The 139,661-nt window shown below is 50.9% G+C and overlaps 6 protein-coding genes and 1 long non-coding RNA gene across 13 annotated transcripts in view; 5 read left to right on the forward strand and 2 right to left on the reverse strand.

Moving 5' to 3' along the window:
- Positions 1-18,534: 18,534 nt before the first annotated feature.
- Positions 18,535-67,240, reverse strand: VAV1 (vav guanine nucleotide exchange factor 1). Of its 2 annotated transcripts, none has more exons than XM_047705385.1 (27): positions 66,950-67,240; positions 42,577-42,693; positions 42,025-42,083; positions 41,838-41,906; positions 41,481-41,589; positions 41,290-41,385; positions 40,259-40,327; positions 39,985-40,088; positions 39,310-39,409; positions 38,543-38,638; positions 38,278-38,346; positions 37,929-38,015; positions 37,753-37,838; positions 37,280-37,412; positions 36,838-36,947; positions 36,088-36,189; positions 35,757-35,854; positions 35,647-35,669; positions 35,451-35,496; positions 32,663-32,799; positions 32,262-32,327; positions 28,790-28,821; positions 24,573-24,689; positions 23,097-23,184; positions 21,818-21,932; positions 20,366-20,514; positions 18,535-18,844 (listed from the first exon to the last, which is right to left on the reverse strand). In XM_047705385.1, the coding sequence occupies exons 1-27, from the start codon at positions 67,151-67,153 to the stop codon at positions 18,791-18,793; spliced, it is 2,535 nt and encodes an 844-aa protein (XP_047561341.1). In that variant the 5' UTR covers positions 67,154-67,240; the 3' UTR covers positions 18,535-18,790. The 2 variants fall into 2 exon arrangements, with proteins under 2 accessions (XP_047561341.1, XP_047561332.1); XM_047705376.1 differs by having other exon boundaries at positions 20,366-20,517.
- A 2,183-nt stretch (positions 67,241-69,423) lies between these two features.
- Positions 69,424-83,090, forward strand: SH2D3A (SH2 domain containing 3A). 4 transcript variants are annotated; one of them, XM_047705426.1, is made up of 10 exons: positions 69,424-69,534; positions 72,724-72,860; positions 74,384-74,733; positions 75,090-75,166; positions 77,016-77,500; positions 77,640-77,755; positions 77,919-78,093; positions 78,182-78,293; positions 78,615-78,800; positions 81,823-83,090. In XM_047705426.1, the coding sequence occupies exons 2-10, from the start codon at positions 72,792-72,794 to the stop codon at positions 81,831-81,833; spliced, it is 1,581 nt and encodes a 526-aa protein (XP_047561382.1). In that variant the 5' UTR covers positions 69,424-69,534; positions 72,724-72,791; the 3' UTR covers positions 81,834-83,090. The 4 variants fall into 4 exon arrangements, with proteins under 4 accessions (XP_047561382.1, XP_047561370.1, XP_047561379.1 ...); XM_047705414.1 differs by lacking the exon at positions 81,823-83,090 and adding an exon at positions 79,697-80,601; XM_047705423.1 differs by lacking the exon at positions 81,823-83,090 and adding an exon at positions 79,739-80,601.
- Positions 80,595-89,882, reverse strand: TRIP10 (thyroid hormone receptor interactor 10). Of its 2 annotated transcripts, XM_047705396.1 has the most exons (15): positions 89,757-89,882; positions 88,458-88,573; positions 88,317-88,373; positions 87,393-87,540; positions 87,253-87,315; positions 86,939-87,043; positions 86,724-86,852; positions 85,748-85,894; positions 85,443-85,637; positions 84,266-84,433; positions 83,897-84,006; positions 81,697-81,829; positions 81,322-81,467; positions 81,122-81,243; positions 80,595-81,008 (listed from the first exon to the last, which is right to left on the reverse strand). In XM_047705396.1, exons 1-15 carry the CDS (start codon positions 89,778-89,780, stop codon positions 80,860-80,862), a joined length of 1,812 nt encoding a protein of 603 aa, XP_047561352.1. In that variant the 5' UTR covers positions 89,781-89,882; the 3' UTR covers positions 80,595-80,859. The 2 variants fall into 2 exon arrangements, with proteins under 2 accessions (XP_047561352.1, XP_047561361.1); XM_047705405.1 differs by lacking the exon at positions 84,266-84,433.
- A 2,044-nt stretch (positions 89,883-91,926) lies between these two features.
- On the forward strand, positions 91,927-98,021 carry GPR108 (G protein-coupled receptor 108). The gene is given in 20 exon segments (XM_053447805.1): positions 91,927-92,143; positions 92,727-92,846; positions 93,658-93,708; positions 93,875-93,957; positions 94,663-94,701; positions 94,703-94,761; positions 94,889-94,981; positions 95,058-95,173; positions 95,176-95,560; positions 95,563-95,671; positions 95,783-95,858; positions 96,361-96,434; positions 96,521-96,554; positions 96,556-96,639; positions 96,738-96,868; positions 96,954-96,997; positions 97,213-97,262; positions 97,420-97,539; positions 97,605-97,729; positions 97,913-98,021. Coding segments are annotated over 20 exon segments (1,986 nt in total). The 5' UTR covers positions 91,927-92,023; the 3' UTR covers positions 97,986-98,021.
- Positions 98,022-100,817: 2,796 nt separating this feature from the next.
- Positions 100,818-102,753, forward strand: LOC125086246 (uncharacterized). Its single transcript, XR_007123128.1, has 3 exons — positions 100,818-100,906; positions 101,028-101,618; positions 101,824-102,753. It is a non-coding gene; the product is annotated as an uncharacterized LOC125086246 (long non-coding RNA).
- Positions 102,754-103,731: 978 nt separating this feature from the next.
- Positions 103,732-135,631, forward strand: C3 (complement C3). 2 transcript variants are annotated; one of them, XM_047705456.1, is made up of 41 exons: positions 103,732-103,893; positions 104,293-104,485; positions 104,820-104,982; positions 105,076-105,146; positions 106,845-106,939; positions 107,026-107,108; positions 107,201-107,291; positions 107,444-107,546; positions 107,640-107,766; positions 108,239-108,354; positions 108,449-108,595; positions 109,008-109,217; positions 109,339-109,545; positions 109,894-110,052; positions 110,367-110,496; positions 110,771-110,842; positions 110,990-111,193; positions 112,245-112,353; positions 112,635-112,720; positions 117,722-117,864; positions 117,967-118,179; positions 120,834-120,900; positions 121,005-121,091; positions 121,715-121,918; positions 122,626-122,701; positions 122,979-123,138; positions 124,003-124,101; positions 127,148-127,304; positions 128,774-128,937; positions 129,786-129,944; positions 130,092-130,151; positions 130,272-130,368; positions 130,486-130,537; positions 131,989-132,076; positions 132,178-132,267; positions 134,080-134,185; positions 134,482-134,571; positions 134,724-134,804; positions 135,040-135,123; positions 135,220-135,355; positions 135,447-135,631. In XM_047705456.1, the coding sequence occupies exons 1-41, from the start codon at positions 103,802-103,804 to the stop codon at positions 135,586-135,588; spliced, it is 5,013 nt and encodes a 1,670-aa protein (XP_047561412.1). In that variant the 5' UTR covers positions 103,732-103,801; the 3' UTR covers positions 135,589-135,631. The 2 variants fall into 2 exon arrangements, with proteins under 2 accessions (XP_047561412.1, XP_047561419.1); XM_047705463.1 differs by having other exon boundaries at positions 130,272-130,362.
- A 1,964-nt stretch (positions 135,632-137,595) lies between these two features.
- The window catches only part of TNFSF14 (TNF superfamily member 14), a 6,751-nt gene continuing 4,685 nt past the window's right edge, over positions 137,596-139,661 (forward strand). The window contains exon 1 of the mRNA XM_047705477.1: positions 137,596-139,661. This exon is cut by the window's right edge and continues 565 nt beyond it. The gene's annotated coding sequence lies outside the window, so the exon portion shown is untranslated.

Genomic DNA, 139,661 nt, shown 5'->3' on the forward strand with positions numbered 1-139,661 from the left:
GTCTTAGCACTTGAAACATCCCATCTGCCTTCAGCTGTCCTACATCTGACCACTGTACAGCAACACTCCACCACATTCCCAGCCCTAACACACCTGCATACACAATCTCACACACACGAAGGTCTAGTAATGCCTTGGCTGGCATTCCCAGGAGCAGATGCTGAGAACAGGATTCTAGTGAAAGTCGTTTATCAGGAAGGTGACCTCAGAAAACACCAGCTGGGAGGGGTAGGCAGTGAGATGGGGATGGTAAAGGGTTCCAGGGGGCCATGCCATCTAGGAAGTTGCACTAGAGCTCAATCTCCCTGGGCAACTCTGAAAGGCAGCCCAGAGAAGTCTTCAGTTACCCCAGCAGAGGGGCGAGGTAGCTGGGGTATCTATCCCCCAGCTACTGCCCATCATGCATTGAGGTTCACATCAACCCACAGCACCTTGGGCCTGGCCTCCAAGCAGAGAGAATGGGCATAAACAGAGTGTAACCCTATTGATAACAAAATGCAGCAGCTGATAGATATCAGTCTAGTGTGCCCCAAGGGGTTGAGGGTCACAGGTGTGTGTAGGCACCAAAAGCATCTGCCACAAGCTAAAAATGAGACACAAAAGTTAGCCTCAACTTCTTGGGAAGAAAAGCTCCCAAGTGTTTCTACTATTCTCCCTTTTGCTCTGTACAAAGCAAAATACCCACCTTGCAGTTATGATCATTGAAGAAGATTCATCAGTGGTTGCCCCCTCCCGTGTGCATCGAGGGACCCTACATGGTGAGGTTGCAGTTAAGAGTCAGCACAAAAACATAGCAAATTCCACCAAGAAAGAGGATAAACAAAAGCTGTATTGTGTTAAGGAGAAGCACTGGAGGATACACAGACTTTAGAACCAGATCACAAGAGGTTCCTATCCCATCTCCTCCGCTTCCTAGTCATGTGTGGTCCTGGCAAGTTCTTAATCTCTCTGTGTCTCCACATTCCCATTTGTAAATTGGGTCCAATAATAACAGGTCTACTTCATGGGGCTAAGGTGAGCCTCTGAGGAGGGGACATATATGGTGTGCCTAGTACAAAGTCTGGCATGCAGGAAAAACTCTGAGGTTGGCTCTTATGGCCACAGGAGATGGAATCAGACCTAGGATCAGATCCTGATTTTGCAAGATATTCTCAAAGTGACCTTGGAAAGTGACTTGCCTCTCTGGGCTTCAGTTTCTTCATCTGGAGAATAAGGGTACCAACAGGCCATGTCCCAGAGCATCACTGTGGAGGGATTCCATAATGTGGGGTAATGTTGCCAACTGTGGCAACTTCTGGGATTTTCACTTTCTTCCATAATCCTTGTTTTGTGCATCCAAGGTGTGGACTCTAAGGGCAGACAAATAAATGCAGTGGTTTTAACTTCATCCACAAATTCCTTGGTACTCTTCCCTTCAGGAAGAGGGACCTAATCCTCCTCTACTTGAGGGTGTGCTAGACTTGGTGAACAGGAAAAGGAGGGTATGACACTGGGCCATCTGAGACATCTGAGGTTTGGAGGGTCACTGTGGCTTCCTGCTTGCCCTCTCCTTCTGGGATCATTCACCGGGGAGAACCCACAACCATGTTGTAAGGACACTCTGCAGCACTGCGGAGAAGCCCACATGAGGAGGAACTGAGGTCTGTGGTCGATGGCTTGACTGTGACTTCATGGGGTGTGTGTGGGGGGGGACTTGATCCAGAACCACCCAGCTGAGCCACCTCTAGATTCCTGACCTCAGAAACTGTAGGAAAATAAAACCTGGTTGTCTAAAACTGGAGTTTTTGACTACTCAGTTTTGGAGTGGTAGAGTAGGCAGCAAGAGACAACTGGTATACCTAGAAGCCATTTTCCCCATCACCAAAATGAAGACAACACCAGCTTTATAGGGATTGAGGTTTAATGTAATAAAAACCACAAAATCCTGCCTGACACAGATTGAATGCTTGATAATATTCATTGTCATTACGTTATTCTTTTGCCGTGCTAAGTTGTCATGGTTACTCACCGAAGGCCTGGTATCAGCAATGACTAAACTGGAAAAGCCAACAAGGATCATTTCATGCAGAACGGTCTAATGTGCATGAGTTTGGACTTGATCTTCAGGGCACCAGAGGGGATTTCAGCAACAGAGTGAGGGTCATGCTGGGTTTTACAATAGCTGTGCCCTGGCCCAAGTGAGAGCCATGGAGAAGGGTGGGGCTGCATCCTGATGGAGAGAAAAGCATAGTGGTTTGATCTAGGGCAAGGGATGTGGAGATAGAAAGGAGTTTAGGAAGCAGGGCAAGCAGAAATGGGGAAAAGTCTGGCGAGTGGGGAGTCTGAGACAGAAGGAATAGCCAACATTCAGAATGGGGGTGGCCATGGGAGGAGGACATGCGACTTTCCTGCCCCCATCACAACAAAATACCACAAACAGCCATTTAAAATAACACAAATCCATTACACTATAGATCCAGAAGTCAGAGTCCCAAGTGAGTCTTGGGGGACTGAAGTCAAGACGTCAACAGAGCTGTGTGCCTTCTGGAGGCTCCAGGGGAAATCCATTCCTTGTCCTTTCCAGCTTCTGGGGGCCCCTTCGTCTGTCTTCATAGCCAGCTGTGTAGCATCTTCCTGTCTCCCTCCCTCTCTCCTTCAACCTCCCTCTCTCACTCCTCTCTGACCCTCTTCCATCCCTTTTAAAAACAATACCCGTGATTACATTAGACTCACTCAAATAATCCGGAATTTCCTCATCTTAAAATCCTTAGCTTAATCAATCTGCAAAGCCCCGTTTACCATGAAAGGTCACATATTCACAGGTTCCAGCGATGTGGATGTGGACACCTTGGTAGGGAGGTATTGGGGGAGCCTCATAATCCTACCTAAACATGGGTCTGGGGTCCTGGTCAGGGGTAGAGGATCAGGAGATGCCTGTTACCCTTTATTAAACCCCAAACAGTTAGCCAAGGCTATAAAATCTCCACTTCAGAGATCCTGCCAGTCAGAGGGCAAGCCTAGAGGGAGAAGAGGAAGGATGGAATAGAGGAAATGGGTTTGCTAGCCACGTGGCTTGGTAAGCCTCCTATGTCTTTCTCAGCAAAGGGGAAAATAAGGGACACTCAAGTTTGAAGAAATCAGCCTGGAGGAGCCCAAGAGGTACTTGGCAGGGCTACTCTAGGACAGCCCCACCCAACTTGACCATGTTCCTCCTGCACTCTAAATCCTCCCATAGCTCCCCATTTTCCTCAGGATGAACTCCAGTCTCATTAATGTGGCACTCAAGACCCTGCCTAGTCTTACACTGGTCTCCCCTTCTGGCCTCACTTCTCCCCTTCCCCCCCCAAACCATAGTCATCCTACACCAACTGAGGGCCCCATAATGGATGCTGTTGATGCCCTACAGTCATCCTTTAGCAGGTGGAGCACCCATCCCCCAGCTGCTGTGAACATTGCCTGATAAGAGCTCACAGCTTCCCCTTCCCCAGAGCCTGCACAAACCCTCAGACCCAGCCCAGCTAGTAACCCACAGTCACAGAGCTGCAAGAGACCAGCCCCATGGTGAGATCAACTCATGGCGGTAGTAGGCTCAGTTCCCCATGGGTTCAGGCTGAGGCTAATTGCAGCTGAGACCACCTCCTCGTTTAGTTCTTTTTCTCTGTCCCATCTGGCTTCCTTCACCCTGCCTCTGCTAAACACAGGCCCAGCAAACCCGGTGCACAAGAATCCACAAGGCAGGGTCCAAGCTCCCAGACCCCGACCAAGGGCTAATTATATTAACAGTTTTTCTAAACAGGTGTGCCAGAAAGTGGAGGAGAGTCGGTAATATATCTTCCAGGCCAACAAGGGGCTTTTCTATTTACTTTTTATTTTTTATAAACATATAATATATTTTTATCCCCAGGGGTACAGGTCTGTGAATAGCCAGGTTTACACACTTCACAGCACTCACTATCAATTTACTTTTTTATCGTGTTTTGTTAGCCAACATACAGCACATCATTAGTTTTGACATAGTGTTTAACTACTCGTTAGTTGCATATAACACCCAGGGCTCATCACGTCATGTGCCCTCCTTATTGCCTATCACCAAGTTATTCCATTCCCCTACATACCTCCTTTTTCTCAAATCCTTGGATTGTTTCCCGGAGTCAAGAGTCTCTCATGGCTTGTCTCCCCCTCTTATTTCTTCCCACTCCGTTTTCCCTCCCTTCCCCTGCGGTCCTCTGCGCTATTAAGAAATCACTTTAAGATGGAAAAACAGGGGCACCTGGGTGGCTCAGTGGGTTAAAGCCTCTGCTTTCATCTCAGGTCATGATCTCAGGGTCCTGGGATCGAGCCCCACATCGGGATATCTGCTCAGCGGGGAGCCTGCTTCCCCTTCTCTCTCTCTCTCTCTGCCTGCCTCTCTGCCTACTTGTGATCTCTGCTTGTCAAAGAAATAAATAAAATCTTTTTAAAAAAGAAAAAAGGATGGAAAAACAAAGCAAGCCTCTCTGTAGCTCTTACAGAAAGTTGTGTTCAGGGTAACTTTCTGACGGGGAGATTGGGAAGTGACTATCCACGGGGTCCACAGCCATTCCCAACAGCGACTCTCCACCCAGTCCAGACATAATCCCCAGCTTTATGGAGTGAAGGGCATGGTGGTGAGGTCACAGGATAGTTGCCTAAAGTGGGGCCATCTGTGAGCCAGAGAATCTCTACTGGTTGTCAAAAGTGAGGGCTTCTGTGCATCCCTTAAGGGAAGATCAGAACAAGCCTTCCCACTTCCCGGTCAGAGCATACATTAGCCCCAACGCGGCCTGGAACACATAGTCCCCAGGAAGGTCAACGCACAGGCAGGAGCCAGACGGAGAACCGGAGACAGAGTCTTTGTTGTCAGTGCTCCCACAAGGTGATATCGGAAGGATAGGATTCCTGGTCTAAGCAGGGCACTGACCAACAGACCCAATGCTGGCTGGGAACCTCAGACAAGATCCAGGGACTATGTCTGGTGCCAGCCACTAAGCCTTCAGCAGCTGGATCATAGGATATCTTATGGGAAAGGCTAGATATGCAGTTGGCTGGGAATCATGACTACTTGCCAACTAGAATGGAAATAATTCCCTATCTTCTGAAGCTTAAGGTGTATGATGTGTTGATTTAATACGTTTATCTATTGCAATCTGAAGGTCACCAGAGCATAAGCTAATACCTCTATCATGTCACATAATTGCCAAATTTTGTTTCTGATGAGAACATTTAAGATCTAGTATCTTCGTAACTTCCAAGTATATAATACAGTACTGTTAACTATGACCACCCTACTGTGCACTAGATCCCCAGAACTCCCTCCTCTCCTAACTGCAAGTGTGCACCCTTTGGCCAATATCTCCCCATTTCCCCCACACCCCCACTCCTGGTAGTGGCCATCCTATTCTGTTTCTACACATTCCCCTTTTTTAGATTTCACATATAAATGACACCACGCAGCATTAGTCTTTCTCTGTCAGACTTCCATCACTTAATGCCCTCAAGGTTCACCCATATTGTTACAAATGGCAGGATTTTCTTCTTTCTTGTAGCTAAATAATATTCCAGTGTGTATGTATGTGTGTGTATGCACGTGTGTGTGTGTGTGTGTGTGTGTGTGTGTGTGTGTGAGACATGTTCTTTATCCATTCATCCATTGGTGGACACTTACATTGTTTCCACGTCCAGGCTGTTGTGAGCAACCCTGAAATGGACATGGAGGTGCAGATTATCTTTTTGATATCCAGGTTTGGTTTCGTATGGCTGTATACCCTGAAGCAGGATCACTGGACCCTAGAGTGTTTGTCCAAGAGAAATAGAAGCGTATATCCATAGAAGGACTCACACACAAATGTCCGCAGCTGCTGAATGCTGGGCAGAGTTCAGACATTCAGGGACATGCTATGTCTCCATGATGAAGGCAAGAACTACTAGTACCCTCATGCCTCATGGTGTGGATGAATCTCAAAGACTTTATGCTGAGGAAAAGAAGCCAGACATAAAGGACACACAAGAGTAAATCCTAGAAGAACTCTGTATTAGGATTCTCCAGAGAGAATTCTCCACCAGAGAAGCAACAGGAGAGGGATCCCAAGGAATTGGCTCTCCTGATGGTGGGAGCTGTCAAGTCCAAGATCTGTGGGTTAAGCCAGCAGGCTGGGGACCCAGGTAAAAGTTGATGCTGCCATCTTGAGTCCAAAGGTTGGAAACTCAAGAAACTCCAGATTTCTATGTTCCAGTCTGGAAGCAGAATTCCTTCTTCCTTCGGAAACCTCAGTTTTTGTTCATAAGGTCTGCAACTGATTAAATGATACTCATCCACATTATGGAGGGTCATCAGCTTCTCTTAAAGGTCACTGATGTCCATGTTAATCACATCTTTAAAATACCTTCACAGAAGCATCTGGACTTGGGTTTAGCTACACCAACTGATCACCAGCCTCCAGCCAAGAAGACATATAAAATTAACCATCACACAGTCCAACAACAGGAAATTCTGGAAAGTACTGAAGGGAAACAAGACAGCAGAAGAGTAGGGGACCTCTCTTCATCTGGTCCCCTAAATTTAGATAGATAACTATCAAATCATTCTGAGCGCCTATGAATTCATCCTGAGATGTAAGAAAAGAATTGCTAAAATTCTACAAATAAAAAAGTGACCACTTTTTGCAAGCTAGGAGGTGTGGAGACATGAATCTGAGGGTATATATCAGAAGATAATTGGTGGTGGGAGGGAGCCACCATAAACCGGCTACCAGAAAGTGATATAGCCCCAGAGTGCAAAACCGGAACCTTTAGAAATCTGCTCCAGTGAGAGACATCCCTACCTGAAAGGTGCTCCGGGGGTGAAACCAAGCAGAATCCTTGGTGGGACAGTGTGGTCCCAGGATTACTGGGGTCACAGAAAGAATGGAGATGCCTCAGCGGGCTGAGCTCCCAAGCATTGCAGTGCGAAACCAGTTAGGATCAGTAAGCCTGGGAGGGTGTTCTCAGCTCAGTTTGCCATAAACCACAGACCACAGCATGATGCGTGGTCGCTCTCTTGCAGGGCCCTGAAAAGTACAGGAGAGCAGTGGATCGAGTCCCACATCAGGCTCCCTGCTCAGCAGGGAGTCTGCTTCTCCCGCTGACCTTTCGCCTCTCATGTTCTCTCTCTCTCTCTCTCAGATAAATAAATAAATAAATAAATAAATCTTAAAAAAAAAAAAAACCAACAGCTTGAAACTACAAAAAAAAAGATAAAATTAAGACCACAGAAAAGAAAGTTCTAGAAAATTCTAGTTGGTGGGTGGGAGGGGGGCAAATCCATGGTTGCCTAGAGCCAGGAGTGGAGAGAGGGAGGGAAACAGGGGGCTCGAGGAAATTTGGGGAGATGATGGAAATGTTCTGTATCTTGGTTACAGCAGAGGCTTTAAAAACTCATCAGATTTTACACTGTGAAAGGAAGCACTTTATTCTACATAAATCACTGCTTGATAGAGTTAAGACTGATTGCAGTATAAAAGGTACACAGCATTCCATGAAATGATTTTGTTGTGTATCCATAGAAAGGAACCCAATTATTCTATGCTATATAAAGCGACAGAAGGACATGCGTCTTGAGTTTCTCCAGGAAAGTGAGGTCCCTTACGTTTGTTTTCATATAGAGCCGACCCCATTTCACAGCGATGAATACATTTGGCCTATACAGCTGGAAAACAACCTAAATCTTACTTCCTTTTAAAAATCAACCATAAAACCACCAAACAGGCAAGTTTCTCTTTCCTGACTGCGCTTTGAACTGATAAGAAACATTTCTTGGGAATCCCTCCTCCTCAACAACTAGAGCTTGGGTGCTCTGTTTGGAACCCTGGTGGCAACGCGGGATTTGCTTTTCCATCCCCCTTGGCATGGACACCTACCTGCTTGCTCACACGGACACCTGTGAGCCTGGTATCCCCCAAGGGGTAGAAGCAACAGCTGGAAGGGCTGTTACCCTCCCTGGATCTCATTCGGATGCTGCCCCGTTTGGGCCTCGCCCAAAAGAGGATGTGGAAGGGCAGAAGTTTTGAGAGGGTCATAATAAGCCATTATATTTCTTCCCCAAACGCAGGGCCCCAGAGCCCAGGCAAACAGGGGACAGAATTTGAAGGAAGTGAATCTCCAAGAATGTCAGAATTGATGGCGTAAGAAAACTGGTGAAAAGGGTTTTTTTTTTCTGTCCCTCGCCGGACGCCAGTGATTCTGTACAGTTGTGTCTGCGCAAAGGTGCCTGTTGGACACCCTGGGAGTGGGTCTGCATCTTCCCAGGTGGGGGCACCTTTTTCTAATTTCCAGAAAGACTTCTGGCAGGCCATTGGGAGCTACCAAAGGAAGCTCTTGGAGGGGATTCTAATTCTTATGATTTAAAAAAAAAATTCTTGATCTCACCAAGCTCATTCTTCAGACCTCAATAGAGTGATGTTGAAAGAGAGAGAGAGAGAAACCTGTCTCATGCCTGACTTCATTGCCTGAAACTCCACTATTAGTCATTCTTTTGGATAAAAGCATTTCTCTAGGTATTTACCCCCAAAATATAGATGTAGTGAAAGGAAGGGGACATGCACCCCAGTGTTCATAGCAGCAATGTCCACAATAGCCAAACTGTGGGAGGAGCTGGGGTGTCCTTCAACGGATGAATGCATAAAGAAGATGTGGTTCATATATACAAAGGAATATTACGCAGCCATCAGAAAGGATGAACACCTATAATTTGCATCGACATGGATGAAGCTGGAGGGGATTATGCTAAGTGAAACAAGTCAAGCGGAGAAAGACAATTATCATATGTTTTCATTCATATGTGGAACATAAGGAATAGCCCAGAGGACCACAGGGGAAGGGAGGGAAAACTGAATGGGAAGAAGTCAGAGAGGGAGACAAACCATGAGAGACTCTGGACTCTGGGGGCCAAATTGAAGGTTTCCAGAAGCGGGTGAGGGGTTGGGGCATGGGGTGACCAGGTGATAGGTGTTAAGGAGGGCATGTGATGTGATGAGCACTGGGTGTTCTACACAACTACTGAATTGTTAGACACTACGTCAAAACTGATGATGTTGGCTAGTTGAACATTAAAAAAAAAAAAAAAAAGCATTTCTCTTCCAGAAAATGCAGGGCTGACCAACTCAACGGGCTTCTGAGAGCCTTTGCTCCTGCCTGCTTCCTCTGCCCAAAATACATATTCCCTCCCATTTTCGATGATGCACTCTCTCCGTGAATTCTGGCCTCAGCACAGATGGGAGGAAGGCCTTTCCCTGGCCACCCAGTCAGGAACAACCCCCGCCCCCATCAAGACACAGGGGGCGCTACTCAGCATTATTTTTTCCCCACAGAGCTGACCTCCAAACTTAAACTGAGCCCACGTCTTGGCTCAGCATTTTTCTCCTCCCGCTTCCTGCTTGCGGAGGCCACTGTGGCCCGGGTGGGAAGGGGGAGATTCAGATCCCATAGGGCCCTATGGGCCATCCTACAGATCCAGCCTGACGCCTGGCCTGTCTGATGTCTACCGGGGCTTCTCCCCGAGTGGATCAAGAATGGGGACCACTGTGGGGGCAAGGGAGTGATAATGCAAGGATTTGGGATCAGACACGCCAGGTGTATTCATACCGTGGAAATTGGCACGTGCTCTGCCAGCATCCACTGATTAAAGCCCCTTACTCCGTGCCCCCTCCCCCACCCCCATCTCCTGCAGCCTGAAGCTCAAACCCTTCAGGCTGACTTCCAGCCTGGTCTTCGAAGGGACCTCTGCGTGTGAAGCCAAGTCAGCCACTAGAGGGCAGCACACACCCTCGGACGGCGCCTGAGGACACAGTGGGGCGTGGATCTTCGGTGACCTGGGACCCCAGCCTCCAACACCAGGGAAACTCGGCGTTCTGGGCCCCTGAGGAAAGGCCGACCTCGAGTAAATAGTCCCCATGTAATATGGGGCCCTCCATGAAAATCTGCTGCAGGAAGAAACCCTGGGAGATGAGAGATACGTTAATGTCCTTGACATGGGTGATGATGTCACAGGTAGATACAGTGTCCCTGAAGTCATTGTGACATATATGTTCAACATGTACAGCTCTTTAGGTATTGATCATACCTCAACAAATCAGTTTTAAAGATTTTATTTATTTATTTGACAGAGACAGATCAGGAGGAGGCAGAGAGACAGGCAGAGAGAGGGGGGGCAGGAAGCAGACTTCCCGCTGAGCTCGATCCCAGGACTCTGGGATCATGACCTGAGCTGAAGGCAGAGGCTTAACCCACTGAGCCACCCAGGCGCCCTCAACCAACCAGTTTTATTTATTTATTTTTTAAAGATTTTATTTATTTATTTGACAGAGAGAGATCACAAGTAGAGAGAGAGGCAGGCGGAGAGAGAGGAGGGAGCAGGCTCCCTGCTGAGCAGAGAGCCCGATGCGGGACTCGATCCCAGGACCCTGAGATCATGACCTGAGCCGAAGGCAGCGGCTTAACCCACTGAGCCACCCAGGCACCCAACCAACCAGTTTTAAAAAGAAGAAAGGAAATCTGCCCCGTGCCTGATTTCACTGAACTTCCACCATTAGAGAGCTATTCCTTTATATTAAACATTTCTCCTCCAGAAGATACAAGGTACTGACTCAACAGCTCAAGTGCAAGCGTCTAGAAGGGGTGACAGAAATGGAAAGGGCCTTTTGACAGCAGAAAAAGGCTCTGGCTAGAGCCCCTCTACCCTCAATATGTTTCACCACCTTCTAACAGTATAAACATGAACTTAATTCTCTCCAAGACCCCGGATCCCAACTCTGTTTCTCCCGCTTGCCCTGTCCCAGCCTCTGGAAGCTGGGAGTGCTTGTATCCAGGAAGACCCTGAGACTAAGACCTCCGTGGGACCCTCTAGATGGGTCCTTCCCTGTGGTTTCGGGTGAATGAATAAGGGTGTCACAGGGTTGTGTGATGATGCTGATTGGTTGCAAAGTCAAAAGCGCCAGGAGCCCTTTCTGGTGCCCAAACTTGGGCTCATAAAGTCAGGCTGGTGAACAAGCACACACATGCAGACACACACACATACAAACACCCAAAACACACAGACACACACATGCACACGCAAACATACATATACACATATGCACATACACACACATGGACATACATGCAGGCACACAGAGACACAAGCACACACACAGACGCACATACAAGCACTTGTGCACATACACACACACAAACACATACAGTGATACACAGACAGGCACACACACAGACACACAGAGACATATGCATGCACACGCAAACATACATATATGTATATGCACAGACACACACATGGACATGCGTGCACATACACAGAGACACTCAAATGCACACTCGTGCACATATATACACTCGCACAAACACATATAGAGATACACAGACAGACACACACAGTTACACACACAGACACATGAATGCACACACAAACGTATGCACAGACACACACAGGGAGTTACATGCATGCACACAGAGACATGTGCACACACAGACATACATACATGCACTTGTGCACATACACACACACAAACATACAGAGATACACAGGCATACACACAGATACACAGAGACACACGCATGCACACACAAACATACATATACGCATATGTACAGACACACACATGGACATACAAGCACACACACTGAGACACATACGCACACTTGTGCACATACACACACTACACAAACACATACAGAGATACACAGACAGGCACACACACAGAGATACACACACAGACATACGCATGCACACACAGACATATACACATATGCGCAGAAACGCACAAGTCCCCCCACACACACTCCTTTCTCTGCTCTCTCCTGCTCTCTTCCTGCAGCGGGGACCCAGGTCTGCAGAGGGGGTTGGCGCACTACTGCTACCGTCCACCAGAGGGCAAGCTTGGCTTAAACTTGGGGCGATCTGCCGCGACCATGTCCCCAGTTTGGTCTTTGCGATCCAGAAAGGTTTCAGTCTCATCCAGGGGCTGCCTGTCTGCTGGTTTGAAGCCGGCCTCCACCAGCTTCCCCATGTGCGGATGTCTTCATCCGAGCTGATGAGTTCCCAGCCCAGCACTGGGTGTTCATGAGCGAGTGTATATGAGGGTGTGTGTGTGACTGTCCACTTCCCGGACTACCTGCTGTGCGGGGAGGTAGCCTTGTAGGGGTCCGGGGTGTGTCCCTGTGCCTGGCGGAGTCGCCGGTATGGGTCTCCGCGCCTGTGCAGACCAGCTTCGTTTGAGCACATGGGTGCCCACACGCGTGTGGTGGCCTGTGGAAAGACGGCGTTGGTATTTCTGTATCTGTGTGTGTTTCTGTTCTTTTCTCTGCCTGTTCTGGATGACTTTGCAGGAGGACTGTTTGGGTCCCGGGTCTGTTGGTCTTTGGCAATACCGGGAGTGTCTCTATGTCTGTGTGTCTCCAGCGCTGCCTGCCTGCCGTTGTACTTGGGCAAATACTTCGTGTGCCGGGTCCATTTGTGCGTCCACGTGCCAGGTTCTGCGGGGGTGTCTTGGGCCATTTGTGTGTATTTGGGGTCCATGCTTCTTCGTGACCATCTGTGTGCACGTCTGTCCTGTTGTGGGGCATTTCTTTGTGACGGCCGTCGCGTACTCATGATGTATGTGTTATGGGTTGAATCGCTTCCCCCCAAAATGCACATGTTGAAAGTCCCCAGTGCCTCGGAATGCGACCTTATTTGGAAATAGGGTCTTGGTGGACAAAATGAATTAAACTGAGGTCACACTGGAAGTAGGGTGGGCCCTTCATCCAGTCTGACGAAAGTCCTGACAAGAAAGAGACACGTGTACAGACACGCACACAGGGAGGACGGCCGTGAACGCTGGACTGTGGCACAGGCTGAGGAATCACCGGAAGCTCGGGGAGGTGCCTGGAACAGATCCTTCTCTGGCCTCTCCAGACTGAGCACAGCCTTGCCAGCCCCTTGATGTTGGGCTTCTGCTCCAGAACAGAGACAGTAAATGTCTGTTGTTGAAGCCACCAATCTGTGGTCCTTTGTTACCGCAGTACAAGCAAACTAATACAGGGTGTGTGTGTGTGTGTGTGTGCGCGCGCGCAGGTGCGTGTACGCATGTATACACACACGCACGTGTGCATGCATTTCCAGGCAGCCAACACAATGGATGGCCAGCATCAGAGAACAAGTTAGGGCTCTGGGGAGCTGCTACATGCCCCTTGGGCTCTCTGTGCCAGTGGAGAAGGTGAAAGCTGTGCCCTTGAACCCAACTCCCCAGCCATCAGCACGCCTCTCCAGAGCTCACCTGAGGCCCTCATCATCTCCACCACACCAGCAAGAAGTGGCCCCCTCCAGCAGGTGTCTTCAGGATGCCAGTCACAGCCTCTCCCTTCCGGCCCCTCTGAGGGACACAGAAGAAGGCAGGTCTTGTACTGGGCCTGACCTGGGCTCAGTCTGACAGCTACTCCAGGCCCCCATTCTCCCACCCTTTCTTTTTTTTTTTTAATCATTTTTTAAATTTATTTTCAGCATAACAGTATTCATTGTTTTTGCACCACACCCAGTGCTCCATGCAGTCCGTGCCCTCTCTAATACCCACCACCTGGTTCCCCCAACCTCCCACCCCCCCCACCTCTTCAAACCCTCAGATTGTTTTTCAGAGTCCACAGTCTCTCATTGTTCACCTCCCCTTCCAATTTCCCTCAACTGCCTTCTCCTAACTCCCCATGTCCTCCATGCTATTTGTTATGCTCCACAAATAAGTGAAACCATATGATGCTTGACTCTCTCTGCTTGACTTATTTCACTCAGCATAATCTCTTCCAGTCCCGTCCATGTTGATACAAAAGTTGGGGATTCATCCTTTCTGATGGAGGCATCATACTCCATAGTGTATATGGACCACATCTTCCTTATCCATTCGTCCGTTGAAGGGCATCTTGGTTCTTTCCACAGTTTGGCGACCATGGTCATTGCTGCTATAAATATTGGGGTACAGACGGCCCTTCTTTTCACTCCATCTGTATCTTTGGGGTAAATACCCAGTAGTGCAATTGCAGGGTCATAAGGAAGCTCTATTTTTAATTTCTTGAGGAATCTCCATACTGTTCTCCAAAGAGGCTGCACCAACTTGCATTCCCACCAACAGTGTAAGAGGGTTCCCCTTTCTCCACATCCTCTCCAACACATGTTGTTTCCAGTCTTGTTCATTTTGGCCATTCTAACTGGTGTAAGGTGGTATCTCAATGTGGTTTTAATTTGAATCTCCCTGATGGCTAGTGATGATGAACATTTTTTCATGTGTCTAATAGCCATTTGTATGTCTTCATTGGAGAAGTGTCTGTTCATATCTTCTGCCCATGTTTTGATATGATTATCTGTTTTGTGTGTGTTGAGTTTGAGGAGTTCTTTATAGATCCTGGATATCAATCTTTTGTCTGTACTGTCATTTGCAAATATCTTCTCCCATTCCGTGGGTTGCCTTTTTGTTTTCTTGACTGTTTCCTTTGCTGTGCAGAAGCTTTTGATTTTGATGAAGTCCCAAAAGTTTATTTTGGCTTTTGTTTCCTTTGCCTTTGGAGACATATCTTGAAAGAATTTGCTATGGCTGATATCGAAGAGATTACTGCCTATGTTCTCCTCTAGGATTCTGATGGATTCCTGTCTCACGTCAAAATTCCACCGGTATTCTTCAAAGAGCTGGAGCAAATAATCCAAAAATTTGTATAGAACCAGAAGAGACCCCGAATCGCTAAGGAAATGTTGAAAAACAAAAATAAAACTGGGGGCATCATGTTACCTGATTTCAAGCTTTACTACAAAGCTGTGATCACCAAGACAGCATGGTACTGGCATAAAAACAGACACATAGACGAGTGGAACAAAGTAGAGAGCCCAGATATGGACCCTCAACTCTATGGTCAGTTAATCTTCGACAAAACAGGAAAAAATATACAGTGGAAAAAAGACAGTCTCTTCAATAAATGGTGCTGGGAAAACTGGGTAGCTATATGTAGAAGAATGAAACTCGACCATTCTCTTACACCATACACAAAGATAAACTCAAAATGGATAAAAGATCTCCCACCCTTTCTAAGAAAAGGAAACTCCTTGCAGTTCCCAGAACCCAAAAAGTACACCCTCACTTCCACCTCCCCCTAAAAAAAAAAATGTCCCTGCATGTTTCTTAAATACTCTAGCTCATTGATCAGGTAGGTACCACCTGATGTTTCCTCCTCCAAGAAGCCCTCCCTGATCATCCCAACCCAATCCTGGTTAGGTATGTCTCTTTCCCCATAGCCCCTTGCTTCCCTCAACCTGAAGCTCATTGTTGCAGGTCATGATCACCTAGTTGATTGGTTCACACAGCACGAGGCCCGTGGACGAGTTTGCTCAGGCTGCCACACACCGGGCAACTTACACAACACTTACTGTCTCACAGAGGCCAGAAGTCCAAGACCAAATGTCGGTTGGGTTGGTTCTTCCTGAGGCTGCTCTCCTTGGTTCACAGATGATCTGTGAATATCCCCATACTTGTAAGGACACCAGTCACATCAGATTAGGGCCCCCCCATACCTTATTTTAATTTAATCACCACTATAAAGATTCGATCTCCAAATGCAGTCACATTCTGTGGTCCTGATTAGGACTCCAACCCATGAATTTGGAGGGGATGCAGGTCATCCCGTAACAGCTGATATTATCAAGTGCTTATCGCAAACACGAGTGAATGAATCAGCGTTGAATGATACCACGTTCTCTCCTGTTGACTCTGGCTTTGTTCCAAGTAGTCACAGCTCTCTCTGTTTGACGATTAAACATTCCTGCCCTGTTGATGTTACTCTTAGCCATTCATCCTGCTTTAGCCACCAAAATGCAAGAGGAAGTGGTGTGCCATTCTCTGGAAGAAACTTTGAGAGTCACAGAGCTGTCCTGTCATCTCTCCTTTGGTTCTGCCATGAACCTGGCATGTTTCAAACAGTGCTACTCCTGCAGTGTCTTCTCCTTCCAGAAACTTCTTCAGCACAGCTGAAGCTAATCCAGGAAGGAGTTTGTATGACCCTGAGATTGAAGAGAGGCATGTGGCAGCAGCGACACTTAGCCTAAGGTGACTGATGACAGCTTGCACCCTAAAGACGCCCAAGTCTGGGGTGAGAGCCCAAGACATGGCTGGGGTCCAAGTTCAGCTGGGGGCTGGAAGACGGTGATGCTCAGGACCTTCAAGAACAAGTCCATGACCTCCGCCTCAGCAGCACCATTGAATTAGACAGCCGGGTAGCCTCCTTAGGCCTTCAGTAAATTCATGGCATGACTCAGGGGGGAGTCCTGGGGGAGGGCAGAGGCCCCTTGTAATCTCTGACCTCTGTGACTCCAACACTCCCCTGCAGCTTCAAAGATGGGAAATATGGGAGTCCAGGTTGTGCGCCTGGCCTGGTGTGTGCAGGTGCTGTCTGGGTACTGGCGTCCTTGGGTTGAGGACAGAACCACGAGGTTCTCGCCAGCCACTAGAGTGATGGTTAAGAGGGTGGCTTTGCACTTAGTTCCCAGACAACTCTGCACCCTCGGGTGGGGAATTTCTCATATTTCTCTAGTTCAGAGAGGTGATGTCACTTTCCCAGAATGTTACATCTAATCTTACAGGAGCAAAGCTGACCTTAGGATCTTCCCAGAGCTGTGGCCATGATGATCTTCTGCCCATGATGCTGGTTGTGAGATGGCGTTGGACAGTGTTACCATGGCACAGGCTTGACATGGGGCTGCCTCTGCTATTAGTGTGTGTGTGGGGGGGGTAGTATTGAGAATTACTAACTCTTTTCCCCCAAAGTAACATGGCCCTTCCCTAGACCTGGCTATCATCTTTCTGCCTCCAATGGGTTATTTCTACAACCTGCAGGAGAGTTACCTAAGGAACAGCTTTTTGGCTTTTGAACTTCAAAAAAAAAAAAAAAAAAAAAACACCTTTCTAGAGATTTTGCATATTGGCTTTTGAGCCTCAAAATCTAAGCCCCAAAGAATTCCCAATAAAAATATGCCCATACTGGGTGCCAGGGGCTGGAGGGAGGAGAGGATGGGGAGCTGTTGCTTAATGGGGACAGGGTGTCTGTTTTGCAAGATGAAAAATTCTGAAGACTTGTTGCACAACCCATATACGTCACACTACTTATTGGTCTAGTCATGTGAAACTGGTGAGGATGGTGCGTCTTATACTGTGTATACTGGGCCACATTTTTTAAAAAAATTAAATCTATTAAGTAAAAAGAAAAAAATCTAGTCATGTATGTAGAAGAGAATTGATCAGACTGAAGCAAATTTTCCTACAATGAGATAGGTAATGGTTCTCCAAAGGTGGAGGCAAAGAGAGGGGTCCAGAGAAACATCCCTGTGTCCTATCCTCACACCCCATGACTTCAGGGTGATATGAGAAAAAGGTTTCCTGGAGTCCTAGGGACCCTAGGATATAGCAAGCTCTGCAGAGGCTCCCCACACCCTGCATAGGGCAACATCCATTGGGTAGGGATGAGTGCAAAGGGGTACACGTGCAGTTCCTCTGTACTTAGGGATAATGCAGCAGAACCTGTCAGCACCCCCAGGCACCCACTGACAGTATCCAACAGGTCAACTGTTTCAGAAATGCCTGTGGTTCTCCAGCCACTAGATACAAGCAATTCTCGAGTAATGACTGATGGACGTTGGTGAACACATACCGCAGCTCCCTTGGACTTCAACTGCAAGGAATGTTCTAGGTGGATTTCCAGGGGTTCCCAACAAGAATGAGCCCCTGTTGCCTGCAGTTGCCACCTGCTCATCAGTGCTCCCTTTACTGGCTCCTTCCTCTCCCCTTCTCCCTTCCCCCTCCCCTTCTGGCTACTTCTTGGGATCACCTTCCAGATTAACTTTGCACATCCAAATCCTTGTCTCAGGCTCTGCTTCTAGAGAAACCCAACCTAAGACAGTGACCATATAATTTATCACCCACCAGAACACTTTGGAGAATGAAAAGGATCATGATTAGTAACTATACCAGGGTATAACAGCCAGGACTGTTTCAGGTAAACCAAGAGGTAGAGTTGTTCCATTCAGCATTTCAGGACAAACAGCCAGATGTCTTGCATGTGCCAAGAAGGATGTGGAAGACACAGAGGAACCAGAGGTGAAGTAGAAACCATGAAGTCTCTGCAGGTGGCAGAGTGATAGTGTGATAGTGTGGTACCACCAAGTACCAGCTATCTCCCCAATACCCCAATGCCAAAGTCCTTGGGATTTAAACCTGATCTTGGGGGAAACTAAGGTGAAGTCTCTACCTCTTAGTAGAATTGGAGGGTAGCTAAGTTCTAGCACAGAAAAAACATAGGAAAGTTACATTTTTGTGATCTGGAATCTGTGAGTGTAAAATTCTTTCCTGTCTTGTGGGGGTCCCATTTCCTTCTTGGGGTCTTATCTTAAATGGCAAAGCAAGATGATAAAGCTGGAAGGTGAAGATTGGGAAGAGGGCTTTCATCTGTGCCCCCATGTCCTCTCCCACCCTTTCCCGTCCAGGTCTTCCTGAATGACAGCAGTCATTCCTTTCATCATTTTATTAAAAGCTGTTGCCTTGAGCTCCACCTTCTTGAGGGGCCCCAAGAGAAAACCAGTGTGTTATAAATTAACCATGGCATGGCATCATCCCAGGAGCCCTGCCAGCTGGACACTGACCCTCCACAGTCCATCCTGGATTCTCGGGCCGCTGGGACCTGTCACAGCCCCCCTGGCCCTGCTGCCTGCTCATCCTGGGCTCAGAGCCTGGACTTTCTCATCTCTCCGCCAGTGTGCCAAAGCTCAGCAGTATTCAGAATAATCCTCCTCCACGTAGTTGGAGGGGAACCAGCCAACCTGGAAAGAGAAGAGGAAGTGGTCAGGGTAGCCTCTGCACATTCCCCACTGTTCCTCAACAGGAAGGTTCCCTCACACCTCAGGGCCTTTGCACCTGCCATCTTTGCACCTGCCACAACTTCTACCCCAGAAAGGACATCTCCCAGAGGTACACATGGCTAATACAACCCCCCCATACCTTCCAGAATTCTCTATCACATGTCACCTTATTAGTGAGACCTTCCTGACCACCCTGTTTAAAATTGCAAACCCCACCCACCCCAACACTCCTTATCCCTGCTTTATTTTTCTCTGTAGCACTTGTCAGTATCTTACTGATTATATGTTACTTATTTATGGGCTTGTTGTCTGTCCCCGCCCCAACTACAACATGAGCTCCTCAAGGGCAAGGATTGATGTCTGTTTTATCCATTAGATTCCCAAGAGTCTAGAAAAGTTCCTGGCACATGGGAGATGCTTAATAAATACTTCTTAAGAGGATGGATGGATGGATGGATGGATGGATGGATGGACGAGTTCATTATAGCTGAGAATTCAACTGTTGAGAAACAGTTGAGAAACCCAACTGTCTTCCACAGCACACTGAACTTACCCTCACAATTCTTAACAAAACTCTTCATCTAAGCAATTATCTGGACTGTTTTTTCACATATGTTTCTCCCAATAGAATGTAAGCTCCTGACCAGTGTCCTTACCTTCATTCAGCAAATATTTTTGAGAAACCATTACAAGTGAGGCAGTATTCTAGAGACTAGGAACTCATTCATTGATAAAATAAAGACTCTCTGTCTTCATAAGACAAAAATAAGAACCAAGTAGAAAATTTTTTGAGGAACCATGTGGTCCCTCCTAACAGTCCAAATGCAGGCAGGCAAAAAAGCACAAAAGGCAAAGTGGTCATTTCCAGTTATATGTCTCTTCATGCATTCAATATTTATTGAGGACCTATTAATGTGCCAATCACTGTTGACACTGCCGTGAACAAGACAGACAAAAATCCCTCCCTTTGCGTCCCCCCAACACGCTAATCACTCTCTCACCCCAGGGCCTTTGCACATGCTGGTGTCTCTGCCTAGAATACTTTCTTCCACCCTCTCTATGACCTTCTTGCCTGGTTAACTACTCACCCCTCAGTGATCACCTTAGGTTCTCAGAAGTCCTCCTATCGTGCTCCTACCCTTCCCCATGATTCCCCATCTCAATCCCGACCACTTAGTATTGTACCTGCTTGGTTACATGTTTATCATCTGCATTAGACTCTGAGTTTCACAAGGACAGTGACTGTACCACACTCATTTTTGTATCCTCTGCACCCAGGAGAATGCCCAGCACATAGTAGGTGCTCAGTAAATAAATGCAAGTTATGGAAATGAATGAAATCTCTATCTCCTTTCCTCCCCTCTGAGCAGGGAAGACCTATGGGGCCACTCCCCACCTGCTCTATTCCACAATTCCAGGCTATAGGACAAATAGGTCACTCCACACCCTTTCCCCAGGCTGCCAAGCTTTGCTCCAACTTACCCGGCCATAGACCTCCCCTCGCCACCAGCCTTGTTGTCCCTTCTTGTTAAGGATCTTGATGATGTCACCCTCCTTGAGGGATAGCTCTGATCGGTCCCGAGCACAGAAGTCATAGCGTGCTTTGGCTGTACCAAAATACTTGGTGCTCCCTGCTATGTAGGGGAGAGCAGAGGTGGGTAAAGGGCCTGGAGCAGACACCTGCCCACCACCTAGGGACAGCTGGAGGAAGGCAATGCTCTCGGGAGAGTAACACAGGACAAAGGGTCCCTCAATACTTCTTCATGAAGAGTATTGGGTGCCCTGTGATCTGAGGGGACACAACTGTACTTCTGCATCATCCTTCTAGCCCAACCAGTATCCAGGTTTAGAAAATAATGCCATTTGTGAATTTTTATAAATGGTTTCTATATATTTATAGTGAAAGGAATAAAGGGAAGATATGGAGAAATTCATTCGAGGTGGTTAATGTTAATTATCCTGGAGAGGACCAAAGGTCAAAAAAGAAAGGGAATAAAAGAAAGATATATAAGTGGGAAAAGACACAGATAACTTTTCATAGTAAAATATTAAGCAACATTGTAGAATGGAAAAATAATTTGTAGTATTTCTCCAAGTATGCTAAGATCCATAAATACACCAGGGCAAATAAGTAATGTGTGGACAGACACAAACATTTACCCCATTGGGTGATGAGGATTCTCTGATGAGGACTGGAGTCCTGATGTTATGCTGGTGTTGCTTTTTCAAAAATGTAATGTTTTAATAATAATTAATTTTTAAATCTCTCTTTAAAAAATTTTTGGATATGAGAATCCAGAAACTATACCACCCATGTGACTTTTCTGAAAAACATACTTCAGGATGCTCCCTAGCAAAATGACATTTGAATCAGAAAAAGGAATTTAAAAAATTAAAGGAAAATATGGAAAACAAGAAATATAGATGGAGTCTGAATAATTCTTGATACTATATTTGAGAAGTTAAATGCAGTTGTTAAGAAATAATTCCTAAAACATGTCATATTTATTTTAATTCATAGAAAACTGTATCCAATATTCCAGATAATGTCCATGAAACTATGGGGGAGAGATGCAATGGAAAAGAGAAGAGTGCACTAAAGGTCTTGCCTTTTTGTGAGAGAATGTTATAGATACTAATTAATCCTTGAGATTGATATAAAAATACAGGCTTAAAAGGTGCAGGTGAGGACCCTTCTGGTACCTAGTATCCTCATCTTCCCAAATACAAAAGTAACCTCTGTCTCACCTCCCACCCAAGCAAATGAACATGGAAACCACTCAAGAGCAAAGGGACAGACTAGTATGAGAAGAAGCTCCCACTGTTTACCAGACATGACCTCTGTATGCCCACTGGAATGTCCATGGCATCCCCAAACTTGCCCTCTACAGTAGGAAGTTGCTGGGGCACAGGCCCCCAGCCCGAGACATCTACCTGGTGGTCTGCTGATGGCTCTCTTCTCAGGCTCCTTGAAGGGGAACTGCAGTGTGGTGTCCAGTGACTTGAAGCAGTCCTTTAGGGAATTCTGCTGATAAAACTCCACCAGCTCCTGGAAGGACAGCGGGACTGATGCTATTCCTCTGGCACCCCTGGTAAGTGACTCCTTGACTGTTCCCCATGACAGGAAGCTCATTCCCTTCCTGGGCAACCAGGACCATTCTAAGGGGAGGAGATCACACTACCTAAAGCCAGTTCTCTTAATAAACAGATCACTTCATAATAAATTTACCAAATAATCAACTTGCTTGATAACCAGCTCACCAAAATCAGCCCCTACTATAGGTGCCAAGAGACTTATTTTTACAATTAATTATTCTAATATTAACAAATTCTGTTTCCCGAGTACCTACTGTGTGCTGGCCAGTGTACAATCACACATCATCAAAATCTCCTAATAATCATGAAAGATGAATACATTCATGATTCTCCCATTTTATAAATGGAGAAACCAAGTCCCAGAGAAGATAAATTACTTGTCCAGGGTCTTACATCTGGAAAAGGACAGATCCGGAATACAGTGCCTTGGGAGGGGGGGGGCAGTAGAGCATAGCAGCTAAGACAAAACAAAATGTCTCATGGTTTAGAGTTTTGACTCCAAAAATGCCAGTATCATGAAAGACAGAGGGAGAGAGAGAAAGAAGGATTTTAAAAGACTGGCAAAGTACTACAAATGAAAGGAGACTAAGAAGATAAAAACTAAATGCAATGTGTGATTCTTGATTATATTCTGAATGACAAAGAGCTATAAAAGGGATACTTGGGACAATCAGGAGTTTGGAAAATAGACTGTATATTACATAAGAATTTTGCCTCAATGCTCAGCTTTCTGAGTAATAATGATACTGTAGTGAGGTACAAGAATGTATTGGCTCTCCAGATATTCATGCTAGAGTGTTTTTGGGTGAAGAGTGTAGATGCTTGCAACTTATTCTTATATAGGGCTAAATAAATGTGCAGGGGGGAGGGATTGACAGGGAGCAAAAGAAGCAGAATAAGAACTATTAGTTAAGTGAAGGATTCACAGATGTTCATTTCACCATTCTAATAACTTTTTGGAAATTTTTCAGACATAAAAAAATGAGGGGAAGATTTTTCGGAATCAAGTTTGGAGGACAAAAAAGATTGTGCAATAAATGGGGTCCCGAGCTTCAGGGAGGGCTAGATTCTCCTCCTAGATTCTAGGAGGCTGAGGTTGGGGTAGATTGGCCCTTACCGTAAGTCCCCGGAAAGCCTTCTTCTCCGTAATCCTGTACAGTCCTTCTGCTGTCATGATTTTAATATGCTTGACCTCAACGTTATACCTGGAAGCAGTGAGAGAGAGGAACAGGGGGTCACAGGGCCCTGAGGCTGGGGACCCAAGCTCATCCCACGCTCAGGTTCAGTGCCCCCCAGGCTACACAGCCCCAACCACGGAAGAAACAATCTTGACAACTTCAAAGAGGGAACAACCACTGAAACCCAAAGACTGAAGAAAATGCCTCCTGCTTCCCCAGCAGGATCCCTTCCCTGGGAGGAGTCTTCATTTCTTCCCCTGTCTATACGAATCTCCTTCCCTGACTCACAGAGTTGTTGAGAAGTCACAAAGATCTTGCAAAGAAAGCCATGGTCTAGAATAGAGAGGATGAGATCTGTGCTTCCCCCAAGTCGGAGGACCTAGAATCTGCAGGATGGAAAAAGAGACTCATTTCCACCAACATGGCGGGCCACAGACTAGTGAAGACATGGAAGCGATATTCACTTCTGTCAACACAGAAAACTAGATAACCGCCCCCCACCCAAAAAAAAAATCTGACCACAGAAAACTAGAAATGATGAGGGGAAAAAAAGCGCTGAGCTCTCAAAAAAGTAAAGGGAAATCCCCAGAGGCCAAAAATGAGGTTGAAATTAAAACTGAGCTTGCTGAGTGAACTGCTACCCTATGGGGTTTGCTGATCTTGCTAACTAAGTAGCTTATGCCTTGATGATCCCATAGAAACATGGGATGAGGTACTGGGCGAGGTCCAGGGCGGGTGGAGGTTAGCACTGAGACCCACCCACACCCCATAAGCCTGGACCAGCGAATACTACATCTTCTAGAAAACCCACCCAACGCATAGGGGGACCATAAGAAAGCTTGTCTGTCTCAGACCCCAAATGGAAATGTCGCCCTTGAAATTCAGAACCTCACGCCAGCCCTCGTGTAGGTTTGGAGTTTGAACTTAAACTACCTGCACAGTCTGGGAAACTAAGGAATTAGCCTAAAATGTTTAACCTGGAAAAAAAAAACTAACCTGTTGGTGATCAACAGAAAAAAATTCAAAATCTCTGGAGACCCAAGCAGCACAAGATTCCCACCGGGAAATCCCCACTGGACATCACAAGACAAAATAACAAAACCAACCAGGGAACGAGTCACCATGAGTGAGATGCTGCACACCACAGACAGGCATGGACAAAGGGGTCAGCTAGCACTGGTCCACCTGGCAATTCTTCCTCTTGCTCAAATGTGCTAAACGCCTTTTGGAGCCTGTCTGGGAGGCACAGCTCTTTCTCATGGGCTGTCAGTCAAGGAAAAGGAGTAAGATGGATGCAACCACCCAGGACACTGCGGGGCTCAGTAACGGATGGTTGTCATAACTGTACATTCCCTTCTTCCCAGGCTCCTGCAGCACCCGGGTCATAGGGGGTCAGGGAAGGAGGAATTAGTTACTTAATGCTGATGGCAAATTCTGCTGTGTCCTTCACCCTCTGCCGCACCAAGAACGTCCCATCCGAGCGGTTGGTGAGAATACTTTCTGCCCCTGCGCGCTCCATAGGGCCGGCGTACCTGTGGACATATACCAAAGAGAGAGGTCCACACTGCCCCCATGCCTGTGATTTTTTTTTAATTTTATTTTTTATAAACATATATTTTTATCCCCAGGGGTACAGGTCTGTGAATCACCAGGTTTACACACTTCACAGCACTCACCATAGCACATACCCTCCCCAATGTCGATAACCCCACCCCCCTCTCCCAACCCCCCTCCCCCCATCAACCCTCAGTTTGTTTTGTGAGATTAAGAGTCACTTATGGTTTGTCTCCCTCCCAGTCCCATCTTGTTTAAGTGGGTGACAGTCCCAGAGCAGGTTGCTCCAAAATGGGCCAATTTAGCATGAAGACCGTTTTGAGTTAAAAAGCAGTAAAAACCCTGGATGCCTAGGTGGCCCCCATCAGTAAAGTGTCTGCCTTCGGCTCAGGTCATGATTCCGGGGTCCTGGAATTGAGTCCCATATTGGGCTCCTTGCTCAGCGGGAAGCCTGCTTCTCCCTCTGCCTGCTGCTCCCCCTGCTGGTGCTCTCTCTCTCTTTCTCTCTTTGTATCTCTAACAAATAAAAAAATATAATCTAAAAAATTTTAAAAGCAATCAAAACCCAGCAGATTCAGGAAAAACTCTACCTCCCCAACAAATAACTAAAAAGAATTCAGACAAAGGACCCACTCTGGGAGGAGAGCAGCTGTCACCCCAGATACCTACATGAGGCTACAAAGAAGGTGTGGCAGACAGAGAGGAACTTAGCGAGGCCCGTTCGATCAAATCCTCTGTGTCCCACGGCTCCCCAGTGGCCCAGCAAACATTTGTGTACCAGACATTTAATCTTCTTCATCTTCCTGTGAAGTCCATTCCCTCCCTTTGACGTCCCACACCCTTGCCCCCTTCTCCTTAGTTCAGAATGACATGTATGTCTCCTTTTGCCTGACTGTCTTTGGGTTTCAATGTCTGTGTGGATCCCCTGTACCTACAAAATTAAATTTTATTTTTCTCCCATTCATCTGTCTCATGTCAATTTGATTCTTAAATTTGATTTTTCTCCTTATTGGTCTGTCTTGTATCAATTGGATTCTTAGTCCTGCTAGAAGGACCTTGAAGGGGACAGGAATTCTCGTGCCCTGATATGCCCTTTTATAATAAACTGTTTATCTAAGTAAATGGATTTCCTGAGTTCTAGGAGTTTGTGCCAGCCAGGGAGGGGGTTGTGGGAGCCTACACTTTGCAGCAGGTCAGTGAGAAGTCCTGGAAGGCTGGACTTGAGATTGGCACCTGATGTGCAGACAGTCTGGTCTGAACCAACCCCTAACCTGTGGGGTCTGATGCCATCTCCAGGTGGGTAGTGTCAGAAGTGGACTGAACTGTAGGACACCCAAGCTGAGAGGGAAGAATTATCAAATTGTTTGGGTGGAGGGGAAAACCCACACATTTGATTGAGAGTGTGAGTGTAGAAAAGCAGGGGGTTTTACCTTTAATCTGGAATTTGGCAATGCTTGGATGGACATTTTCTGAGTGCCCACTGTTCACCCCTCTCTGTGGCCACCAGGACAGAAACTGGGTGAGGAGAGTGAGACACGAGCCCCAGGTACAAACAGTGAAGAGGGAGCCAACACTATCCCTCTGATAAAAATCCAAAGGGGCCATCAAGGGAGTGAGGTGCCCACACGTGTTGCCCCTGACTCTGAGCCCACGACGTAGGACTCTGAGCCCACGACGTGGGACTCTGAGCCCACGACGCTCAGGGAGGGAACCAGACAGAGAAGGCCACATGGGGTGTGGTTCCATGTGTGTCACACGCCCAGAACAGGCTCCTCCATGGACGGGAGGAGGTCAGAGGGGTCAGAGGTGGGTGCAAGGGGCTGGGGGGCTAGAGTGACCACTAACGGGGGTGGGCTTTCCTTTGGGGGGATGGAATGTTCTGGACTTATAGTGGTGATGGCCAAACAACCCTGGGAATGTACCAAATGCCACTGGATATAAATACATTTATGTTGTAGACATAGATACATAACATAAATAATATATGCTAATTACAGAGAATATACAATTATGGATGATGTGAATATGAATATTGAATGTATTAAATTATAAATGTAAATAGTTAACCTATATGCACCGATTATAGATCATAAGTAATTATAGACGATATGTAAAGGTGCACATGAATGCACTTAGCTGCAAATGTAAATATACAACATAAATTGTATCTATTAATTTGAGGTAAAATAAAACTATGTATGATACATACATGGACATATGTAACAGAAATGTAAATATGAATATAAATGCCACTTTAAATGGTTAATTGTATGTTATGTGGATTTCAACTCAGTTTTAAAAATTAATGCAAAGTCGGGGTGCCTGGGTGGCTCAGTGGGTTAAGCCTCCAGCTGGGCGGGGAGTCTGCTTCTCCCTCTCCCTCTGCCTCTCCCCTTACTTATGCTCTGCCTCTGTCTCTGTGTCTCTTTCAAATGAGTAAATTTAAAAATTTTTTTTTTAATAATGCAAAAACCCCATGGGGAACAAAATGTTAAGGCTTTAAATAAAGACAAGACCTCACTCTGGACTTGCGGGTTCACTGTGTCACCTCTTTCTACCCCCAGCCCTGTCAGATCCCATCTTTATTTATAATTTTGATATTTTGCTTATCATGGATTTTTTTTTGCCTTGCTTTTTTTTTTTTTTAAGTAAGCTCTCTACCCAATGAGAGGTTTAAACTCCCCACCCCGAGTTGCACGCTTCGCGACCGAGCCAGCCAGGCGCCCCCGTTTGCCTTGCTTTTGATTATATGAAATGCCACGTTGAAATATTATGGAGCTCAATCCCTGTTTTTGACACCCCCTCAAATCTTGCACCGGAAATGAGTGACCCAGCTCCAGGCGTGATGACCTCATCCCAGCAGGAGAGGACAGAGATAGGGTCTGAATCCTGATTCTGCCCCTTGGTTGCTCTGTGACCTCAGGAACTGATTTTGCCACTCAGAGCCCTAATTTCCTTTTCTGAAAAGAGGAAGCTAAAACTGCCCCCACCCCAAAGCAGCATTTTTCCTCCCAGAGCGGCATTTCTGACCACTGGCAGTAATGCAGCCAGTGCACCTGGTACACAGTCAGAGCTCAGGAAATGTGAGCGTTATTATGCCCCTTGTGTTAATATGACTCTTGAGGGGCAGCAAGTTCTGGCTCTGGAATGGGGGAAGATGGGTTCCATCCTGTCTCATCACTTCCTCACTGTGTGACACTGAACAAATCACTTCCCCTCTCTAAGCCCTGGTTTCCTCCTTCTTTGCCAAAAGGCAGGAAGAAAAGCAAATGGTTATTATGAGAATTTGAAGTGCTCGTAAAAGTGCTGACACAGTGCTCATAGAAACAGTCCCATGTGACATCATCTAGGATGCCAGCAACTGTAAAGGGCACTGTTCTTTCACGGGCCATTATGAAATAAAAACTCCTACCCATAATATTGGGCAGAAGACTGATCTTCCATTGACTGTAAGAGCCATTCCAATGTCAGAGTGTTTCAAACGTGAAAAAAAAATGTGCATTTAGAATGGATGAAATGTAGTCATAATGAGATGACCACAATAGTAACAGATCTAATCTAATCTTAGATAATAAAGGGCTTACTGTGTGCCAGGCACAGGACTAAGAACTGTACAGGTAATAGCTCATTAAAGCCTTATAGAAACCCTATAAAGTAGATGTTGGTATCAATCTATTTTCCAGAAAGGAGAGCTAAAACCCAGAGAGGTTGAATTACTAGCCCAAGGTCACACAGCTGGGAAATGTGGGGCTCAGCATTTGCACCCAGTTCAGTGGGCTACAGAAGCAACACTGTAAACCTCTAACCCTCACTGTTCTACCTGCAAGAGATATTCAAAAGCAGGAGGGAGGAGCTGCTATTCCCATCCCCACCATCATTTTCCTTCCAGTGAGACCCTAATCTCCCAGAGTCAGGGACCCTCTTTTGCTAGCTCGCTCTTCAGCAGCCCTGGGCACCTGGGCGGTCAATACCCAGAGTTCAAAAAATGAGTAACCAAGGGGTTGGAGCATGGTTCTCATGCTCAACCTGGGACCCCAGTGGGCCTCAAGTTGAAAATAAGAAACGTAGTTCTACTCACCAGAGATGGACAGACAGGTCCTGAGGGGGACCCTGGGGACACAGACAGAGACTGGGATTTAGGATCGAGAGCCCAGGTTCGCAAGGCACTCCATTATTCACTATCATCTACTATCATTCATTCCACCATCACTTACTGAGTGCCGGGCACTGTGCGGTTCACTGAGAGACTGAGCAGCCAATTGTTTTAGCATGACCCTCATGCCAAGAATGGATTTTATGTTTTTAAATGGTTGACAAAAATTAAAGGAAGAATAATATTGCTTAGCCTGTGGGGATGGGATGAAATTCACATGCCAAAGTCCCAAAACACAAATGTTTACTAGAACCCAGTCATGCCCTCTTGTGCTTTTGCACTTCTCTGGCAGCGGTAAGAGGTCACAAGGAGAGCCTCTGATCTGCAGAGATGAAAACCTGCATTATCTGTCTATTTACGAAAAGCCCAACTCCTGGTCTGAATAAATACAAAGGTGCTTGCTTCCACCACGTTCAGAGGGTTACTGTAAAACAAAACAAAACCACAAAACAAACAACAAAAACAGAAGACAGTGTTGGCAAGGTTATAGGGAAACTGGAAATTTTATGGCGTTACTGGCAGAAATGTAAAATGATACAGCTGCTAGAGAAAACAGATGGCAGTTCCTGACAACTAAAAATAGGATTACGATATGACCCAGCGATTCCTCTTCTGGGTATCTACCCAAGGGAATTAAAAACAGGGATCAAAGAGAGATAGATTTACCCATCCATGTTCCTAACAACATTATCCATGATAGCCAAAAGGTATGTGCCCACAAAGAGATGAACAGGTAATGGACTATTATTCAGCCTTAAAGAAGGACATTCCAGGGCACCTGGGTGGCTCAGTGGGTTAAAGCCTCTGCCTTCAGCTCAGGGCATGATTCCAGTGTCCTGGGATGAGTCCCGCATCAGGCTCTCTGCTCAGCAGGGAGCCTGCTTCCCTTCCTCTCTCTCTGCCTGCATCTCTGACTACTTGTGATCTCTGTCTGTCAAATAAATAAATAAAATCTTTAAAAAAAAAAAGGACATTCCAACACCTGCTATAACATGGATGAACCTTGAAAACATTATGCTCAGTGCAAAAGCCATTCTCAAAAGGACCAACACCATTCATCTGAGGTCCCAAGAGGAGTCAAGGCCATAGAGACAGAAAGCAGATGGCTCCCACCATCTACCAGGGGCTGAGGGAAGGGGTGGGGCATTAATGTTTCATGGGGACAGAGTCTCAGCTTTGCACGATGAAAAGAATTCTGGAAATGGACAGTGGTGATGGTTGTATAACTGTGTGTCTTCCTAGTGCACCACTCAAAATGGCTAAAATGGTAAATTTTGTTATGTGTGTTTTACCATAATTGAAAAATAGTAACAATAAAAAAGAATGAGGAAAAATCTATCCAGTTCCAAAACATCACCCCAAAAGAAAACCCATACATATCACCCATTAAATGGTCAGTCCCTATTCCTCCCCAGCCTCTAATATCTGGGAATCTCCCATTTGCTTTCTGGCCCTGTGGGTGTACCTATTCTAGATATTTCAAGTAAATGAAGTGGTTGCAAGATGCATTAAGTACTACTGAAGTGTGGATTTTAAATGTCTAATTTTATGTTTTTTCAAATTTCACCTCAATTATTTGAAGGGAAAAAAAAGAATAAAATGGTCTACATATAGTAATATGAAAAGATCCCGAGATATATTAAGGGGCAAGGGGCAAAGGGGAGGGCAGCAAAATAATGAGTATCAAATCTTCTGAATATATCATGGGGAACATGAGAATCAGTATTTGTATCTACTTGGATGTGCACTAAGAAACACCAGAGAGGCACACAGGAAACAAATAACAGTAGTTATCTCATAAGGTAGGTGGTGCCAGGAGGGTGGAATCCTTGAGTAGAAAGGAGAATTGTCATTTTTTTCTCTTTTCTCAGAGACTTCATTGTAATGGGAGAGGAGGAGGCTAAGCTGGGTGTAGCTTTAGGAAGGCAGTATATCTGAAGGCAGAAACTGGAGAGATGCCCAGATCTTGGCTCCTGAATGTCATGTCCCACTGAAAGGGCCAGGGCTCCTTGGGAAAACGGTGGATTCCAAGACTGGGGTGTGGAAAGTACAAGGTAGGTCTGGTATTATGCCAGAAAATGAGGAAGAGCTCCGATAATAATGGGGACATAACAAAAGAACAGATGAGCCAGCCTGAAAGGGCTCCCACTGGCCAAAGCTGGGACAATTTTGAAGTAAGAATCCACGGGCATTTCCTGAGATAAATGCATACGTACATACCTGACCAACGGGCAGATAGGACACACACCCAGCTACACAGGTACATAGAAGCTTGATACATAAATTGATACATAAGTGATTAAGAGACACACAGATACATAGATGATCATTAGATACATAGATGACAATTGATAGGTAAGTTGATTGATTGATTAGGACACAGCTAGTCTTTATAGTAGAACATCTGCGAATAAACTTGGACAGAACCATGGAATTGGAAATGTATAATGTAGCTCCATTACAGAGAAACCAGGAAGCCCCAGGCCAAAAAAGAAAAAAAAAATCTCTAAAATACAATTTTGGGGGAATTTGTCAAAATTTAAATATGGACTATAGATTAAATCATAGTATAATGTCAACATCAAGTGTCAAAATCAGGGTTGTTTGTTAAAATCATGCTATGGATATGTGAGAAAAGGTTCTTGTTCTTAGGATGTATTTAAGGGTGAAGGGAAAATATGTCTGTAAACTTCCTTTTAAATGCCTCAAGAAAAAAAAATAATATGAATTTTTAAAATAAAATGTGCAAAGAGTGAATGAAAGAGCAAATGAGACAAAATGTTGACAGCTGGTGAATCTGGGAAAAGGCTATTTGGAGTTCTTTGCATTATTCTAGCAACCTTTCTGGAAGCCTGAATGATACAAAATTAAAGCAACAAAACAGGGGAGTTTCCCCTCTGCGGGTTCCTACTGGGGCTGTGAAGCAGGCAGAGGGCAACTACAATAAGGGAAGGAGGGCTGGGGAGAGTGGGAAAGATCTGAGGTCATCAGAGAATGAGGTGGTCAGGTAAGCAGAGGACAGGGGAAGAACAGAGGTGGGGCAAACTGTGGGCAGGTGGCCAGGAGGTGTGAGTGGCCACCGCACCTGATAGGACAACATTCGCTGCCTCTGAAGGACACAGGGACTGGCCAGTCTTCTGGCTCCTGTTCCTTCTCCTTTATGAGGGAGAGAACCTTCATACAAGAAGAATCAAGCGGGAAAGGACGGGTCATCATTCTCTGTGTGGCCCCCACTCTGGACTCAGTAGGCAAGTTGGGCAGAACACAGACTTGGGAATGACCTACCATGATGGGCAGGTCCTCCCTATCTCAGGGGTGTCACCCCAAGGCTTCCCACCCTCATGGGACCTTCTCTGGACCCCCTTGCCCTCACTATGTCCAGATTTGAGGCACTCACATGCACATAGGGCTTGACTCTGTTACAGGGAAACCAGCCAACTTCGTTGGTAGCCGTATTCCTGCCCTAAAAAGCCAGGAGGGAAAGACACAGAGAGGTTATAGGCATTCATGCGTGTATGTGTGTGTGCTGATCTTCTACCTAGTGGCCACTCTGTCTGTCCATCTATCTCTCTGTGACCTGCAGGACCATGACCTACAGAGTGCCAGCCACTATCAACTTCTTGGGAAGACAGCCAGCTCAGAAGGGCCAGGCCAGCCCTAGAAATCCCCATGTTTACCACCCTTCCCAGAGGCTGCCTCCAGACCAGCTTCCCCTGCCAGAGTCACTTCTAGGAACTGCCTATGCCCATGATGCCACACTCCGGTCCTTCTCCAATATTCCCACAGTCCAGCCTGTACCTCCCACCAGTTCTGTTCAGCCTCAGCCTTGGTAAGCTCCACGATGTCTCCAGGGCTGAGCCGTAGAAAAGGTCCAAAGGCTCCAGGGGGTGGAGGAAGCCCATAGTACTCCTGACACACCTCCATCTTCGGCAGGCCTGGAGGGGAGGGAAGGTGGTGGCTCAGTGTGATTGGTGGTCATAGTTGTTCAAAACTGGGTCTCACAGCCCACCGGAATGGCAAAAAGTAGGGACTGACAGCACCAAATGGTGGTGAAGATATGGAACACCTGGAACTCTCCTACATTGCTGGTGAGAGTCCACCTGGGAAAACTGTCTGTCCTTATCTCCCAAAGCTAAATAGGTGTCTATCTTGTGACCCGACAATTCCACTCAGGTGTATGTGACCAAGAGAAGTGAACACTCATGTCCACCAAAATCCTAGATGAGCTTTCTTCACAAAACCAAAAACTGGCAACAACGCAATGTCCTCAATAAAATGGATATGCCAAGTACAATATAATTTTACAACGGAATACTGCGCAGCAATGAACAAGGTGTGAGTCTCACCAAAATGATGCTGATCAAAGAAGCCAGAAGCAGGAAGAGGACATACCACATGATTTCATTTTTGTGAAGTTCAAAGAAAGGCAAAACTCATCTATGGTGATGAGAGTCAGATGGGAATGGACCAGCAGCACTGTTTAGGAAAACCTTCTGTGTGGTGGAGATGTTCAAAAGTCTGTGCTGTCCAGTAGGGCAGTCATTAGCCAGAGGTGGCTATGGAGCGCAGGCACTGTGGCCAGTGTGGCTGAGTACAGGGGTTTGGGGTTATTTAAACTAGTTTCAGTTTGTATTGAACCGTGTATTTCTATACACGGTTCCATACCTTGATCTGCGGGGCAGTTACAGGGGTAGAAATTCACGGAGCCATTTAGTTAAGATGTGTTCACATTATAAATCTTACAGGATGTATTTTCTATCTTAATAAAAAGTATGTGTGTATATATGTAATATATAATATATATTATATATAATGTTACATATAATATATGCATATACATTATGTATAAATATGCATATTAACCTATATCTATGATATGCCTAAATATATATTTATATATAATAAATACACAGATGCTTATATGTATTTCCCTCATTGAGGACATTTGGGTCACTTCTAGTTTTTAACAAATAAAGTTAGGGCCCCTGGGTGGCTCAGTCAGTTACATGTCTGCCTTCAACTCAGATCATGATCTCAGGGTCCTAAGATCCATCGGGCTGCCTGCTCAGCAGGAAGCCTGTTTCCCCCTGTGCCCTATGTCTCTCTCTCTCTCAAATAAATAAGTAAAATCTTAAAACAAACAAACAAAAAACAAGTGAAGGGACGCCTGGGTGGCTCAGTCAGTGAAGCATCTGCCTTTGGCTTAAGTCATGATCCCAGGGGCCTGGGATGGAGTTCCACATCAGGCTCCTTGCTCAGCGGGGAGCCTGCTTCTCTGTCAGCCTGCTCTCCCCCTGCTTGTACTTGGTTTCTCTCTCTCTCTCTCTCTCCCACTCTCTCTCTCTCTTTCTCACAAATAAATACATAGATCTTTTTAAAAAACAAATAAGGCTGGTATTTATTTTTGAATAAAACTGATTATGCAATATAGATACACACAATGATATATACATCCCTCCTGTTGAGATCATTTGTTTGTAATTTTTTACTATTTCAGATAAACCTGGTATATCTATATCTACCTATTGATCTAGATTATAGATATCTATAGACCTTTATATGGTGATATCTATATATGAATATAGGTAGATAGGGATAGGTAGTTATGAAATCTGGGTCTTTACATTGACTCTGTATGACTATGGGCAAAGGGTTTACTTCCACCAGCCACACCAAACTGTTCTCATGTGTGTGTTTAATGAAGGCTGGACACATGCACACCCTGCCTCTTAGCCTTTGCACATGCTGTTCCCTCTGCCTGGAACACCCCTGCCCTCCTCCTCACCTGCCTAACTCCTCCTCATCCATTGAATGTCCACCTAAATGCCTTCTCCTACGAGAAGCCTTCCCTGAAGCCTCAGATTTGTCAGGTCCCTCAGTTTCATGCTTCAGAAAACCCTCGACTTCCCCCATCACAATGTCATGTCTTCACGAAAGTCTGAGAGCTTCCGGTGCATGGGGGACAGGAAGCACAGGTGTTCCAGCCATCCTTTGCCCCAGATGATGCATACAGTAGATACTAAACACAAGTCAGCCATCCCTGCTGTGATTCCACAAAATTCATTAACTTAGGAATGAGTCCAGCCTCTCCGCACCTCCCCCCCACCCCCCACCCCCTGCAGCTGGGCTAAAAAGAACCCATGTCCTTCACTTCCCCATCTTCCAGGTGGAGGGCATTTTGCTGAAACCACATATCATAGTAAGATTCTGTGGCATGGAGTCAAGAGGAAAGGAGAGAACAGTCGGAGGAGTGCCTAGTGACTAAGGCTAGAGAAGGAGCCTGGGAGAGAACATGCAAAAGGAGACAGTGCATAAGAGAAGTGGGTAGTAAGAGAGAGAGCATCTTAGTAAGGACTGTTACTACCCTATGCATTCTCTTCCTAGTGCTTGAGCAAAGCAAGTACAGAATTTGAGTTGGTTATTTTTAAATTCCTTTCAGGTTTCTAGGAGTGGAACAAATGGGATCCCAGCTTTATAAGCAGGACCTTATGTTGTCAATAATATAATTGTGAGATCTGAGGCAAGGACTGGATTTCCTCCTGCTCCACACTGCACATCCCGCCCCCCGCCCCCACCCCAGACTCACCTAGCTCATTCCTTTTCTTGTCCTGAGCCCGGCGATGTGGCTTATCCTGGAGGGAGAGACCAAGAAAGCAAGTGTGGCTACTGGGCCCAGCCTGGGGCCTCCTCAGCGCCTATGTGAGCACCCAGCAAAGGGTCCTGCCCACCCCTCCTTAATCCCCATGATTTGCCATGCAGAGAAAGGAGCATGGGGGTCTTACCTTCTTCATAGTTCCTGAAAGATCTATGGGATGGAAAAAGAAATAGTGAGGATGGGAAATAGCCCACACAGAGCCAAGCCTACCTCCCACCCTCTCTCGCCCAGTGGTACCTTGCCCATGTCGGCCACACGGAGGGACCCTTCCCAGACATTCCTTATGTGCAGGTGCCCGGCACCGATGACACCGGTACCCCTGATAGAAGGTGCCTCTGGGACACCAAAGCAGGAGAAAGGAAAGTCAGTGATGTTGAACAGACACAGGCCATCGTTTTGCCAAGGGTCCCCTTGGGTTCTCTTTAAGGCAGGAGAGAGATGAGGGAGCTGAAACTCAAAGGAAGAGCCTCCCACCTCCCAACTCGGGGGACAGATGGCTGGAGGCGCCCCTCTAAGGAGGAAGAGCTGCCCAAGCCCAGGCCCCAGGGCCAGCCTCGCAGATGCCCACCTCAGCAGCATCTGGCAAGCCTTGCACGACGTGGTCTCCTCAAAGGAGAACATCTGGAAGTCATGCCCGTTGGCCGCAGCGTTCTCAGGGTAGATGTTGGAGCTGGAGAGGGGAGAGAATTCCATGTGATGGAACAGTATTCAGCCGCACAAGGGAATGAAGTAGGGATGCGTGCTGCCGCTTGGATGCATCAGAGCTGCCATATTGGATATGCTGCTTCAATCCCATCGTGCCTCTCCCTCCGAGCACTGATGGGCATTTGGGTTGTCGCCACCTTTTAGCCATTGTGAGTAGTGCTGCTACGAACAGGGGTAGAGACCGAGCCAAACTGGTGGTTGCCAGGGGCTGGGAACAGGGAGGGGGATGGGGAGTGACTGCTTCGTGGCTGCAGGGTTACCTTCTGAGAGGATGGAAATGCTCTGGAGCTAGACAGAGATGATGATTGCACAACGCTGTGATGTACTACATGCCACCCAAACACGCACTTCTAAATAGCTCAATTTTTGTTACATGAATTTCACCTCAAGAAAAGAAAGAAAAAGGAGGAGGAGGAAGAAGAGGGGTCCAGCCTGGCGGCAGGAGCTCACACAGACCCGTGGCATTCTGAAATGCTGGCAGCATCAAAAGCCTATCCCTCCCATCTCCCAGATGAGGAAACTGAGGTTCAGAGGGGCCCTGCAGAATGGAGCACAGAATTGCCTCTCAGCCCCTGCCCATATGCAGACAGGCCGGAGGAGGCGGGGGTCTCACATGGCCATCTCGAACTGCTCCATCCACTTCTTCTTTAGTTCTCGTGTCTTGAAGAACAGCTCATAGCCCTGGGCCCCTTGGTCCTCGATCAGGAGGAACATGTGAGTCCACTGCAAGGAAGCAGGGTTCAGAATGAGGGCATCCACTCTGCAGAGAGTGGACCACACACCCTCTCTTCCCCTACCCCCTGTGGGGAGAACAGGGTCAGGCCAGAACAGCCTCTGCCTCCAGGAGAACCCAGCGTGGGTTCCCTTGTAATGGTCTACCGAGGAGAACCAAATACACATCCATAACTCTAAAATCACACGCACGCACAGGCATATACACACTCAGGTCACATACGGACACACACACGCGGGCATTCTAAAGGTCAAGGGGAGAGCCTTGAGCTGCACGGGGGCTTCCCAGCACTGGGGAGCCCAGTTCTGGCCTCAGAGCCCACCTTCTTGTTTTCGCGATCTCCAGATGAATCATCTCGAACCTGGAAGCTATGTAGGTTCACAAAGTCCTTGAGGTCGTAGGAGTCCCCTCGGCGCTTACAGATGAGCAGAGCTTTGTCCAGCAGGAAGGCGTACCTGCGAGCAGTTGGGTCAGGTACCCCTGTCCGGCTCCCGACAGCAGTCCCCACAGGCTCCCTGCCTGATCTCCTCCACCTTCCTGGCCCCCGCGTGCTGTCCATCTAGGATTCCTGCCCTTCGCCTCCCCTGTGGCCAAATTGGCAGTGCCCTCCTGCCTGTCCATCCTGATCTCACCCCCACGATGGGTACTGATCCCAGCACCTGTCAGTCTTGGCTCCACCCACACATCCATGCTGGTCCTCCCGGCCTGTCCACCCAGGCTCCACCCCCCGGTATAACTAGAAATCTGGCCCCACCCCTGCTCAGATTCTACCCTCTATCTATTGGCTCCACCCACCTGTCCATCTTGGAGCGCCGCTCCACGGAGGTGATCTTGAGCTCGCCATCGATCTTGGGCCGGCCATAGTGCGCCAGAGACTGGTCCTATGCGGCAGGAAGGGGGTCTGGCAAGGGGCCACCAAATGCTCTCCCCATATGGCCACACGCCTGGCTCTCCCTGCCCCACCCCCTCACCAGGTTCTCGATGGACAGCTGGAAGTTGGTGATCTGCCGCAACGTCTCGTTGTCCCGCTTGACCTCATTTACACACTGGGCCAGGTCCTGGGGGTGGGACAGGTAGGAGGCTACCCCCACGCAATCCCCTACCTGGCTGGGGAGAGGGGTCAGCTCCCACCAGGGGCTGGCAGGAGGTATAGAGACGGTGTCCTCAGCATCTGTCCTGTCCCCAACGGGGGTTCTGGGAATCACTCACTGGTCGCAGAGGTCTGTCACTCTTGGTGAGAGGAGGGGCTGCCCTTGGGTGGGACCATGTGCCTGGGCTGCACTACCTTGAATGCACGTGTGCGCGTGTGTGACCACTTACCCTCATGGCATCCAAGGCCAGCCGCAGGCTCTCCTTCTCCACCGCATCCTGCGTGTGTTTGACCAGCTCCTGCGTGGCCCACAGAGACAGGCATCACCTGGGCCTGCCCTCTCCTCTCAGGGCCCTCCAGGCAGGCCTGGCCTGCGAGCTTCCTCCTTCCTCCCAGAGGGTCCTAGAGCCTGGCCCCTGGAAGCCCCGCTGGACCCCACTCCTAGGACACAGAGAGGTACGGAAGCCACGCCCTTGCCCCGCCCCTCTCGCGCACCTGGAGAAGGAGGTGGTACTTGAGGACCCGCTGCATGGGCACCATCAGCAGGTCCCGCAAGGTGAACCTCCCGTTGTTTGCTCGCTGAGAACATTCCTGGGGGGCCAGAGAAAGAGATGAGCAAGATGAGGGGGAGACAGGTATGGATTTTTCTAGAACATGAAGCATCATGTCTCCCCCAAGGAAATAAAAGGAAGAATTTCCTGGAAGGCTGGCAAATCCTGCCTGGGGCAGAAGCCCCAGATTCCATGAACTGAGTGGGGCTGGCAAGGGGGAGACACAGGTGGGCAGGGCCTCCACGAGGCCGGACATACAGCACACACAGGGGACTGCTCATCATCTCTGCCCTGTCCGGGCTTCCACGAGACACACTGGGCCAGGGTGGTTTCAGCCCAGGGTGGGGGCTTGGTGTGAAGCTGAAGCTCAGCCTGAACTTGGGGCACAGCCAAGGCTGGGGCTCAGCCCACGCTGGGCTGGGGATCAGTTTGGACTCAGAGTTCAGTTCAGGGTCAGGACCTCAGCATGGTGTCAGCGCTGAGTCCAGAGCTGGGGTTCAGCTGCGGTCAGGGCTCAGTGCTCCCACCTGCCTCCTCCTGCTCCATCCCTCCCACTCGGCTGGTCAGTACCTCCCTCCCCAAACCCTCAGAGGGCAGGTCCCTGGCTGGGTTGCTGCAAAAAGTGGCACCACCCACTCCGTCTCCTCCTGGGCGCCCCTGGGGCCATGGGAAGGAGTAAGAGAGTCCCCCAGATGTGGCCCAGGCCCCCACCTCCAGCTTCATCTGTACATCCTCCCGGGCAGCAGCCACACGGTCCAGGTGCTTGCTGGCCGACTCCACCTGGCTGCAGTAGCGGCCGTAGACGAGGAACCTGAGGGAAGGACAGGGGGCCGGTATGGGTAGCCAGCACCACGGTCAGGCAGATCTGGGTGGCAGTCCAGGCCCCACCTCTTCCCAGACTGGTGATGCTGAGCCTCGGTCTCCCCATCTGTAAAACGGAATAACAGTGGCACCTCCCACAAGGAGCTATGGTAGCACTGAACAAGATGACGCAGAAGAAGCTCTTGGCACTTGGTATATTGGCTCTCCAACGTTCATTTAACCAACACTTACAGAGCACCTACTCTGTGCCAGGCCCTGTGCAAAGCACTTTAGGCCGCAATTTTTTAAACCTCACCACACCCTAGGAGGTATGTTCCTATACCACACTGATTTTAATAGATGAGGCAGCAGAAGCACAGAGAGGTTAAGTGATTTTCCAATACCACACAGCCCCAAAGAGGCAGAGCAGGGGACTGGACCAGAGATGGGCAATTCCCTTGCCCATGAGCAAAGAAGGAAGAGCCCTGCCTGTCCAGTAGTCTCTGAGGGCAACTTCTCTCAAATGCCCAGCCTGAGCAGGACAGGGTGACTTCCAGGGGTGCGGGCTGGCCAGCTGGGTCTCACCTCTCCTTGTATTTGATGAAGACCTGGTAGAGAGTGGGCGCACCTGGGGCGGCCAGAGCTTCCTTCATCTCCTTTAAGAAGTGAGTGTGCACGCGAAGCAGGTCCTACTCGGAGAAAGGGGTGAAGGCCGGGGCTCAGGAAGCCAAGCAGGAGACGGGTCACCCCCCTGCCATACATCACTCAACTCCCACCCTCCGCACTCCAGAGACTGGCGGGGCCAGAAGGTGGTCCCCACTGGATGGAGGCCAGGAGGACTTGGGACTGGTCAGCTCACCTCAATGTTAATGAAGATGATCTCAATGTCTTGGGGTTTGAGGAACCGCTGCAGGGGTTTCATGAAGTGCTGTGGGAGGAGAGAGAAGGGTGAGGGAGACCGAGACCTCTTCCTCCAACCCAGTCCCAGAGAGACGGGGACAAGGCGGCAGAGTCAGAAAGAGAGACTGGGAGAGAAAGACTGTTGGAGAATGTCCACACAAACACCTGTCCCAGCACTTCCTCATAACAGTCAGGAAGTGGGAACACCCCAAATGTCCATCGGTGGATGAGTGGGTCCACTCACGCCCGAGAAAATCGGCCCTGAACAGGAGAGAGGTGCCGACTCGCACTGCCACGGGGATGGACCCTGAGCTCACGACGCTCAGGGAGGGAAGCCGACAGAGAAGCCCACACGGCGTGTGACTCCATGTGAGTGACACGTCCAGACCAGGCTCATCCATGGAGATGGGAAGCAGATTAATAGCTGTCAGGGGCTGAGGAAGGATGGGGGTTCAGGGGGTGATGGCTAAAGGGTATGGGTTTTCTTTGAGGGGATGATGAAACGGTTCTAAAACGAAACAGGGTGACAGTTGCACAATCTTGTGAATAAACCAAAAGCCACTGGATTGTACCCAATAAATGGGTGAGCTGTATGGTATATTAAGGTTCTCTCAATAAAACTGTTCAAAAAGCAATGGCTGAAAGGAAGGGATTAGAGGTTCAGAGAGACGTAATCAAGACAGGAGGACAGGACAAGGATATAGGAACAGTATAGACAGGGATAAATGGACACACATAGAGAAAGAAAGACAAACACAGGAAGAAAGACCCCGAAGGAAAGAGCGACAGATCAACGCAGGAGACAGGATGAAAGAGAAAAGCAGAGATGAAGAAGCAGAAAGCAATGGGGGCAGAGAAGAGCTCCAGGCCCTCTTGAGGCACAGGTGGCCTCTCATGCATGGGCCCAGAGGCCACCGCACCGACGGATGCACACCTGCCCGCCCAGCTCCCACGCATGCACCTGCCAGGGACTGGGTCCGAGCACCTCACCTGTTGGATAGAGCCTAGTGTGTCTGTGTACTTCTCCTCCGTCTGCTGGATCTCCCGCAAGCAGCAGCACCGCTTATCATACTCTGTCATCTTGGGCTGAGAATGAGGAGGACAGGTCAGTGTTAGGGGACCCGGGGCTGCCATGGTCCCAGCCATGCACCCGCCCAGACGCGGCACTCAGCCCCACTCACCGGCATGGGCATGGGCTCCGTGCGCATGAGGTCTTCATAGATCTCATCGCCCTCCGCCTCCTCGTTCTCCACACAGTCGTACAGGTCCTCATCCTCCTCCACCGTGTCGCTGAGGGGTGTGGAGTCAGCCAGGGCCCCCGGAGCTCCCAGGCCAGGGACCCCTCAGGTCCCACCCAAATCAAACTCGTGTCCCCTCAGATCCACAGGGCAGAGCCATGTCCTCTCAGACCTCACCTCCCAGGGCAGGGCCATGTCCCCTCAGACCCCTTAGGGCAGGACCATGTCCCTTCAAACCCCCTAGGGCAGCCCGTGTCCCCCTCATACCCCCAGGGCAGGGTGGTGGTCCCAGACACTCACTCGATCTGGTCAGACAGGCCACTGTAGATGTCTTCATCACCCACACTGTCCTCCTCAGTGGGGAAGGGCCTGGGGGAGCCACAATGGTATGAGCCAGAGGCCTGGGGGCCGGGTGGGAGGGGCACTTCCAGGAGGGAAGGACTAGGGCCAGATCAACCCAAGGATGCCGGCTCAAATGGTTACTCACATGATCCCCTTATTCTGGGCAATTGGGGTCCAGGACAGAGCAGACAGGGTATAGATGACCTGTGACAAGGGCCACGGTTGCTCAGTAAGCCCCTTACCCACCCACATGCCAGAACATAGCCTCAGACTCCAACATCTGAGGCTAGATATTATGTTTAGATCCATACCCCTAAGAGCCTAATTCAGGATTTTCTCCACCTTCACTTCTCCATGTAGTAGGTCAAGGTTCCCTTAACTAAGCACCCACCACTTGATTGCCTTCTTCTATGCAATCCTTATAACCACTCAGAAAGCATAGGATGATATCATTCTTGTGTTAGAAAGAAGGGACCAGAGAGGCATGGTCACAAATCTGAGGTCACACAACAAGTAGCAAAGCAGGGACTGGAACCCAGCTGCACAGGTCCCATGCTCTTTGTACCTGGTGTGTTGCCTCATCTGACTTACCTGTTCTTCTCCCCGACAGCACTTAGCTTTCCCGATGGAAATGGACTAAAATCCAATCTCTCAGCTCTACATGCCCAGCCCCATGAGCAGTTCAGCCCCAGCTTACCTTCCCAAAATCCTGCACATCGAAGAGGTCAAAAGCCTCAAAGAGTTCACTCCGCTTGAGGCCAAACTTCTCACAGCAGGTAGACAAGAATGTTCGGATGTTCTTAAGGCACAGGAACTGTGAAGAGACAGAAATGGGGGTGTGGGAAACATAACAGGACAGGAGAGAAGCTGAACCCTGGGCAGTCTGACTTGGGGACTGGCACAGAAGGGGAAAAAGTAAGCCACATCTCTTCTGATAAAGATCAAGCTGTACCTGGAGCTGACTCTACCCTTGAATCCTTGTTTATTGAGATGAAATTCATATAACATAAAGTTACCATTAACTGAAAACAAAATGTAGTATATACATATAATGGAATATTACTCAGCCAGAAAAAGGAATGAACTTTTGATTTATGCTACAGCATGAATGAACCTTGAAAACGCTCTGCTCAGTGAAATAAGCCAGAAACAGAAGGACAATTATTGTAGGATTCCATGAGGTCCCTAGAGCAGGCAAATTCACAGAGACAGAAAGTAGATGGTGGGAGTCAGGGGTTGGAGGCGGGGGTGGGGAGTCAGTGTTTCATGGGGACACAGTTTCTGTTGGGGAAGAGGAACAGTTTGGGATGTAGTAGTAATGGGTAGACAACATTGTGAGCAGACTTAATGCCACTAAACTGTACACTTACAAATGGTTAAAATAATAAATGTTCTATTTATTTATATAGTATTCAAATATAAAAATTTGTATTTATAATTATTAAATATATATGTCTTATGTATGTATATGTAATAATAAATATTGTGCATCTTTTACAGCAATAAAAAAATCTAACCATGAACCACTTTAAAGTGTACACTTTATGAGGCACCTGGGTGGCTCAGTGGGTTAAGCCTCTGCCTTCGGCTCAGGTCATCTTCTCAGGGTCCTGGGATCAAGCCCCGTGTCAGGCTCTCTGTTCAGCAGGGAGCCTACTTCCCCCGCTCCCTCTGCCTGCCTCTCTGCCTGCTTGTGATCTCTCTCTGTCAAATAAATAAATAAAACCTTTAAAAATAAAGTGTACACTTCAGTGACATTTGACACACTCACAATGTCATGCAATGAGCACCTCATCTAATTCCAAGACTTTTTTCTCAGCCCAAAATTAAATCCTATCCCCGTTAGGCAGTCACCTGCCATCCCCTATCTCTTCATTCTCCCTGGTAACCACTGTCTGTTTTCTGTCTCTGTGACTTTACCTAGGTCTATAACTGATCGAGTAAGTAAGTAAGGCATATCTATAAAATGGAATATTATTGGTCCATAGAAAGGAGTGAAGTATTGATACATGCTACAGAGTAGATAACCCTCAAAAACGTGGTGCTCAGTGACAGAAGCCAGGCACAAAAGGTCACACAGTCTATGGTTCCATGTAGAGGAAAGATGTCTGAACTTTTCAATTTCGTGAACCGAGGCATTCCTTTCCTGTTTAAATCAGTTTGGGTTGGGCTGGAGTGACTTAAAACCAGAAGATACTGACTGATGCAGCGGTCAGACACCAAGGATGCCACTCTGGTTTGGGGTATTTGGTCCTGCTATAAAGAAACCCTCACATTTGCCTGGTATCAGATCACCCAAACGTCCCAGTGGGCTCAGCGCTAAGTTCCCTAGAACCCACAAAACCCTAACCAACCTTTCTTGACCACGGTTTTATTTCATGGCCTTGCACAAGCACCTGCCATGGGCCCAATTCCCAGCACTCTATATATTTAACGTATATATGTATAAAATACAGTGTATATTTAAGGCATACCATGTGATTATTTGATATGAATATTCATAATGCAATGATTACTACAGTCCAGCTCATTAACATAGCATCTCCTTACACAGTCACCATTTTTGTATGTGATGAGCATAGCTGAAATCTACTCTCTTAGCATATTTCCAGTGTGCAATTCAGTATTTTTTTTGAGAGAGAGAGAGAGATAGAGTGTGTGCATGTGCACATGGGAGAAGGAGTGGGGTGAGGCGGGTAGAGGGAGAGGGAGAGAGAGAATCTTAAGCAGACTCCACACTCAGTGCTGAGCCTGATGCGGGGCTGGATTTCAAGACCCTGAGATCATGACCTGAGCTAAAATCAAGAGTCAGATGCTCAACCGGCTGAGCCACTCAGGCGCCCCTCAGTACAGCATTATTTAGGACAACTACATCACGCCTGTACTTTAGAGCCCTAGACAGATTCATACTACCTAACTACAATTTTGTACCCTTGGATCAACATCTCCCCATTTTCCTCATCCCTTCAGCACCTGTTAAGCTTCTACTCTCTGCTTCTATGAGTTTGACTTTCTCTTTCTCCCTTCTTCCCCCCAAATCCCTTCCTCCCCCATTCATATTCTCTCCCCACCACCCCCATGCATGCACGTGTGTGTGTGTGTGTGTGTGTGTGTGTGTGTGTGTGTGTGTGTGTAATGGAATCCTGCAAGTACTATTATATCCTCATTTTACAGATAAGGAAACTGAGGCAAGGACAGCCAGCCAGGATGCAAACCCAGGCAGCATGACCGCAAGCACTATGCTGTAGGAACATATGTGAATCGTATCAATATACAGATTTCATTGTACCCATGGATCTCACACTTCCATTATCAGACTGTGTCTTCTTCTCAGTTATTGCCGCATCCATAGTATACCTACCCCACTATCTATGCAATTTGAACTTTAAATAAACTTTAACGTAGGGACGCCTGGGTGGCTCAGTAGGTTAAGCATCTGTCTCCAGCTTCCCAGGATCCTGGATCGAGCCCCATTGGGCTCCCTGCTTAGCAGGGAGTCTGCTTCTCCCTCTCCCTCTGTCATTCCCCCTGCTTGTGCTCTCTTGCTTTTTTTTTTCTCTCTCTCTCTCTCTGTCAAATAAATAAATTAAATATTTTAAAAAAATAAAATAAGATAGGGGTGCCTGTGTGGCTCAGTCGTTAAAATCGTCTGCCTTCGGCTCAGGTCATGATCCCAGAGTCCTGGGATTAAGCCCGGCATCAGGCTCCCTGCCAGCAGGGAGCCTGCTTCTCCCTCTCCCACTCCCCCTTCTTGTGTTCCCTCTCTCACTGTGTGTCTCTCTCTGTCAAATAAATAAATATCTTTAAAAAATAAATAAAAATAAAATAAAATAAATAGACTTTAACTTAAATAAGTGTATTTAAGAAGAGAACTTTACATCCTTCTATCAAAAGAAAACTGGGATCATTTGCTATAAAAAGAACACAATGTAAAGTAAATATGATATAAACAGTGTTAGTAAATTTCAGATGGATTCTATTGCCTGCCGGAGTTTTGTTCTCTCTCTGTTGAAAAGAAACTAGTAAGAGTTAGAGGTTCATAAAAAACAGAGTGGCAATTCAACAATCCATTTGTGATAAAGAAAGAAAGAGCCACCTGGGTGGCTCAGTTGGTTAAGCGTCTGCCTTTGGCTCAGGTCATTATCCCAGGGTCATGGGATCCAGCCCCCTGTTGGGCTCCTTGCTCAGTAGAGAGCCGGCTTCTCCCTCTCCCTCTGCCACTCCTCCACCTCCAGCTTGTGCACACTCTTATCTCTCACTCTCTCTATCTCAAGTAAATAAAATCTTTAAAAAAGAGAGAGAGAAAGGAAAAAAAAAAGAGTCTGGGCAAAGTAAGAGTGGAAAGGAATTTCTGTAACCTGATAAAGAGAGAATCTGCCAAAAAATTCTTAAACCTTTGTTTTTTTTTATTTTTTTTTTATTTTTTTTAAATTTTTTTATTTTTTTCAGCATAACAGTATTCATTATTTTTGCGCCACACCCAGTGCTCCATGCAATCCGTGCCCTCTACAATACCCACCACCTGGTGCCCCCAACCTCCCACCCCCCACCCCTTCAAAATTCTCAGATCGTTAAACCTTTGTTTTAAATAAAAAAGCAGAACATTATATTTAATGGGGAAGTGTTGAAAAGATCCCCTGGCATTTGAAATCAGAACTAAGGTAAGGTGTCCCCACTACCATTTCTAGACAACACTGTGTTGAAGATCTTAGCCTGCACCACAAGGTAAAACAAGGAAAGGAAGGAAGGGAGGAAGGAAAGAAGGGAGGGAGGGAAGGGGGGGAGAAGGGAAGGTAAGGGAAAGAAGGAGGAAGAAATTGGGCATCTGCAGAAGATACCATTGTCAACACAGAGAGCCCAAAAGAATATACAGATAAATAACCAGAATCAACTTCACAATGTGAGTGAATTCACAATCAATATATGAAGTTTACTGTGTGTTGGTGCATTAGCAACAATCAATCAGAAAATGTTATTTTCTTAAAAAGATAACATTTATGAAATCCTAGAATAAGCAAAACTAACCTATGGTGATAGAAATCAGATCAGTGGTTGCTTCTGGGGTGGGGAGGGTGGTGGAGATTGACTCAGAAAGGCCACAAGTGATGGAAATGTTCTGTGTCTTGATAAGAGTGTGGGTTGCACAAGTGTGTACAGCTGCTAGAACTGATTGAGCAGTAAACTGAAGAACTAAGCATTTCACTGAATGAAAATTTGGACTTCAATTTTATTTTATTTTATTTTTTTTAAGATTTTATTTATTTATCTGACAGAGAGAGATCACAAGCAGGCAGAGAGGCAGGTAGAGAGAGAGGAGGAAGCAGGCTCCCTGCTGAGCAGAGAGCCCGATGCGGGGCTCGATCCCAGGACCCTGAGATCATGACCTGAGCCGAAGGCAGCGGCTCAACCCACTGAGCCACCCAGGTGCCCCTGGACTTCAATTTTAAAAGGATACCACTTACCATAGCCTTAAAAAAAAAGGAGGAAAACAAACATACAAAAAAGCTAGTGATTGTACCAAATCTAACAAAAAGAAGTGAAAATCTTTTATGAAAAATTATAAAATTTTATTGAAAAATATGAAAGAAGATCCAAAAAAAAAGTGAAATATGTCCTAATTCTTTCCTAGAAAGACTTAGTATTTTAAAATTTTCAGCCCTCTCCCAAACTGAGCTATGGGTCTAATACAATTTCAATTAAAATCTCCAAATGGTTTTTTATTGAACTTGGCACATGAATCCTAAAGTTTATATGGGAGAGCACAGAACCGCAAATAGCCAAGACAATTCTGTAGAGGGAAAGTTAACTGGGAATACTCTCATCAAGACTTATCATAAATCTACTGTAATTAAAACAATGTAATTATAGCAGTTAGCCTCCAAGATGGCCCCCAGTGGCTCACAGATCCCAATACTTGTGCCCTATTTGTAATTACTTCTCTAACTGAACCAAGTTTAGCCTTGTGTGACTGACTGATAGAGTACAGTAGAAATAACAAGATGTGACTTTTCAAGGCTAGGTAATAAAAGCTATTGCAGCTTCCACTTTGGGCCTCTTGGATCACTGGCCAGCCACCATATTGTGAGACCACTCAGTCAGCCCTACCGAGAGGTCCAAGCGGAGAGGAACTGGGGTTCCATGTGGCTGAATCAACAAGGAAGCAGATGCTCCAGCCACAGTTGAGCCTTCAGATGATGGCAGCCCTGGCTAACATCTGACTACAACCTCACAAGAAACCCCACCTCGGCCATTTCCTCATTCCTGATCCAAATAACTCATAAGCATAGTAAGTGCTCAATAAAGGAATATTTGGGGGATAATTTGTTACTTAGCAATAGATAAAAAATATAGGGATAAAGACAAATAAACCATAACAGAGGACCCAAAAATAAATCACACATGTACAAAAATGTTTTTTATGACTGAGCAGGTATTACAGATGTATGGTAAAAGAGGTACTATTTTATAATTGTGGGTGGTTCTGTGCTCGCTTCGGCAGCACATATACTATAATTGTGGGTGGTTCGAATGGTTATCCATAAGGGCCAAAAAAAAAACAAACAAACAAGAAATCAAATTCCTGCCTCATATCCTACTCAAAACAAATTCCAGATGGTATTAAAGACTTAAGTGCTAAAGGCGAGACTTTGAGAAGACAATTGAGGAGACTGTCTGGATGACCTCAGAATTGTGAGTGATTCTGGAACAACAAATGATAAACAAGAAGTGATCAAACTAAAATAAAGTTCTATTCATCAAAAAGTATCAGGAAGAGAGTGACAAGACAAGACACAGAGTGAAAATGGATATTTGCTGCACATTTGTATTCAAATTTATAAAGAATTCCTAAAGATTCGATAAGAAAAAGACAATAATTCAATCAGAAAATTGGCAAGATGTGAACATGAGTTTCCCCGAAGAGTCACAAATGGCCCCAAGCCCATGAGGAGAGGATCAACCTTGGTAGTCATCAAAGTGATGCTAATTAATGGGGCGCCTGGGTGGCTCAGTGGGTTAAGCCACTGCCTTCGGCTCAGGTCATGATCCCAGGTCCTGGGTTCGAGCCCCACATCGGGCTTTCTGCTCAGCAGGGAGCCTGCTTCCTCCTCTCTCTCTGCCTGCCTCTCTGCCTACTTGTGATTTCTCTCTGTCAAATAAATAAATAAAATCTTAAAAAAAAAAAGTGATGCTAATTAAAACCACAAGATACTATTTCCCACCCACCAGAGATGCAAAATATTTAAAGTCAGGCAAATACCAAGTAGAAGCAGAGTCTGTTTCCCCATCTTTTGTGTCTGGGCTGGTCTGTGACCTGCCTTGACCAATAGAATACAGTGACAGTAACACTGTGTGAATCAAGTTTAGGCATCCAGAGGCTTTGCAACCTCTACTCTTGCTTTCTTGGAACACTGCTGCCAAAATACAGAGCTCAGGCTAACCTCTGGAGGCTGAGAGACCTTGTGGAGCAGAGACAAACAGGCTGGTCGAGGGTGGAGGCAGGTGAGAAAACACCGGGTCAGCTCCTTTTGGTGTGTGTGGTATCTCCATCAGTCCTGTCTGGAGGCTCTACCCTACCCTTCCCCACCCTTTCTTTTCTTTCATAGTAGACTTTATGTTTTTAGAGCAGCTTTAGGTCCATGGAAAAATTGAATGCAAGGTAGAGAGATTTCCATATATATCCCTACCTCCAAGTATGCAGAGTCTCCCTCACCGTCAGCCTCCCCCACCAGAGAGGGTAGGTTTGTTATGATCAATGAACCTACATTGACCTGTCATCGCCCAAAGTCCATAGTCGACATCAGGGTCCACTCCTGATGTACATTCTGTGGGTTTGGACAAATATATAATGACACATATCTACCATTATAGTAACATACAGAGTAGTTTCACTCCCTTCAAGACCCTCTGTGCTCCACCTGGTCATCTGTCCCTCTCCCCCAACTCCTGGCAACCACTGTCTCCATAATTCCCCTTGTCTGATGTCCCACAGTTTCCTTATCCATGACCTGCTGAAGGACTTGGTTGTTTCTAAGTTCGGGCGATGATGTATGAAGCTGCCATAAACATCTTGTGCAGGTTTTTGTGTGGACATGAGTTCTCAGCTCCTTCGGGTCAATACATTTTCTTTTCAATTAAACATTATAGCTACATTTCCAAGTCCTGTGCACTGTCTCTGATCTCATTCTCTTCTTTCCCTCCTCACTGATTGCCCCCCTCTGCAAGTAGACATGGACCGTTCCAGCCCATGTCCTCATTCACTTTCCATGCATGCACACATCCATGAACAGCAAGTAGCATGCTTCTGTACTGTCTGGGGCTCCTTCCTTTCTGTCCCGTGGCTCACACTTCCTTTCTTGCTACAGCGCCATTTCCCAAAGCTGTCTCTAAAGAGCGGCTCAGTGAACCAGCCCTGCCTGTGAGAGCCAGCCCCTGCCCTCCAGAACCCCCAGCCCTACTGAGGAGGCACCATTTGTTGAGAGCATAGCCTCTTCCAAACCTGAGATGAAAAGCTTGGCACGCACAGGTTTGTTCAATCCTCCCAACAACGTTGCTACTGAAACCTAGGAGGCATGCTCTAACAACACTGCCTTCCAGTTGTTCAAACTCAAAACACGAGTCACCTTGGCTCCTCTGTTTCTCTCTCATCCACTTCCAACCCCTCAACAAATCCTATTTGTTCCACCTTCCAAATACAGCCAGAATCCTGCTCCTTCTATACACCTGCCAGGCCTGAGCCACCATTATCGCTCACCTGCATTACTGCAGTGGCCTCCTCACTGGACTGCTTGCGTCTGCCCCTGGACCCATGTCATTTATTTTCAACATGGCATCCAAAGAAATATGGTCAAAACCTTCCCAGGGACCCCGTCCTACCCAGATGCAAACCACAAGGCCCCGCATGACCTGACCCATCCCCTCCCTACCTTCCCCTCCTCCCATTCTTCTCGCTCTCTCTGCTCCAGCCACACAGACCTTACAGTTCCTCCAACATGCCAGGCGTGGCCATGCCCCAGGGCCTTTGCACAGGCTGTTCCCATCTTCAGAATGTCCATCCCCCATTCACCCGGTGCAAGAGACAACCTCCCTTGTATCTTACAGGCCTTTGATGAAATGTCACTTCTCAGTGAGACCTTCCCAGCCACTCTATTTAAAACTGCACTAGACACACACACACACACCCCACACCTAGCACTCTCCATCCTCCCCTCTATTTTGTGTTTTTTCCATAAAGCTTATTGTCTGGGGCACTGTATACTTCTCTCAGTTATTTTGTTACTGTCTGTCTGTCCTCCCTTTACACATGAGCACATCAGCTCCCCAAGAAGAGGATTCTCAGGGCTGTTTGCTCACTGCTGTGGCCTAGCACAACATATGGCATCCCGTAGATGCTCAGTAAAAGTCGGTGAAGAGATGAATCCACATTGTACTGGTGAGACAACAGAGCCTCAGGGAGGATATGTCACTTGCCCAAGGCCACACAGGAAGGAATGAAAAGCCAGATACAAGTTCCCTGAGCCTAGAGGCCATGCCCTTAACCACGGTACCACCCTACCTCTTTGAACCACACCAGACTGCCTCCTGGTGCCACGTAGGAGGTTCAGCACGTGACAGGAACCACATGTAACACTCTTCTGCCCAGCAGCCTTTGCAGCCTTGGAGGCTGACTCCAGGCAGGGCTTGCAAGTCACCAGGGGCAACAGAGCAGTTGGTCTCATCTGGCCTGAGGGAGGAAGTTCCCTCCTGACCTCAGGGAGATCAGCTGAGCCTTGAGACTTCTTCCCCCCAGTCATGTGACATCTCAAGGGGGGACAGGGTGGGGGTATGACTCATCAGCCCTCCAGGCTAGAGTAGGGCCAGTTGAAGAAAGGGGCTTCCTCAGGCAGCAAGAATGACTGAGGTTAGACCACCAGAAGGACCTTCTGGTAGCCCAGAGCGTGGGAGAGGTGGCAAAGGACAGGAGGTCTTTTAATCAAAGGTAGGAGGGGTGTGTGAGAACATTTCCTCTGTGTTGGCGAGGCAAGCCCCTCATCACACCCTCCCCTTCCACCAGAATATCAAAGAGTTGGGCTGGCATCTTGCCCATAGGCAAATCAGCACCCAGACACTTCCCCTCCGCCTGCTGGTCCCGTCAGCACAAACTCTGCCCGAGACAAAGAAAGAGCCAGAAAGGTTGGTTAGTTTGCCACCCTCCTCTCGGGAACCAGTATGCAGGGACAGAGGCTCCATTTGGTGAGGGGGGGGGGTGGCAGGGTGTAGCAGAGAGGACCCACAGCTGAACACAACTGCTGCAATCAGCTCCCCTACCCCCACCCCGGCCCAGGGAGCCACCGGAAACAGGAAATGCCTGTTAGCAGGGCTTGCTAAGGAAGACAGAAGAAAGGGCGGGGGGGGGGGCCTCTGTGTTCAGTCCTGAAACCCCTTAATCTTGGGACTGCAAGACTTCATCTCGCAGACCAGAGAGGATAGACGTGCTGTGCTGCCTCTTCAAAGCCTGGAAGCAAAGGTACAGAGCATCAGCTCCTCATCCTGGCCTTCAAAACCTTCCCCATGCCCGCCTGTCTCTCTTCTGTCTCCTCCCCTCTCACCCCAACACACGCTCAACATCTCAGTGTCAGTCGAGGGGGTCAGACAGACACGGTTCCACTCCCAGCCGAGCCGCTGCCAGCGGAGGACCTCAGATGGGTTACTGAACCATCTGGAGCCTCTACTTGCTCATCTCTGCTCTGGGAATGAAAATACCAACCCAATCTCCACTCTAGCACCTGGCCCACCAGGCAGGGTCATACGTTCATTCAGCAAGCATGTACTGAGTGCCTACTGTGTGCCAAGCCCCAGGAAACTGGTAGTGGCCAAGACAGACAGAACCCTGTCTCCACAGAGCTTACAGCCTAGTGGGGAGATGGACATTGAGAAGACAGGGGCATTGGTAATTGATTGGTTACAACAGTGGGTGCATGAGCATGAAAAACAGCACAGGGAGCCCTGGGAGGGATCTGGTTAAATGAAAGAGGTGTCTAATAAAGCCAAGGACTAAGGGATGGCAAGCAAGAGGAGGAGTGCTCCAGGAAACCTTCCCGCACTGCTGGCTGGGATGTTGAATGGTGCAAACAAGTTGGAAGAATGGTTTGGCAGTTTCTTAAAAAGGTTAGACACGCACCTACCACACAACTTGTTCCACGTCCAGGCGTTTACACGGAGAAATGAAAGCAAGTGTTCACGCATAGCTGAGCGTTCACAACAGCCGTATCTGTGGCAGCCAAAACATGGAAACAACCCAAGTGTCCACCAAGGATGAGCAAACTGTGGGGCTCATACTCATACTCATACTCATACTCATACTCCATACACTGGAGTACTATTCAGGAATAAGGTGTGAAGGACTGATACACACAGGACTATGATAAATCACGGAAGAATGGTGCCAAGTGAAAGAAGTAGACCGAGGGGGTGCGTAGTGTATGATCAGAAGCATTCCAGGCGGAGGGAACAGCCAGGGCAAAGGTCCTGAGGCAGGACCTGCCTGGTGCATTGGAAAAAGAGGTTGAAGGCCAGTGTGGCTGCAGCAAAGTGAGAAAGGGGGAATGGGAGGGAGTGAACCAAGGGCAGTATCAGGTGCTGATTTACCAAAACTGGATATCAAAATATTGTAATGAGAGGCGCCTGGGTGACTCAGTAGGCTAAGCGTCTGACTCTTGATTTCAGGGTTCTGAGATCGAGTCCCACGTTGGGCTCCATGCTGGGTGTGGAGCTGCTTAAGATGATCTCTCCCCAACTCCTTCTGCCCCTCCCCCACCTCTCTTCCTCTCTAAGTAATTTAAAAAAAATAAAACTGTGTAATCAAAATGGGGCCAGTGGTTGTCACCAGAGCATTCTACCCTTTGGCCATATCTCTGAGTCCCTGAGAGGGAAGCACAAATGGTTAATGACATTCCCCCAGATCCCCCGGTCCCACACTCCAGAGCAGATCGCACTGAAGGGAACAAGCCCCACACATCTTTTGGGGTGCTAGACGCTGCACCCATGTGGGGATCATCCTGAGTCCCCACACAGGCACAAGACAGACACCCCAAGGGGGATTTCTGGAAACATGCTGTCCACTGAGAAGCTATGAAGTTGCTGTGGTGTTCCACCAGGACTACAGGTGACTTGGAAGAAGCCAGGGACAAAATTATTGCAGGCAGACCTCTGATGGGTTGTCTGGAGGAAGGCTGATGAGCTGTGTGCTGGTGGAGAGTCCTGAGAAAGGAGATCTGGATTTGATCTAAGATTAAACTGAACTCCAAAACCACCAGAGCCATTAGAACTAAAGAGGACCCTGCCTCGGGAAATGAAACCATTGCATCTCACCCGTTCTCGGGCAAACAGCAGTAACAGCAGCTCCCGTTGAGATAACACTGAGCTCAAATAGGCAGTTACGATGAGGACCACTGGTCCGCTTGCTCTCAGATCCATTCCCTGCCTGCCCCTTGCTCTGCTCCAGTGAAGAGAACTATATTTCCCAGACTCCTTTGCACCCTGGCTTCCAGGTAGGCTCAGCCAATGGGATGCCCAGGCAGGAGACAGGAGGAGGGAGGAAGAGAAACCAGGGTGTTTCTCCCTCTTCAGCAGCACATATGTCTCCTTCCTGGTCTCAGCAACCTGATGATAGCTCCTGCACCAGGTTCTGGCTCCCCTGAATGGTTCTGGCCTCTGAACCTTGGTCTCACCACCTCTTCCACTGTTTCTCCTGCCTTGTGGGTTACCTCAGTATTCCCCACCTGTCTTCTCAGCTCCCCCATCACCCATTAGCCATTCCCTGAATGAAATCCTCTCTGTCTGAAAGATCTTAAGATGATTTCTGCTTTCCTGGCTAAACCCTGACTAGGAAAACCAGAAATCTAAATCCAAGACTATCTCCATTCCCACCTAAAAGGTTCATATGTCCCCTCGAAGAGGCAATATTCGTATAGTGCTTGTGGTCACAGGTTTGGGGGTTCAAATCCCAGCATAGCTACTTATTCACTTGGGCAACTCAAACTTTTCATGTTTCCATTTCCTCATCTGTGAGACTAGGATAATAACAAAGAATGTGTTATGCTTTCCAAAGATTGCCACAAACACAGCACTCATCCAGCATGCTCTTCTGCAGGGGGACTTGTCACACCGCCATCAGGAGGTGAAGTCTGATTCCCCTGCCCTTGAATCCAGGCTGTCTTAGCGAATTACAGCAAAGCGACACAACGTGGTCTCAAAGTAGGTTAGAAGAGAACTTGCAGCTTCTGTCTTGATCTCTCCACACTCCTTCTCAAAACTCAGGTACCATGCTGTGAGGAAGCCCAAGCCACACAGATAGGCCATGGGCCACTGCTCCATTCCACAGCCCCAGCTGAGCTCAGCCGTGAGTCACCCCATCCCAGACTCCCAGAGTGCAGGGGAAGGACCCTCCAGCAGATTCCAGCCCTCCAACATTCAAGCCTTCTCATCTTGGGGCTGACAAACCATCATCTCCACACTCCATTTGAATTCTTGACTCACAGAATCTGTGAGAATTCTAAAACTGTTGCCTTTAAGTTTGGGGTGGTTTGATTCACAGAAGAGATAACCTGAACATCATGGCACCCACTCCATGGATTTGTTGTGAAAATCAAATGAGTTAAAAGTGTTACATACTTGGAACAACTGCACATCATAAATTCTCCATAAATGGGACCTGTTTCTATTGTTATTTATTATACTTTCTGACACTACTCCCATCCCTTCAATTAAACGGTTTGTTTCAAAGTACCAACACCTCGCTGTGGATACACTTTCTTCCTTTGGTCTCTGGCTTTCCGCCCAAGTCACTGGTTCTCTGACTCCTTGGCTTCTTTTTCCTCCTCCCCTCTCCCAACCTCTCCATGCTGCTGCACCCTGAAGCTCAGGCCCCTTTTCTTCTCTCTCTCTCTCTCCTCCCTCCCCAAATGATCTCATCCACCCCTATGAGTTTGCTTACCAATCACTACTAAGTACTGCTTACAGCATGTGACAACTTTACAACCATTCACTCATTTAATTCTTGTAACAGACCTATAAGGCAGGGACTATCCTGACCCCTATTTGAAAGGTGGGGAGACTAAGGCACAGCAAGGTACAGTAACTCACCCAAGATCCCACAGTCAAGACTAGAACCCAGACCCCCATGTAACTAGAGTCCTTGCCCCTCAAACATGGTTTCTCAGCCTGCAGAACTGATATTTCAGTGGCTGTCCTGGGATTACAGGACATTTAGGATATCAGCAGCATTCCTGGTCTTTACCCACTAGATGCCAGGAGCACACCACTCCCTCCAGTAGTGAAAACCAAAAATATCTCCAGGCATTGCCAAATGTGCCCTGGAGAAACAGAGTTGCTCCCCACACCCCCGGGTGAGAACCACTGCACTAACCACTATGCTATGCTATCTTCCAACTCCAAGGTAATTCAGCCCCATCAGAACACCCCCAAAACTTGACTCTCCCCAGCCTTCCCATCTTAGCAAATAATGCCCCCATTCACACAGGTTCCTAAGCTACAAACTTAGACATCATCTCACCTTCTTTTGTTCACTCCCACTACTCCCCCATCTGGTCTGTCAGGAAGTCTGACCAGCACAACCACTGAAATGTGAGCCCTCCCTCTGTTCCTGACTCCTAGTCCAGCCACCATCTCATCCCTGTGAGGCACCTCCATCAACCCCTCTGCCCAGGTCCCCTCACTGCCATTTCAATTACCCTAACAGTCTGGTCCCCACAGAGCAGCTCGAGGGACCTCTTTAACCCACCAATTTGCTTAAACCATCCAAGGACTTCCCATCACATCTAATTATGACATACCCACAGCCACACTAGAGAAGTGCATTCCTCCCAACCTTAATCCCAGTACTCCCTCTTCACCATTCACCTTCATTTAGACCCTCCTCACCACAGGGCCTTTGCATGGCATTTGCCCTCCTTGCCCCCTTCTTCCCAGAGCCAGCTCCCCATCCTTCAGCTTTCAGCTTTCCTTGACCACCCTCCAGAAGCATGCCCCTTTCCTCTTCTCCATCTTGACCTTGGCTTATTTTGTCTGCAGCATTTATTGTAATATTTTATTGATTTGCTTTTTTACTGTCTATAGTGGGTTGAATGGTGACCCCCTCCAAAAGATATAACTACCTCAGATCCCTGGAACCTACCTGTGAATGTAGGTTTATTCGGGGGAATAAAACATTATTCGGGGGAAAATTAAAAAAGGACTTTGCAAGACATAATTAAGGATCTCGAGATCACGAGATCATCCTGGATTACTGGGGTGGGCCCTCCATTCATCAACAAGTGTCCTTACACAAGACACACAGAAGAGACCCACAGACAGACACGGAGGGCACAACCTGATGAAGACAGAGTGACACAGTCAGAATCCAAGGAAAGCCTGGAACCCCCAGAAGCTGGAAGAGGCAAGAAATGGATTCTCCCCAAGAGCTTTCAGAAAGAGCTCGACCTGGGCTGCCTGGGTGACTCAGTGGGTTAAGCCTCTGCCTTCTGCTCAGGTCATGATCTCAGGGTCCTGAGATCGAGCCCCGCATCAGGCTTTCTGCTCAGCAGGGAGCCTGCTTCCTCCTTTCTCTCTCTCTCTTCCTCCTCTCTCTCTCTGCTTGCCTCTCTGCCTACTTGTGATCTCTCTCTGTCAAATAAATAAAACCTTAAAAAAAAAAGAAAGAAAAAAAAGAAAGAGCTTGACCCTGCTCACACCTTGATTTCAGACCTCTAACCCCGGAACCGTGAGACAACGTATCTCTGTTATTTTAAGCCATCAGTGTGTGGTCCTTTGTTAGTGCAGTTACAGGAAACAAGTACACTGCCTTTCTCCCCCACAAGGCCATGAACTCAGGAGACCAGAGAATGTGTCTGCTCTGTTCTTTCCCATAACCCCAGCAAGCAGCACAGCTCCTGTTGTTCATAATAAAATAAGTGATTATTCTAACTCAACAAAGCTCTCGATCTCTTCCTCACTGTCCCCAGATAGTAATTGTTCATGCATGTCTCTTTAGACCCTCCCGAAGATCGGAAGCTGGCTCCCTCCAAAACGGAGTTTCTAGGGGATGGGATAGGAGATTCTGCCTCCTACAGGACATTTGACAATGTCTGCAGACATTCTCTTGTCACGGCTCCAAGGGAGAGGTTGCTACTGGCATTGAGTGGGTGGAGGTCAGCTATGTCGCCAAACATCCTACCATGCACAGAGCAGCCCCCAGGACCGAGAAAGATGGGGCTCCAATAGCCAGCCGAGGGCACCAGTGAGAGGCTGTGCAACGACTTCATACTTGGTGCCAGTATAAACATCGATTGCCTCCTGACATCTATTCCCACTTCTGCTAGCAGCCCCTCAGTGTCTCCTGGGGAGCCACCCGATCTCCTCCAAGTCTACCTCCTTTGGGTGGGGTCAACTCCTCCCCAGCTCCCGGAAAAATATGCGACCTCAACCTGGCCAATCAGAACGGCATATTCTACCCACCACAACAATTGGTTGAGGAATAGACACATGACTCCCCGCCCACCCATCCCCACTCCCTCTATCCCCACCCCCTGCCACATGTACACACAAAGAAATTATGTCCAGTGAAGCCCAGACTTGGGCTTGAGCAGCCATTTTTCACTGTACACAAAAATGTGGGCACCTAAATTTGGAGCACCTGGGCACCCTTGCCGGCCACCAGGAGAGGAAAGGATGACTGAGAATGGAGGAAAACACTGAAAAGACAGCTGAGTTAAGGGTGGAGGTGAGGTGATCCCGAGATAGATCCCCTGGATCCAGCTCGACCTGAATACATTTTCTCCTAAGCTTTTCAGTTATGTGAGCTAATAAATGCTATTTTTTACTAAGCCAGTTTCAGTTGGGTTTTCTGTCACAAGGGCTAAAACTCTTGGTTAAAATTTCTGCAGACGGAGCTCAGAATTTCCTCAAACTTCAAACTTCTCCAACTGAACATCCCTTATTTCTTCCCCAAGGGACCCCCCTTCCCCAAGGGACTCCCAAGTTCCTCCTGAAACCCGGGTCTCCAATCACCATCTGTGCTAGAAGTTCAGCTGTGCCCATTCAACACACCCTTGGGTTCTTTCCACTTCCAGTGCCCTTAATGTTAACAAGGCAGACAAACAGAACTTCTTTTGGCTCCTCAAATATGCCCCAACCTCCCACACTCAATTGGCATGTCATCTCCTCCAAGAGGCCTACCCTGATTGCTTCTGGGGTTTCCCCTGCCTCTCTGCTCCCACAGTGCCCTGGGCTCCACCCACCCATCAGCAGACTGTTCCACTCTCAGGTTAACTGCCTAATTCCTCGCCTATTTCCATGAGCTGCATGAGGATCTGTGTGTCGTTCATCATGGAATTCTCCATCATCCTGTACATGGTTTAATACAAGGAAATATCCATGACATGGATGGTGTCATCATCATTATTATTATTACCACCACATCATCATTTTCCCCATTTTATACGTGAGAAAACCAAAGGCAAGGGAGGTCTGAACACTTGCCCAAAGGCACATAATTAGGAACCAGTAGAAGCAGGGACTGATCTCAAACAATCCATACTTAACGACAGCTAACCAACCACCACTAACCAATAATAAGCAAGCACTCAACGAATACCCACTAAATCAGGGATCAACTGGTAAACTCTTTCATGTAATGAAAGCAGCCACAGACAATATGTCAACAAATGAGTGTGACCATGTATTGATTAAATTGTGTGTATGAAACAAGGCATAAGTTATGATTTGCTCTCCCAGTATTAAAGGAAGGATGAGTGAATGAAGTGAATAGTTGATAATATTATCGAGCACCTACTACGTGCCAGGTGCTGTTCTGGCACCAGCGACACAGCTGTGAACCAAAAAGACAAAAGCCTTGCCCTGACATTCCACTGGGGGAGGCAAATAATAAGCAAAAAGTAAAAACTATGTAGGTCAGAGGGCTATAAGTGCCATGGAGAAAAATAAAATAAGTGCCATGGAGAAAAATAAAAATAAGAAAAAGAAGAGAGAGCATAGAGGAAGAGAGCACAGAGAAGCCAGGAAGCTCTCTGATAAGAAACCTGAAGGAGATAAGAGACCAATCACAGTATATATCTGGGGAAAGACAGATCCACGGAGAAAGAACAGATGTGCAAAGGCCCTGAGGCTGAATCGGACCAGGTGGGTTGTGGGAACAGTGAGGAGGCTCATGTGTCTGGAGCAGAATAAGTAAAAGGAAGGGGGAGGGGAGGGCCAGGAGGTGGGCAGAGGCCAAGACTCTCATGGGCCAGGGTGAGGACTTTGTCTTTTGCCCCAAAGGCAATGGGGAGTCATGGGAGGGCTGGGAGCAGGAAAGGAACAGGATTTCCTAGCACCCTCTGTGGAAAGTGCTGAAGGGTGACATTTCCCAGTACTAGGCCCAAAAGAAGGTTAGTGAACAGAACAAAATGGAAGAAAAGAAGGCACAATACCAAATGTTCGCCCTTCCAGACTTCTGTCCCCATCAGCCACAGTGGTCATGTTGAGATGAGGTCTTCCAACCAATCTGACCCAACCCAACCTACTTGGCTGAGATTTGCTCCTGCCCAGGCTCCCCAGTCCCTAGCTGAATCCCTCCACCATGGCTTTAGTTCAAGCCCTCCTCATTCCTTATCCCACTACAGCTTCCTCCAAGTCACCTCTCTAGACCTGCCTCTCTAAAGCCAGCTAGGCATCATTCCACAGTTCTACAGCATTCTCTTCTACGTCCACCCAAACATTTTTTGTGCCCCCTGGCTCCCAGCTAAACCATTCTCAGCCTCTCTTGCAGTTGGATGGGACCATGCGATGGAGTTCTGGTGAATGGATCAAGAATGGAGATGACAGCACCACTTCTGGGCCTGGCCCATGAAAGCCTCCCATAGTTTCCCTCCTCACAGTCTTCTTCCCCACCCTCTGGGATAGGGAGGACTCCGGGGGCTTTAAGGAGAGTAGGGCTATGGGATGGAAGAAGCCCAGGTCCTGTAGGGACTTTGTAAACAAGAGCCACTCCCTTAACTCCCAGTTGACCCAAACTAGATTGTGATGTGAGCAAGAAGGAAACCATTACTGCTACTGAAGTGTATACATTGTTACGGCAGCTAACATTACACATCCTGACTTATACCACATCGGACAGCCAACTCATACTAACTGAAATCAAAGTAACAAAAAGAGGACTTCCCATTATTTTAGCATTGGCTAAATCTAGCACATCAATCACACCAGTAAGGAATTTAACTTAACCTATCACATTTAACCCTCACATAAACCTGAGATAAAGGTGCTGTCCACATCCCCATTTTATAGATAAGACAACCAGGGCTCAGAGAGCAATGTTTTTCTTCTTCAAGATCACAAAGGTAGTAAGTACCTGACTTGAAATTCAAGCCAGCCTAATATATAAAGAGTTCCTAAAAACTAATAAGAAAGAAAGGACAGCAGTCCCAGAAGGGAAAAAAGAATAAAGGGGCAAATGATACGAACAAATATTTCTTCACCAAGAGAAAATAGAAATAGCTCTTAAACAAAGGAAAAGAGGTTCAAGCTCATTCAGAATAAGAGAAATGTAAAGTGAGCCATAATGAGCTCCATTTATCACCCATCAAGTTGGCATGACTCCAAAGTCTTAACAACGGAACAGTCTGTGGCAAGGTGATGGCCAATAAGCAGTCTCATGCTCTGTTAGTGGTAATGTAATTGGAATAAGCCACATGGGAACAGGTCCAGATGGAGAACAACTTGGCAATATCTGCCAAAAATACAAAGGCCCAGCCACTTTGAGCCAGCAAATCCTTCTGAGAACTTATCCTGTGGGGATACTTGCTCATGTGTATGGCAGCAACAATAACATTCCTGTGTGGCCAGGGACTTTTCTAAGTCCTTGATAGTGATTCATTATCCCTCCCAGTGATGCTTAAAGATAGGGATTTATTATCCCCATTTTAGAGATGAGGATACTGAGGCACACAGAGGTTAGGTAACAAACCCAAGCTCTCACAGATGGGGAGTCAAAAAATGATTCATGGACAAGGTTAATGGTTGCAGTAAATGTGTCATAACAAAAGTCCGGCACAATCCAAGTGTCCACTGATACAGAGGATGATAGAATAAATGATCGCCCCATTAAACAATGGGATAGAGACAGTTTGGGGTAACTGCAGACAGCAAAAATCCCAGCACCAGGCTACCCAGGGTTCCAATCCCCAACTCTGCTGCTTTTGAGTTTGGCACCTTGAATCAAGTTACTTGACACCTCTGTGCCTCAATCCCTTCTGTGAAAAATGAGGATAACGTACCTTTTGCCACCTCTGGTGTTACGAGGATTAAACAAGTTAATGTATAGAAAATGTTTACAGGGTGCCTGGGTAGTGCAGTCAGTTAAGCAAATGACTCTTGGTTTCGGCTCAGGTTGTGATCTCAGGGTCTTAAGATCGACCCCCACATCAGGCTCAGAACTCAGGGCAGAGTCAGCTTGGGACTCTCCTTCTCCCTTGGCCCCTCCCCCTGCTCATGCTCTCTCTTTCTCTCTATAAAATAAATAAATATATCTTAAAGAAAAGAAAATATTTACAACAGGAATATGCAAACTTCTTCTACAAAGGTCTGGAAAGTTAATATCTCCAGCTCTGCAGGCCAGACAGTCTCCAAGGCAACTCCGCAGTTCCACAGTTGTAGCTGGAAAGCAGCCGTAGACAATACATACAGGAATCAATGGACATGGTTGTGTGCCAATAAAACTTTATTTATAAAAACATGCTGTGGTCCAGGGGCGCCTGGGTGGTTCAGTCTGTTAAGCGTCTGCCTTCAGCTTAGGTCAGGATCCCAGGGTGTTTGCTCAGGGGAGCCTGTTTCTCCCTCTCCCTTCACCCCCCGCTAGTGCTCTCTCTCTCTCTCTCTCTCTCACACGCTATCTCTTTCTCTCTCTAAAATAAATAAATAAATAAATAAATAATTTTTTTTTTTTAATGCTGCACTCCAGATTCAACTGTGGGATTGTTGTTTGCTGGCACCTGGTTTGGACTAATGCCTGGCACATAGTTAACACAATATAAGTCATTTTGTTAAATAAATAGACTATCCAGCAAACCATGCAGTCAGGTGATTGTTGTTGTTATTGTTTTAAATAAGGACAATCTCTATATATTGAATTGGAAAGAGTCCCAAGATGATTATTAAGTGAAGAAAGCAAGACAAAGCAGTCAGTGGTATGTGCCATCTTCCATTTAAGGGAGGAGAGTGGGAAATAAGAACGTAAACTCCTATTTGCTTATGTTTGCATGAAGAAACTCTGGGAGGATACACAGTCAACTTGAAAGAAAGAAAGAGAGAGAGAGAGAAAGGAAAGAAAGTAGTTTGCTTATGGGAGAAGGAAGAAGCTGGGTGTATCTGAGGGACAGGACTAGAAGTTAAATTTGTCCTTGTACATCTTTTTATGTGTTGCTATTTTTTATAAAGATTTATTTATTTGAGAGACAGAATGAGCAGGGTTAGGGGCAGAGGGAGAGGCAGAGGGGGCAGCAGACTTCCCGCTGAGCAGGGAGCCCAATGTGGGGCTCAATCCCAGGACCCCGCGATCACGACCTGAGCTAAAGGCAGATACTTAACTGTGAGCCACCCAGGCACTCTGCTTCTTGTGTGTTTTAATATTTGAACCATATGAATGTATTATTCAACAAAGTAAATATTTTAAAGATTCTTGGCGCTCTCTGTCCCCGATCACAGGGTTTCTCAACCTCAACACTACTGACGTTTGGGGCAGAGAATGCTCTGCTGTGGGTGGCACTGTGGGACACTGAGTAGGATCCCTGACATCCATCCACTAGATTTCAGTACCACCTCCCAGATGTGATGAAACCAAACAAGGGTCCAGATATTGCCAAATGCCCCTGGGGGTCAAAACCAGCCCAGCTGAGAAATACTCCCCCAACCCAAACTCCCTCTTGCTGTGTTACCTTTTGCTACCCCACGTCCTTCCAAAGAAAACTTTTTAGTTTAGTGAGGGTTTATCAGGCATCAGACACCGTGATAAGCAGTATTGAAATAACACAACAGTCCTCGAAATAAAGGTCCCATTTTTAGCCATGTTTCACAGATGGGGAAACCAAGGCTCAGAGAGGGTAAGCCAAGAAGTGGGGGCATCAGGATTTGAACCCAGGTCTGGACCCTCAGAGTCACTGCCCCCCAACTGGCCCCCTTTCTAACTCTCCCGCCCTCTCCCCTGCCTCTGCTAGTGGCCTGGGCATTCTCAAGCTGGGAACCTTGACATCATCCAGGCCCCAGTGCCTGCTCCGCCAGGTCTAATCAGCTCCCACGCCCTGGTGGGTCTTTCCCACAATGACTGTCACATTCCTCCCTTCCTCTCCACTCCCTTGGCCTTAAAGTTTCATCTCTGCAGCCCAGAATGTGGACTCCCAGAGAGAGGAAGTGAGCTAGGATGTCTGGCAGTCAAGGTGCCACCTGTAATAGAATCCTCCCTCGGCCCCAGATCTCAGCTTTGAGCTCTCACCCAGCTTGGAGGCTCGCTCTGGTCTGACTTCAGCCAGGAGCCATTCCCAGCAGACTCGAGGGCCACCCACGAGCTCTCACCTCAGGGCCTTTGCACTGGCTGTACCCCTGCCCAGGAGTGCTGTGTCCCTGGATTCACAAGGCTCATCCCCTCGTTTTCCCCAGGGCTCTGTTCAAATGTCACCTTATCAGTGACCACCTATTCAAGAGTGCGACCCCCACACTCCGGAGCTCCCTTTTCTGCTTTGATTTCTCCAGAGCACCTACCCTCTCCCCACAGGTTAAACGTTTCCGTATTTGCTCACTGTCGGTCTGGCCCACTAGCAGGCGGGCTCCTCAGTGACAGCACTCTGGGCGTGTCTCCTGCCCACTGTCCCAGCACCAAGAAGGGGCCTGACAGACGTCACAATTGTCCTGGAGTGCAGGTGCCCTTCCCGCCCTCTTCCCTGGAAACAACTGAGAAAAAGCAGAGGAACTGAGAAGCATCCGGATTCTGGTCCCCACACCTTCGTCTATGCCACTCCGCCCTTCCACATCTCAAGGGTGGTCCACAGCCCCAGCTTAAATCAGAGGACACAGGGTCCTGCAAATCTAGAAAGGCTGTTCTGTTCTGGGGGAACCTTCCTCCACCTCAATGGGACCACCTTTCAGCTTCCCGCACTCATCCCCCCTGTGAATGGGGAAAAGGGCTGAGCTTTGCGGGGAGACAAGATGAGCAGAGGGAGGAAGGCACAGAGCTCCAGATGGGAGGACTGGGGAAACACCCCTGCGTGGCCTGGGGCCCGACACTGCTGGGCATAGGAAGCCAGAGCAATGGGAAACTCCTACTCACTCTTCAAAACCCAGCACAAGTGTCCCCTCTTGCATAAAGCCTGACATCGCCAGGCAATGTCTTGCCTTTGCTTTAGGCTTCCCAGCCCAGAGGTGTCTCCCTGTGTCCTAGCCGTGACCACGCAGGGCTGGGGGTCTGTGTCTCCCCAGTCTGGGAGCACCATGAAGGCCAGGCCCGGACGGGGCCTTGGCACTGCCTGGCACAAACAAGGATGTTGCCTCCCTGTAGTCCCTGCAGCTGTCTTCCCAGGTCTTCAGGCCAGGCTCCCACTCCCCACTCCCCCCGCCCTTCATTAGACAACCAGCTACAAGCAAGATGCAGGCAGGGGTTGAAATTCATCCTCAAGTTTATCCACTTCCCCATCAGTGGCTATTAAAGCCTCACTGGGAACCTTTACCCCTTCTGGGTCCAGGGTCTGACAGGTCCCGTGGCTACTTCCCTATCCATAGGAAGCCAGGAGGTAAGCAAATGTATGCAAATCCAGGAAGGCCTGTGGCCAGAGGGGCTGGGCCCCTGGAGTTCCCTCATCCTTCCAGGAAGCCCTGCCTGGGCAAAGGAGGGTGGGCCACCCACCTTCCCCATTCCATGGCTGTGTCCCCGGAGAATGCCCCCAGAGACCCCCAAGGGTGTGCTCCCTGAGCGGTTACTTCCCCTCTCCACATCCCGCACGTGGCATCTCAGGGACCAGAGAAAAGCCCCCCCCCCCCCCCCCCCCCCCCCCGAGGCCAATCCACAGCTCCCAGGCACCAAGTTTTCATTCCAGAGTGGAGCCCAAGGCCCAGACGGGAGTGTCCTCTCAGACTTCCAAGGCAGGTGAGGCACCAGGAGCGCCCAGCCCCAGCATACACAGCTTCCCCCCAGCACCCAGACACCACAGGGACCCAGAGAGGGGATCCAGTCACATTACCTCCTCCACCCCAACCGCATTCAAATAGGGATTTGAATATATTTCCTGAGTCTAGAAGGGCCCCTGCTTACTCGGTACAATCCACCCTCCCCGTACCTGGGCCTTTGCAGTAATCCCTACAGAGAAAGACTAGCTCTTTCTAGGCTCCAAAACCCCAGGACCCACTCTTGGGCTCAAGACCAAAGCTTTTCTCAATGTCTCTCTGGGATGGATAGAGCCAGGAAAACCAGAGCCCAGGGGCCCACAGCCCCCCACCCGCCCCACGCACCCCAGGCCCAGGCAGGAAGCGAAGGGGAAGAAGATGTGAGGGGAAGGAAGGGGCCCAGGGCCCGGGAGGAGGAGACACATGTGGGGGAAGAAGTTGGTGGAGGCCCCTCCCCCATAGGCAGAAGGGGGGGATGTCAAAGGAGGTAATAAACCTCAGGCACCCTTTTGGCCACCTGGGGGTTCCCAGGTATCCCTCAAGCTCCCCCCCACCCCCACAGTCCCATCTGGAGAGTTGAACCTCTGTGGAGTCAGCCTGGGGCTTGGAAGCTTTAACCCTGAGTTTGTCGGTTCTTAGCCTAGATGTGCAGCAACTCAGAGCCTATCAACCCATTCCTGTGACCCTTGGGTGAGACACCCCTGGGATCTCGGCACTCACCAACCCCTCCCTCCCACTGCCCATCCCCCTGTGCCAGCCCCAGGGTCCAGCACACATTCCCTTCTCCATCACAGGCCCAGAGTTTCAGTGCATTGACTCTCCTAGTGCCAGCCAGGGGTGTGGGGCCCCCCACCTCCAACCCTTGGTGCCCCAGTCAGTGGCAGGCTCACCTGGGACATCTGGGGGCGCAGGTTGACCTCACGCAGGTTGATGGCATGGGGCAGCAAGTTGTTGAGCAGCTGGCACAGGAGGACGCCATCCCGGAGGGCCTGTGCCAGCTCGCACACCTGGGCCCCATCCCAGGTCACCCGGTGGCTGGGCGGCAGCACCCGGCACTGGATCAACCAGTGAGTACACTGGCGCCACAGCTCCATGGCCGCTGCCTTCCCGGGTCAGCCCGCGCACCCTTGCGGCCTCCGTGGCCTGCCTGCCTGCCTCTGCTAGCTAGCTACCACTTCCTCTTCTCTGCCTGTAACTGTCGCTCTGAGAGGGGGTGGAGGGGGAGGAGCCTGGGGGGGTGTTAGGGGGGCGGGAGCACCTGCAGCCCAGCCCCTTCTCTGCAGGACTTGGCATCTCTTCTCCCCCCACCAGCTCAACACAGGCCTGGGCATCTGGGCAAGGCATGACGTCCCTCCTCTTCTTCCAACCCACTGCCCTGCAGCCAACAAGGCCCTCCATGACATGCCCCTGTCCCCTCCCTGCCCTCACCTCTTCCACTCACCACTTTCCCTCACATACTCTGCTCCAGCCACACAGGCACTGTTCCTCCAAGAGACCAGGCCACCCCAGAATCTTAAATCTTGCCACAGGGCCTTTGCACATGGTGCTCTGGGGTCTTAGGCAAGCAACTTCATGGCTAGCTCCCTCACCTCCAACAGTGACTCCCTCACCTCTGCTCAGTGTCACCTTCTCATGAAATCTTCCCAAATCTCTCCATTTCAAATCACAGACTTTCTTTCCCACTCTCCTGCACTGAAGCCCTGAACACCATCCAACAAACCTGACATTTTATCATAATTCTTTCTTTATTGTCTATTTAGAAATCTCTGTCTCATATGTTCCCAGCACCTGGCATAAATACATGGTCCGCAAGCATTTGTTGAATGAATAAATAAATGGTTGGAAGCTTTTTTTTGGCTCTACCTCTGACACCCCCAAATTCATTTACGTATGGCTCTGGCCCTGGCCACCACCATCTCTTTCCTTATAGACTTCGAGGGGGTCGCTCATTAATCCATTCGTTTGGCAAACATTTACAGCCTTCGTAGACCTCATCACTACCTGAAATCATTTTGTCTACAAGGTCCCCCGCCCCACCTCCACCCCACTAGGCTGCATAGACTCCCTCCCCCATCCGCCACACCAGGCACCCCTCTTGGATCTTCTTTTTAATTCTTTAATCACTAGGGGGCGCTAGTCTCCTTCAGTGGAGATAACCCCCACCGCCCAACCCTCTAACCGTACCAAAACTAGGTGGGAGGAGGTCAAGGAAAAGACACTCCCCCCAGCATTTCCTGAGCCTCGAGACTCTTCCACATTCGCGCGGGGGAAAGCCGAGACTGGAAATCACCAGCTCTGCGATGCCACAGGCACCGAAACTTTTCATCTCCAACCATCCCGGGCGCTCATTTCCTCGTCTGTAAAATGGGTGACTGTAACCTTCACCATTTGGAAGCACGGTACGGGTCAGAGATCGTGGGCCTGCACAGAGGAAGGAGAGGACGGCAGGATGACGCTCCAGGGCTCCAGGTACGAATCCCGTCTGCGCCACTCACAAGCCGGTCAACTTGGGCAAATGGCTTAGCTGCCCCCTGCCTCCGTTTCTGCATCTGGAAAATGGGCGTGATGGAAATATTACCTACTTCACTGAGAGGTCGATGTAAAAATCAAATGCGTTGAAGCAGGTCAAGGAAGCGGAACGGTCCTGGCACACAGAGCCCTCAATAAACGCGGCTAGACCGTCCTCCCTCTTGTTCCAGATCCACTCCCCCAATTTTTCCCTGCTTGCTCCAAGCATCGTGATGGAAGCCCCCCTCCCACCTCCTTCCTCCCACCAAGGAAACCACCTGAATGTCTCCCCCAGAGTTAGCTCATCTCCCTCCTGCTGTTACACGGGGAAGCCTATCGTGTTTTCCCGCATCCGTCTCCACAAAACCCGACACGCACTGGAGTTCCCTTCCCAGAAACCCAAGGGGACGGTCTGGAGGAAGCGCACCTCTACGTCACAGCAGCCGCCAACCCCGCGCTGCAGGAGAGCCCGTAAGGGGCTGTTCTGTCCCGCGAGGAACCCTGGGGGTGAGGAGAGAAACACTCCTCCCCACGTCCCAAGGGGTCGGGGTACTTAGGACCAGCCAGCGAGGAACCCAGGAGCCGAGCGCTAAGGGGCGGGACTAAGAGGGGCGAGGAGCGTGTGGGCGTTGCCACCCGGTGGGGGCGGAGCGACGTTCTAGGCCGCAGGGGCAGACGGATTTTCCCGAGGGGGCGTGGTTAATGGGCGTGGTTTTCGAAGGGGGCGTGGTTAGTGCCGAGAAGAGTTCTAAGAGGGTGGAGCGGGGACAGGAGGGCGGGTGTCCTGAGAGGCCACCTTCGGAGGCTGAGTCCTCCGGGGCGGGGCCAGGTGAACAGGCTCCGGAACCCGCGGGTGCGGCCGAAGAAGGTGGGGCCAGCTGGGGCGGGGAGGGAGGTCCGGGAGCCGTAGAGCCTCCGGCTTCGGCCTGGCCCCAGCCTGTTACCAGCTCCGCGGGTCCCGGCCCAGGTGAGTGAGGGACCCCAGTCACATCCAGGATCGGGGGTTATTGTGGGAGGGGAGTCCTCTCTTTTCCAGGTTGGGGCCACCGGCTCGCAGGGAGAATCTGAGTGTAGGTCCAAGAGCATCAGCGGACGTAGAAGGGTCGCCGAGTGCCTGACTGGGTCGCTGTGCGTCACGCGTGTCCGTTTACCTGGGCGTACCTGGGAGTGCATCTCAAAGCCTGTTTCCTGTGCAACACGAAAATCCTCCCTGTTCCCACTTTGCCTGAACAGTCTTTTTAAACCACAAACCAGATCGCACCCCTCCCTCATTTAAAACCCTTCCGTAACCCCCATGGCATCCCGCTAAAATGAGAATTTGGGGTGCACCAGAATGGTTTCTTCCCTGCCGACTTCGCCGCTGTCCACTCAGCTCCTTGCTCGGTGCATTCCAGCTACAACGGCTTCCTTGATGCTGTAAAGTGAAAAGAGTTAGCTCTGTCTCACCCCCAGGCCTTTGCACTTGCTGTCCACCCTCCCATCCCCCACCCCACCCCACCCCCCATCCCCTGTCTGGAACTGCTCTTTCTCTGAACCTTTGTGGGACTGTCTCCTTCCCTTTACTGAGGGCTCAGCTCCAATGTCACCTGGTGGGAGAGACCTTCCTGACTATATGTTACTTACAGTAGCTGCCTCCTCCAGTCTTCTTTATCACACACTCCCGTTTTATCATCTTCGGTGATTACTTATAGACATTATCTTCTTCATTCGTTGTGTGCTATTTATTGTTTGTCTTGCCCACCGGACAGCACAGGGCAGAGCCTTGATCTCATTCATCACTGTGTCTCCAGTGTCAAGAACAGGTCCTGGAACATAGTAAGTGCTCAAACAATCAGTGTTTGCTCAATGTCAAGTTTGAGTACCAGTGTCTAACTGTGTCCACGTGTCCATGTGTAGGTGGTTGACCCCCTCCACATGTGTGTACATAGGTGTGGTCTATAGAGCATGAATAACCCCCTTCTTTTCTCCATGTCTGCCCCTACCCCACTCTCTTCCTGATTCTGCTCCCTTCCTCTCTCCCCTGCCCAAATGTCCAGAAATTATTCCAAAGGGTGAATGTCAGGAGGAGGGTTTATTTGGCCTGTGTCTAACCTGCGCCCATTCTGCGGTCCCCCCTCATCCAAATTCCCCTCCTCCAACCAACCAGAGCCTTGTGAGTGACCCATGTGCATGCCCACTAAAGAGGGCACAAGACGGAGGAAGCTGGCGTTTGGGGACTCAAGAAGGAGGCTGGCCTGGCCCAACTGACAAACAGGAAGTACACAGGTGCCAGGAGACACACCTGGTGTTCAGGCATGCAGCACCTGGGGCGGGCCTGGGAACTTCTTGCTGGTTTCTGGCCCTCAAGGCCCTGCTGACTCAGGATGAGAGAATCCTGATGCTATTTCCCTGCACACCCAGCCAGGCCCAGAACACCTTAGGGGTGGAGGAAGTGAGAAACGGACTCTCTGCTTCCCTCCCATCCAGGGCAGGTTTTGTCCACCAGACACTGGAGACACACAGGGCCTGAGGCCCGGCCAATACCAAGGGAGTCCCAAAATGTCAGAGACCTGACTTTGACCATAATAATAACAAACTGCATGGCTCCAAAATTTAAGAATCTGCAAATGCCAAATTGCTGTTTGCTGGCATTTCTACAAAATGTGACTTTTTTTAATTTTTTTTAAAGATTTTATTTATTTATTTGACAGACAGAGATCACAAGTAGGCAGAGAGGCAGGCAAAGAGAGAGGAAGGGAAGCAGGCTTCCTGCTGAGCAGAGAGCCCGATGCGGGGCTCGATCCCAGGACCCCGGGATCATGATCTGAGCCGAAGGCAGAGGCTTAACCCACTGAGCCACCCAGGCGCCACCAAAATGTGACTTTTTAATGTCCTTAAAATTGTATTGCATCGGAGGGGCACCTGGCTGGCTCAGTCGGTGAAGCATGTGATTCTTGATCTCAGGGTTGTGAGTTTGAGCCCCATGCTGGGCACAGAGCTTACTTTAAAATATAATAATAAATGGGCGCCTGGGTGGCTCAGTGGGTTAAGCCGCTGCCTTCGGCTCAGGTCATGATCTCAGGGTCCTGGGATCGAGGCCCGCATCGGGCTCTCTGCTCAGCAGGGAGCCTGCTTCCCAATCTCTCTCTCTCTCTCTCTCTCTCTGCCTGCCTCTCTGCCTACTTGTGATCTCTGTCTGTCAAATAAATAAATAAATAAATAAATAAATAAATAAATAATAAAATATAATAATAAATAACAACATTTTTTTAAGAAATGGTGTTACATTGGAAAGCCACGTATGGGTTAGATTTTCTTACAACTTAGGAATTCTTGAGTGTGTACACATACTTATTAGAAGGTAGTGATTACTCAAATACATTCACTCTGGCCTGGAATGTTCTTCTGCCCAGCTGGCTCACTCCCTCAAAATACTCCAAGTTGTCACTGACTGAGACCTTCCCCGGCCACCCTATGGAAAATCTTATCTCCACCACTTGAATCTTCGTATTCCATCCCTGGCTTTATTTTCCCACTTACATCTTTCTGATCTATCTACCCCTTCATCTCCTTATTTATTTTCTTAATTACTGTCTCCCCCACTGGAACAGCAGGTCTCCAAGGGCAGGGATACCCCTGTTTTGTTCACTGCTGGGCCTCTGGTGCCCAGCAGCACCTGGCACATGCTGGGTGTCCCATAAATATTAGTTTTGAGTGAATTAGGTAATGAGTTTTCTCTGAAATGTAGCGTCATATCATCGGCATGAAAATTGCATTACATTTGAAGGGAGTGCCTAGGTCTTCTCCCTTTGCAAGAATCCTAGTGAATGCACAAGTGCTTCCATGAGATCACAGCCAATTCTAAATTGAAGTTAATCATAGCCCAACTTATATAATGTATGTATATGAATCTAGCATGTATATATATAAACAAAATCTAATGTATATATATTTTTGTTTATGAGTAACTTGTTTAACTTAGAATATGTTTATATGTTATATATTTAGAATATGTTTATATATGTTTAGAATATGTTTGTATGTTAGAATACAGAGAGAGAGAATTGCATTTTACGGTTGATAGGGCTACTGTCTCCAAAACTAATGGGAATATGGAAAGGCTGACCCCACCACCCAGGAAGCTTAGGAAGCAGGAATAATTCTTCCCATTTTACAGATGTGGAAGACTGAGGACTGTTGAAAGTACAGAGTTCAGCCCCTGCACCCTCTGCCCCCAAGAGCTCCATGCAGGTGCTACAGGATGGAGAGGACCTTGCCAGCCAGCCCTGGTACCACGGCCCCCTGTCCCGTCAGGTATCTCTGCTTCCTGCAAGGCCTCAGCACTTCTGATAGGGAACCTCTCCTGCCCTTGGACTACTGGGGACTTCTGGGGACTGCTAGAGTCCTGGAGGAGGGACTTACAGTCAAGGTCTATGGGAAGGGGTGGCTGAGGGTCTGGGGACCGTCTTGAAGCTTGCTTGGTATCGTGGCATGCTCCCCGACTGGACTCCTTGGCTTTGCTTATCTCTCCATCTGGGTCCCAGGCACCGGCATCCATCAGGGTCCCATCTCCCTCTTTTATCACCTTTGGTGACTACTCTTAGACATTATCTATCTTCTTCATTCATGTTCATTCATTGTGCTTCATTGTCACATGTCTTACCTGCCCCCCACCCCGGACAGCCCAGGGCAGAGCCTTGGCCTCATTCATCATCTAGACCAGTCTCCAGGCCTCATTCATCATCTAGACCTGTCTCCAGGGTCTAGAACAGGCCCTGGCGCACAGTCGGTGCTCAGTCAGTGTTGTGCACTCTTGACATCTCGCGCTCAACCCAAATCTTACTCATTTGTCACCCTCAGGAGTCCTGGACCCTGGCCATCCAATCAAATTGTGAGAGTCCATTATTGCTTAGTGGTTAAAAATCCCAGCCACACAACTTATATTTTGTATGCCCTTGGGCAAGGTATTTGACCTCGGTCTCCCCATCTGTAAAATGGGCATGATGGTATCTACTGCTTAACCTTGGTGAAGGATTAAATGAGTTCATGTTTTACACCCACAGCAGGGCCTGGCATGTAGGAAAGGCTACATGTGTGCACCACACGGATTTTTCAGTCTTCAGTTCCCATCACCAACTCCACTTTGCCTCCCTCTGGTGCTGTGGCCCCTGCCCGTTTCCACACCGGCCACTACAGCTGGCATAAGGCCGTCTGAACATTTTTATAACAGGATTTCCAGGCTGCAATCAGTTTGGAAGGATCCGGCGAATGGCACTTTTTGAAGCCACATTTGTGCACCAAGCCTTGTGCATTTACTCAGGTTGGATGTTGCATTAGTCAGTATTAGCTAGTAGCGGCAACAAACATTCCTGAGTTGTCCCTGGCTAAACACAGCCAATATTCTGGGGCTTGTCCATGTTACAGTACAAGCTGGTTGAGGAGTGGGGAATGTGGAGCTCCAGAAGTCAGTCAAGACCCAAGCTCTTTCTAGCCTGTGGCTCTACCTTCCACAAGGCCTTGGGGGACATCCCCTAACAGGCAGGGGACAGAGCCTATAGGATTGTGCAGGAGGGCTGTGTGAGCCAGGTCTGGACATTCCCAGCAGTGGTTCTGCCTCATCCTATTGGCCAGATCGCGTCAGATGACGACTAACTGCAAGGGAGCCTGGGAAATGTATTCCAGAGGTGTGCCCATGAGAAAAGGGGACATGGTTTGCTGCGAAACCACCTGGTCTCTGGGGTGGCTTTTCTTGGGTGTGGGTGTGGGGGTGAGGAATCACAAGAACTGCAGATCTGGGCTGATGGCTAAGCCCCCTGCCTCCTGTCCTCCACCCCCAGAAGGCTGAGGGCCTCCTGCAGCAAGACGGGGACTTCTTGGTTCGAGCCTCCGGGTCCCGGGGGGGCCGCCCAGTCATCTCCTGCCGCTGGCAGGGCTCAGCCCTGCACTTCGAGGTGCTCCACGTGGCCCTGCGTCCCCGGCCAGGCCGGCCCTCAGCCCTCTTCCAGCTGGAGGATGAACGGTTCCCAAGCCTGCCCTCCCTGGTTCGAAGCTATGTGACCGGGCAGCGTCCACTGTCCCGGGCCACGGGGGCTGTGGCCTCCAGACCTGTGATACGGCAAGGACCCATTCGACGCAGTTTTAGTGAGGACACCCTCCTAGAGAGCCCAGCTCGGTCAGAGCTGCCCAGGTAATCATAGGCTCTCTACCTCACCAATGACACGGATACCCCCCTGTGCACTAACTGATACTGACATTTGGGCCTGGATTGATGGGGGGGGGGGGGGTGGAGGGGCTGTGCTGTGCATCATAGGACATTGAGCAGCACCCCTGGTCTCTACTAGATGCCTATAGAGTCCTCTCCACCCCACCCCCAGTCGTGATAACCGAAAGATGTTTCCTGACACTGTCAGGTGTCCCCTGGGATAGAGCACCCTGATTGGGGTCTGCTGGTGCTGAGTGACTAGACAGAGGGTTTTCTGGGCATTGGTGGGGGCTGCCCTGCTCAGGGTGGGACTACACATCTCCCTCTTCTCTGTCCCCCAGGGCTAGGAAGTGGAGTGACAGTCAGCCCGCAGGTTTGGAGCACATGGGGCGGTCAAGAGAAGACCACTCTGAACCAGGTAAGGGTCTACCAGGACAGCACAGGGTCCCAAGATTGCTTTGCCACTCACTGCCTGACTGATACGGCACAGATGACTTAACCTCTTGGAAACTGGAGACAATAAGACTTTCAAAATTGTGGGGCACCTGGGTGGCTCAGTCACTAAGCATCTGCCTTCGGCTCAGGTCATGATCCCAGGGTCCCAGGATCAAGCTCTGCATTGAGCTACCTGCTCTGCAGGAAGCCTGCTTCTCCCTTTCCCACTCTTCCTGCTTGTGTTCCCACTCTTGCTGTGTCTCTGTCAAATAGATAAATAAAATCATTTAAAAAAAAGACTTTCGGGGCACCCGAAAAGCCTCTGCTTTTGGCTCAGGTCATTTGTCTCGGGGTCCTGGGATGGGGTCCCGCATCGGACTCTCTGCTCAGCAGGGAGCCTGCTTCCCTCTGTCTCTCTGTCAGATAAATAAATAAAATCTTAAAAAAAAAAAAGACTTTCAAAATTGTCATGTGATTAAGAAATCCACAGACACTTTTGTAGGGGCTTAAAAATGGGTGACTTTAAAAAAAAAAAGATTTTATTTATTTATTTGAGAGAGAGAACACATGATGGGGGAGAGTTGGAGAGGGAGAAGCAGGCTTCCCGCCGAGCAGAGAGCCCAACTCGGGGCTCAATCCCAGGACCCTGGGATCATGACCTGAGCTGAAGGCAGATGCTTAATGACTGAGCCACCCAGGCACCAGACTCCAACCAGTCTTGTTCCTGCCTCAGGGTCTTTGCACTTGCCATTCTGGTCATGGGAAAACCCATTCCCCTAATAGTTTCCTGACTGACTTCTTCTCATTTAACTTGATTTTCTCAAAGTAGCTGACCCTGGCCATCCTACCTAAAAGGGGATTTTCCTTATGCTCTCCCTGCCCCATCTGCCCTGCCTCCCCACCCCCCATTCATCATGAACCCTCACTGCCTGCTGTTGTACTAAGTGCTGAGATGTATCACTCAATAGAAAGACAAAGACCTCTGCCCGGTGGTTCCAACATCCTACTGGAGGAAGATGGACATTGACAACAAAAATGAGTCTGCTTTAGGGTAAAAGTTAAAAGTAAAACAGAATTGGGGAGATTAGGAATAGAGGGATGGGAGTATTACAATTTTAAGTAGTTGTCAGGACAGGCCACATAGAGAAAGATTTGAAAGAGGTGAAGGAGGAAATGATGTGACTATCTGGGGAGGTAAGAGTGACCCCGGTAGAAGCAACAGCCAGTGCAAAGGTCCTGGGGCCAAAACAAGAACTTGAACTGTTCATTCAACCGAAAGGATATGAGTGGAGCTGAACTATCTGAGACTCAGATCTGGGTTTTTTTTTTTTTTTTTTTTCTACTCTGAGGACTTTGTCCTTCACTCAGAATGAGCTAGAACCATGGGAAGGTTTTAAGTCCCTATAAGCGGGCCTATTTATATGGCTGGTAAATACACCATCTCCCAATAGTCTGGATGCAGCTTTAAGTTCTGATAACCTCAGAAGCAACCATGCCACAGACTTCATTTGAAAGTTTGATAAGTGTAGTTTCTTCGATGCTTTTGGAGTTTTGTGAATTTTGAATAATTTTTTTTCTATTTTAGTTTTGTACGTCAGAGGGGCAACAAACAAAGAATTCACATTTAAACTGTAGTGTTCACAATTCATACCTAAGTGTTAAAGAAAGTTCATTTTCAGACCACTGATAAGTGAGTAGCATTTATATAGATGTTGTAAGTCCAAGAGACACAGTTATTGACTTGGGGGCGGGATGGTAACCCATCCAGCCGCCCACCCCATCCAGCTATCTTTTCTGTGTACCCCCTTCATTCCGTCTTGTTTGACCCCTAGGAGCCTCCGCTGTGCCCATGTGTGCCCTCCCTCGGATGGGTAGTGACCCTGTGCTGCTGAAGACGCCGCCTCCTCTGGGGTCCGCTGTTGACAGCCTCAGAGCCTCCGATGGGCAGCTTCATGCCAAGGCACCAACCAAACCACCTCGAACACCCTCACTGATGCTGCGTGAGGCATCTGAACGTCCCCCAACATACTGTGAGCTGGTGCCCCGAGTGCCCTGTGCCCAAGGAACCCCCCTGGGCCACACAGGCCCAGAGACAGAGGCCCCATGGTGGGAAGCCAGTGAGGAAGAGGAGGAAGAGAACAGAAATTTTGCAAGACCCGAGGCCGAGGTCTCTTTCTGGCCCCCTAACAACCCCTTCTGCCTGCTGGGCCCCCAGAATCGGCCCCTGGAACCGACAGTTCTGAGTACTCTCCGTGACTTATTCCTGGAGCACCATCCTGGGAGCACGGCCCTGCACCTATTATTGGCGGATTGCCAGGTGGGTCGACTACTGGGCCACTCCTCCCCAGACGTGGGCTGAGGCCAGGCCAAGGCCCAACAGCACCTCACACCCATATACTCATTCTCGTCAGCTGACCTCCCCGCTAACCACCCCCCCCCCCCCCCCCCCCGCCCAGGCTACAGGCCTCCTAGGAGTGACCAAGGCTCAGCGGTGTGCCATGGGGGTCGCCTCTGGCCTGGAGCTGCTCACACTTCCCCATGGGCATCGCTTGAGGTTGGAACTTCTGGAAAGGTGAGCCAGCCGCCTGGAATCCCCAGGGCCTTCAAACCTCTCCCCATTCACGGACCCCCAGGGAGGAGGGGAGATAGGCAAAGCTTCCCCCCGCCCCCACGCCCCTCACCTCCGAGTTACAAACCTTCCACTGCCCCCAGACCCTCGCTCTCCACCTTCACAGACACGAGGCGCTGGCGCTGGCCGGGGCGCTGGCCGTGCTGGGCTGCGCGGGGCCGCTGGAGGAGCGCGCGGCCACCCTGAGGGGCCTGGTGGAGCTGGCCCTGGCGCTGCGGCCAGGGGCGGCCGGGAACCTGCCTGGACTGGCCGCGGTCATGGGCGCCCTGCTCATGCCCCAGGTGCGTGGGGAGCAGAAATGAGGAGGAAGCCCGAGGGCAGGCGATGGGGAAGAGGGAAGAGACAGCATGTTCAGGGCTCCTCCCTCAGGTGTCCCGGCTGGAACGCACGTGGCGCCAGCTCAGAAGGAGCCACACGGAGGCGGCGCTGGCCTTCGAGCAGGAGCTCAAGCCGCTGATGCGGGCACTGGATGAGGGCGCCGGTGAGTGGCAGCCCTTAGCGCCGCACACCAGCTCTAAGCGGAATCCTAATCCCGCTCTAGGCCCCGCGTGTCCAGTTTACCATAGGCTCCACCCTCTTCGCTCGAGGCCCCGCCCTTCGCGTCCCGCTAGGTCCCGGGGCCCGAACCCTAGGCCCCGCCCCCGCCCCAGTTCTCGCCCTGACCCGGGCCTGCTCCGTGCTAGGCTGGAACCAGTGTTTCTGGGCTTCTGCTGCTACGGTCCGCCTCGACCCAGTCTCCCACCCTGTTCACCCTGGCCGCGTCTTCGGCCCCAAGCCTAGCTCAGAGCCCTTCCCCGCACAGGCCCCTGCGAGCCGGGCGAGGTGGCGCTGCCGCACGTGGCACCGGCCGTGCGCCTGCTGGAGGGCGAGGAACTCCCGGGGCCGCTAGACGAGAGCTGCGAGCGGCTGCTGCGCACCCTGCACCGGGCGCGTCAGGTGGCCCGGGACGCGCCCAAGTTCCGTGAGGCAGCAGCCCGGCGCCTACGAGGTGAGTGCTCCCCTCTGCTCCCGGCTGCCAGAAGGCCCCACTTCCCGAGCACCCCGCAGGCTCTAACCGAGTACCCCAAAGCCCACCAGGCAAGGCACCAGAGCCTCCCGCCACGCCTCCCGGAGCCCCACCCAAGCCGGGACGGCCCGGCCCCCGGGGAGCTCTCACCCCGAGTCCGAGTCGCAGCCAACAGTGTTGACAGGAATAGTGCTCTCCACCCCGAAAGGGTTGGCCCCCCGCCCCAGAGCCACGTCCACAGAGTCCCACTCCCCGCCCCCACCCCCGTTCCAGCTCCCACCTGAAACGACCCTGCCCCCAGAGGATCTCGATCCCTCCAACAATGCCTAGCTCTCTCCAAAATGAGTCAGTCCTTCAACTGGTAGAACAGCGCCCTCCCCCCGCCCCCCGCCATTGCGTTCAGAGCCAAACCCTTCCTCCAGTCCTGGGGCAGCCCAGCCTCCCGAATCCCCAACCTGGCTTATTCCGCTTTCGCTGGCGACCTAAGCACGCCTCTCACTCCAACGTGGCTCTGTCTCCCCCCAAAATGTGTCGCACTGGGCAGCCCAGACTCCAAATCTTGCCTCCCAAGTGGCTCCGTCCCCAGGCACAGCCCCTAAGGGCCCCCCACCCACCCACCCGGCATCGCGCACTGGAACGGACTGCCCCCATGCACCCTGGCAGAGCCTGCTTCCACCGAGCCCCTTGGCCACCCCACCCCCAGTCCTGCGGAGACCCCGAGCGCCCCCTCCCCGTCAACCCCGCCCAGTTGTGCAGAGCTTCGGGGCAGAGTCCCTCCCGTCCCATCTGGGACAAAGTTCTAAGGCCTGAAGGCAGGTGTAGGGTGGGGCGAGGCCGGAGCCTGGCCCCGCCTCCAGTCCGCCTGGCCCCGCCCCCAGGATTCCGGCCAAACCCGCAGCTGAGGGAGGCCCTGACCACAAGCTTCGTGCAGAGGCTCCTCTGGGGAAGCCGAGGAGTCGGGGCGCCACAAGCCGCACGTCTAGAGAAGTTCCAGCGTGTCCTCAGTGTCCTTTCACAGCGCCTGGAGCCGGATGTTTGAAAGCACAGACCCCCTTCTTCATACTGGGACACCCAGGCAGGCTATGGAAACCCCCTGCAGACACCAAGGAAGTTGCCCCAAGCTGTTCACATAGCCAAGCGCAGTGGGAACCCAGATTCTGCCTTACACAAGGGGGAAGGGGGGATTTGCAAAAACCCACACCACTCCCCCAAAAGATACATGGATCCTAGGGTGAGGGACAGCCTCCTCCCCCACACTAGAAAACCCAGGTGTCTGGAGGCCCTATCCCATCTCCCACCCCCAAGCATATATCTTACAAATGGGGAACATATACCCTTAATGGTAAGAGAACTTGCAGATCTCCTACTCAGAAGCCAGATGCAAATGCTTAAGAGCTGTGTGACTTCTAGGCATTTGCATCTGGCCCAACCTCTCTGTGCCTGCCTTCAACATAAAAGTGAGGCTGTGTACTTTTCAGGGGTTGTCACAAGGGATTAAAGCTCAGTGTTCAAATATCATGGGTGGAGAATGCCTGGTACACAGTAGGTGCTCAACACTGCCTTTTCTCAGTAAAGCTGCGGTAAACACAAAAAGGATGTTTGGTGCTTTTCTCCCTACACTGAAGTCATAGACAAGCACCCAACTCTGGGGAAGTTTTGTCCAAGGTGTACCCAAGTTTACCTCCCCTTCCTCATTCCCTCTGTGGCCAGGAAGGAGGCTGGCATTTGCATATGCCAACCCAGGTTGTAAATTTACCAATAAGGCACAGACTCCGAAAGCTTTATAGAATTTTTTATATAAAACAAAATGGCCCTAGCCCAGCGGCAGGAAGAAAAGATTTGAAACACGAGTATGTACATCAATGATGGAAGGCACAGCGGGTCCCTCTGGGACGAGGAGTGGGATGGGAGGAGGGGGCAGCAGGTTACACAGGTCTCAGCTGAAGCCACAGGGGGCAGAAATAAAGTGCGTGGGTCCTGGGGCCCCCCGTGGCCCAGAAGCAGCAGCCAACAGCCCCCTTCTTCCCGCCTGTGGCAGGGTTCAGTTGAGCGTGACCCGGAGGTAGGAGGTGGGCACATAGCCCTCACCTCCCTGTTTCCGCCTGACCCGGGTCCAGCCGTCGCCTTTGTCCTCCTCCATGAGACTGAGGTCTTCACCCTCGGCCATGGAGATGGTGCCCTCGCTGGACCCTGTCGTGGGAGAGGCAGCGGGCTCAGATCTGCTTCCGGTGAAGGTAAACACAGGCCAGCCAAAAAGACCGCCTGCCCCCACGCAGACGACGGGACCCACACGCAGGCCTCACCTTCAAAGTGGTAGATGGCCACACAGTGCCCTATGGGGGATGCCGACTCCTCCTCAAAATCCTCGTCAAACTCCGTGTAGATGGGGGCATCCTGGCCCTCCTCGGACAGGGGCTCCTCAGAGCTGGGTGAGGAGAGCGAAGCAGGTCAGAACAGGCCTCCCAGGTCCTGGGGACGGACCCAGTCCGGCCTCCACGCTCACCTCTCCTTGGGATCCTGTGACCCACTGTTGTTGCTGCTGCTGCTGTCTGGGGGCGCGCTGGCTGGGGGGTCTGGAGGCCGGGTGTGGCGGCCCAGGCTGTCCCCCCGGTTGCTCAGGACCCGGCTCTCGGCTTCTGCCAGCCAAGCCTGAGAGGAGGGAGTCACACGGTCAATTCCAGGGCAGGCTGTGGGGTCAGCCCATTCTGGGACTGGAGGTTTCCTGAGATCACCCATGCACACCCAGGGCTGTGATGAGAAGCAGCTGGAGCCCCACCCCCACCCAACACCTCCCTGTCCCCGTCCCCCCTCCGCCCCCCCTAGGAAGTGACTCAGCTAGGCCCGCTGGCCCCCACCCCTCCCCAGGGTCTTCCCTGACCTCATACTTCTGCACTTCTAATTTCAGCCGTTCAATGTTGTTCAGGGTTTCCGTGATCCGGGGCTCCAAGCTGGCAGGGTCCCCCATCTGGGGCGTCTTCTCATACACATCCTTCATTTTCTTCAGGGCTTCTCTAGGATGACACAGACAGATCAGAAAGAACAGTCCCATATGACTTCACCAGCGGAAAAAAATAAGTGCTTGGCTTCAAGGAGCCAGGAGCAAGATAAGGCAGTGTTTACACTGCGAACGCTAGCGCTTCACTGCCAGGGTTCGAATCCCAGCCTGGGCATTTCCTCGCCTGTGAGTCTGGGTGAGGTTACTGACCTCTGTCTCGGGGCGCTAACCTGGAAAATGGGGATGATGAAGCATGGATTGCATATGAGTGGCTGCAAAATGAGAAGGGCGTCTCCGTTTATTCAGATACATACTGTACCCACTGCATACCAGGCCCCGTTCCAGCCATCAGAAGTACAGCCCCCCCAACAAGACCATCAGGATTCCGCCCTGGCTCCCAATCTCAGGAGAACCGGGGAATGTCCGTGAACTTATGTAAAAGATCTGAAATAGTGTACAGCACACAGTATCTATCAATGTTCGGTGTTCTTAGCATTAGTCCCTGTTTCCTCCAAGACTCGATACACAGGCAGAAGTAGTAACAAGCATAGACCTTGGAATGTCCAACGTGGGGTCCACTTCTTTCCAGTCCTAATACCACATCCAGGCCACAAGAGGGAACAAGCAGAGGTGGGACAGCTGGCGTCGAAGGACGGACTCCACAGCATGCTCCCTTCTCCCCTACATCCTAAAGACTCAGGAGGCGCCTGGGGGCTCAGCCGGTGAGGCTTCTCTCCTCTGCTCAAGTCCCGATCCCAGGGTCCTGCAATCGAGCCCCGCCATCGGGCTCCCCCCTCAGCGGAGAGTCTGCTTCTCCCTCTCCCTCTGCCCCTCCGTATCGTTTGTGACCTCTCTCTCTGACAAATAAAATCTTTAAAATAAACAAAGAAATAAAAATAAAGACTCAAGGACTGCAAGGTTCCGAATGGAACTTCACACCAACGAAAGCTTCATATGTTAAAAGTTTTGTACGAGAGGTTCCACGTCAACGGCAAAACAGAACTGGGCCGCCCATCCAAAAGTAGCAAATGTCATTCCTATGATTGAAGAGGGCTGGGAGGAGGATCTTGTTGCTTGGAAGAAGTGAGTACAGATTTTTTTTTTTTTTTTAACCTGGCAGGTTTTTTTTATTGTTAATATTTTAAGTGTTTGAGTTATTAAACAGGTAATCGTGTTGTTGTTGTTTTCTTTTAGCCAATTATCGTAGTGAATGAGAAGAACAGGTGTTTTTATATTGAACTATCTTTGCATTACTGGAATAACACCCAATGGATCATGACTCGTCTTTTTAAAAAAAACTATGTTTTTATTAAACGTAGTTTAATAAAAATAAAAAATAAAAAATAATAAATAATAATAAATAATAATTATTTATTTATTTTTATTTATTTTATTTATTATATATATTATATATTATATATAATATATTTATTAATTATTATTTAAAAATAAATATTAAAAAGTAATAAAAACAATAAATAAATAATAATAAATAATAAATAATAAATAAATAATTAATAACGGTAAAAGGCACTAATGCGAAAGTTCCCACTCAAACTGCATCTAAGTGGACGGTTCTGTGGCATTAAGTATATCCGCGCTGCGGTGCGACCATCCCCTTCACGTGAAACGTTATTTTTAAAATATATATATATATATTATATGTATATTAATATATATATTATATATATAAAATATATATATATAATATATTTATATATATAAAATATATATATATAATATATTTATATATATAAATATATATGTCCGATAAAATATATCGGATCTGTCTGGCTACAATTCTGCATTTAAGATCCTAACTGAAGGAAAATGAGTCCAGAATTTGAATTTCTTGAATTCTCACTGATACAGGAAGTCATTCCACCAGCCTCTGACTGAGCTAGCAGCTTTCACTCTTTTTCTGTTTGCTGCAAGAGGGGAAGTTAAGTGTTTCCTTTTAAGTGTGGGAGGAATCACCTATAAAACCACCAGGGCCTGGGGCTTGCTGGGGACAGCTTGGACTACCATTTCAGTAGAATTTGGTTATTCTTTTATTTTGTTCCCTGCCTGTCCCCAACCTTACCTCTGGTCAACCTCCTTCTGGAGCTCACGATTCCGTTCTTCCAGCTGCTGCTGAAGCCGTTTTCTCTGTTGTTCTGGGGGCAAGTGGCTGAAATCCTCCGTCACCACTGTCTGCAGGGTGGGAAGAAGACTGAGTTTGGGATCAGGGATTCTCAGCTTCCAGGCTCTAAGACAGTGCAAAGACATACCAAGTCCACCTTCCTCCCCACCCAAGGTTCTTGGGGGGCAAGGCCATGCACAGAGCAAAGCAGGTCCGGGTCTGGCAACCGGAGGAGGGGGCCCAGCCCGCAGCAGGAAGCGAGCCCAGGGTCCCGCCACCCAGCACTGGGCGGGCTGGGCTGCCCCCTCCTCCCCCGGAGGCCTCACTTACCCCACGGCTGCCTCGAAGGCTGCGGAAGGATGCTAGCCGCGGTTTGACTGACTTACTGATCTCACTCAGTATGGCCAAGGGGTCGAGGCCGGAGCGGGGGGATGGGGGTCCGTTAGGCAATGTGGAGGACAGGGGGCCCCCCAGGGGGGAGAGGGGAGGAGGTTGTGGCTACCGGCGGGGGCAGGGGAGATGGTGGGTCAGGAGGGGTGGGAAGATGTAGAGAAGGAGGATGGATGGACGGACGGACGTAATAAAGAAAAAAGAAAAACAAAATGGAGAAAAGAAAAGGAAAAAAAAAAATGGTAAGAAAACCACAACTCAGGATGCACAATCACACACAGAAAATGCATGCAGAGAGCAACACAAAAATCCGGGAGGTGGTGGGGAGGGCATTAGACTGTGAGCCAGAAGGCCAGACCCCTCCCTACCCCCTATGTCACCCATCCCTCGAATTCTGTATGCAGTACCTAGCATGGGGCTTGGGGGTAAGGAGGCCGCAGGGAGGCCCAGGGTTCTATCCACCCAGCTTTCTGGGCTCACAGTCTAGAAGGTACAGGGAGATGCATTCAGGGAATCAAGATCTCAGACAGGTATATGGCCATAGAGGTTGGAGGCAAGCTGAGAAAGGTAGAAGGCATGAAGTGTCAGAAGGGTTACAGGTGGGTTGAAGCTCGGGGAGCCTTGTGACTACAGAGAGGTATCAATTTTACGTCAAGAGAGATCAGAAGTATGTCATGGGATGTAAACTTAGGGGGTGTCTAAGGTATAAATCAGGCGGGTCCAGGTATACGTTTGACATTATAAGCCAAAAATCCTAAGAAAAAACAGCCTGAGGGTCAGGGGCCCAAGGACCCAGTGGCAGGATAAAGAGAGACTCCCAGGGAGTCCTGAAGACAAGTATCTTAAGCCCTCATCCAACCCTGAATCCCAGAAGCAGGTCTTCTCCCAGCATCCCAAGAAGCAGCAGACAGACGCCACAGGCCCCCTCCCTGCACCCCCTCAGCCTTGGGGGACTCCCAGGCCAATAGCCGGGCCGCCTCCCTTCCCTCCAGCCTGGGCCTGCAGCCAAGAGGAAAATTCCTGCCTGGGACTCAGCGTCCTGGCGGCTGGGGCTGACTCAGTGGGGGCCCCTCTGTCCCCGCTCACACTCCCCCCTCCCGAGGGCCCCGGCCCCCACCTTGTTCTTCTTGCCGAAGGGCCAGCGCTTGGCACGGCTGCGACCCGAGCCTCGGAGCTCAGGCCGTCCATCGGAGGGGGTGCCCAGGCTGCTGTCTGAGGGCACGCGGTTCATGGGCTGGCTGAAGTCTTCGAATTCCACGTCACCAGGGCGGGCAAAGCCTGACTTGTGCAGCTCGATTAGGACCTGGGAATCCTGCGAGGAGGGGCGGGGAGGGTGGCCAGAAAGCAGTCAGGGGCAAGACTAGGGCCCGGGTCCTGCTACCGCCCACCTGCCAGCCCACTCGCCCAGGACCCGACACGCACGTTCTTGGCATCCACGGCATCCGCAGCCACCTTCATGCCCTCCAGACACTTGGCGATGATGGGCACCACCTGCAGCTCGGCTTCCGACAGGAGCCCATACCCGGCCCCCAGGTGGGCGGCCCGCCGCTCGTCCATGTCCTGCAGCTTCTGCAGAGACAGAGACAGGGGCGCATGCATGGGGCCAGGGGCCATGATTCAGTCCGCAGACGTGATGAGGCTCCACACTGGCCCCAGCCCCGAGCCCAGTCGGGTGGGGAAAACACAAAATCAGGCGCGCCTGGGTGGGTGGCTCAGTGGGTTAAGCCTCTGCCTTCGACCCAGGTCATGATCTCATGATCTCATGATCTCATGATCTCAGGATCCTGGGATCAAGCCCCACATCAGGCTCTCTGCTCAGCAGGGAGCCTGCTTCCCCCTCTCTCTCCACCTGCCTCTCTGCCTACTTGTGATCTCTCTGTCAAATAAATAAATAAAATCTTTAAAAAACAACAACAACAAAAAAAAAACAAAATCGAACAGGGACTTCCAGCGCTGGGTGGCCAGAGGAGAGACATGCAACAGGAGATCTGAGAAGGGAGTGTGAGGAGCTCCCGCCTTGCCTTGGGAGTCAGGAAAGGCTTCTCAAAGGAGGAGACAATGAAGCCAGAACTTTGAACAGACAGCAGACCCAACCCAGATACTGCCTATCACAAGACGGAGTGGAGTGAAGACGCCAAAGCAGAAGACGGCAAATTCGAGGCCTTTCAGAGGGGCTGTTAGAGCTGGGGCTTAGCAGAATGCATAGGAGTTCCCAAAAATATGAAAACCACCTCTGGCGGAAAAAAAACAGTCTGAGTGGAGACATAGCACACTGTCATTTCTAGTTCCCTTTTGATTTAGAGATCGGGACCTTGCCGCTAAGGTTTTGACAAATGTGTAAGAGTCGGTTAACTTTCTGGATCTTTCAGGGAGGGGTCTGGGGGCTTGGAATACTCACATCAAATATCTGGGGCATCTGGGAAAAGTAGAAGTGGGACTGGTCTCGGTTGAAGCGCTGCAGCTGGGCTGCGTACTCATTTTTGCTTTCTTCTGCCATGTGACTTCGTAGGTGGGCTTGCTGCTTGGCCTGAGGAATAGGGAGGCAGGGGTCGCGGCCAGGTTCGGGCTCCCTCCCGGCCGGACCTCCAAGCCCATCCCAGAGCCCACAGGTACCTTCTCCACGTCAGCCTTGGTGGCATTGATATCCTGATCAAGTCGCTCAGCGGTCTGCGCTGCCTTTTCAGCCTCCCGGCAGTCCCGCTCGAACTTCCGCTTGCTCTGCCGGGGACACAACCAGAAGGACGGAGTAGGTGAGAAAGCAAGGTTTCAGAGACCGGGGCAGGGACGCGAGAACATCACTAGCAAATGGGGGAGGAGGAGTGTAACGGGCAAGCTGGAAACCCATGGGAGAGAGGGAGAAGGGCTCCGGGCCAGACAACACAGGCAGATCCAGGGGCCAGTTACCCTCTTCGTGGCCGCAAACTCACATTCTCCAGCTGTTTGAAGCCACTCTCCAGCTGCTGCTGAGCCCGGCGGCCCTCCTGAAAGTGCTGTGCAAACAGAAATGGTTAGGCTCTCCTGGGCTGAGGTAGCGGTTCTTGGAAGACCCAGAGAGGGAACCACTCACCATCTTTCTCTCCTGTTTCATCTCTTGTGAGTACTTGGCCAGCTCAAGACACACACGGACGCTGAGGTTCTCAGCCACCAGCTCCCGCTGGCCCGCAAAGTCATTCACCTCCTGGAGAATTTGCACGAAGGACTGCTGCTGGCTAAACCTGGGGTGAGATGAGTGGGGGCGGCGAGCCGGGGTCAGGCACCCACCCCCATCCCTCAGGAGCCAGATGCTCTAGGAACCATCTCCATCATGGGAAAGGGAAAGCCCCAATACATTCCTCCTGGAAGCAACCATAAATTCTGGTCCATATCCCTTATCCCAAGCCCTTAACTGGGATGCGTTTCGGAACTCAGAATTTTTCAGGTTTAGAAAGGGAATATAATGCTTATGCCATCTTTTATGCGTCACCCCAGTGGGATCAGGGGCAGCATCCTGTAACCAAACACTATAAATACTTTTTGCAGTGAGAGGTATTACTAGTCACACGAAGTGGGATAAAAACCAAGGACGTGACAACCATTAAGTGACGTCAGAAGCTGCTGCCTAACAGAGTACCAAAACAATCTTCTGACTTCTAGAGCTTTTTGGATTATCTCGAACTACGCACTATCTCAGTTAATGATCCCGTGAGCCCTACAAGGCCATCATCATCGTCGTCATCATCCTGTTTCACAGGTGAGGAAAACAGGCATAAAATGCAAGTCAATTACCCAGAGGCACTGGGTTAGTAACTGCTGGAACCTCACTCACTTAATAGGTGAGGCAAAAGCAAAGCTCAAGTCAATTGCCCAAAGTCGTGGGGTTGGAAAATAGTGGACTTAAGATTCCGGCACAGGTGATCGGGATCGGGTGAGACCTGAACAAGAGGGCCAGGAAGTCAGACCAACACCCCCGGGGCCCCCCAAATCTAGCCTGGCCATCCCTCTCCATCCTTACTTGGATTCTGGGTCATCTTTGGCGGGTCTCTTGGGCAGGTATTTCTTCACCAGGCTCCTAACGGAGAGAGGCAGAAAGCCTGAGCCCCCAGCGCTCCAACAGCTTCCCCCAGCCCCAGGCAGGTCCACCCTAGGGTCTCACCTCAGCTGCTTTGCGTAAGCCTGCTCCACCTCGGTCCGTTCTTTCACGAACTTCACATATCTGTCCAACAGGTCCAGCCCCCACTGCGTGTGCCGCTCGAGCACCTCAAACTGATCCTGGAAGCGGGTGGAGGATTTGAGATCACCACATTGGGACCCCACCGCCGGAGGACCAGGCGCCAGAGAAGCCTCAAGGCTCCGAGCTTGGAGAAGGTGTGGCTTCCCGGGCCCGCCCCCGCGCGGCGCGGGGGGGGGGGGGGGGGAGGCAGGAAACCGGCGGGAACCCCCTCCCCTTCCCGGGAAGGGCCAGGGAACAGGGGCGGGGCCCCAGCCGGACTACAGGGTCCCCGTCTCCAGACCTCCAAGAGGGGTGTGGAATGGGGCTGAGCCACTCCCCCGAGCCCCGGCTCCCCTAATCCCCCCTCCCAAGATTCCGGAAAATCCGGCCGGCCCGGCGTGAGTCAGGACCAGAGGGGCAGGGTTCACCGCAGTTTGGGGGGCCCCAGAACGTCCAGGAGACAGGCACCATGTTACCCCGGTCGCCGTGCTTCCCGGGGTCCCCCCAATATGTGATTCGGTTTCCCCCACTGACTCCACTGAAATTCCAAAAGAAATTTCAGAGTTGTGGGGGAAGGAAGCTAGTTACCCCGCTGCACCCAGAAACCCAGTGATGCCACCGCCCCCATAAAAAGGAGGGGTCAGAGGTCCCGACTAGGATAAGGGGAAATTCCTGGGGCTTCCAGAGCAGAGGTTAGAGGCTGCCTAGGGGCGGCCCCTCCCAGCGCCTGGTGCGGGATGGGGGGAGGGGGCCTTAGCCTCGCGGCCCCCTCCCCCCCAGAGCGTCCCAAGCCCCTAGGTGTTGATCGGAGGCGCCGAAAGGGCGGTCAGAACTTCTAGGTCCCACGTGGGGTTGAAAGTGGCCAGGGGGTCCCCTCCCCCGCCCAAGCCGGACAGGCGGGCGGCGGGCAGGGACCCAGGGGCCGTAAGATAAGCCGGCCGCCCAGCCAGGGTGCTCAAAATAGGTGACCTCGCCCGGGCGCCCCGGCCTGGTCCCAGGACTTCTGCCCTCCTCACTCTGAACCCCGCGCTCAGTTTCTCTAGTCCGCTCCTGCAAGGTCGCCCTTCATCCTGGACGTCCTGAAACGCCCTGGGAAACTCCGAGAAAAGGCGAAAAGCGGGGACTCCAGGGGTCTCTGAAGGGGAAAGCGCCGAGCCCCCACTAAAGTCTTGCAGAAGCAAAGGAGGAGGGGGTTTGGACTCCAGAAAGGGAGGAACTTGGAGCCGGGCCGATCGGACTCACCCACAGCTCGGTGCCCCAATCCATGCTGCTCCCGCCGAACCCGCCGCCGCCGCCGCGCCCGGTCCCCGCCGCCCGCCGCCGGGAGACTCAGCTTGGAGCGGCGCGCCCGGCCCCGCCCGCCCGGCCCCGCCCACTCCAAGCTCGGACCCGCCCCCGCAGGCCCTGCCACACCCCCATCTGCCAGGAGGCCCAGAACAGCGCCCTAAAGGCGGGACCCCCGAAGAGGCGGGACCCAACGGACGCCCCGCCCCCTCTTAAAGGCAAGTTGCCACCAGCCGCCACTGGACCCGTGCCTTAAAGGACCCCCACCCATTTTCCAAATCCCCCGGGGCCCCTCTTCCCCCTCCCTCTTCCCCAACCCTACCCCGCCAGGGACTGTTCTTACTTTTCTCTTTTCCTTCAACCATTCCTTAAAGGGACAAGACATTAAAACCCCAACCTGAGAGGTCCTTCCCCCACCCCATCGCTGGAAGAACCTGAGGTCACCCTGCTCTTGCGGGCCAGCCCGGCTCCAGACATCTCTGCTGGGCCTACTAATGGTCTGGTTCCCTCCGGCCACAGGGCGGATGGAAGGACTTCGATCCTGCCCAGAACGCGCCTCTGCCAAGGCCTGGTCCATTAGCACCCCCGCCGCATCCTGCCTTCCCCCACCTCCCGAAGTCTACGCCGGGAAACTGAGGACAGACCGTCCTTGGGGCACCGGGCCCAGGTCTTTCCTCAGCCCTCATCCAGTTCGCGCTTCCACCTGCCCATTTTCCAGTCGCATCCATTTAGATCCAATCAGGTTTCACTGTACAAACCCTGGTTCCGACTCCACCTCTCCCTCCAGACACTTGGGCCCTGGGGCTTGGAAGTCTGTCACCTCGCTCATAAAAGTCTGTTCACACCTCATTAATCTCTTTAAGGCACTGAGATGAAAGGGGAGAGAGCCCTGCAGCGCCCACTTCATCCTCTCTTCTCCTGCCTTTGGTCCTTAGTGTCTACGGAGGTGACAGACGCCCCCAGGCACAAGTGAGACTCTAAGCATCCAGGCTCCCAGCACCCATACCAGTACCCACACCGGGGAGCCCAGGAGGCTAGCCCCAGGAGCCCACAGTGGGACACCCACACTGGGACAGATGGCTCTCTTGGGACCTGGCCCCAACTGCTGGTGGCTTCTGGGCTAGAAAACCTCAAGTTGCTGTGCTCCAGGATTTGGGGGACCAGGCGTGTCAGGGGCTCAGCATGGGTTCTGATCTCAGTGGCTTAGCCTGGTATTAGAGTCTCAAACTCAAACTGGAATTGGGATTCGTTCCAGGTCGACACCGCATTTGGGATGGGATCTCAGACCGGGGTCAGTTTAGCGGAGGGGTCAGCAACCCACTAGGGGGTCTGGGACTCAAACTAGGGTCCAGAGGTCAGGCCTAGTCTGGGGTCACGGCGCAGTCCAGGTTGGGGGCTCAACCAGAGACTAAGGCCCAGGCTTGGTGTAGGTCGAGGGTCAGAAGGGAGTGGGGAAGTCTGGTTTTCAGTTCGACGTCCAGACTCAGCTGCAGGTAGGGACTCAGCCTGGGGTTGGTGTTCAGCCAATCAACAAGTCCGGCGTGGGATCTATGGATGGGCTACTCCCTTGCCTCACTCTAGGATAGAGGCTCCGCCTAACGCTGGAATTCAGCCCGAGGTCATAGGTCATCCTGGGGTCAGGGTTTAGCCTGGGGCTAGGTTTCGGCCTTTCGTGGATCAGGAAGATTAAAACCGGACAGGCCTCGGCAGACGTGCGTGTTTACCAAAAGCCTGGGCTCTGGCTGGGAGCCACATCCCCAGAGTGAGAAGAGGAAGTCCATCCTTGGGGATATTGGGAAATGTAGTTTATTGAATGCCCTGTAGCCCTCTCTGGTCTCACTGCATTCTGGGTAATGTAGTCCTGGGCCGATCTTCAGTTGGGCGTGGGTGAAGGATCTGTGGGAGAAGGAATTCCGCTTCAAGGGCGGGATATCAGATCCATTAGAATTGGTTAGATGGGCTGTTTGTCAAATTACATAAGCACAACCTTTCTAGTGATTGGTGAGGGCGGAGGCGGGATTAAGCGGTATCAGCAGCCTATTCGAAGCTGGTGATGTCCATTTGGTGTCGTACGGGGGGGTGGTGCAGATTTTCGAGGAAACGGTCGCTGACTGGCTGGGAGGGCCTAACATTTAGAGGGTCGGCCCCCATCGTGCGGCGATTGGCTCACCCTTTGGAGGGTGGGTGAGCCAGAGGCGGTGTCAGGGGAGGTGGCGGCTCCAGAGATGGCAGTGAGCGAGAGGAGGGGGCTCGCCCGCCGGAGCCCCGCGGAGTGGGGGCAGCCGCTACTCCTGCTCTTGCTCTTGGGCGGCTGCTCTGGGCGCATCCACCGGCTGGCGCTGACGGTGAGTCCCGCCGCGCGGCGGACTGGGGCGGGGGGCGCAGTTTTGCTCCTAAGAAGCCCCTGGTTTGGAGTGGTCTCGTCCTACCCCCCCCTCTGCTTACGCGAGATGAAGCGGCCCGCCGCCCCCCGCTTCCCGGCCCCGAGTTAGTCTCGTCCGAGGAGTCCCCCTCAGTCCTCGCGTGGAGTTGCCTGGCCGACCACGCTCGGGTTGTGCCCGGCCCACTAGGGGTGGGACTTCACCTCCTGGGACAACCCCTCGCCCCCGATAGTCTCCTAAATTCTTGGGATCGCTCTGGGGGCGCTGGGATTTTTAGAATGGGTTCCTCCGGGCACTCACTGGGTTCTTGGAATCTACGAACTGTCGGGGCTCCTAACCCCAAGATGAATAACCTTGCTCTCGTGGGGGGGTGGGGGGGTGCTCCCACCAGTACGGAGACCTCCAGGTGCCCCAGGCTTTCTCTTCCTGGGCTCGGAACAGTGGCTGGAGGAGCTGGGGCTACCCTATTCCTATCTCGCGCCACAGCCGTGGGGCTGGGTTGGTGGGAAGAAGTCTGAGCGGCCTGTGCCTCCTTGGTGTCCGGCAGGGGGAGAAGCGAGCAGACATCCCGCTGAACAGCTTCGGCTTCTACGCCAATGGCTCCCTGGAGGTGGACCTGAGCCTCTTGCGGCTGGGCCTCCAGGAGACAGAAGAGAAGGACCCGCTGGTGAGGGGCTTTGAGGAGTTTGCTGGAGGAGGGCGAGGGGCGCACGTTTCCCACCCCCACCTGCAGCCCCCAGTTCGTAGCTCCGCCTCTCATCCGTGGGCTCTTGGACAAGGGCAATGGTCTCTCGGAACCTCGGTTCCGCCATCTGTAACGTGGGAATAATAAAATCTCGGGCAGTATGTGCTGGGCCGTGAGCTGCGGTTGGTGGAGGGAGGGCACACCAAAGCCCAAGATAGCCCCAGCTCCTGCAGTCAGAATGAGTAGCTAGCATTTCTTAAATGCCGCTGAGTACCAGGTACCGGGCAGAGCAGTTTCCATGGGTCTGTTCTCTCGCAGCAGCCTCTCAGGGATGCTGTGAAAACGTTACGCCTAGAGGTATGTGGCTTGCTCAAAGTCACAGTGCCCGGATGTAAGCAAGTCCACGTGTGCTGGATTCCACAGCTGCAGGCAGGAAAGCCATCAACATTTTATCTGTTTGTTTGTTTATTACATCAACATTTTAATTATGTGAAAACAGGGTGGGCAGGGTCCAGCACACCAGCAAGAGATGCCCGAGACCTCCCCCCACCCCCAACCCGGACTCCCAGGGAAGTGACATTGAAGCTGAGCGGCACCAGTTAGCAATTAAAAGAAGAGTATGAGGGCCCAGGGTCAGGACAGGTTGTTGGAATTCCATGAGTGAATGTGGGACCTAGCACACCAGACGGGTTCGGTCAATCCGAGCTCACGTTTCTCTTGCTGTGAAAAGAGGTGGTTTGGCGAGGTCCCTGTGCATTCCTTCATTTCTTCTCCTTTTCTTTCCACCTGGCAGGTGGGGTTCAGTCTGACTCGGGTTCGATCTGGAAGCATTCGACCCTACTCAGTGAGTGGAGGAGGAGTGGGGGAGGAGGGAGGAGGACACTCCCCCCTTCTTTCGCAGGGAGGGGAGCAAGAAGTGACCCTCCCTTGCAAGGTAGATGGGGAGGGGGCAGGGTGGGGCCGGACTAATGGGAGGCCGTAACCAAGACACCCTCCTACCCACTCCCCAGACCCGGAACCCCCGTGACTGTCCTCTCCAGAAAAACAGCAGCAACCTCCTAGTTCTCTTCCTCATCAACACCAAGGATCTGCGGTAAGCTGATGGACCAGAGGCTCCGTCATTCGTCTTTTCCCGGGTCTGATACTCACATAAGCTACCAGGTGGAATGAGAAGCCTGCTGAAAAGAACCTCACGCACTTAGGAGGAAAACCACTTGCTTTTTAATTTTGCCTTCCAGCCTTGTGATTATGGGAACGAGGGAGCGAGGGAAGGGGGGAGCCCAGGGAGAAGACACAGAGTCGGGGCCTCAGGGCAGAGATCAGACACGGAGGAGTGTTGGGAGAATTGATAGCCACCGTTCCTACTTGTCGAATGCTTCCTAGGTGGCAGGGAGCGTCCTGCAAACTTTCACAGATGGTAACTCATTGACCCTTTACACGGATGTCATCCCCATTCTAAAGGAGGAAACTGAGGCCCAAGAACCAGAGTCTAGCAATACTGTGTGGCCTGTCTGTAGACACGTATTCATGCTAAGTAGCGCGCTTAAGTGGGAATGAGTAGTCAGTGTCACAGGAAGTGACAGTCGCTGGTGAGGCAGGGCCCAGAGGGGGTAGCCATCTTAATCGCTGGTGGCGGGGGGCTGGAACTGTGTGATCACTGACTCACCTGACACCGGCTGTTCTCAGAAATGAGATCCCGAGGGCCCCGGGGCCACTGAGTCCCTCTGCCCACGTTATAGTGGCATGACCCAAGGCCTTCAGCCTCCTGCCTCACCCTTGAGGCCCCACGTCCACCCAGGGTACAGGTGCGGAAGTATGGGGACAGAAGAAGCTGTTCCTCTCCTGGGGCTCCTACCCGAAGTGCCCTCCGAACCAGTCACCCCCAAAGTGGACAGCGGTGAGTCAGGCTGGCTGTGTGAGCAGCGACGGTGGATGGCCGGGGCTATGCGCCTGCCCCCGCCTCCCCGTTTTTCTGCTGTCCTTCTGTCCATGCCTCTCTGAACTCACTCATTTGCCCCCTATAGGGACCACCGCTGCGCTTGACAAGGCCAAGTCAAAACCCACAGTGTCTCAGGGGGACCAGCAGGTTCGAGGAAGCCAGGGCAGGAGGGAGGAAGGTCTGTTCCTTTTCCAGGGGTGGCATAGGGAGACCCAGGCCCTGGGGCCAACTGATGCTGGCCCTCTGTCCCTCAGGGCCTCAGTGGGAAGGACAAGAACTGGTCCTGGGTCTTGGGATCTCAACAATTCTACAACTTCAGCGTGAGTGTCTAGTGAGCACCCGAGGCCCCACCTCCCCCTGAGTGGGAAACCCCCAGGCTGAGCCCACCACCTCCCCCCCATCTTCCCCTCTCTGCCCCACCACCCAGTTCCACGTGGTCATCGGCTCTCGGGCCGATGGAGGGCCAGTACAACCTCAACTCCAACACTGCTACAACTCAAAGCCGGGCCGGGAGCAGCCCTCGACATCCCGGTGAGCAGAGGTGGGCCGGCCACACCACATCCTCCTGAGGCCATGCTGGGCATGAAAGCCCGTGTCCCCACCTGGGAGGCGGGAAGACTGAGGCCATGGAAAGGGGAGCTTGAGAGTGTGAGGGCGAGACGCACCCTCGCGGCTCTGCACATCCAGAGCCGGCCTGAAATCCCCGCGCGCCCACCCTGCCCACGGTCCCCCCAGGTCATGATCCGGGAGAAGAACCCCGAGGCTTCCTGTCAGCGGCGGAATCCCCCCTCTTCAAGCTGTACATGGTCCATGTCTGCCTTCTTCCTGGCCGCTGCATCTTCTGGGTGTCCATCCTCTGCAAGAACACGTAATGCCCTGGCCCCTGGGGTGGTCCCTCCACCTCCCCTCATCATAGCCCTCCCATCCCTGCCCCTGACCAATGCCTCCCACCCGCTTCTGTCCCTGACCCCCCTGCCAGGTACAACGTCTTCAAGATCCACTGGCTTATGGCAGCCCTGGCTTTCACCAAGAGCATCTCCCTTCTCTTCCGCAGTGTGAGAGCCTTGGGCTGGGAGTAGAAGGGGGTGGGCTGGGGTCTCTGGGTCCAGGAAGAAGCCCGTGGAGCCCTTTACCCCAATCTCTGCAGACCCTGGGCTTGGGAGTTCACGTATCCCAAATGTCCCCATGTCTAGCCATTTTTGTCACTGTGGCCACCCAATTGTCCACCTAGCTCAGCTGTCTGCCTGTCCTGTCCATCCGTGATCGTCTGTCCTTACGTCTAACTGCCTGCTGGCCTGGCTCCGACTCCCCCTCTGACAGACGGTCTCACTCTCCATTCAGCTGTGACTTCCCCTCCTTTGTCACAGCCACGACCGCCCGTTTCTGGGTCCACCCACCATCCTGATCACAACTGTCAGTTCTGTCACCTTTGTGGCCCCCCGTGCCCACAGTGACTCTCTGTGTTTCTAAACCACCGCCATCCTCCCAGTTGTACCACCGCCCACCCCCATGTCCATCTGTCTGGTCTGACTGTCCGTCCATCCATCCAGCCTCCAGATCAACTACTACTTCATCAACAGCCAGGGCCACCCCATTGAAGGCCTCGCTGTCATGCACTACATCACGCACCTGTGAGTGACCTTCTCCGTGGCAGGTGGGGGTGGGCTGGGGGGGTGTGGCACCACCCCCCTCACCACCACCACACACACCCTCCCAGGCTAAAGGGCGCCCTCCTCTTCATCACCATCGCCTTTGATCGGCTCTGGCTGGGCCTTCATCAAGTACGTCCTGTCAGACAAGGAGAAGAAGATCTTTGGGATCGTGATTCCACTGCAGGTGCCTCTGGGGCCCTGGGGCGGGCGGGCACACACGCTCTCTTGGGGCACACCCACCCACCCCACACTGCCCCCTGCCCACCTCTCCCCGCCCTGCAGGTCCTGGCCAACGTGGCCTACATCGTCATCGAGTCCCGCGAGGAGGGTGCCAGTGACTACATGCTCTGGAAGGAGATCCTCTTCCTGGTGGATCTCATCTGCTGTGGTGCCATCCTCTTCCCTGTGGTCTGGTGAGGCTCCTGCCCCAACCCCCGCCCCTGCAGACATGTTAGGAGGCAGTGCTGACAGCCATCGTGTCCCCTGCTCCCCTTCCAGGTCCATCCGGCATCTCCAGGACGCATCCGGCACAGATGGAAAGGGTGAGGCCCTGGTCCCCGGACCTGCTGTGCCCTCGGCCCCTGTCCCCGCTTCTAGGCCCCTCTTTCTGATCCCTGGATGTCCCTTCCCTCCCCACTGGCTGCCCCTGCTGCGTGTCCTCTGAAAGGCCCCTCTCAGACTTCCTGCCCGTGGATACTCCCCTAAATGGCCCTCCTCCATTCCTCTCCCTCCCCTCCCCGTCCGTGTACGCCAGCAGTGGCAGTGAACCTGGCCAAGCGGAAGCTGTTTCGCCATTACTACATCATGGTACGAGCCCTCTTCTCACTGAAGCAAGTATTTGGGGGTGTTTGTTCTTTGTTTTTTTGCGGGGGTGTATAACAACCAGCCGCTGGGGTGCCCACTCTAGCCCCTCTGCCTGCACTCCGAGCCCACATCCGGCCTCTGCCCGCCCTCTGTCCCACAGGTCATCTGCTACGTGTACTTCACACGGGTCATCGCCATCCTGCTGCAATGTGGCCATAGCCCCGTTCCAGTGCAGTGGGCTGTACCAGGTGAAGACCAAGACCACAGGTGGGGTGGGCAGGTGGGCCAGACAGTGGCTGGGGGTGGGGGGCTATGCCCAACACCGCCATGCCCCTTGTCCCCCAGCTCTTGGTGGAGGGGTCCACCCTGGCCTTCTTCGTGCTCACCGGCTACAAGTTCCAGCCGGCAGGCGACAACCCGTACCTGCAGCTGCCCCAGGAGGACGAGGAGGACACGCAGATGGAGCAGATGTGAGCCATGGGGCGGAGACAGGGGCACCTCTGGAGGCAGAGTGGGAGGGCTCTGGGGCTGCCAGTGGGTGGGGGGAGGTGGGGGAGGTGGCCAGCTGCTCTGGGCGGGGACTTGATGAGCCCTGGGTGAGTGGCGCCTAGTGCCCCTCAACTGCCAGCCCCCTCCCTGCTGTTTGCCTTTAGAATGAGGATTCTGGGTTCCGGGAAGGCCTATCCCAAAGTCAACAAGACAGCCAGCGGCCGGGAGCTTCTGTGATCATCCCCAGTGTCTGGAACTGTCCTCCTTCCCCCACCTCCCGCCTCCACCCTCCGCACACATTCCTCACCCTCCAGCTCTGCTCCCAAAGCACGTGTGGTGGGGGAGAAGGGTGGTGCGGTGGTACAGCCCCCTGCTCTCCAGGACTGGAGGCCCAGGAGCCCATTCAGAAGAGAGCTCCCTTGTCTCCTCTCCCCCCACCCCGGGGCAGCCCTGTCCCTGCCCCAGAGCCACCCACCGCTCAACAACTGTGCAATAATGACCGATCTGTTTTGCTACCCCGGTTCCTTGCCTTTCTGGGTGTTGAGGTCTAACAGGCTGTGCGGACAATTTAGAAACCTGTGTTCCTTGTGGAGGGAGGGTTGCAGCCTCCTGGTGCTGGGGACAGAGCAGTGGACATGACCCGCTCAAGGGGCTTACAGTCTGGGGTCGGGGGGCCGGTCAGGGAGAGGGCTGAGTCACTGGACAGTTTCATCACAGGGCCTTGACCTAGCCTGGGAAGTCAGGGACAGGTGACTGGAGCAGTAGGGGTAAGGGCAGCAGGCCCAGGCGAGGGGACAGCACCCGCAGAGGCTGGAGGGCGAGAAAACCTTGGTGGGCGGACCCACAAGAGCTCAGCAAGACTGGAACGGAATGACGGCTTTATGCCACACCCTCTTCCAAGGCCTCATCCTACCAAAAAGACTGTGAGAACACAGAGAGGCTAAGTCACTTGCACAGGGCCACACAGCAGATAAGTTGGGAGACTCGGGACTCAAAATAGCAACAGACGTTCGTAGCTGTGCTTTCCCACCAACGGCAACTGCCCCCTTGCCACCAGGCTCCCTGCAACTGCCCCTTGCACCCAGGCTCCCTGCGGCCAAACCTTTTGAACTTGCCCCCTTTGTTGTTGATCCTAGATAAGTGGTTTCACTTGTTTCCCAGCCTGTGAAAGGGGGGTCCCACGAGGTCACCAAATATGGCCCAGGATAATACTGGGAGTGACTCAGCACAGCCTAGCCTTTTGTGAACTGCAGCAGACTTTGAGGAATGACCTCTGATTGGGGATGGAGCTGAGCGCGCGCGCGCACACACACACACACACACACACACACACACACACACACACACACACACGGGCAGCTCCGGAGATGGGGCTCTCCCCATCCCGTTCCAGCACACCCTTCAGCTAGAGTGCCCAGAGCCCCTTTTGGAACTCTGGGAGGTACTTCTTTGGGGAGGGGGGCACAGGCAGGGGACAACGGCTAGAGAATTGGGCTGGGGTCAAGGCTTCCTGCAAACGGAAGCAAGCTTGACGGGCACAGGTGAATAAATAGCCCTGCCAGACAGGGAAGTGGGGAGGCATTGCAGACTGAGGAAGTTACGTGGAGGCAGAGGAGCCCAGAATAGCGTGCCAGTCCCACGGCAGGGCTGGCTGGAACTGGGAAGGGCGGGGGAGGGGTGAGAAGCCGGCAGAAGCCTCAGGACGCAGACGCGGTTGGACTTCCTGCTGGTGCCTTCAGGAGCTGAGGACAAGTTCAAAGCAGGGAAGGACATGGCCACGCGGGATCGAGGTTTTACTCCCTGCGCGCGGGCTGGGCAGGGTCGTGGCTCCCCAAAGATGTCCGCGTCCAGTCCGTGGAACCTGCCAATGTCCTAGTTTGTGACAAAGGCACTTTGCAGCTGTGATCAGTGAAAGACCTGAGATGGGAGGTGATCCTGGATGGCCAGTGTCAGCACAAGGATCCTTGCGAGAGGCCCACCCGAGAAGGAGAGGGACAAGAAAACTCACCCCGGGGTGTGTGCTGTGGGGCTGGAGGGAACGGAGGGGCCGCAAGCCTCGAGTGGAGTGGCCTCTAGAGCGGAAAAGGCTGGAGACGATTCCTCCCCTGGAGCCTCCCGAAGGAAATGAAGGAACACAGGCCTGCCTCTACCTTGACTGCAGACATCTGCCCCCACCCCCAGACCTGTAAGATAATAAAGGGGTTATTTTAAGCCACCAAATTTGTGGTCATTTGTTACAGCAGCGGTCAGAAGCTCATACAGTTTAGGAACATGAACTCTGGACCCCAGCTCTTGGCCAGCTGGGAGATACTGTGCAAGTGGTCAAAGCCCTCCGTTTCTTGGTCTGCAAAACAGGCAGAATAAACAAGGTTGGTGGGATAAGGCGCTGCGTCTGGGTCTCTCAGAGTCTTTCGCCTCGTTCCTGTGTATTCCTGTTTTCGACATCACGATGCAGTAAGATTGCTAATCTGGGTTTTTAGAAAAAGCCCCCAGTTGCTGTAGAGCACGTGGTCTGGAAGCAATGAGCCTGCAGCCGGGAGGCCGCGGACCACAGGGGTAAGAGAAGGGACAGACTGGGACAGGGAATACAGGGGACAGGGAGGAAGGGGGGACCTTGGCTTGGAGGCCTGGCGGGGCTGTCCCGGAAGTAAGGCATGAAGGGGGAGGAGCAGGTGTTGGAAAAATAAACACACAGTCCAGGTGCGCAGGACACCAGGCTGAGCATTCTGTCTGCTGATGCCACCAGCTTGTCACCCCAAGACTCAGAGAGAAGTTCCATGGTTGTGATGATCCAGTTTATAGATTAGGAACTGGGGCTGGGAGGTCAAAAACCTCTGCCCCTGTATCCTCCAAGGCGGGGCGGGGGGGCGGCTAGAGGGGGCCCTGGTGCCCAGGCCTCTGCCGACTGCGAGTGAGGTGGTGCGGGGGGTGGGGGCAGGGAGAAGGAGCCAAGGGGCAGAGGAGACTCAACCAGGCCAAGTTTACTTTCCAGTTAATGAGTAATAAGTAGTGAGAAGGGGAGGCTCAGGTTGCACGGTGGGGGGAGGGAAATTCTCAGAAAGCAGTGTAGCAAAGACCCCATTCTGGAAGTGGGGGGCCAGGAGGGAGCAGTGGTCCCTGCCATTCCTGGGTCCGACACTGCCTCTGAAGGGTCAGAGGTGAGGGGCGGGGGAAGGCAGGGAAGTAACCACACTCAAGCAGGCGTGGATGGGGGAGCACCTCCTCCCACCTAGAAATCATCCCCACTTCCTTCCCCTTCTTCTCTCCTTGCCCTTCCAGCTAGGGTGGCCTGACATTATACAGGACACCCAGCTCCGTCTGAACTGCGGATAAACAGCAAATGCTCTGTTGGTCCCAGAAACCGACCGCACCCAGCTCAGGCAGCCTGGTTCTCCCTCCCTCCATATCTGGAATGCTGGGCAGGGTGCACCAGCTAACCAGAAGTCCCATCCCCTAGTCTCCTCCTCTGTCTCCCCTGCTGCCTTATCTTGCCTGTCATCCTCCTGCACTTCTGGGCAGAAATACCCACCCCAGGAAGAAACCTCAGAGAATTCTTTCCTTCCTAACAGACCCTGTTCTGCATTTGCCTTCATCCCTCTGGTCACTTCCTAGAGATCGGGGACAGGACCCTTCCCAGACTTCCACCACCATGGGCATAAAGTGTATAAGCCCAGGGCTCTGAAGCATCTTAGCACCTCTCGTTGTCAAAACAGCAGGAGCTATCATCGATCTGTCCTTCGGGCAGGATTAACGGAGACTCGGAGAAAGAAGGAACCAGGCCTGGAAGGGAGGCAGAGGCCAGCAGCAACACCTGCCCAAGACGGTCAAAGAGCTCCAATGTTTAAGGCTGTGATTAATCGAGGAAATAGGGTAGGGTTGGGGTGGAGCAAGGGCATAGAGGGAGTGATGGGGGGCTGGGAGATCCTAGCAGATTCCCCTCCCTGTTTCAGAAGTCTGATTCTGGACAGTAAGCAGGCATTTGCCCTCTCCCTCCTTCTTCCAAAGAAAGGGTGTTGCAATCAAAACAGACAGGGGCCAAGTTTGTTCTGTTTCTGCGCGCCTCCCCCGACTCCAGGCATGCCAGCAGAGCCAGGAAAGGAGCGTGGTTTACAGGAAATCCTCACCGAGCTCCCCTTTAACCCCCTTCCTTTGGACTCTGGAAACCAGCCCTTCAGAGATGGGGATCCTCCACACCGGTTGCCATCTGCACCCCGGACTTCACAAACCCCTTCCCCCGACGCGCAGGCTCGCTGGGAATCCAACAGATGCACATCAAAATGACACCGAGGCAGAAAATGCAAAGCTTTGCCAACAGGTTGTCATGGCGAGGCAGTGGGGAAATCAGCAATTTCCTGCAGGGTCAGCAAGAATGTAAATCAATACATTCATGGAGGGAAATACAGAAATATCTGGCGAGATTATTCACGTACGTGAGTCCCCTTTGATCCAGGGTTACCTCCTTTCATGGCAAGAGCAACCCCGCGTAGTGAGCGCCATTGGTAACCTCACTTTACCTGGGGAAACTGAGGCTCAGGGTGGCTATTCGGCAGGTGGCCAAAGTTTACCACTAGTCAGTGTCAGAACTAGAAAGTGTTGCAGGCTCAACATTACTCACTGGAGAAAACACGGCTCGGCTCGTAACCATGGAACTTGGTCCGCGGGAAAGGCGGGTTCCTTTCGCACAATGCAATGTGCGGTGGTTGCCTCAAAGAACAGGAGACTCTCTTGGCACCGATATTAAACAATCTCTAAGGGACATTGTTTGTGAAAAAGCAAGGTGTGACCCAGGCAGGGAGACCCGGAAGTACAGCATGCAGAGAACACTGATCAGTTGTTTTCAAAACTCGCGAACGCTTACCAATGCGTAAGGTGTCTCTGGAAGGAACCAGAAGTTCAACCGTACTGTGATATTTGAGACCTGGAAGTTTGCCAACAGGAAAAGGAGGAAAGTGACCTTTGCCCTGTACACCTCCTTGCATCTCTTAGCCATTGAACCATTTGAATATATCAGGTGTTCATACCAAAAAACTAAATACAATTCATAATAATAGTAATAATGACAGATTAAGAGAATGTTGATGTAAGACAGAAAAAAAGCGCTAGCAATGGGGCTTTGCTCAATGATGACTTTTTTTAAAAGATTTTATTTATTTATTTGAAAGAGATCACAAATAGGCAGAGAGGCAGGCGGTGGGGGGTGGGGGGGAGCAGGCTCCCTGCCCAGCAGAGAACCCCATGCGGGGCTTGATCCCAGGACCCTGAGATCATGACCTGAGCCGAAGGCAGAGGTTTAACCCACTGAGCCACGCAGGTGCCCCAAGGATGACTTTTTAAATCATCATAGTCATTCAGGCCATGTCTGTCACCTGACAAGGGTAGGTGATGAGAGTTCCAGGCTCCCCTTGCCCTAAAAAGCATGCTCCCCTGCATAGCAAACTTCTACACATACTTCAAAGCCCAGCTGACATATCCTCTCCTCTCAGAAATCTTCCCTGACCTTCCAAGCAGCAGGGTTCTTCTCCACTGGGGAGAAGAGTGGGGCCCAGAGTGTCTGTGCTGGACTCTGTCCCCCAGTCTGATCCAAGCATGGAGGAAGGACTTTCACTACCAGCGTAGAGACGGACTGGTAGGAAGGGTTTGGTTAATAAATGCATGGCCAGAAGTGGACTGGGGATCGGGCCCCGATATCTGGGGTGGGGGACTCTCTGGCCCTCGGTATTCCTCTACTACTACGTACGTACAATGAGAGAAGTTTCACCAGCTGTCCTTGACCCTGAGGGAGGCCATGGCAAAGGGAAGGTGTGTTTGTGTTGTAGGAGGACGTGCCCCTGGGTTAGTTACCCCAGAACACACCGGCCCCAAGGATTGAAAAGCTTAGGAAACGGTATTGAGAAATCTGGGGCAGCCCCAGGGAGAGGGAGGCCACGGGAGCTGTGGGCTGGGCTACGGTGGGGGTGGGGGAAGGGAGAAGCCGGATAAAAGGCACCCTCTCACACCCTCTGGTCATTCCCTCCCAAGCCTCTCCCTCCATCCCTCAGTCCCTCTGTCTCTCCATGTCCCTGGGCACCATGGGGCCTGCCTTGGGCCCCAGTCTGCTGCTGCTGCTGCTGCTGACCAGCTTCCCCCTGGTGCTGGGGGATCCCCTGTGAGTAGTCACAACCCCTTCCCAAACGTGGTCACTTCTGAGGTTGGGAGTGGGTGTTTATGGGGTCAGGTCTCAGGAGAATTCGGGGTGCACTTGAGTGCCTGGGGAAAGTGGGGTCAGTGGGTTGGGCCGTTGATGAATTCGGGTTTCCTACGAGCTCGAGTTCAAGAGCTGGGTGTTTGTGGGATTCAGGGTTGTCATGGGGGGTGCGCGTTTCTCGAACCAGGAGTCTGTGGGTTTAGGGTGCATGTGCTGTGGTGTTCAGTGATTCTGTCGCAGTCGTGATTCAGAGGCCTCGAGATCTGACTGCGTAGACCTTGGGAGTTTCACGATGTGTGGGTGAGGATTGGGATGCCAGATCCCTAGAACAGCACCCCCTGCCTGCGCCCACTCCGGCAGGTTCTCCGTGATCACCCCCAACATCCTGCGGCTGGGGAGCGACGAGACTGTGGTGCTGGAGGCCCACGACTGGAAAGAGAACATTGGAGTCACGGTCACAGTCCACGACTTCCCGGCCAAGAAGCAAGTGCTGTCCAACGAGAGAACCCAGCTGAGCAGCGCCAATGACTACCTGAGCACGGTCACCATCAGGGTGGGTGCACAGGCTGATGTCCACCCCCTTCCCTTTTTGAGCCCTTCCCACTTTGGAGCCCACTCCTCTCTGAGACTCCTCCTTCAATTAGCCCCTCCTATCCTGAGCCCCCTGTCTGGGTCCCCCTTCTCTGACCCCTACCGCCTCTCTAGCCCGTGCTCCCTCTCCGAGTGGCCCTCCTCTCCCAGCCTGGGCACACCAGGGAGAACAGGAGGGCTGGGCAGGTGCTATTGGTGGGTGGGGCAGCTGTGGGTCCCACCAAAGGCCTGGGGGCTGGATGTGGGCCAGGGGCCCAGAAGGAGAGTCCTAATGACCATCTCTGGTCCACCCCTAGATCCCCAACGACAAGGATTTAATATCAGAGAAGGGAAAAAGTTTTGTGACTGTCCAGGCGGCCTTTGGGGCCACCGTGGTGGAAAAGGTGGTGCTGGTCAGCCCTCAGAGCGGGTATCTCTTCATCCAGACAGACAAGACCATCTACACCCCCGGCTCCACAGGTAACGGACGGGCAGCGGCTGGAGAGGGCGGGGCCGGGGCTGCGGGAGGCGCAGGGCCTCACCCACGGCCCCCTCTCTTCCATCCCCTCCCAGTCCACTATCGGATCTTCACCGTGGACAACAACCTGCTGCCTGTGGGTCGGAGTGTTATCATCGTCATCCAGGTACGAGCCAGCCAGAGTCCCACGGATGCCCCGAGAAAAGACTCAAGAAGAGACCAAGAGAGAGACTCCAGAAAAGGCACACCTGACCAGACCTAAAGACAGAGAAATGTGTAGAGCCACAAACACAGAAAGAACACTGGAGATGGGCCAGAGATCCAGGGATACCACGTGGATTCTGGCTTCAGATAAACCCCGGGTCACTGACAGGTCCCTTCCCCTTCCTGGGCCTCAGTCTTCTCATCAGAAGATTGGGGTGACACGGATAAAACCTATGTAGTTCATTCCGCCTCCTGCAGCCAGAGGGCGCCCGCGAGCACCCAACTCAGGTCCCGCCCTCTCTACCCAGAGCCCTCCAGGCGTTCCCACCTCCCTGGGTTAAAACCGTGAGGCCTCCTGCAGTCCCCAGGGCCCTGCGCGACCTGCCCTGTCCCCTTCCTACCCTCCCCTCCTCTCTCTTCCTCTTACTCCCTCGGCTCCAGCCAGATGGGCCTCCTTGCTGTACCTCCAACTGCCATGCAGGACCTGCCTCAGGTCCTTTGCACAGGCTGTTCCCCCGTACCCAGAAAACCCTCTTCCTCCAAATACCCACACTGCTTGCCCCCTCGCGTCCTTCAAGTCTTTGCTCAAATGTCACCAATGTCCCAGTTTTACAGAGAAGCCTCCTTGAACATCCTGTAAAGTTGCAACCTCCCTCCCCCTCACCCTACACACACTTTACTCTTCTCCCTTATTGTCATCTCCTCTTGGCATCCTAGCAATTGGATTTACTCATTTGCTAATTGCCCTCCCTCCCACAACCTCCACAGAACCTAAATTCCACACGGGAAGGGATTTTTTTTTTTTTTATCTGTTCATTCAGGACCTTATCTCCTGAACCCAGCACAGTGCTTGGCATACACTAACTTAATAAAAATGTACAGGGAGAAGGGAGGAAGGAGAGAAGGGAAAATGGAAGGACGAACTGAAGGAGGGAGGGAAGAGGCAGGTCTTTCTCAGAGAATCATCATGAGTATTTCTTGAAATCATGCAAAGGGAACAGGGACCAGGTTCTGACAACCATGAGCTGATTTGGGGAGTCAATGGAATTTGTGGGAACCAGTGAACACACACTTCTAAGGGCACAGCCTCGGCCCAGTCCCAGTCAAATGTCACCTCAAACCAACAGGAATCCATTCTCCACAATTATCCTGATCTCCAAGAGGAGCCAGAGAGCCAGATGTCCACAGGGTGTCTCCTGACATTTAATTATCGGCAACAAATGAAATAATGTGGACTTGGTCGAACCACATGGAATTGCTATCCATGTGGGTCAAAGAGTCAAACCTAGGCAATTCTTTGTGGCCCAGATTCCTGCAGAAAGGAGGTGATAAATGCTGGTTATTGTTAGTCTTCAGACAGACCCTGATGACAGTGAACTCCTGCTTTCTTTAACCACGTCCCAAGCCAGTAAAGTAGGGGCTCAATTTATCTCCTTTTTCTCCGTGGGCCCATTGAGCACAGAGAGGTTAAGTAACTTGCCCAAGGTCACACAGCTCACAAATGACAGCACGGGGATTTGAATCCAGGCCGACTGACTCAAGTCCATGTTCAAAAAGCAGGAGTCCTGACACACAGAGAGTGGCCAGACACAGAGAGGGAGAGGAGAACCTGAGGGCTAAGCCCGATCTCTGAAGAGACACACCCTCCCTGTCTCCACAGACCCCAGACGGTGTCCCCATCAAGCGGGACGTCTTATCTTCTGTAAACCAGGCTGGCATCTTGTCACAGTCTTGGAACATCCCGGAGCTGGTCAAGTATGTCAGGCAGTCCTGGAGGGGGGTCCCTTTCCCAAGGGAGGGCGTGGGGGCATGTGGGGCTCACCGCCCTGCCTTTCCCACAGCATGGGGCAGTGGAAGATCCAGGTCCACTACGAAGATGCCCCGCAGCAAGTCTTCTCTTCTGAGTTCGAGGTGAAGGAATACGGTAAGAGGAGGAGGGTGTCTGGGTGTGGGTCCCCACGGTGCCGGACCCCAGGCCCCAGCATTGGTGCCCTACTGGTATGTCTCTTCCCCCAGTGCTGCCCAGTTTTGAGGTTCACCTGGAGCCTGAAGAGAAATTCTACTATATCGATGACCCAAAGGGCGTGACGGTCACCATCACGGCCAGGTGAGGGTCTGGGAATGAGGCCAGGGGGAGGGATAGGTGAGGTGTGAACCAGGTGAGAACCAAGTGAGGGTGCAGGAGCGCTGCGGGAGGAGCGAGTGGGCATTGAGCATGCCTTTCGGGAGAGGAGCATCTGAGACTCTCTTGCCTCTCAGGTTCTTGTACGGGAAGAATGTGGATGGAGTAGCCTTCGTCATCTTTGGGGTCCAGGACGGTGACCACAGGATTTCTCTGGCCCAGTCCCTCAGACGCATTAAGGTGCTCTGCTCCTCCGCGCTCCCTCCACTCTGAACTTCCGCCCTCCCCCAGCCTCGCCCCTCCCCCTCTCTGAGTCTCCTCTCCTCTCCCCAGATCGACGATGGCACTGGGGAGGCCAAGCTGAGCCGAAATGTCCTCCTAAATGGGGTGGAACCCTCCCGACAAGATGCCTTGGTGGGGATGTCCTTGTACGTGTCGGTCACTGTTGTCTTGGACTCAGGTGAGACCTGGTCTGAGGGCAGAGGCCCAGCTGAGGGGGGAGGCCCCGTTGGAGGGCAGAGGCCCGGAATGAGGGTGGAATCCAGTCTGAGAAGGGAGAGGAGAGACCACGTTGAAGAGAAGAGATCCAGATGAAAGTGATATCCGGCTTGACAAGGGAGGCCCAGTCTCGGGGCAGAGGCCCAGAATGAAGGTGGGATCCAGTCTGAGAGAGGAGGCCCAGTCTGAGGAGGGGAACCCAGAATAAAGGTGGGATCCAGTCTGACAGAGGAGCCCATTCTGAGCAGGGAGGCCCAGTATGAATGTAGAATCCAATCTGAGAGAGGAGGCTCACTCTGAGGGGGGAGGTCCACTATGAAGGTGGGATTCAGTCTGAGAAGGAGGCCTAGTCTGAGGTGGGAGGCCCGGTATGAAGGTGGGGTCCAGTCTGGAGGGGTGGCCCAAGAGCCTGCCCTCATGGCTGGCCCCCTCAGGCAGCGACATGGTGGAGGCGGAGTACAGCGGGATCCCCATCGTGACCTCCCCCTACCAGATCCACTTCACCAAGACGCCCAAGTTCTTCAAACCAGCCATGCCCTTTGACCTCATGGTGAGACCCAGGGTGGACCTGCAACCCCCAACCCGGCTCCTGGCACTGGTCCCGCCTCTGGGTCCACTTCCACGCCCTCCACCTGCCCCCACAGGTGTTCGTGACAAACCCTGATGGCTCCCCAGCCCACAGCGTCCCCGTGGAGATCAAGGGTACCGAAGCCCGGACCTCGACGCGGAATGATGGTGTGGCCATGCTGACCATGAACACACCCAAGAACGTACAGCCCCTGGTCATCACCGTGAGTCCTCGCCCGCCTGGGGCCCCATTGCAGAGAGCCAGGCACAGAGGATCCCTGCCCTCTGCCCCCAGCCATCCTGCCACCGGCAGAGTGGGGCCCTTTTATTTACATAAGGGAATCATGCCCTTCCCTTAAGGATATTTGCACTCACACTGAGATGTTTTCATTCTCACAGAGGGGTTTTCCTCTGCACTAGGGGTCCTTCCGGCTGCTCAGCTATCTTAGAAGGATCACTGTGATCATATTCAACCCACCTAGATAATCTAAAACAATCTCCCATCCTCTAATCCTTTATTTAATTCCGTTGGCAAAGTTCCTCTTGCCGCAGAAGGTACCAGATTTGCAGGTCCCAGGACTTAGGACATGGACATCTTTGGGGGGGGCCAGCATTCATCCTTCTTTCCTTGCCCAGGTACGCACGAAGAAGGACGGTATCCCAGAGCCTCGACAGGCCACCAGGGAAATGAAAGTCCAGCCCTACAACGCCATGGGCAACTTCAAAAACTACCTGCATCTCTCTGTGCCTCGCTCGGAGCTCAAGGCTGGGGAGACTCTCACTGTCAATTTCCACCTGCGAGTGGACCCTAGCCAGGAGCAGTCCATCACCTACTACACCTACCTGGTCTGTGGCTTGCTAGGATCCCAGGCACCCCCCTCCCACCCGCTTCTCCAGAGCCCCCAATCCCAGGTCGCCCATCCCCCCTCCCACCTTGCTGATCTTTATACCAACCTGCTCCTCCCAGATCATGAACAAAGGGAAGATTTTGACTGTGGGCCGCCAGAAGCGGCAACCTGGCCAGGACCTGGTCGTCATGCCTCTGATTACCACTCCGCAGTTCATTCCTTCCTTCCGCCTGGTGGCTTATTACACAGTCCCCGGCAGCAACGGCAAGAGGGAGGTGGTGGCCGATTCTGTGTGGGTGGACGTCAAGGACTCCTGTGTGGGCACGGTAAGCTTCCCAAGCCTCCCCCTTCACCCATCTTGGGACACCCCACGTGCCAGTGCTTTCTTGGTCTCCACCTCTCTCCAGCCTTCCAGGCAGGCTCTCCACCAGGGTCAGAGCCTCTCTGCCTGTGACCTTTCCCAGCCCCTTCTCTCCCCCAACCCCTGCTCCCTAGGCACTGCTCTGTTTCATCCCCAGGGCTTCTCTTGCTCCCACACTCTCTCTCCTGGCCTTCACGCCTTGGCTCCCTCTGGATCCCCCTTCCTCCCCTTCCTCTCCTGCCAGCTGCTGCCTTTGGACTGACCGAGCCTGGCAGCGCTGACCCCTCTCTCCTGCCCCTCCTGCCCCCCACAGCTGGTGGTGAAAGGTGTCAGGAAGGGCGAAAGGCCGTATCAGCCTGGACAGCAGATGATGCTCAAGATCGAGGGGGACCCGGGGGCCCGAGTGGGGCTTGTGGCAGTGGACAAGGGTGTGTTCGTGTTGAACAAGAAGAACAAGCTGACTCAGAGCAAGGTGCGTCCCTCCCCCCGCCCCCGATGGTTGGGTGGAAGGCAGCAGAGGCAAAGGGGTGACATGGGGTTGAGGTGGCATTTGGGGAGAGGGGAGAGCACAGGAAGCGCGGTCAGGCGTGGGCTGGAAGGAGCGGATACAGGCGGGTGGAAGTCAAGGGTGCAGTGGGAGTGCGATTGGTCGGGTCCACGCTGGGGGAGGTCGTGGCCACAGCCGGTTCCCGGCTCTGAGAGGGGTCTGGGACGAGAAAAGGGAAGGGCGGGCGCGTGGGCCCCGGGGGATGGAGGCCCGCACAAGACCGCGTCCGGCCCCTGCAGATCTGGAACGTGGTGGAGAACGCGGACATCGGCTGCACGGCGGGCAGCGGGCAGGACTACGCCGGGGTCTTCACGGACGCGGGGCTGGCCCTCAAGACCAACAAAGAGCTGCAGACCGCCCAGAGGACGAGTGAGCACGAGGGAGGTGGCGGCGCCTCTGCCCTCAGGCTGAGCGCGCTGGAGGGCTGGGTTCTGGGGGGGGGGGGGGGGGCGCTGGGTTCCAGTCCTGCCTCCGCCACCACCTAGCCAGTCCCTGCTTTCCGAGCCTCGGTTTCCTCCTCTGTCGCATGGGAGCAACACCTCCCCTCTCCCGTGGCTACTGAGAGGGCCTGTCTGAGGGAGGAGCACCTGGAGGGCTCCCGATCGGTGCTGACCCATCCCGTTGGTGTCCACCTGCCCCTCAGCTCTCGAGTGCCCCAAGCCAGCCACCCGGCGCCGCCGCTCCGTCCAGCTCATGGAGAAGAGGCTAGACAAAGGTGGGAGCCCTGGCCGCCCCCTGAGCCTTGTGCAGGCCCGGGGGGTGGGGGCAAGGAGGGAGGAGGGCAGGGCCTGGCGTCTGTCCCGAGGGCCTCCTGCTCCGAGGCCGGGGCTGCGGGCATGACGCGGGCTCTGCGCCCCCACAGCCGGCCAGTACCCGAAGGACGTGCGCATGTGCTGCACGCAAGGCATGCGGGACAACATCATGAAGTACCCCTGCGAGCGGAGGGCGCAGTTCATCACCCACGAGGAGCAGGAGCGCTGCGTGAAGGCCTTCCTGGACTGCTGCCACTACATCACCCAGCTGCGGCTCAACTACAGCCACGACGACCCCCTGGGACTGGCCAGGAGTGAGTCTGGCTGGGGGCGGGGTAGGAGGAAGCAGGCTCCCTGCTGAGCAGAGAGCCCGATTTCGGGGCTTGATCCCAGGACCCCAGGATCAGGACCTGAGCCAAAGGCAGAGGCTTTAACCCACTGAGCCACCCAGGCGCCCCTCTAAATTCTTTTAGCTGGAAGGCTAGCACTCCCTCCACCAACACCGCTTAAAAAGAACCAAAGATTTCCAACACACGTGAACAAAGGACTCTCCCTTCAGTCTGTGTGAAGTATACTAACCTCGGCTCACTGCCTTCTACTCCAGTGAGCTACAGATGTCCTTTCTCAAAGAGGAAAATTAGACAAAAAAAATATCCCATCTACCAGCATCGGGCTTAGGCACACTTGGGTGTTTTCATTCCTTAGCATTGTGCACTTTTTTTTTTTTTCTTTTTAGCCAATTGGGGGTGAGACAGAGTTGTTCATGTGTCCATACCCCAAAGGCACTTTGATGGGTTTTTCCAGAACGTGGGTGGACTGAAGCATCAGTGGCTTCACATATTTTATTTCGCAGACCCAGAGCGAGTTACAATCTGCCCATGATGTTTTAAAGAAAGTCCAGACAGGGTTGGACCCTCTTCCAGCCCCACCCCATCTACTTGCTGATGGTGTCAGCCAGGCTTGAAAAGGTCACCCCCTCCACACCCCCTCACCATCAGGTCTAGGGAGTCTGTTGAGTCTGCTGTTTTCCTTCAGGACCATCACCATCAGATGTGGCAGGCACAGGGCCTGGGAGCTATGGGGCTTAGAGAGAGAAGCTCAAGCGTGTGCTTTCAAGCCTATGAAAATTGGGGGAGGGGTACATCATATAAACAGCCTGGATTATTTTTGCCTTCATACCGACACAGTTGTAAACTGTAATTTTTAATAGTGTTTTTATGGAGGGAAGAGTCACAAATTTAAACACGCCTGGGCTCCCTCCTCCAAAGCCATCGCACGGCCATGGGTGAGTTCTGCTGTTAGGGACAGTGGAACGATGGGTCCATTCTAAACCCCTTGCTCCCCTCCCCACCCCCTGCCTCCCAGGTGACATGGATGAGGAAATTATCCCGGAAGAGGAGATCATTTCCCGAAGCCAGTTCCCTGAGAGCTGGCTGTGGACCGTAGAGAGTCTCAATGAACCCGAGAAAAATGGGTAAGGCCGAGATACCCCCCCCCACTTCAACCCACCCCCCAGACCATTTCCTATAGCATCCCAGACTGGATCCGCTTAATTTTCATGCGCCCCAACCCCCCTCTTTTCTGGAGTCTCTGTGCAACCCCACAACCCAGCCTAGAAAAATTGAGAGTCAGGCTACTTACATTTATCTAGCCACAAGCCCCTCCAACTCTTCCCTGGGGACCCCTCCATCCCAGCTCTCCCCCACAACCCGGACACCTGTCTTCTAAGGCTCCCACGTCTCCCTCCCCATCCAGAATCTCCACGAAGACCATGAGTGTGTTTTTGAAAGATTCCATCACCACTTGGGAGATTCTGGCTGTGAGCTTGTCGAAGAACAAAGGTGAGAGAAGGTGGTGGTCCCATCCTCGGGCGACTGGGCATTTCCTCATCCCATCCAGAGAGATCTCCGTTTCTTGGTGGCTAGAGGGGGGTCAGCTCCTACTCTGTGGGTGACATAGCCCAGTACTTTTTTGTAGATCGACTTTATTTTGAGAGCGTTTTAGGTTCATGGGAAAATTGAGGGGAAGGTACAAAGATCCCCCACACACCATACCACCTCCCCGCATACCCAGCATCCCCAACTACCAGCATCCCACCCCTGCACGGTGTATTTTTTACACGGGCACATCAGCGTCACCCTAAGTTCATGGCTGAAGTTAGGGTTCTCTCTTGGGGTTGTACAATCTCTATAGGTTTTGGACAAAGGTATAAGGACGTATATCCACCATTGCAGTATCACACAGAGTAATTTGCAACCACAAACACCCTTGAGGGGTGATGTCGATAGGATGGTGGGTAGAGCAATTAAGAAAACATAGAAGAGGAAGCAGAATGAAATGCGTGATTGGAACATCGGTGGTCGGATTATGAAACCTGGCTGTCCCAGGGCTGCCGCACTGACAGTCTTGAGGAGGGCAAGGAGAGGGGTGCACTAACTTTAAGCGCCAATTTTAAGTGTGCCCCCAAAACTCGGGCACCCAGATAAGTAATATTTTCATGCAATCATTTTTTTAAATGTAAAAAAAAATTCATGCTGAACAAAATATCTACGTTTTAAATAGAAGCCAGGGCTGCACCAAACCATACTGGAGTTTGAGGCAAGAAGAGAGCAGGGGGAGGGGAAGAGGGAGAAGCAGACTCCCCACTGAGCAGGTAGCCTGATGAGGGACCCTGAGATCATGACCTTGAGCCAAAGGCAGATACTCAACCAACTCAGCCCCCTTAGGTGCTCCAAAAGCCACAGTTTAGATCCTTGTCCTAAAACCACGTTTCCTGAACCACTAGCCATCTGGCAAAGGTGCTTTATCTGGGTGTTTGTTAGAAATTCAGAATCATGGATCCCACTCCTGACCTGCTGACTCAGAACCTGCACTTTAATGCGGTCCCTTGGTTGGGGGGGTGAGTGTCTGTTTGCATGTAGAGCCACTGGTCTGGCTCCAAGCTGAATGGTTCTCTGTGGTGGGGCCCTACCCTGGGTATTGTAGGATGTTGAACAGGATTCATAGCTTCTACCCACTAGATTCCACTAGCACAAACTGCCCCTCCAGTTGTGACATGTCCCCAAAATGTCCCCCAGAAGTTGCCCAATGTCCCCTGGGCGGGATGTGGTGCAGAATGCTACAGGGCCCTGTGGTTTTTGGATTCCGCTCTCTGTGTCCTTGTGACACCTTCTCGATGTCACTGTCTCCCCAGGCACAATTTTAACTCTCCACACATTAGCTCTGTCAGTGCTCACAACCACCCTATGTGTGTGGTACTAGTATTTGCCTACAAATGAGGATACTGAAGCCAGGGAAGGAAGGCGACTTGCCAAAGACCACTGGGGGATGAATCTTCCAGAAACCCCATCTTAGAGCTTCAGAGTAAGGTAGCATTGTAACCAACGGAACCTGGAAATTCCAGACTCCCGAGCTCCTATGAATTCAAGAGTCAAGGTTACAAGCAGGGAGCTTCCCAAGCTTAAATGCCTGGGTTCAAATCCCAAGTCCTCCTGTAGAGAGCTGTGTGGCCTGAGTTGAGTTACTCAACCTCTCTGCACTCATCCATAAAATGGGCACAATAGAAATAGTATCTACTCACAGTGTTATTGGGATGACTCTATGAGTTAATACACAGGAAACCCTTATAATGGTGTCTGGCCTATTACAGAGGTCCCGATGTGTGTGGGTTATTATTGGAGCCAAACATATTTTAGAGGCCAAAGGGTAAATGCTTTTCGGACACGCAGAGACACTTCCTCAAATCCCACAAATCATGCACCAGAAGTCAGTCATCTTTATATTTTTAATGAATAGATTTAAAAAAAAAACAGTTTTAAGTGTACAGAAACAATTGAACAAAAAGCAGAGAGTTGACACACACCCCTTCACTTCTGCCAACTCCCATTTTTAACCCCTATTTGCATTAGAGTGATACATTTGCTACAATTGATGGGCCTGTACGGATACATTATTTTTGTTGTTGTTTAAGATTTATTTATTTATTTGAGAAAGAGAGAGAGAGATTAGAAGGAGGGGAGGAAGGAGAGAGAGAGTCCTGAAGCAGACTCCCCGCTGAACGGAGAGCCCGATGTGGGGCTCTGTCTCACGACCTTTAGATCATGACCGGAGCCGCAATCAAGAGTCGGACGCTTCACCGACTGAGCCCCGCAGGTGGTCCTGGGTACATTATTATTAACTGTAGCCAATAAATAGCTTAGGGCTCCCCTTCAGTGTTGTATCTTCTGGGGGTTTGGACCAACCTGTAACAATACGTAGCCGCTGTACCAGTATCACCGAGAGGAGTTGTCTCACTGCCTTAAAAGTAACACGGACAGTGTGTCAGAAGTCTTTCCTCTTTTGGTTCTCTTTCGGTCCTTCTTTTGGTCCTTCCATCTTGTTCAAAGGGGAGCGTTCAGTCTGGGCCAAGCATGCCTTCATCTCTCCTGCTCTCGTTCAACAACTTTGATCAGCAAGGAGAGGGGAGCCAGTGCGACTTTCTGCACGAGCTAACCAGTATCCAACCAGTATCCAACATCCTTTCCTAGGGAACCTCCTATTTATGGTGCAAAAGCTGCTTTTTTACACACCATAGTAAATTAAATTTGAGTTTAAAAATGTAGAAACAGGGGCGTCTGGCTGGCTCAGTCGGTGGAACGTGCCACTCTTGACCTTGGGGATGCGAGTTCGAGCCCCAGGCTGGGTGTAGAGATGACTGAAAAATAAACTTAAAAAAATGTAAAAACAAATAGTAGATAAAAAATGGCATATAGCTCCATGATTAGAGCAGACATCACAAAGGCAATGAATAGGGTTAGGGTTAGGAAATAAGGATTTCATTAGGGAAGGGTTAGGAAATAAGGATTTCATTCAAGCCTCCGATAATTTTTTTTCACCACTGAAGAATAAGGCAAAAAATCTTAATAGATGTCTTAGTGTAATATTATTTTTATTTGTTTTGCTTTTTTTTAGCATAACAGTATTTTCAATATGATGTTTTTGCAAATGTTGCTTGCATCCACCCTTTGCTTGAATTTATTTAATTTTTTTAAAGATTTTATTTATTCATTTGACAGAGAGAGAGAGCACAAGCAGAGGGAGAGACAGAAGCAGGCTCCCAGCAAAGCAGGGGAAGCCCGATATGGGACTTGATCCCAGGACTCTGGGATCACGACCTGAGAGGAAGGCAGTAACTTAACCAACTGAGCCACCCAGGCGTTCCCTTTTGCTTGAATTTAATGCAGTAACCGTGATAATGCAAATAACCATTGTTTCTGGCATCATTTTCACTTCCTGTATATTGGCGCTGTCGCATCGGAAATACAGTGCAAGCTATGTAATTTTAAATTTTCTGGTAGTCCCATAGAAAAGGAGTAGGCGAGGGACACCTGGCTGGCTCAGTTCGCAAAGCGTGCAGCTCTTGTTCTCAGGGTCATGAGTTCAAGCCCCACGCTGGGCATGGAGCCTACTTGAAAAAAATATCCATTTTAGGGGCACCTGGGTGGCTCAGTGGGTTAAAGCCTCTGCCTTTGGCTCGGGTCATGATCCCAGGGTCCTGGGATTGAGCCGGAATCGGGATCTCTGCTCAGCGGGGAGCCTGCTTCCTCCTTTCTCTCTCTGCCTGCCTCTCTGCCTACTTGTGATCTCTGTCTGTCAAGTAAATAAATAAATAAAATATTTTTAAAAATCCATTTTATTATATATTTTCTGTAACTAAATATATCCAAAATATTATTCTTTCACCTTTTTTTATTCTTTCAACATTTTGTAAACATCTATAAACCACTGTCACACTAATAATAATGTTACAAGGATACATCTGTTAATACTTAAGAATGACCTATTAACATCTCAAAATTATGAATGATATATTTTACCACTGTTTGTACTAAGGCTTCGAAATCCTGTACTTATTTTATACCTGCAGAGCATCTCAATGGCAGTGCTTTCTTTTCTTTTTTTTTTTTTAAGATTTTACTTTTTCTTTTAAGCCATCTCTTCATCCAACATGGGTCTTAAACTCACAGCCCCGAGATCAACAGTCACACGCTTCCCTCACTGAGCCGGCCAGGGGCCTTTCATTGGAAATATTTTGATCTTATTTTAGGATTTGTAAAATGTACAGCTGAAAAGGTAGATTGGCCATCCAAGTTGTCCCAGACATATGTTAAAAAATTTTTCAGGGGCACCTGGGTGGCTCAGTGGGTTAAGCCTCTGCCTTCGGCTCAGGTCATGATCTCAGGGTCCTGGGATCGAGCCCCGCATCGGGCACTCTGCTCAGCAGGGGAGTCTGCTTCTCCCTTGCCCTCTGCCTGCCTCTCTCTGCCTACTTTTGATCTCTCTCTCTGTCAAATTAAGTAAATAAAATCTTTTAAAAAAAAAAGTTTTCCAATCACTAAATCAAGCATCATTTTCTAAATTGAGATATTATTCACTTACCATAAAAGTCACCCTTTGAAAGTGTACAATGCAGGGGGTTGTGGTATATTCATGACGAGCATCAGTTGTTAAGTTTAAATCTGCGTGAAGTGAAATGACATAAAAGTAGGAGTCCGGTTCCCACTGGAGCTAGCCACGATCCAAGTGCCCAGTGACCACCTGGACCTTGGGCTACCACTTTGGAGAGCACAGATACAGACTTGAGTTCTTCCCACCTGCACACCTACCTGTGAATAAAGAAAATGGAAATCGCCCCATCCCAGCAATTTCCAGCTACCACCACCACCGGGAAATGGATTACTGTTGAAGCTGTTCAGTCTGTGGCCTTCTACAAACACAGGCTGAACTTGGCACAGCTCCAGCAGGCGGGAGTGAGCACTGTGAGGCTGTCTGCCTCCTTCCCTTGACACTCCTCTCCCGGGCAGGGATCTGCGTGGCTGACCCCTATGAGGTCTCGGTGATGCAAGACTTCTTCATTGACCTGCGGCTACCCTACTCTGTCGTGCGTAACGAGCAGGTGGAGGTCCGAGCCGTGCTCTACAATTACCAGGAAACGGTGAAACTCAAGGTGGGTCCCTGGAGTGGCAGAGGCATGATGGAGAGCTGGGGGTGGGTGTCTGTGGCACATGCCCTTGACTGATACTTTCCCCCACCCCCCCACCCCCTACAGGTCAGGGTGGAACTGCTCTACAATCCAGCCTTCTGCAGCTTGGCCACGGCCAAGAAGCGCTACCTGCAGACTGTAGAAATCCCACCCAAGTCCTCAGTCGCCGTGCCTTATGTCATTGTGCCTCTGAAGCTCGGCCTGCATGAGGTGGAGGTCAAGGCTGCCGTCTACAACCATTTAATCAGCGATGGTGTCAAGAAGACCTTGAAGGTCGTGGTGAGTCCTTGGGGCCCTGCTGCCCCTTGTCCTTCAGGAGAATCTCCTCTCTCCCCCTTGCTGTCAATCCAGGTTGGAGACCCAGACTCTGAGACACTAAGAGTGTCCAGTGTCCAGCTTAGGAAATTTAGGAGTCTTATAGGTTTGGATGCTGGGCCGGGATTAGGGGGAGTGAGTGAGGACTTTTAGGGCGCCCCGAAAAACTTAGTCATAAAAACCAGTGGTACATTTTTAAGTGAAAATGTATTTTAACATCAAATATGATTTTTTTTAAAAGATTTGATTTATTTACTTGACAGAGAGAGGCACACACACAGAGAGGGAACACAGACAGGGTGAAATGGGAGAGGGAGAAGCAGGCTTCCCACGAAGCAAGGAGTCCGGTGCAGGACTCAGTCCCAGGACCCTGATATCATGACCTGAGCAGAAGGCAGACGCTTAATGACAGCCACCGAGGCACCCCTTGAATATGATATTTTTAACACATTTCAGTATATAGGAGTTTTCTTTTGACCTTAAAAATTGGAGAAAACATTTTTCACAAAAATTTTTAAAAGATTTTATATATTTATTTGACGGCACAAGTAGGCAGAGGGAGAAGGAGAAGCCCCCCCCCACCCCCACCAAAGCAGGGGTTGATTCCAGGACTCTGGCATCATGACCTGAGCAAAAGGCAGATGTCTAACTGAGCCACCCAGGCGTCCCACACAAAACAAATTTTAGAAAGCAGTAACATACAATGTGAGAACATAAGAACTTCTAGTTTAACACATGGTTTTTATCCTTAATATATATGTTAACAGTTACATTTCTACTCTTTCCTACAGTGACAAACATTCGCCAATATAATAGGAGATCAAGTCATTAATAAAAATAAAAGTCTCCTATCATCTTTTATTAATATTTTCAAGCAAAATGTGAGATCATAAATAAGAGCGACAACATTTTAATACAATGTTGTAAGGAATCAAAATTCATGTCAAAAAATTCCTGATAAACAAAAGATCAAAGTTTTAAACAGAGAGGATCTAACAGTATCAAGTCAACCCACATTGAGCTTTCCCGAATCTAAAGGGAAAATATGGCCCCCATATATGTGTCTTTTTTTAATGGTTAAAATTGATTAATGGTTAATTTCCCCAAAAAATGTTAAAGTAGTTGAAAAAATATTGAAACACTGAAAAGCAAAGCTTTAAAACTGACAGTGTTATTTTATAGTGAAATGTCTTATTTATACCCAAACCAGAATTTATTATAATTTTTCTTTCCCAATTTTAATAGATCCAAACTCATATATTTTTTTAAGATTTTATTTTTAAGTGATCTCTATACCCAACGTGGGACTTGAACTTACAAGTCTGAGATCAAGAGTCACACATCCTACCCACCCAGCCAGCCAGGGGCACCCAAACTCATTTTTTTTTTCAACTACTTTAATGTTCTGGAATATAATTAACCATTAAAGTATACATAAAAATATAAATCTAGGAGCACTTTTTTTAAAAGTTCTCTCTCTCTCTCTCTCTTTTTTTTAGTAGTCTCTACACCCATTGTTGGGCTGAAAATCACAACCCCTAGATCAAGAGTCACTCGCTCTTCCAACTGAGCCAGCCAGGCGCCCCCTAGGGGCACATTTCTTATTATCCCTCTGGCCTGGGGTCCCAGTTCAGTGTGGCACCGATGGGATGAAAACCTAGGAGGGTGCTCAGGGCATGCATAGTCCAACGCCCGAGAGCTAGTGTGCCCACAACTTCCCAATTCTGCACGCTCGGGTGCTGGTAGCTGGAAGGCAGCTATGGCACGGAAATTGGCAGAGCTAAAAGAAGGATCTTCTCTTCCCGGGGAACTGCGCCTCAGATATTTACCAGCTTGCCACTGGAAGAGACTCGGTCTCCAAAGGAAAATTCGGGTATTAATATCAACCTAAAGGAGACTGTGTTCGGGAAAGGCATTAACAGCTGCAGTCCACCGTGGACTGTAGACACAGGAGAGCATCCATTGGGACTCTGACACTAAGACAGTCCCTATTTTAACTGAGCATGTATTGCATGCCAGACATTGTGCTGAGTACCTTATGCACATTCTTTAGTTCTAGAGACGTTTGCAAGGCACGGAGTTAAAAACACAGACTTTCCTGGGTCATTTAGCCTGACTAGCTTCCTCCGCCATCCCCTCCCCCCGAAAAATACCAGACTGCCCTGTTCAAAACCCAGCTCTCTTCTACCAGCTGTGTGACATTGGACCAGTGACTTCACCTTTCTGTGTTTCCCACCTCTGAGATGGGAGTTGTACTAACAGTACTCAACCCACAGGGTTTGTTGCAAAGGCAAAAGGTTAACCCCAGAGAGTAAAGAAAGCTCCTTAGCGCAGAGGAAGCTTTCAGAGGGGTTTGTTACTTTGTTAGCAAGGTTATTAATTCCCAGGACGACCATATGAAGTAGATGTTTGTATTGCTTCCTCTTTTGAAGGGAGGAAGCCAAGGCACAGAGAAGTTAAGGAACTGACTCCCGGTCACACAGCTAGGACAGGTGATTCCATTGTGCCTGTGCTACAGTAATCCCCAGAAGGACAGTGTCTTTGCTGACCAGTTGTGTCTGTCTGTTCTTTTATTCACCTGACCTCCCCCTGCCATCCCCCATCCCAACACGGTTCAGCCGGAAGGAGTCAGAGTCAACCAGACTGTGGCTGTTCACACACTGAATCCAGAAGAGAAAGGAGAAGGTGAGTCAGCCACAGCAGAGGGTTTGAGGCCTGGGTGGTGATGGAGGGCCTGGTGGCCTGGTGGGAGACGGCCGTTGCCATCCTTCTCTCCTTTTCCGCGGCAGGGGGAGAGCAGAAAGTGCACATCCGTGCGGCAGACCTCAGTGACCAAGTCCCAGACACAGATTTGGAGACCAGGATCCTCCTGCAAGGTGAGCCGCCACTGACTGGCCCTGACCCCAGGAGGCACGATCCTGGAGAAGGGAACGCAGTCCCATCTAATTCTGGGGCTATGTATTACTATGCTTCCCCTCTCCACTTCCACTAGGACAGCTGGCCACCTCCTTGATGGGTTTTATAGAAGACCCCAGGCGGTATTTAGTTCAGCAAATAGCTTTTGCAGATAAAGAAATTTAAATGAGAAACAGTATAGTTCAAGAGTGGGAAATTTTGGAACTTAAATACCTGCGATGGAGGAGTTTCACAAGAAGGGAAAAGAAGTCGCTGGAAAGGCACCTTGCAAGCAGTAAGGTTTGGGGTAGAGACGCTTGGTTTCCTCATCTGTGATGGGGGTGAATAACGGTACCTATATCAAAGGGGCCTTGAGAGGATTAAATGAGATACTAGAGAGGTTCTCTAGAACAGCGCTTGGCAAACAGCATGAAGCACCATTGCTCCTGGAATTAGTTTTCCACGGGTGTAACAAGAGGACTCAGGGCCCAGAGTTCTCCTATGAAGCACAAGCCTGTTTGGAGCCTGGGATCACTGGTCACAGACCTGACCCTCCTCACCCCACCCCATGGTGCTTGAGCACGGTCCTCCCACCCGGCTGCAGGGACCCCGGTGGCTCAGATGGCAGAGGACGCCATCGATGGGGACCGTCTGAAGCACCTCATCGTGACCCCATCGGGCTGCGGGGAGCAAAACATGATCGGCATGACACCTACCGTCATCGCGGTGCATTACCTGGACCAGACGGAGCAGTGGGAGAAGTTCAGCCTGGAGAAGCGGCAGGACGCCTTGGAGATCATCAAGAAGGGTGAGCCCGCGGGGCGCCTGGGTGGCTCAGTGGGTTAAGCCTCTGCCTTCAGCTCAGGTCATGATTCCAGTCCTGAGATGGAGCCCCGCATCGGGCTCTCTGCTCAGCGGGAAGCCTGCTTCCCCCCGCCCCTCTCTGTCTGTCTCTCTGCCTCCTTATGATCTCTCTGTCAAATATATAAATAAAAATCTTAAAAAAAAAAAAGAAGAAGAAAAAAGAAGGGTGAGCCCACGTTGGAGACCCGCCCCCCCCTTCAGCCCCCTTCCCAAGATGTATGCTCCTTGAGACCCTGCCCCCCATCGAGGCCCCGCCCCTCCTTGAAGCTCCTCTCTGATCTGGACCCCTTCTTCTCAAAGACCTCCCAGTGGACCTTTCCCCTCTCTGAGACCCTGGGCCCCTCTGAGCCCTAGGAGCTCCCTCTCTCACTGAAGCCCCTTCTCCCTGAACCCCTTTGAGACCGTTCTCTTCTCGGAAGCCCTCTCCTCTGAGAACTCCCTCCTCCTTTTCTCTCTGATCACAGCACCCTCTGAGTCCCTTCGTCTTTTAGGAGCTCCTGTGCCTTCCTGCCAGACTTCCCTGCTCCTGGCTGAGCCCCCGCTTTCCTCTCGGATCCCCTATCCTCTAAGTCCCTCCCCTGACATACCCATGGCAGGCACCGCCTTCACTCAGCCCCTGCTCCTAGGGTGACTATTCTCGCTTCCCTGCAGGGTACACCCAGCAGCTGGCCTTCAGACAAGGCAACTCAGCCTTCGCGGCCTTCAAGGACCGGGCGTCCAGCACCTGGCAAGTCATCCTCGTACCCCACAGAGTGGGGCGGCCTGGGGTGGTCCCGGGGAGCCTCGTCCACACAGCCCTGTGCCCAGTACTAGAGCTTCGGCCCTGTAGAGGCGAGTGGCCTGCAGTCATCAAGCGCCTCCCCACAGCTAGGCTGGGTCTGCACTTAGAGGGGGGAAGCGGGGCCAGCCTGGCCAGGCCCTGCCCTTCTCTGCTCACTGGTGTGCTGAAATGGCAGTCTCTGGATCCCAGAGGCAATTGACTCACGCTCTGTGCCCACCGTCAGGTTGACAGCCTACGTGGTCAAGGTCTTCTCTTTGGCCACCAACCTCATCGCCATCGATGCCCAGGTCCTCTGTGGGGCAGTCAAATGGCTGATCATGGAGAAGCAGAAGCCCGACGGGATCTTCAACGAGGATGGGCCAGTGATTCACCAAGAGATGATTGTAAGAGGCAGGAGTTCAGGGCAGGCTGGGGAAGGGGCGCCCAGAAGTCCCAGGATAGACAGGAGAAAACACTACCCCTTGGCCTGGAGTTTCACTCTTCCAGTGCAAAGACCAGAGACCTTCAGAGTCCAGGGGCAAAACCAAAGTCCTTCTCCCTTCACTCTGCCAGCAGCAGTAGCATCGCCTGCAAACTTGTTAGTAATGCATGTCCTCAGGCTGGACCCTAGGTGCATGGAATCAGAAACTTTAGGGAGAGGGCCTAGGAATCAGTTTCTACAAACCCTACCCGACCCCACCTGCATGATGCTGATGCGTGCAGAAGTTAGAGAATCACTGCCTTAGCCTGAACTTCCAGGTGTCCAATCTCACAGCTGTCCTCCTACCCCCATCCATACTCCATCTGTACTGCTAGGATCCTTGCTCTCTCCTGCCACAGGGCCTTTGCACATGCTGTCCCCACTGCCTAGCATGCTAACTCCATCATCCCCCCAGCAACATCTTTCCTGATCTCCCCAACTGAGTCACACTCCCATTGTCCACTCTCACTCCCACACCCACTGCTCCTGCGCAGCACTTATCAGTCTGTAATGATATATCTTTTGGTGAACTAGTTGGTTCATGTCTGTCTCCCCTACCATACGGAAAGCTCCATGAGGGTTGGGCTAGTGTCTGGTTCTTTCCCACCATCTTATTCACAGCACCAGTGACATCGGCTGAGTGAATGAACACTGAAGAGAGTGGCTTCCTAAGGAGACGCTGAGGAGAGGCTCAGCTCTGCCTTGACCTACTCACCTGGCAAGGTGATTGGTCACCAAATGGGAACACACTGGTGACCCTATCCTTGTTTACTGCTTCCTATTCTAGGGTGGCTCCCGGGATTCTAAGGAGAAGGAGGTGTCCCTCACAGCCTTTGTCCTCATTGCACTGAAAGAGGCTGAAGATATTTGCGAAGGACAGGTCAATGTAAGTGTCTGCCATCCTCCCCTCCCCAGGGCACATCCACCTTGGAGGTGAGGTGTTACATTTGGGTGATTCTCCATCCTCCCCAGTGCAATAACAACCACCACAGCGGCCATAATAATACCCAGCATTCGGGGGTCATTAACTAGGATGCTCATATAAGATCTTCCTATGGTTAAGTCCTGTAATCCTTGTAAGAGCCCAAGAGGTAGGCTACTCTTCTTATCCCCAATTTGCAGAAGAGAAAACTGAGACACAAAGAGATCAAAGAGCAGGTCCTTTCTCCCTGCTTTACCATTTTCAGAGAGTTCTCACCAATGTCAACCAAAGCCCCCTCAGCCTACTTTCCACATCACTCCCACCTGATCAGTGCCTTGTATCCTTGCTGCTTCCCTAAAGAAAACTCACAACAGAGAGCTAAGAAAACATCAAGACTATTTTCTTAGTCTGAGAGATCTTTTTAGGAAATTTTCTTTTCCTTTCTATTTTTTTTAAAGATTTATTTATTTACTTTAGAGAGAGAACACGGGGGAGAGAGGGAGAGGGAGAGAATCTCAAGCAGGCTCCCTGATAAGCACAGAGGCCCTATGCAAGGCTCCATCTCAGGACCCTGAGATCTGACCTGAGCTGAAATCCAGAGTCAGGTGTTTCAGCTATCCAGGTGCCTGTCTTTTAGGAAATTTTCAAAGGAACCCTGATCCTTAAAGGGAAATGATTAAAAATGTTGTCTTATGGCTATTTCCTTTTCCTCTGGTTTTGGCTTTGAAGTGGAGAAACTTAGAAAGATGGGCTTCTGAGAGTCCCTGTAATTGCTCTATTTGCTTTGTCCTGGGTTTTTTTTTTTTTTAAAGATTTTATTTATTTATTTGATAGAGAGAGATCACAAGTTGATGGAGAGGCAGGCAGAGAGAGAGAGAGGGAAGCAGGATCTCCGCTTAGCAGAGAACCCGATGTGGGACTCGATCCCAGGACCCTGAGATCATGACCTGAGCCGAAGGCAGCGGCTTAACCCACTGAGCCACCCAGGCGCCCTTGTCCTGGGTTTTTAAGAGTGGCATGTTTGACCTTTAGCTTACCAAGTCCAGAAGCCCAGGATCTCACGTCAGCCAGCTGCTTCTCCCTTAGTTGGAACCCAGAAAAGAGATGGAGCCGGGGTGGGAGGGGGGTAATCTTTAGTGCCCAAGAGGAACCCAGGCCCTTCTGTGCCAAATAATTCCTTTTTCTCTGCCACCCACCCAGCTGAGCAGAATGTGGCTGGCTGCCTTCTTTGGGGGAATAGCCTAACCAAGGCTATCAGATCCCCGGGGAATGGTTCTTTTTTTTTTTTAAGAGTTTATTTATTTAGTTAATAGAGAGAGAGAGTGAGCACAAGTAGGGGGAGCAGCAGGCAGAGGGAGAGGGAGAAGCAGGCTCCCTGCTGAGCAGGAAGTCCCATGGGGGACTTGATCCCAGGACTCTGGCAGATGCTTAAGGACTGAGCCCCCCAGGAGCCCCCAGGGACTGGTTCTGATTGGCTCCATCATGCTCATGTGATCACAACTGGGCCAATCAGCTGAGGCCAGGAGTAGGTCTTACTGGCAAATATGGCCACTTCCATCGTGGCATGTGAATGAAAGAAAAGTTCCTACAAAAGTCAGAAGTAGATGAAGGAGAGGTAGCTGGACAGGCAAAAGGGTTAGTTTCTACTACAACACAGCAATATTTGGCCTCCCTGTTTCTCCGACTCCCTCTGCTCCTGTGCTCTCTTTCTCTCACTCACTTTCTCAAATAAATAAATAAAATCTTTTAAAAAATTAAATCATAGAAGTTTACATTTAAGTAAATTAGACGATGCATTAAACATTAAAAAACAGGTTAAAAAAACACTCAAAACTCATCACTTCCTAATTATTCACTTTCATCATTATCCTTGGTACATCCATACATCTCGAGGTTCTTTGCATACGTATATGGTGGAAATACTATCAAACGCTGTGCTACTGCCCACCTCTTCCCAACTCTGCGTTCACTGCCTCCACATCCGTAGTTTGAAATTGGCCACGGTTGTATTTACACCATGAAAATCCGCAAACACTACAGATCGAGTCTTCCTCTACCCCTCCTCTCTCTGGGTCTCAGTATTCTCATCTGTGCAGTAGGAATGATGATAAAAATAGACTGGCATACATTTGCAACCACGTGGATGGAACTAGAGGGTATTATGCTTAGCGAAATAAGTCAATCAGAGAAAGACAATTATCATATGATCTCTCTGATATGAGGAAGTTGAGAGGCAATGTGGGGGGGTTGGGGGATAAGAAAGGAATAAATGAAACAAGATGGGATCAGGAGGGAGACAAACCATAAGAGACTCTTAATCTCACAAAACAAACTGAGGGTTGTGGGGGTGGGGGGTAGGGAGAGGGTGGTGGGGTTATGGACATTGGGGAAGGTATGTGCTATGGTGAGTGCTGTGAAGTGTGTAAACCTGGCGATTCACAAACCTGTACCCCTGGGGCTAATAATACATTATATGTTAATTTTAAAAATTAAAAAAGAATAGACTGGCATATATAGTAAGTGTTAGCTAGGAAGCTGATGATGAGACAAGAGGCACTCCCAGCAGGATGCTGAATCATTCACACTAGCTCACAAGTGCCTATCTGAGACATCTCTTCTCCACTCCATGTTCAGGCATGTCATGGTGGTAGCTTGAAACTGACCACAGTGGGAGTATTTCCCTTACAGTAACTGGAGATCTGTAAACTAGCCACCCTCCTCCCCTACCCCCAAACACACACTGGAGGCCTTAAGCAGCTGCCAGGACACTGCTGGTTATATAAACTGTCCCCGGCACCTTTTAGGTATTCAACAACAAGGCAGCTCATGGTGACTAAAATGTCTGGAAAACCCGGTGGGGGTGTGGGAGAGGGAAGATCGATCCAAGACAGATGTGTCCCAAGGACAGAAACCATCCTGGTACCCAAGAAGTGGTGCCTTTGTGATCCTTACCAGCTCTCTGTGGCAGTAATGTCCACCTTACCAAAGTACTCGATCCTCTTTCTTATAGAGCCTGCCGGGCAGCATCAATAAGGCAGGACAGTATCTTGAAGCCCACTATGAGAACCTGCAGAGATCCTATTCTGTGGCCATTGCTGGCTATGCCCTCGCCCAGATAGGCAAGCTGGAGGGAAACCTCCTCAGAAAATTCCTGAGGACAGCCAAAGGTGAGGGGCAGCCTAACGAGGTAAAAGAAGAATGCATGGCTGGGGCTGGGGTAGGCCATCTTGAACTGGCATGCGGGGTGCTAAGCTGTGCTGCAATGGGCAGCTTCAAGGGGAGCTGGAGTGGATGGTGCTAAGCCATGCTGGGTGGATGGCTCTGAGGTGTGCAAAGTTCTCATCGTAAGCTCCACGAGAAGGTCCATGGCCTCCTTCATTCAACAAGTGTGTATTGAGCACTTGCTATGACCCAGGAGCAAGGACGTGGGCTCTGACATCAGACAGACCCCAATTCAGATCCCACTCTGCCATTTTCTCACTTTGTACAAGTCACTGAACCTCTCTGATCCTCATCTTAAGATGATATTTACATCATAGGTGGGTTGTGAAGATTGAACAAGTAATGCAGGTAGAAGTTCTAGCACCCTGTAAGGGTCCTAACATTAACCTTATCTCAAGGGTCTTTGGGATTAGACAAGATAATGCCATAGGCAATTTAGCACAGTGCCTGGCACCTAGTGAGCACTTAATCGTTGGTTCCAGTGATGATCTGTACCAGGTTTGCCCTGATTGATGGAACATACATCAAGAAACATGATGTAACATATACTGAAGTGGTTTAACACAATAGAAGTTTGTTGTTCATGGATGGATCTCCTCCGTATACTAATGCCCAGATCCCAGCCTCTATCTCCTCATGGCTCTGCCACTCCAGGTCCTTGGAACCCACTCCATCCAAGTAGAAGGGAAAAGAGTCAGGAGGATTATGCAAAGGACGTAGACCAGGCATGGAAGGGGTCCCTGTCACTGCCAGTGCCCATTCCATTGTCCAGAGCTCCATCATGTGGACATACCTGCCTGCAAAGATATGTGGGAGATGTAGTCCAACTGTGTGCCCAGGAAGAGGAGGGAACGGTTCTTAATAACAATCTCTGCCATAACTACTTTCTTAGGCACCTGGGACATCATAGTGAATACAGTATAGCCCCTGCCATCATGGCCCTACACTCCAGTTGAGGAAAGAAGTGAGTTAATACATTGCTATGGAGCATGATAATGCTGGAACAAGAGAGTGCAGGATGTTTTGAGAGACAGAAGGAAGGACAGGGGTCTGTCACTCAGTCTTGGGGTACCACTGAAGTCAAATTGTGCAGGCTGGGATTAACAGGAGTTAAGTGGAGAAAAGGTTCTTCAAGTAGAGGGAACAGAATATCAAAAGACTCAGAGGGAATAATGAGCATGGACAGTTTCGGGAATCTCCTGTAGCTCAGTGGGGGTACAGTTGAGAATTCAAGTGGAAGAGTAAAGGTTAATGAGAGAAGAGAGTGAGGCAGGAGCCAGCAGGTTGAGGGCTTTGCATATAAGGATACTTGAACACCAAGAAGTCTAGGGGTTGTCTTCTTCTGAGCTTTCTCTGAGCCATCTCCAGGCTGGACAGAGCAGTGAGCATGGGGCGGTGGGGGTTCTCTCCACAGACAAGGAACGCTGGGAGGAGCCTAATCAGAAGCTCTATAGTGTGGAAGCCACATCCTACGCCCTCTTGGCCCTGCTGCTGCTCAAAGACTTTGACTCCGTACCTCCTGTCGTGCGCTGGCTCAATGAGCAGAGATACTACGGAGGTGGCTATGGCTCCACCCAGGCAAGTGACCCCATATCCCCCAGGCACCTGCATGCCTACTTCCTCTGGCCTCCCACTGGCCTCCAAGAGGAGACACTGAGACTGAGGGGAAATCCTTCTTTCCCACAAGCCAGAGGGGCTGGAGTGGATTTGAGAGATCAGGCTTTTTCAGTTGTAAACCCACCTGTGGGATCTGGACTACATTCTGAATGCCCCAAGCTATGTTCTGAGCCTCCAGGTATCTAGACCAGGTTCTCAGCTCCACCCAACTCCATGTTAGCTCGTCTTCCTGTGGGTTCTAGACCAGGTCCTCAGCTCCACCAGACTCCATGTTAGCTCGTCTTCCTGTGGGTTCTAGACCAGGTCCTCAGCTCCACCAGACTCCCAGCCTTTCTCTCCCTGGTGGGTTCTAGGCCATGGTTTCAAAAACCTCAGTCTCCAGTTTGACCCCCTTTCTTTCTGGCAAGCTGTCAGTCATACTCTCAGTATCCCTTTTGGATTCTAGATCATATGGTCAGTGACCCCAGGCTTCGACTGCATTCTTTTTTCACAAGTGGGTTCTAAACACATTTTCATTTGGCTCCAAACTCTTACCTTAGACTCTCCTCTGGATGAGTCTGGGCCACATTCTCGGTATTGCTACAGCCTCAGTCTTACGCCTGCAATTTCTGGTGAATTCAAGACTTGTTGTCAGTGTCTCCAAGTTCTGATCTAAGCCTCTATCCCTTGGAGAATCTGGAGCATGTCCTCAGTGTCTAACAACCCACAATCTCATCCTTACCCTCTCTGGGTGTGGGGGTGGCATCTAGGCTACAGTCTTAGTGCCCCCTCCCTCTGATCTGAGTCTCTTCCTCTCTCTTGGGTTCTAGGCCACCTTCATGGTATTCCAAGCCTTGGCCCAATACCAGAGGGATGTCCCTCGCCACAAGGACTTGAACCTGGAGGTGTCCATCAAACTGCCCAGCCGAAACAATGATATCAAGCACCTCATCCTCTGGGAGTCTGCTAGCCTCCTGCGGTCAGAAGAGGTACAGTGGCCTAGCCAAACCCTCCTTACTTTCACCCTCCACACCAGCCAGGGTTTGCCAGAGGCAGGAGGGAGAGCAGATGATTACTATACCCAGGGGAAGGCTTCATTCCCAACATCCTCTCTTCTTTCTCCCTACTCCCCACAGACCAAGAAAAATGAGAATTTCGAAGTGATAGCTAAAGGAAAAGGAGAAGGCACCTTGTCGGTAAGACACAGGAACACACATCCACTTGACCCACCACTTTCTCTCAACCCCTCTGCCCCAGAGGGACCCTCTCCTCAACTCAGGTGGGCTGACACTTCACTGCCCGCACTATTCCGCCAGGTGGTGACAATGTACTATGCCAAGCTCAAAAGCCAAGTCTCCTGCCAGAACTTTGACCTCAGGGTTAACATTCAACGAGTCCCTGATGATGGTAAAGGGAGTAAAGCCCCTACCTGTTATCCTTCCCCTAACCCCATTCTAATGTCTGCCCCCACTCCTGAATCAGGACCCAGGGACACCCCCCCTCCCATTTTTCTGTCTTCTGTGTTTCTAGGCAAGAAACCTCAGGACGCCAAGAGCACCATGCGCCTTGACATCTGTACCAGGTTAGTGATGATAGCTCACTGGGGGATCCTCTTGACCATTCCTCTGTCCATAACAAGACTTCTCACGAATAATATTTGCGGTACCTAATCCTTTCCAAGAGCACATTGTGCATCTGGTATTGTGTGAAGTCTCCCAAAGAGGTAGATGCCACGGACACAGTCCTCACTGCACTCAGCAGTCTGAGACTAGCCGTGACCACAGAGGCGAGACGGTACAAGCAATCCCAACAATAAATGGGGGAAGTTACAGTTGTTCCATGACCTTGAAAGTGTTTTATCACAACATTGAAAACTCTCATATTGCCAGTTACAAAGATACAGAGAAATGAAAATGACAGTAAGACGAGAATTTGTTTAGGGTGCTGTAAATGAAAACATCAGAACATTGAGATGGAAGTGATTTTTTTTTTCTCCTTTGTAAAACACTTATCAAAAGAACTGTGGTTGGAAAGCCCCTCCTTCCTCCTCTTTGTGTAACTTAGTTCCGGATAAAGCCGGCATCCTTCCTATGAAGTTGTGAATTGTCATGTTCCCTTCTGAGTTAGGTCAGCTTCCAACACTTAATCCTTGCAGTGGCCAGTGTCACGAGATACCCAAGAGTTGTGGCTGCATCTCTGCCAGCGTTGCTTCCTCTGGGACAGCTGCACCTTTGGTCACAGCCATTATCCTCACTTGTGTGGATGGGCTCATCTTCCCCCAGGTTCCTCCCACTGCATAGCGGGCCTCTCAAATGGCAGCAGGGGGGACATTCCCGCAGCCTGCTGTTTTTTCTCAAGCTCCGTTTGTGTGCTATTCAAATTTTACGTCCAGCAGTACCCGCTTTAACCTGTCTTCATTTCTGTGCCGTGCTTTCATCTTTGTTGGCTAGTTCCCTCTTTCAATGACTCATTTACCCAAAATGTCAGGTGGGTTGATAAAGAATTAACACAACCACAGGCCACGCTATCAGTGCATGAACTGACTAATGGCGGCTCAGTGAGTTGGCACCGTCGGACTTGAAAGAAGTGACGTGATTGGTCATTGACTGTGATGAGCATCTGTTATTTGCAAAGCGATTGGTGGACTGGAGAGCTAGAAACAAGATTCGTACTTTATGCAGTTGTGATTACTGAACCCCGGTGTTACTGAGCTAGACCATGGTAACATTTTCTTGTCTTTATTTTCTAGAAGAACTGAGGCATGGAGAGGGCAAGGGACTCATCAGATGTCATATAGAGCTGGGATTTGAACCCATGCAATTGGGCTCTAGAGCCTGAGCTGTTAGTCTCCTTGACCATCATACTGCCTTTCCCTTCCTTAGTCCCTTTGGGGAATGTTTCCTAAAATCTAATATTGCTCTGTGCTGCTATGTGGGAACTAGGAACCTCTGATCAGAATCCCCTTGTCCAGGAACTGACCTCCAGGGCTGACCCCACCCTGGGGCCTGACTGTCCTCTCTCTGCCCCAATCAGGTACCTGGGACCAACGGATGCTGCCATGTCGATCCTGGATATATCCATGATGACTGGCTTTTCTCCTGACATTGATGACCTCAATGATGTATGAAGGGCTTGTGGGTTTGGGGGATGGGATCAGTGGGAAGAACTCTGGGGTCTGGAAGAAGACTAAGGAGGATTTTCACAATTCCTACCCTTCCCCAGTTGAGCGGCGGTGTCGAGAAATACTTCTCTAAGTACGAGCTGGACAATAAGCTGTCCAATAAGAACACCCTCATCCTCTACCTGGACAAGGTAAAGCCTCCAATGGGTACCTGACTCCTAGCTGGCTGTCCTTCCTCTGGGTCAGGCCAGGCCCAGGCTAGGGGAGATGGGGTCCCTACTGCTGGGTGGTGGAGAAAGGGGCATGTGGGAAAAGGTGGTCAACCCAGGTCCTTTATAAGCATCCTACCTTCTGACCACTCATGTCCAAACCTCATCTTATGTTTTCTTCCTCCAACTTCTTCCCATGAGAGCCTTAAGCAACCACTGAAAAGAGCCACTTTGGTTTAAAAGATCAAGTGCTCAGTGGTGAACAAGGATTTCCCTTGCTCCCCATTTCCTGGCATTTCTCTCTCTTCTTCATATCTCCCCATCTGACCTCTCACTCTTTTTTATCTCCAACACGACCTGAGCTTCCTTCTCTCCCTTACTTACGTCTTCCTGCTTTGCTATCCTCATATTCTCCCTGCTCAGTCCCGATGCCCCTCACCTCATACTAGTCAGCATAAGTAACACTAGCTACTATAACAAAACTCCCAAGAATATATGGGGATCCCAGACTTGTGTTTCTCACTCATGCCAAGTCTAGTTGGTGTGGGAGGTTAAGGCAAGAGCCTTCTGTTCCAAAATTTAAAAAAAAAAAAAAAAGAGCCTTCTGTTCCACACAGTCACTCAGGGATCCACATGTCTTCCATCCTGGAGCTCTAATCCCTAGGATCTTAGAGTGGTCTACTGGACCCATTCTTTCTAGAATAAAACAAGATTGTGCATGAGATGGGCATTGACATTTTCTTGTATTTTAATTTTTGTACATTTAAATGTTTATGTAATTTCAACCTTATGGGGAAATGGCAGAGCAACAGAACACAGGTCCACACTCACACCCAAATTCACTGTTAGCCTTTTCCTTCAAATACACCTATCACACGCACATACATATGTCTACATATTTCTTATTCTCTCTCTCTCTCTCTCTTTATCTTTATTTTTTCGGCTTTAGTGAGATGTAACTGACTTGTAACACTGTGTAAGCTTAAGGTGTATAACATAATGAGTTGGTGTATACATATATTGGGAAATGATCACCATAATAAATTAGGGTGATTATGATCACCATAATAAAGTTGCTTAACACATCCATTACCTCAGCTATCTCATACCTTTATTTGACAGAGAGAGAGAGGGATCACAAGTAGGCAGAGAAACAGGCAGAGAGAGAGGGGGAAGCAGGCTCCCTGCCGAGCAGAGAGCCTAATGCGGGGCTCGATCCCAGGACCCTGGGATCATGACCTGAGCCGAGGCAGAGGCTTACCCCAACTGAGCCACCCAGTCGCCCCAAGATTTTATCTATTTATTTGAGAGAGTGAGACAGAGATAGCAAGAGGGAGCACAAGTGGGGAGGAGAGGGAGAAGAAGGCTCCCCGCTGAGCTGGGAGCCCAGTGCAGGACTCAAACCCAGGACCCTGAGATCATGACCCGAGCTGAAGGCAGACATTTAACCAATGGAGCCACCCAGGTGTCCCAGCAACTTTTAAATAACTATTCAGTATCGTTAAGCATGGGATGTTTTTATGGACATAGATAGCAGTCCGTTGGCCAGAACTCAATCACATGGCCACTCTTGGGAAGGAAGGAGGCCGACGAGTGCAGTCTAGTTGCGAGCCTTGGAGAACCAGAACATGAATTTTTCAAAGTGCTCATAAATCTTTTGGCAGAGCTTCCTCTGCTTCCTTCCACCCTCCCCACCCATATCCCACCTTCATCCTTCATTTTCTCCAACCCCCAGTACCCATGCTGGTCTCCCTTCCGTGTCATCCCACTGACCAGCCTCTTTCTTCCCCACAGATCCCGCATGAGCGCGAGTTCTGTATATCCTTCAGAGTGCACCAGTACTTCAATGTGGGGCTGGTCCAGCCTGGATCAGTCAGGGTCTACTCTTATTACAACCTAGGTGAGCAGCTGACCTGGGACCTGGGGTTTGAGGGTCCCCGGGATCTGAAAGGTGGGGGGTGCTGAGGGTCCCAGGGTTGGAGACCTACGATCTCCAGGTCCAAGGGCCCCAGGGTGGGGGACCTGCCATCTCCAGGTCCGAGGGCTCCAGGGTGGGGGACCTGCCATCTCCAGGTCCGAGGGTCCTAGGGTTGGGGACCTGCCATCTCCAGGTCTGAGGGACTGGAATCCAAGCCTCCCGGCTCTCTGGGCTGGAGGCCCGAGCCCTCTGACCCTTCCGCACCACTATGCCCACAGATGAGAACTGTGTCCGGTTCTACCACCCGGAGAAAGACGACGGCTTACTGAGCAAACTCTGCCACCAGGACTTGTGTCGCTGTGCTGAGGGTGGGCACAGGGGGGTTGAGAAGGGGTGACCACACTCCCTGGATCCTCCTTCCTTCTGGGGTGGGGGGTCCACACCCAGAGGAACGGACCCAGGAGTGGGGAGTCCCAGATGAGGCGTAGGGTATAGCCGCGCCCGATCATCCGCCCTGCAGAGAACTGCTTCATGCACCAAGCAGACAAGGTCACTGAGGCGCACCGGCTGGACAAGGCCTGCGAGCCGGGCGTGGACTACGGTAAGCGGGTACACGCGCGCGCGAGCACGTGTGAGCAGCAGCGTGTGTGGCTGTGGTTGCGCACAGGACCGTAGTCATAGGTGGCCGTGTATCGGATTGTGTGTGGCGGATGGGTTGGGCAGGGGCAGGGACTGGTGCAGGACGGGCATGGATCACATTGTGGGGGGAGGCCCAGTGCGCAGGTGCGCTTGTGGGTGAGGGTGACCCGCGCGCCCCCCACCCCCACCCCCCGCAGTGTACAAGACCAGGCTCCTCAGGAAGGAGCCCTCGGAAGACTTTGACGACTACATCATGGTCATCGACCAGATCATCAAATCAGGTCAGCCCTGCACTCTGCCTTCTGCCACACAGTCCCGCCCGCTTCCTCCCAGTTCCCTCGGGCCACCATGCTTAGCTCCCACTGCCTGCCCTCCAGGCACTGATGAGGTACGGGTTAACGAAGAACGCAGATTCATCAGCCACATCAAGTGCAGAGAAGCCTTGAAGCTGAAGGAGGGGAAGCGCTACCTCATGTGGGGCATTTCCTCCGACCTGTGGGGAGAGAAACCCAAGTGAGTGCCAGCCCGGTGCCTGCCCAGGGTCGCCTCGCCCTCCCAGCTCCGCCCGGCCCTTGACCTGTCCTGCCTCCCCCTCCCCCACCAGCATCAGCTACATAATCGGCAAAGACACGTGGGTCGAGCTGTGGCCCGAGGCTGAAGAATGCCAGGACGAGGAGAATGAGAAACAGTGCCAAGAGTTGGCCAACTTCGCGGAGGACATGATCGTCTACGGCTGTCCCAACTGACCCCTCCCCGCGTCCCCACAATAAAGGCGCAGTCATATGCCGCGTGTCTCCCCGTGTGGGAAGGTCTTTGACAGGGAAAGAGGCAACTGTAATCCCCCGCTCCCTCACCAGCAACTCCCCTCGGCTCCATCCTGAAGCCGCACCCAGTTCCTGCCTGCGCTCCCCTTGCGGGGTGCCCTCCCTCCGCCCCCCTGCAGGGTGTCCTCCCTCCTCCCCAGGGAGCCTGCGCCTGCCGGCCTGGCCTGCACCTGCCACTCCCCTGCCCCTCAGCCCAGCCTTCCCACCTGCGTGCTTACCTGCCCCTGCCCCTGCCTGTACCCTCACCTGCATTCCTACCACGGATATTGTCATCTGAACCTTGACCTGCGGTCCCACCTACACCCCGGATAGTATCCACCCGGCACTCCCGCCTGGCCCACCCCCACACCTCCCACCGCAGGCTTGCCTGTATCGTTACCGACTCTCTGACCCACACGCTCCTCTAGCTTCCTTTCCACCTGCCTCCCCATCCGCTTTCTCACCTGTTCTCACCCGCAGCTCGAGGGTCAACCCCATTCACTCCCTCACCGGCTTTCTGTGTGGGGCCGCGGTGCCCAGGAGGGGGCGGTATGGGGCAGGCCGGGTGACATTTCCACGGGAGCTCAGGGTGAGTGAGCCAGGGAGCCAGCTGAGAGGGAAGGTCTGAGTCAGCGGTCAAAGGCGGAAAGTGCGGGGGCATTGTGGTCACAGCACCCCAGAGCTGTGTGAAGGGCAGCAGCCACAGGCAAATGGGTTCACTGGCTGCGGACAGGAAGTGGGGTCCTAGATGCTTCTTCTGGTTAATTGCACTGCTAGGACTCTTGAGGGTGGGACCCATTCCGGGCTCTACATCACCGGAAAAGCCCTGAGCTTTGCAGTCGCCCCTTCTCAGCACCTTTCCCCTAAGACCCCCCCAGGTCCTGTAAACCCCACCTCCTGATTCTAGGACTATGGGGGAAATAGATTCACAGCTAGCGCCCCCTCCCCTCTAGACCCTAATTGGCAGGGACCTCTGTCAAGGGGAGACTCCAAAATCCTCATCACTCACTAAGTGTCCCAGCCAACCTGCCCACCCAGCTTGATGTCTTCCTTCTCATTTCTTTGCTTGCTGATTTCCCCTTTCTTCTGCCCTGGGATTCCTTTTCTTCCTTTCTTTTAGCACATGGGGTGTTGTTTTGTTGGAGCACCTGTGGTCCCCGAGGATGGACAGGAGACAGGGTCTTTGAAACTGACATTCTAAGGACAGCATGGAGTTGATTTCAGACAGTGAGGATGTCTGAAGAGGAAAGGAGAACAGGACAGTGTGAGAACACTTGCCTATTGTGGGACCACCAGTATAGTCCTTAGATCTAATAACAGTCATTTTCTGGGTCAACCTAGCCATGTGTCAAACATGTGCCAACCTAGTCAAACACCAGTGTAAATGTTGCTAGGTAGGTATTTTTTAGATGTGATTCACACCTATAGTCAATTGACTTTCAGGCCACACTTGAAAATGTGGGTGGGCCTCATCCAATCAGTTGAAGGGCAGCAGAGGTAAAAGATAAGGTTTCCAGAGGAAGAAGGAATTCAACATAGTGGCATCGAAATTCTGCCTGAGTTTCTGACCTTTCGACTCAAAACTGTAGCATCAACTCTTAACTGAATCTTCAGCCTGCTGGCTTCTCCTGTGGATTTTGGACTCACTACACCCCAAAGTCACATGAGTCAAATTCCTAGGGTTCCTGGCTGGCTCAGTCAGTAGAGCATGCGACTGTTGATCTCAGGGTCATGAGTTCAAGCCCTATGTTGGGTGTGGAGCCTACTTCAAAACAAAACAAAACAAAATAAAACAAGAGCCAATTCCTTAAAATAAATTGTGTATGTGTGTAGAGAGATGATGATGATAGATAGAGGATAGAAAGAAGAAAGAAAAGAAAAGAAAAAGAAAGAAGGAATGAAGGAAGGAAGGAAGGAGAAAGAAAGAAAGAAAAGAAAATAGATGGGGCAGCTGGGTGGATCCAACTCTTGATTTTGGCTCAGGTCGTGATGTCAGGATCATGAGATCGAGCCGCATGTGGGGTTCCACACTCAGAGCAGAGTCGGCTTGGGATTCACTCTATGACAGCACAGACCATGGGAGGTGGTGAGATGTTGGCCGTCGGTCAGAGAGGGGACACTGGGAGCAGAATGTGGAGCAGGCAGAGGGAAACCCCCCTAGGTGGGCATCTGTGGCTTGCTATAGTGCTCTCTCCAGAGGGTTGCTCCTGGGCAGACAGAGGGAATGGCTGCATTTGGCCCGTAGGATGTAATTGGTTAACCGCTTGGGTGCTCAGTGGGAAGCCATGGCAAGATTTTAAGCAGGGGAGAGATGAAGGCTGGCATATGTGTTTAAAAAGTTGATGGAGGGGCGCCTGGGTGGTTCAGTCATTAAGAGGCTGCCTTTGGCTCAGGTCATGATCCCAGGACTCCCAGGATCGAGTCCCGCGTCTGGGCTCCCTGTTCCACGGGGAGCCTGCTTCTCCCTCTCCCACTCTCCCTGCTTGTGTTCCCTCTCTCTGTGTCAAATAAATAAATAAAAATCTTAAAAAAAAAAAAAGCCAGTGGAAGCTGTTCCATTCCAGGCTATAACTGAAAGACCTAGAACTGGTGCCCAGACAAATACGTGGGCACACGGGGTCCTGGCAGTGCTTCGCACCATAGCCAAAGGGTGGGAACAACAGAAACATCCCTCAGGGCATAAGCGGGCAAGCAAAAGGCGATATGTCCATGAGCTCGAACACTCCTCAGCCCTGAAACAGAAGGGAGCTCTGGCACACACAGCAACGTGGATGAAACTTGAAAACAGGACATCCAGTGAGAGAAGCCAGACGCAAAAGACCATACGTTGCCTGTTTCTGCTTTTATGAACTCTCTGGAATGTTCTGAACAGGTGACTCCGTAGAGCAGGAAAGCGGACTAGCGGTTGCCCGAGGCTGGGGGGGCCCAGGGGTCGGGAGTGGCCGCTTTATGGGAAGGGGCTCACCTTTCCAGGCACTGAAGACGTCTGGGAAGGAGATAGAGTCGCCTGACATTGTAAATATCCTAAATGCCATTGAGCTGCTGGCTTCAAAATGGTTAGTTTTATGTGATGTGAATTTCGCCTCCATAAAATTAAATTAAGTTAAAAATAAAATAAAATAAACAAGCTCACGCTAGGTAGAGGGCAGAGAATGAATTACGAGATGGCAAGAGGGAAAGAGAGTGACGAGCCACAAACCACAACCGGCCAGAGCCAGAATCGGCAGGTTGGGCCACTGTAACAAGACCCCTACACTGGGGGAGGCGGTGGCGGGAGGGGGCGGGGGCCTTAAACAACAGACATTTATTTCTCAGTGTTCTGGAGGCTGGGGGTCTGAGAGGCCGGTGCCAGTGTGGTTGGGCTCTGGTCAGGGCTCTCTTCCCGGCTTGCAGACCCAAAAAGAGAGCAGATCTCCCAGTAGGGCACTCATCCCATTCCAGAGGACTCCACGTTCATGACCTAGTCCCCTCCCCCAAGACCCCACCGCCAGATACTGTCACTTTCAGGATCAGGACTTCAGCAGAGGACTGGGGAAGGGAAACAAACAGTCCACAGCACTCGGGCAAGGTGGGAACAGTGGGTGTACCCACGGGGGGCTTGGGTGGAGGTCTGCCTTGGAGACTGAGTCACCGGGGCTTTGCTGAAAGGTGGGATGTGAGGGATGAGAAAAGACGGGGCTACACAGGCTAATTCAGGGTGCCCCCCAGGACAACTCCCAGACCAATAGTTCCTCCACCTGACTGTGAGTTCCCATTAAAACTTGCATGCACACACACGTGCACACACACGCACACACACGTGCACACACACACCCTATGGAAATCACTCTTGTATTTCCCGCCGCTCTTACTACCCTCTAACACACTGTAGAGTGTCTTCTTATTTACCAGGCTCGTTGTCTCTCGCCCCACTGGAGTAGGAGTCCAGAAGACCAGGGGCTTTGGTCTCTCTTATTCACGGCTGTGCCCTCCAACCTAGAACAGTGCCCAGCACACGGGAGATGATCTAGAAATAT

This window comes from Lutra lutra, chromosome 1 (genome assembly GCF_902655055.1).
Source record: "Lutra lutra chromosome 1, mLutLut1.2, whole genome shotgun sequence".
Taxonomy (NCBI): Eukaryota; Metazoa; Chordata; class Mammalia; order Carnivora; family Mustelidae; genus Lutra; species Lutra lutra.

Coding starts and splice junctions, on each gene's coding strand:
- VAV1 (XM_047705376.1), bottom strand. CDS start 67,153: ATGGAGCTGTGGCGCCAGTGTACTCACTGGTTGATCCAGTGCCGGGTG. Junction 35,670..35,756: donor GTGTGGCCGACATGGGCAAG/GTACCACTGGGC, acceptor TCCATCCCATAG/ATCTTTCAGGAACTATGAAG. Junction 18,845..20,365: donor GAGGGGAGGTCTATGGCCGG/GTAAGTTGGAGC, acceptor TTCTCTTTCCAG/GTTGGCTGGTTCCCCTCCAA.
- SH2D3A (XM_047705414.1), top strand. CDS start 72,792: ATGCAGGTGCTACAGGATGGAGAGGACCTTGCCAGCCAGCCCTGGTAC. Junction 77,501..77,639: donor TATTATTGGCGGATTGCCAG/GTGGGTCGACTA, acceptor CCCCCCGCCCAG/GCTACAGGCCTCCTAGGAGT. Junction 77,756..77,918: donor AGGTTGGAACTTCTGGAAAG/GTGAGCCAGCCG, acceptor CCACCTTCACAG/ACACGAGGCGCTGGCGCTGG.
- TRIP10 (XM_047705396.1), bottom strand. CDS start 89,780: ATGGATTGGGGCACCGAGCTGTGG. Junction 85,895..86,723: donor AGATGCCCCAGATATTTGAT/GTGAGTATTCCA, acceptor CTGTCTCTGCAG/AAGCTGCAGGACATGGACGA. Junction 84,434..85,442: donor CCTTCGGCAAGAAGAACAAG/GTGGGGGCCGGG, acceptor CCCCGCCGGTAG/CCACAACCTCCTCCCCTCTC.
- C3 (XM_047705456.1), top strand. CDS start 103,802: ATGTCCCTGGGCACCATGGGGCCTGCCTTGGGCCCCAGTCTGCTGCTG. Junction 118,180..120,833: donor AGAAGACCTTGAAGGTCGTG/GTGAGTCCTTGG, acceptor AACACGGTTCAG/CCGGAAGGAGTCAGAGTCAA. Junction 132,268..134,079: donor TCATCCTCTACCTGGACAAG/GTAAAGCCTCCA, acceptor TCTTCCCCACAG/ATCCCGCATGAGCGCGAGTT.